Here is a 142952-nt window from a genome sequence, read left to right as displayed (position 1 = left end):
CTTACACAGAAGTACTGCATTTGCTTTATAACAATATTACATCGCTGTTCAAAAGAAAGGAAGGGACACTTGTCACTAATAGGGAAGCAGCCATTTGGCCAAGCAGGATGTGCTCACCCAGTGAAATCTGTGAAGGTGCGGGGCAGAACATTCCTACATGTGAAGAATATCCACGGGACAGGGAACACTCCCTAGCTGTAGCCACAGTGTTTCATCTCATCCAAAAAGAGTAACTACCAGAACAGAGTGCAGCCGCTCCAGTGCTATGCTTATTCTGGCCCAAGTTCTTGCTGATGTAAGAAAGACTGACTGACATTAGCTATATTAGAATAAGTTATTCTACTTGATCTATGCCAGAGTCATTTTGCATCTGGACTTCAGAATAATCTACTACTTGAGAATAAAAATGACTTGGTTACTGATCAATATCTGAATCAGTGGCTTGCAAACGCAGGGGAATGCTGAAAAGACTGCAGTCTTCTCCTAAAGTTAGCCCAGCATGCTATGTTCTCTATAGCAAGTGACTAGGGATAAGCTAGACAGGTGCACCAAATATGTAGCTAGCTCCAACCAGTAAACCACCTTCACTTCATAACACAGGAGAAGCCAGGTATGCTGTTGTTGTGCTGGTTATTTATGAAGGCAGGACTTTGGAAGGGACTTTCCCTTTTGATAGGCAAAATATGCTGCTTCCTGAAAATTACTTTTACTTTTCTGCTTTTCACTCAGTTTTAAGATGTGCAAAAATGCTCTGAGAGACAAAGTAAAGATGGAAATTTAAAGAGAAGTTCCAGCAGTAATAGAATTCACAGAGGAAGAGACTACCTGAAATAGAAACAAGGAAGAAAAATCTGGGCAAACTCCACAGGTAAAAGAAATGAGGAGATGCACCCTCCAAATCAAAAGACAAATATCCAAAAGCAGAGTCACCAATTCCATCTGTCACATACTTAAGATTTTACTTATAGAAGTGATTCTGTGTATTAGGGGAACCAGTGGACACTTCTTAGCTTCACTTTATATTCATTTCCCATCAGAGAAAGTGACTCTGGGTCTCTGTGCTATAGAGAACCCAACCTGAAGAAACTGTGCTGATTTTTGCAAGGATGCTTGCACAAAATAGTTAAAAGTGCAGATAAACACAGCAGGTGAAAAAGAACACAGAACCTTGCCTGAGTAGAAGGGGAGACCTTCATGATCAGCAGCAAGAGACCATTAGCCACAGAGTAAAAGAGCTACCTGTGCTCCTGGAGGGGACTCAGGACAGGTGCATTAAAAACTTTTTCAGAAATAAGAAAATTTTGGCTCTTTGAATTTCTGTGTTAAGGGATATGAGGACTGATGTCAGAGAAGTACTTTGCCCTAACGAAAAATGCAGCTTTGAGGAAAAAAAACACATCCAGCACAGTGACCATGTCAGAAATATGTGACTTGTTGTGAAATCCAGCTGTGTTGCCTCTGCCTGCTATAAGCAATTTGTCTCATAACTATCCTGTCAGACTTCACTTGTACTCCTGTTTGTACCTCAACACAGCAGAGGCCCCCTCAAAGAAAGGAAAAATTTGCAGACTTATTTGATCACCCCAGTGAAATAGCCCTGGAAAAGCCCTCAATACAAGCTGTACTGCACCAAGATCTTAGAAAGGAAAAGGTCCCATATGGCACCCATCTTTTTCCTGAGTGCCAGGAAGATAACTACTGAGAGTAGCCAGCTACCTTCACCTGGTTCATGCCGGATGTAGGTAACTCTGAGGAGGAAGAAAAGTGTTGATTCAGTCTGCCAGCAAGATGGTGACTTCTGTCAAAGGGATAACAAGCACAGGCTCCTGAACTTGAGAAAACCAAAGTGCATGGTCTTCAATAAAGGCCAAGATTGAAAACTGCTGAGTCTGTGTAGTATTGCTAAGGAACCCATGGGAAGTGAACTACAGCTATTATTTGATATCTCCAAGAATCTGAATCATTTCAGCAGTCTACAGAAAGGAACAACAAAAACTACTACCTTAAAATGGTAGGCTCTCAGTGTTGTCCCATCTCCAGTGCAGATTGACTGAGACCTCAGGGAGAGTTTTGACCTGTCTGACACTGACATAATCAGCTGCAAAATTTTCTCTTCTTCATATCTTAATTTTAATCAAGATCTGTACTCCACCTTTGTAGAGTAGCTTTCTTTATAAAAGAGTGAAAGAAATGTCAATACCTAGTAAATACATAAATTAGGTTGTGAATAATTACTACAGATTACATCTGAAGTGAGGTGATCACACACTTGTTAGCTCTAATTACATCAGAAAAAAATATTAATTATTGCTTTATGTTACAGCATAGTTGTAATACCAACTTGGCTGGTATTAAATAGGTGTTTGGCATAGCACTGTACTACTTCTACAGTATCAGTGGAAATATCCTAAATAATTCAAAGATTATGAAAAAGATTGTCTTTGATATTTTGCAGTTATCATCTGAAAAGCTAAACTGAAAAAAAAAACACCAAATCAAGTGCACTTGCATTAGAGAGGGGAGTGAGGTCCTCTATTTAATAAAAATATAGTAAAATAAAATATGAATAATTTAATGTGAAAACTCATCTCCACGTAAAAAATATTTAACTTTTCCCAAAATTGAATGGAATGCCTAGAAACATAACAGACATTTTAAACAGATCAATCATTTATTTGCAATATCCCTTAGTTTCCTAGATGGTTCAGCCTAATGGTTGTCTTGCTAACTTCAACAAAATTAAGTTTAATGTACTGAAAAATGCACTTAACTAATGCTGAACTTGTTAACGAGGAGTAAAGGCCTGTTAAAACTGGCTAAAATGATGAGATCCCTCAATAAAATAATAACTCCTTTAGCTCAACATGTGGCATTGCAAATGTAGAGCATTCGTTTCTTTCTGGCTGAAAAGGATCACACTCAGGAATGCATTTCATTAATCATGGTTCAGTCTTTTTTGCCAGTTATTCTTTTTTGTGACAATTCCTGTTTGTTAATAGTCCCTAGCTATAAAGGTAAAAAAAAACAAAACAAAAAAAAATTTCATGGGCTTGTGGAGAATATTACTGGCCTGCTGGGGGCAGAACTCAATATCATTACATTCTTTTTAAAAACATTTTCTTGGAGATACAGTAATGCCAAGGACACCAGTAAAATAGAAGCCATGCTTTGTTTTTGGCAGTTAATCACTTCTAGACCTTTTATTTGACGCACTAAAAGCTTAGGTTGCTGCCCAGGTTGGTGTGTGGAACAATGAACAAGGAGTCTTAAAATAAAAAAAAAAAAAAAGATAAGTTGCTTAATGTCAAAATTCCAAGACTATGCTTCTAAGCAGCAAAAAAAACCTAAGCAAATCTGCCTTAACCTTTTATCCCATAACCACCTCAATACTTTATGGGACTAGACTGAGAGCCACATCACAGATTTGGTGATCTGCTCCAATAAACCTGCAAATAGTCACATAAACACTACTGAGGGGACTAAATTTGAGCCAAAATGAGAGAATATTAAAATACAGAACAGCTTAAATCAGTATCTAATAGTATTGACAATTATTTTTCATTCCCTAATATTGTCTATGTTTCAAGTGCCACATCAAGTTATATCCACATAGTTTGTGGCAGAGAAAACTCTAAAAACCAATTCAAAGCACTTTACACATTCAAAAAATGTTGAATATTGACAATTCAATAAAATTTTTTTAAGAAAAGTGTAGTGAAGCACTAGACCAGGTTGCCCAAAGAGATGATGGATGCTCCATTCCTGGAGACACAAAAGGTCAGGCTGAGTTGGGCTCTGAATGACCTGCTCTAGATGTAGGCATCCCTGTTTATTGCAGGGATGTTGGTCTGGATGGCCTTTATAAGGTTTCTTCCAATTCACATGGTTCAGTCATTCCATGATTCTATACATTTGGATTATAGCAAAGACATTACTTCTATTTCACACCCTTTTTCCACACCTGACCCTCATCAGCTCATTTCCAGTTAAACTGGAACCAGTACTGAACAGTTTCCCTCTCAGCCTAAATCATTACACTTGCACTGTCAAAGACTGGTTCTTCACTCAAACCCATCAGCAAAGGTTTGCATGAAAAACCTGCAGAGATAAGTCCTTCTGCACTGCAAACCTTTTGTTGGCAGCCCCTTTCCTTAGCAGCAGCCCTTTCCAGCTCCACTCTAAGCAGATCTCTACCTTTTATGGGTCAATTCTGCCCAGCTTCCATCAGGGACTTTCAAAATGGACATTTGGCTGTCATGTCTAGCAAAATCTAAATATTTAGCATTTCCTTAGAGGAAAGCTGAGTACCAAGATCTCTTCATTCAAAGAACTTCAAATCTTCTCCTTGCACTGACACAGTCATTATTTTCAAGTGGAGACAAGAGAAATTCTTGGATTTCCAGATCTTCAGAATACGTTTGCTTCAGACACTCCTGGCTAGATGTGAATGCATCAACACTTTTGACTAACCTATGTCAGCAAAACTACTGGAAAGGGTAATGAGGTTTCAAAGTGAACTGCTATCAATATACCAGTAGATGTGTTTTGCACAGATTAAAAGTAAAGCACCTGTGTGGAAGTGGACAGTCACAATGAAATGAAAGATAGCCTTCCAACAAGGGCTAACTTCCTGCTTCTAAAATAATATAATTTGCAAGTAACTCGAGAAATTTCAGGAAGAAACCACAAAGTTGCCCTGTATTTTTAATTATGAAATGCTTCTGTATTTAATATGAATAGATTAACTTGATCAAGGTCTAGTAAGACATTTATCTGTCTACAGATACCTTAAGATGAGTGAGCTTTTTTCCTCCAATGATTGCTTTGAGGGGTCAAGACTTCTCTTTTAAGTTGCAGTTCTGACTTCAGGGATCTGTTCCTTCCTTACAGGAATTACAGATTACAACATGCTGCTCTCATCCACCTGAAGCACCAGCTTCTGCAGATGCTCTCGTCATCTTATTCTCACATAAAAGGCATTTGTGCTTTTCACATCTGCTGTAGCCTTGGATTTGTTTGGAAGAATTCTGTGCCAGTAGTTAACAGCTAGCTATACCACTGTAATCCATTCAAATATCTGAGACAAAAGAGTCCTCAGGATTGCAACCCTTAGATTCAAACAGTTTTAGACTGAGGATAAATTTGGATCCCAATTCTGATCTTCGTTCTCCTTTCTAAGAGGAAGAAAGTCTCGTAATGCTTAAAATGCATAACTGCATGACTTCTGCATAACTGCTTCTAGCACAGTTCCCAGATGATGTCCAAGTTACTCTGGACAAATCCTAGCTCCTGTAACTTTTGTAATACATAACCATCTGTGAGAGATTATTCTTTTACATAACTGTCTAAAAACTTGCTGGGGACACAGATGAACACGTCCAAGCAAGTCCTGGGCAAGGGTTGAGAAATCCTCTGTCTGAGGGACAAAGATGGACAAGACCAGGGGCAATGAGAGAGAGATAAGCCACAGCTTAATGGCCACGAAGCGGTCTTTTGTGTGGGCTTATTTCGAGGAAGATGGCCATCTCAGGAGGTGCTGCACATGACTCTTACCCAAGAGTCCAGGAATGCCACACTGGCAGAAGAATAAAAAGGGGACCTACAACCACAGAGTTGAAGTTTTCTGGCAACAGATTCCTCATGAAGAGGAAGAGGTTTCTGCCATGAGAAGCCTCCCAGCCTCCCCCTCTCTCTCCTGGACTTGCTCTACACTCTACCACGACACAAAGGTGTCTGCCGTCAGATTCCTCACTATGGAATTCCTGCGTGCTGATGGACTCTCCTGGGCCTGCTACCTGAGTCCTGCTTCTTCCTCCCAGGTTGGCTCTGCTTCCACCCACGTTGACTTCTTCCCGCTACCTGCTTGCTGCCCAAGGCCGGCCATGCTGCCGCTCTCCTCCCCCGCTGCTTTTGCCTCAGACCTTCAAAACGCCGTGCAATGGGACCGCTGCTGGATCCTGGTGCTGTCTATTCCTGCTTTACACGATTACTGCTTCTTTCCTATCTTTTCCATCGCCCTCCTTCCCTTCCCCATCTCCCTGATTAGGATTTATAACAAACTGCTTGGACCAACCTTTGAGCCACTGTTTCTTGATCTCACACCGTGTATACATACATTAAAAGAACCTCATCTCCCTCCTATAAATTGGAGTGAGACACCATCCTAAATACAATTGAGCACAATGAGAAAATTATGTGATAAAATAAATACAAAAGAGTGAAATAGAAATTGTTACTAAAAGCAAACCTATTCAAAAATTGAAATTAACCCCATACTTATCCATATTTATTCAAAATAATACTATCTTCCATTTATTTATTTTTCTTTTGTATTGCTATTTTTCATTCCAATTTCAAGTAAAAGTATGATGAATATTGATTTGTCCCACAGAACTGAACCTATAAGAATGTTACTTTATTATTATTATTATTTTTCTTCTCGCATTCTTTACTCTTATTTTTGATAGCTGGGAAGGGGTGTCAAATGAAACAGGAACCCTTTGTGATATTTTTACTTTCTGGAACTTAAGTGCTTCCTAGCACTGCAGCTGTGTGGCCTACAAGCAATGCAATCAGGCAAAGCTCAAAGTGAGTTCAAGGCAAATAGAAGAGGACTAAAGCATTGAAATTTCAGCAACAGAAATTTGATGCTCTGGTATTATGAATACATCTAAGGTTGTTTAACAGCTCTTATTTGTTCTTTATTATTCAATACTAAAAGTCAAGACTGATTTATTACAGTGTTAACACCACTGTAGTAAACTGAAGATCTACAATAGGGCAAAGAAAAGTTAAACAGCAACAAAAAGCATGACTAAAAAGAACCCTATTTGCAGAGAAAACTCTTGAGATCTTTACATTTCATTCTGATTCTCCAAGTTACAAAAATCTTAATATCTTACTCCACTGATTCATTATCATTGGAAAAACTCCACCGGACTCAGCTGACATTAAAAGCAGGAACAGGTCTGCAATGAAAGCAACTTCTAAATTCAGTCTCAGTACAAAACTTGGCCTCGAAAAGAAATAAACAAGTTATGCTTCCATTTAAATTCAGCTCAGAATACACATATATTTAATCATTAAACAAGCACGTAAAACTTTCTCCTGCTGGGGGCCCCATTTAAATATAACCATGCTTAAAACTGGTCACTGAGCACATCAGAAATTGAGCACATTCCTAGCTCCATCGGTATCACTTGGGATTTCGCTGTTAATTTTAGTAGAATAAAAAGAAAGAAGAAGAAATTTTAGCTGCCCTACCTATTATAACATGGTTTTACCTTAAAAGTCCAAAAAGCAAGATTACAAAACTTACAGTATTTTCTCTGCTAGCCCTTTTGATTAATGTGTTTATCTACTGTTAAATCGAACAACAGAGAGGAGAGACTTGAAGGCTTGCAGATTGTCCTCTAGTATTTCTGTGATAACAGAATAGAAGCTCAAGTTACATTCACAATAAAAGATGGAAAAAGAAAAAAAACAAAGAACTTCAGTTCTTGCCAGCATGCTTAGAACAAGGAAATAACTTCCACTACAAGCAGTAGCATGGAGCTGTGTCGTGGAAGTGTCAAGGTTGGGTATCAGGAAATGATTCTTCAGAGGCATTTCAGAACAGGCTCCCCAGGGCAGAGGGCACAAGACCAAGCTGACAGTTAAAGAATTATTTGGGCATTGCTCTCAGAAGCACAATTTGACTTTTGGGTTGTCCTGTCCTTACAGACAGGAGCTGAACTAAATTAACTTTATGAGCCTCGTTCCAACTTAGGATATTCTCTGATTCTATTATTAATATTTGCCTATGTTACTTAGTGTTAAATAGAAGTTACCTCCATGTTTATTGCAGTAGCAGTAGAAATTCTGTAGAAAACTGAATAACTGAAATAACTGTATGCTGCATATACTGCTCCCTAAATAAGAGAGGAGAGAATCAAAGTAGAGCTGAAAAGTCCAATTTCAGTAGAGAAAGCATAGCTCAAATATTGAGCAAAACAAATTCTCTGTCAGTCACAACTACACAAATATCATAGAATGCAACTATTAGCACAACTGTTACTCATGCAAGATAGCAGAGGCAAGGACAATAAATCATCAACAGGTAACAGTGCCCTTGAATTTTCTTTGCTTTAGCTTACAGGAATGCTTATCATAAAAGGATTATACGAGAAACTCTGTGAGAAGAGATGTTTACAGCTAGATTTTGTATGATATTGGGCCAAGTATGTTACTGATGTCACAGAAATAGGCAGCAATTTCTTCTTAAGTTAGTTGTCAGCAACTTTCTACTTGATTTGTGTTAAATCAAAAATTTCCTAGTCTTCTTCCAGAAACAGTTTGTTGATTAGTATTGATGACTGGATCTCACTTTACACTGGTACAAAATAACATAAGAACACTTTACAGTTCACATACAGATGTTTACTTTGCTGAGCCATCTGTTCCATCCGAAGCACAAAAGAATCACAGAAAATGAACTCTTACTCTCTGAATAGACGGACAAACAACCGAGTTCCCAACAAAACAAGTCTGTTAGTTTTCAGTGTGCAGGCAAAGGACTGCAATTCACAGAAAAGTCAAAAAGTACGGTCTGTGATCTGAATGTCTGGAATCTTAGTAAGATAATAATGAACAAATGACAATTCCTGATGCAATCAGCAGGAAGCATATAGGCTGCTCTGGAAGGACTTCTGTTTTTAAGGTTCTGTTACGTCTTCAATTTTTTTTTTTTTTCTCTTTTTGAGTTGTAGGTACTTGTCTGTTTTCTGATGCTCACACACCACTAAGAACTGGACAACACCAGGGCACAGACAGAGAAGGGAGGTAAGGTAATAGAAATGCTCTGAATGACAAATTTGAAGATAAAGGTGAACAGTGCCAAAGTGAAACAACTATTTTCAACAGTAGGCCCGTATGAATCAAGTTACAAAGGAGTGGTCAGGTAAGAGGCACACGCAAAGAAATGCATAAAATAAGGAATGATACAGGCTGGAAGAGATGGACAGAGTATGCAAGACAGAAACAAGAAAAAAACAACTTACTTTCAGAAGGCAATTAAGAATTATTTAGTTGTGATTCAGTGACAGGAAAGGAAGAGAAGTGGGAAACCTGTTAAGTGAATAGAAAGTTCAGCTACTTGGTGCAAGTGGAAGACAGCAGAAAAAGGGAATAGAGAGGTACAGCTGCAGTACTGTCAGATAACTGGTTGCCTAGAAAAACACTTACCTGTCCCTGCCTCCTGATCATATATCTGCATTAAAGTGTCTCCTTATTTACTTACTGTTACTTGCATTAATCTGAGACAGTTTCAAACTTTGGTCTTCAATACTAAATATTCAAGAACACAAACAACTTTAAAAAAAAAATCAGCAGATATAAATAGTTGAGTCAAGGGTTGCTCTGATCCTCAAATAAACAAGCATCAGTAAATTCAGAACTCATTTGAGGGAAAAAAAAATGTAACAGCTTAAGAGAAGAGGGTTCACTATAACTACTCACATTAACTACTTATATTCACACATAAACAGTTAACTTTCTGCACATCAGGACAATTCTCACTACATATCTCAGTTGGCCCTCATTACAATAGGCCACATACTCCCACACTGAAATGGATATAGATACAATACTTAATTCAGGCTGAAAACTTTTTAGTTTACGCAAATCATGAAGTTCCATGTGATTAAACCCATCAAACTCTCAGTCTGATTCCTGTTGGACTAAAACTGTACTTGTGCACTAAAAGCCAGGCATCCGTGAGCCAAAGTAACACAACCTCACCTCTCATTTTTCACTTATTTATATATGTGTAAAACAGTGTAGTTATGTGCAAATAACTGCAGTCTTTAAGCCTGTAGTTTGCACAGATATCTATGGATATGCCAGATACCTGTGGGTATCTAGACAGTACTGAATGCATACGAAGTGGGAAGTAAGCACTCAGGATAGTTGTTTTTTTTTTGTTTTTTTTTTTTTTAAAGGAAAGCTGTCTGATATTAGCAGTAATCTTTTACTAAAAAAGGGAAACTAAGATTCTGATGAAATAGATGCATTAGACACTTGCATTAAAAATATAATAACATTCTGATAGCACTTTATAATATAAAAGTATTTGTTCACTTACAAAGGGAATCCCTGAGTATTACATTTCAAAAACATTTTGGAATATTTGATGGACATGTGAATTTGGTAAATAAAACTAAGAATAAAAGTTAACAAGTCACCATCTGTGAATCTTTAATACTTGCTACACACGTAACTGTCTAGAATTAGAAAAAATAGAATTACACTGCAAGATATCAAAACTGGCAATAGACAAAAATGCTCAGACACTGAAAGAAACTGCGTGATGTTATTATACTTCAAATCTGCTAAAGCTGATTTATCTTGTACTAAGCAGAGCAACTGTATCATAGGAGGAAAACTATGTTAGAGGTTCTTTACCACCTACAGCATTACTTGCAGTAATACCAACATTTGCAACAGTTCATTTAGATGTAGCTCATAAGTCTGGACACTGTCCCACACGATACAGTTCAGAAATAGCTGAGACAAAACAATGAGCTTTGAGCATCTTGAGATTTACGTTCAGCCCAGTCGCTTTTGGGCAAGTTTCCTATCTGACCTTCTGCACTATAAAAAAGGTTATCTGGTGCACACGAAAACTTCCAGCTTCTCTGTCAGAATGGCTGTGTATTACCACAATAAACAGGGCTTTGCTGAGCATGGCTGTTGAGGTAGGACACCACGCCAAACCAAGTTAAATTGAGGGGTAATGGCAACACCTCTCCTTTTATTGGTAATCCTTTTGTTAGGTGATATTACTGATCCTGCATTTTGTGTCACGATGCCTCATAAAACAATACTACTACACTACTTGTCTAAACTGAATAGCCCAGACACTCTTTAATACAAGAAAAGATGCTCCCACAGCTCTTCTTTCTGAGCACTTGTCTTGGTATAAACCGCAAGAGCTGACCTCATCATATAATAGATACTGCCTCAAACACCCATCTTTTCTAGTTCTCTTACTCCTATTCCTCAACACACACGCATACACATTCCTTATACATCAGTCAGTGGGAGTTTGCACAGACTAGTAAAAAAACCTCTTACTGTAGAGGTGCTGCCATTTTGCTTTCAGTTAACCCCATTCAAAATAATTTCTCTCTCCCTGCTAGCTTTGATCTGCTATATAACCCTTTCAGACTCATTTCTGTTGCTCTTTTTTTTCTAAACAGAATGTGTTCAATTCTCTACCTGGATATAACCACATGGATTAACGTTTGATGCTATACTCAGTACAGTGACAGCATTATTAGAGCACTATCTTGCTGCCCACAATAAGCTCTCCCTTGTGCTTCCACTGTTCTGTAATGAGGCCTCTTCAGACACACAGTTTGGTTATTACGGTTTATCAACTTATGTGTTTGCATTTTCATTCTTTTCTTCCTTCTATGAAATGAAAAAAAATATCCAGATAATGGAACTAAAGAGAATTACTCACCCTTCTTCTCGATCTAACATAATGTTTATGGGCAGCAGGGATAGCAGGAAGATGTTCTGACGAAGAGAGGAACTTGAACAGCTTTATAGGACAACAACCTAGGAAGAAATGACAAGCCGATACCCACGTTTACTGTTTGTAAATCTGAGCATTGATTCTGCTTTCACAAGTGGCTTTCATCAAATGCTAATCAGAAGCCTGGCATCTGCTTGAGTAACCAGGCAGCCCTGTCTCCCTTTCAGGAGAACAAAAGCCATACAATCAAAGGGTTCTAAAAGGATGGCAAACTTATTGTAAGCTAAAAAAGGTTAAAAGTCTGCTGAGCCTTAAATATACCTCTCAGAACTCAGAGTATGAAAGCATTTGTGACTTTTATGGTTGTTTTTTTTTTTGCCATTAAATGTTTCCTTATATTTGAAATGTTATAAAAAGTGACTGAGAGAGATACAAATTCCTTATGTGTTTTATTTCCCAAATGATTTCAAAAGTTCCAGAAAGCAAACTTATATTAAGACCACTTTATTTATTTTCAGATGTCAAAAATCCTGCTCCAACCAGCAGCACCATGGCTATCACAACAGGGCCTACCTGTACTCTGCCTGCATCAGTGGCAGATCTCTTTCTACAGAGATGGGAAGCAAATGGCATTCACTCCAAACATGGCATTTCCTCACTGCAGAACACTGCATTGAGACTGACACACCCTGGAAAACCATCTGAATCCTGTTTGGGTAGAAGAAAACACATTTTATAAATATGCTGACAATTCACAGCTTTGCTTACTTCAGTTACAAGCATGCATTTCTGCTACCAGAGAAAAGTCAGATGACTATTTAGCCTGAAATCTTACAGGAAAAGGCCTATTGCTAATTTTGCATGTAGATTTATTGTGGAAATAAAGTCTTTTGCTGCCTGGAAACAGCAGAAAAATAGCAACTTAATTAGAAATAAGTTAAAAATGCTTAACAGGCTCATCATAATGCATCTTTGTAATAGCTTTATTTCTCATTCATTTGGGAATAATTACAAAGCTTATCCCAATGACCATGAAAACAGAAATCAAACTTCAAAGATCTGAAATGAGCCTAAAGTGTGAGTGATCAAATTTTCAAGTTGTTTTTTTTTTTTTTTTTTTTTTTTTTAAATGACTGATTTTGGACTCCACAGTACAGAAAGGAACTCTTCACATGCAGGTTTTAACTTCATAAGAGTATAATTCATCAGTTCTGTCACTAACTGGCTGAAAATGTCTGAGGGGTGCTGCTGCTGTGAGGACACTGCTCTCCGTAAAGAATTTCATTCAAAACAAGTCTTGGCTCTAACGATTTTGAACACAGTCATTGTTTGACAGAGCAACCTATGATTTCTTCTGAAGGAGTCACAGCCATCTCTCATGTTTAGAAATGACTAAAAAACAAAAGTTGACTATTCCTTAAGGTATGAGGGCTGCTCTGAAAGTGATGCCTCCTTCTTCATTTTGTTGCCCCACTACCTCAGTGGAAGAAACTGGTGATACAGCAACACAGGCTGAACCTTCCCACCAATATTTCACTGCATTTTGTTGCCACGCAACAGATGGCAGCAGAGGGGCATTCTCACAGAATGGCATCTGACATGGAAGCGTTTTCAAAGTGAAGGTGTGTCACTGAATCCCTCCATGCAGAAAAAATGGCACTCGTTGACATTCCTCAATGCTTGCTGAGTGTTTATGGAGACCAAACAGTGGATGTGAGCACAGTGAGGCAGTGGCAACAGCAGGTCACGTCCAGTAGTACATATTTTTATGAGCATGGTATGTTCATCACTATCAGAGTCATCACCATTAGCTATGCATATTTGAAAAATAGTGTTTTGTAGCTGAGAATTTGTTCTATCAAGTAGTGTCATTATGCTCTTTGCATGTGTTGTAACTTCTATGGAAATAAATAGGAGGCATTACATTTGGAGCAACCTACATAGAACCAGAACAAAAGATTCAAAGCGATAAGAAGAGTTGAGTGGGGGTTTTCTGGGTGGTTTTTTTTTTGTTTGTTTGTTTTGTTTTTGTTTTATATAATAAGATTAAGATGAATTATATTGTGAAAGTCAGTGTCACAAGATGTCATGGAGCCCAAAATAGGTCAAAAATCACACAAAATAATAAAGTAATCTGTTGACAGCCATTAAATATCATGGTACAGGTGTAACCTTCAGCTCAGAAGGACTGATTAAAATATACCAGGCTTGCTCTACATTTTCTATTCTTTTAACTATGTTCTCTGCATCCTTCGTTGGCAGGTATCCTCGTTGCACTACCCCAGGAACAAGCCAGTTTGAAACAAACATCTTCCTCTCTAAAGCACAAAATCTGGAGTTCGATAATGCAGGTGCAACTGGCAAAAAGCATCCCCACCAAGACAGGTGCAATTTAAAATTAAGGATGCAAAAACAAAGTATCAAGCAGTATACAGATTGTGTTATTCAAAACACAGGAGATAAAAGTCTACTTCAAGGAGGAATCATCACGTAACTGCAAAATGTGAATGCTGACTGCATTCCCAGAGTTCAACAAGCGAAATGCAGGAGGAGGTCAAAGAATCAAAACTGGCAAAGCCAGGGAATGGTGCAGGGATGTGAAGCAGCACTCACAGCCAGTACTGCCCTGTAATACTACCCAGCGGAACTGACATAGCAAACCTCTCCCCGAAAAGACCTTCATTTTAAGTAACACTGAGACCCCCTTTTCTTCCTAAAAATGAAGTCCGGATGTACTGTACCTAATCAAGTATGTATTTCAGACTAGAAGAAAGTAAGAAATCCTCTTCCGAGTCATTCTCAGAGTCATTACCTTTCCCATGAGCCTTGTCAGCAGCAGACATTAGAGACAGTTATCCAAGAAGGACATCAAAGAAACCACTTCCTAATTAGTCCTGTAAATAAATACCTTTCCTCATGTCAGCCTTGCACAGCCTAACAGTCATCTGCATAACTACCAGCCTTCCCAGACCCATCACCAAAGGCACAAAGGGGGTAAGAATAAGCATTAGGACTGGAGCAGCAGCCTTCCTGCCACTCAGTTCAGGCTGTGAGGACTCCCAGCAAAGACTCAGGTGACCCACATGCCTGGCTGCTGAGGCTCTGCACTGCTCTTTTCTACACAGCGATTAGGAACAAGGTTTAGCTGAAGGAACCCAGAAGAAAATTCTGTATTTCAGGACAAAACTGCATATCTGATGAAACTCCCAGCGTGATGCAACTTATCTTGGCAGTTCTGAAGGATGACATTGTTAGAAACTAGAGAGGTATGCTATGCCTGCTTAAGATAACTATTCAAATGTATCTGCAACTACACACCCTGCACAATAAAGATACATTTCACTAATACTATCCAAAATGCTGACAGCATAACATTAAGGACAGTACCCTTGTTTATTGCGCTTATACAAGATAGCCCTGTGTAATATAAGCATGACTGGTGGTAAGAAAACGGAATATTAATACAGACATTAAACTCAGATGGTATTGTTTTTCACATAATCCTCTAGTTTTAGCTAGATCTCACTTAAGGCTTTGAAATTACCAGATAATATGATAATACATGCTGATAATCCTTTTCTGCATAGGCCAGAATGTTTGTTGTGTTTTTTGTTTGTTTTTGAACTGTCCTAACTGTAAGTTTTCCAAATATTAAAAAGAAAATCAACCATCAAATATTTAAATTCTTTTAACTTCTCGCCTTTCCTTCCATGCACACTTCACTTCTTTCACCCCCCATACTCACAAATACATGCAAATACACCCACATACACAAAACAAGCACTGAAGATTACAGTCTCTCTGCATTTTTTAAAATGTGTAAGCACACAACTACAAGCTTATGAACATGAAGCCGCTATGGTTTAAAGTCTGTGCATTCACCAAATAATTTGTAGCTTTAATCAACACATCTCATTTTGCTAATGCACACTGACTGGATGCCTGAGTGCTAATGAGCGTCCCTGAATGCTAATGGCTCGGTGAGGCCGGATGGCCTTCCAGCATCACAGGGATTATCTGCAACTGATTTGCATCTCAGATTCCCAGCACCATTCAGCTTCACCTCTCTTTGACCTTGACATCTTACAACCAGGGAGAACAGTTGGGTTATGAAAGAGAAGCCAAAACTAAACTAAAAAGGCAGGCAAGGACGCTTTCACCTAAAACACAACTGAAACAATTTTAGTTTTCTTACACTGGAATTTGATCTTTGATCACTGTAAAATATTGCCCATTTTAACTCCTCTTTTTTTGAGCTCTAATACCTACAGAACACATGCAGTTCTGTAGCAGTGTGACTATGAGAAGACATAGTACCTTTTAGAACTGATCAATTTCCTATTTAAAATATTATATATGTAATACATTATATTACAACTAGTATTACTTTATACAACCATATACTATACATTACTATAGGGCAATACATTATAAATCCAGTGCTGCTGGAAAATAAGACAAGGTTTCAGGCAAACAAGCATTTATTTAGGTCTTACCATGTGTATCAAAAGATTCCCACTTTCCCCATCATACAACACCCATATGAAAATCACCAAATGTTATAACTTCACAGGATCCTCACTTTCCTTCCTGAAACTGTTCCAGCATGTAGACACCACACCAATGCTCCACTTTAAAGGGAAGGCTGCACTCAAGTCATATTTCAACACCCCGGTACAAATTATCTGCAACTCTAAAAGTGCTTATCCATTAGTGATTATCTACACTCAGGAAAATACCTTCTTATCCCCATGGAATGCAAACATATGGCTCTCCAAGTACAAATCAGAAACTCTTATTGCATATTTCTATTTTTTCTACAGCATTATTAATAGTTTCATAGAATCACAGCATATCCTGAGTTGGAAGGGACCCACAAAGATCACTGAGTCCAAGTTCTGGCTGCACACAGGACCACCCAAAACTCAAACCATGTGTATGAGAGCACTGCCTAAAGGCTTCCTGAGCTCTGGAAGACTCGGATGTTTAACTATCTCAAGCTAGTAAAGACTATGTCATAACTAGGTTTTCTTTGACACTTCATTATTATTAGATTTGTGGCTCTTCTGCTTTCTAGATTTCTCATCTTTAAAAAAATAAACTAATTTTTATCAGAATGAATTTTACAACTTTCATTTTTTTTGTTGTTGTTACAAAAACAATTGAAAACAACATTGTCAGATATTTAAAGAACTTTCTGAAGTTTGAGTTCACTTGAAAAATTTACAGACACTTCCCATCAAATACTACAGCATACACCTTTCCCTATGAAACCTACATGGAAAAGTCAGGAAATAGTTTCACTGGAAAAAGTGAGAAATAAAACTCCATCTGAATTTCACCTACATCAGAGAAGCCTAGGCTGCTGTCTGTCTTTTGCAACGTTATAAACCGCTGTTGTGGAGTAGGTAATCTGGACAAAAGCAGCCTGCCAGCAACCTTAATGCTCAGCCATTTCTGAGGACACACCCAAGACCAGCAGGAAGGAGTTCCTCAGTGCCGCAGCCTGTGCTGTATTTTCCCCAAAGTACTGCCAGCAGATCTGAGTACTTCCCACAGGCAGAGCCGACTGGGACACGGAGCAATTCACATGCAGGCCTGCCATTCCAGGCTTCCTTCTGACATCTCCATTTTGCATCAGCTCAACTCATGTCAAAATTTGAGATTTTTTTCTCCAAAAGTTATGGTAGCTAAGAATGTTAGATGTTAAAAGAAGAGATGAAGAATTAGAATGTTTGGCAGTCATAGGATTATTCATCTGCTATGGGAATGTGGGAGAAGTGACTGCTTGTTTCTGAGCAAAGCTCAGTTTATTTGCTGCCTTGATCAACTTCTGTGTTTGCCATTAGCATTTCTGTTGCCTCTGCTTCAAACAGCAAGCCTCAAACACTAGATCTTGATGGCATTTGAGACAACCTAGCATAAGGCTATTCCAGTCTGAATCTGAACTGAAATGAAATCTTCAATTTCAGCAAGAGGCATCTGTGTTTAGTATGATGGCCTTTGACTACTGACAGAGCAGACAAAAAAAAAAACCTACCAGGTATTGTTGGCAGCTTAAAGTTACTCTATGGAGCTCAGTAAGAATTCACAGGGTTGTCCTGGTCTGGTGTGTCACAGAAAACAGTTCTTCTGGCAACTGTTATAACTCTTGCTCTAACATTCCCTCAAAGCAGAGCTGCAAAAATGATTTTAAACCCTCTTGTCCTGCACTGTGGGTATCTCAATTCTGACAGCACCAGCTTCTTCAGGGCCCTGTGTGGAACCACATCAGGAGGCTGATCCAGCCTGAAGGAAATGGAAGGAGACAACACTAGACCGGGCCCACAAAATCTTGTTATGCCATGTCTACAGCAAAGGCATGTGTTGCATAGGAGCAAGCCACAAGAATGGGAGTATCTCAGGTTGGTACTTGTGCCAAATTTTTCTATTATGAAATGGAGGTCTCTGATACAAACAAACCAGATGACTCCAAACATTACTGAGGTGTCATTGTGCAGAACACAACCTAAACATAAGCTTGTATTCCTTCAAATTCAATAAGATAGTTTTTCAGTAGTTTAAGCATCTGCTTGAATTTATACTTCAATTGAAATCCTGACAAAACAGCTATTTATATCATGTGAAAATGCCTGCAAGAAAAACTTCATGACATCAGAGTTAACTACAAACTCTTCAAAAAAGCATCCTACTCTCAGTTTTACCACTGCTCGTTACAGCAGCCACCCCAATGTTGCTTTATCACCCCTTGCTCTTATGAAAGCACACAAGACTAAGCTTCAACTTGTGTGGCTGACAAAAATGAAGCTTATCCTTTTATTATTAATCTTATTATGTTTAATAACAGCCTCAGAAGCTACTGCACAAATAGCTTAAAATACCTCCATATAGCATATTTTAATCCTGGTTTAATACAGCACTTTACCAAGGAAAAGAAATCCTATTAATGATTCTGATGACTTCCCAATATACAGAAATAGGTGTCTTCAGTCAAAGCCTTTTCCACTTCTATGGAGGCCTGAAAGAGAACGAAGAACCTCTGGTGCAGTAACCTACACCAAACACCTCTGTGAACCACAGCAGATTTACACAACCTATGTTCAGCTTCCATCACTTTAGGGACCTACTGACACTGTGTTTGTGTCCTAAATGTGAGTGATTACAGAAATACCATAAATAGAACAAATTATATGGCTAATTAGTCTGTAAGCATAAAGCTTTATTTCTACTACCTGCATAATTCTGTGCACATTTATCCCATAGAATGATAACGTGGTACTTTAAATAAGCCTTTGGGTTACTTTGCCTGATTTTAATCCCATCAGGTCTTACTAAAACACAAAAAATAAGAGCAAATGTCAATATTTCAGCCCTTAATTATTAAATTAAAAATCTTACTGAGAATTTTTTATTTTTTTTTTTGTAAATTTTGGAGGAAACTTAAAAGATATTTCCATTTCTCAGAAAACGTTCATTATACTCCCTCCTACTTTGAATCAGAAGTTCCCCAATAGAGAAAACCAATTTTGTCTTCGGAGGAATTAAAGAGGTCAGCTCAATCTCTTTTACATACAAAAAAGAAAAAATTAAACCTGAATCAGTGCAAAAAAAATAATCTCTCAGCTATGGTTCCTATAGACAAGTAGTAATCTTCTTGTAGTTTAGCATGAGATATTTTCTCTCCTCCCTCCCCATGAAACACAGATCACAAGTTCTGCTACCATCAGCCAGTCTGACCTCAGCACTGCTGAGCACATCCCCTCCTGCGAGCCAACTCTGCACTGCAAGAGATGAGTCTCCTTTCCTTTCTTACAAGTTGACAACACTCACACCAGAATTTTATAATATTATCTCTGAGACAAACATATATTATTACTTAAAAATACACTTCTCTATTTTGATCCAAAGTTCATGGCACTATGAGGAAGACAAAACACAAACATGATACTGAAAGCTGTGCACTCCTTTAAGCTCTATGATTTCACACATACAAATTACAGTGCCACAGATTTAGTCAGTCATTTCGCACAGCACCACAGAATTACAAAACAAGACCAATCCTGCTATGGCTTAATTTAAAAGAAACATGGAATAGATGTTCAGGAAATGCATGTTCTCCTGATCGAGACCAGGACTACAAACCAGCACAAACCCTGGGCTTCCCAGCACACAGCTCAGAGTGCTGCTGCCAGGACAGCCACTCTCACTGCAGCATTTGGGATCATTCCAAGCCGGCGGTGTCAGGAGGGGACAATGAGCAAGAAAGAGAAGAAAGCAAGAAAGTCTCTAATAAGTGATTGTCAGGACAGATTGACCATACAGCACCTTGCCTTCAAGAATCCATCTATCATATCCTCTGCAGCTTTCTGTAAAGCTGAGCTATTGCATCTTTTGACTTCCTGTTTATTTAAGTGAGCTTCTGTGGATCCAAGCTCAGCACTGATTTCTCAGCTTTCTATGTGATACAGAGAGACACTTCAGCTACAGCACTGTCAAATGATTTTTGTCACATGGTATTGTACAGAAGTCTCAAGCAGGAATGTGTGAGAGCTCTTTAAAATGCAAGATTCACCAAAGAGAAAAAAGAGGCTAGTTCTGCAAAGGCAAAAAAAATGTTATGTGGCCAAATACGTCCTCTCATAATTTCCAGAAGCTAAAGAAGTGGCTGGAGGCAGAAAACTGACAATAATTATATTGCCTGGAAACTGACAGCACACATAAATGTAGTGTGTTAAGCCTTTATTCATTGATTTACTTTCCAAAGTAAATGCTCAGGGTGCTTCTGGTTCCTGGACTGAGGGAAGGAGCACATTGGCCCAAGTGGTAGCCAAAAAAAACAACAAACAAGATTGACATTGACAACAAACAAGATCCTACAGCTACTAAACCAGCTTTGCTTCTTCACTGCCCTGTATTGCTCACAGGTGCTCAGCATTCAGTCACTTTATTCCCTTGGTATAAACAGACTACAAATGCAATTAAGAGTTTGGAAAGGCATCCTATTGAATTAACAAATTGCTTCTGACATTTCTTTATTTTTCAGATTTTTTAGCAGGTTGATATACATTTGCTTTGAGGCATATTATTATTCATCTGGTACAGCATCATTTGATGGCATTTCAAAGCCAGAAAGCATATTAAGAATCATAGCACTTCTACAGTTACATCCACAGAATGTTTATGTAGACAAGTAAAATGCATCATCTTTTGTGGTGACAAGATTGATGCTTATTAATTGGGTTGGGGTTTTTTTTTCCTATAAATTTCAAAGTGCACAATCTCAAATTCAGTTGAGCTTAAGTGACATCAGCAGGTTTGCGTATTGCTTATTGCATGCAAAGCAAACAGAACCAACAGCAACAAAAAAGGCACAATTACCTGAGAGCACAATCATGAGGGCTGCTAACCCAGATTAATATTTATGTTCCACAATTTATTAATTGCTCCAGACACATTTAGGCTTCCTTTCTCACTATAAGCTCCACAGACCTTTTCATTCAGGTTACAGACCTCCTGTATACACTCATTTCTACTCAGGGAAGCAATTTGCAATAGTTTGCTTTCAGGAACATTGCCTAAGTGTGTGCACAGTAAACTACAAAGCAGACCTTTTCCCTTTTTAGGGGCAGAACAGATATAAATTCCACATTTACTCAACAAACGTGCAGTAAATCTGGAATGCTGAAGGACAAATGAAGGGAAGAAGGTTTGAGGCATTCATAAAGGTAGCAGCCAAGCAGAGGTACTGCTGATGCTCTGGGTCTGTCCCTCCCTCCTGCACACTTCAGTGCAATTGTCCCCAGTAAGAGGGCCAGAAGGCACAGCACATGCTAATGTAGAAGACAAAGAAGCTCGATAGTAACATCTCTAGTAGCAACTCCTGCAGCAGGCACTGCTGCCACCTCCAAGTTCAGTGCCAACAAGAGATGCAGAGCTATTTTGTCAGCATTGCTACACCTACACAGAGAGCTGTGGTCCTTTTGCATTATGAGTGCAATAGTTCTGCTGCTGAAACCTGAGAAACTCCGTGTATCTTGAATTTATACAGAGGAGTTTTTCTACAGAAATCCAAGGAGTCCTTAGCAGGTACATGGTGACTGAGCTTCTTCCATTTCTGCATACTTCCAGTTTCTTAAGAGCAAGTTAAACTTTGCACTCAGTGCAGTGCAAAAATTAACATAGAATCATAGAATCACAAGGTTGGAAAGGACCTACAAGATCACCCGTCCAACTGTCCTCCCATTACCATTGCCACCACAAGCACTAAACCACATCTCATAGCTCCTCATCCAGACTCTTGAACACTGCCAGGGATGGGGACTCCACCACCTCCCTGGGCAGCCATTCCAGTGCCTGACCACCCTCTGGGGGAAAAGGTTTTTCTTCACATCCAACCTAAACCTCCTCTGGCATGACTTGCAGCCATTTCCTCAGGTCCTATTTGTTGCCTGGGAGAAGAGCAACATCTGCCCATGTTGCAGCCTAGCTTCACAAAAAAAAAGTTGCTTAATAGTTATTTGGGAACTATATCATATCTACTGCTTTCATTTCTTTCATATTTTTAGGGAAAGCTCTGAAAGAAAAAAAAAATGTTTTCAGCATTTAGGACTTACTGTCTTCAACTTCATCTCCCTACACTTACAGTCTTCACAAAGCAAGAGCAAACTTTCTATGAAGAAAGAATTTTTTCATTTTCCAGGAAGGAAAAGAACCAAATGGGCAATAGAAAAACAAATGAACAAACTGAGAAATAACAGAACAAACCAGCTCCAGAATCCCCTACTCTCTACTTGTGAATATTGACTTACTTCCAATTTCAGAGAGTTTTGCTTATCAAAATTCAGATAGAGTGTATTTCTGAAGAAATCATAGACTAGACAAGAACTTAGATCCTATGTCAGTATATAAATCACTATCATTGTTTTCCTCCTGTGCCATGAAGGGAGGGGAATCTCACCCTAATGATCATTAATCTTTTAAAACAAAGAAATAAATATATATATGTGTGTATACGTGCGTGTATGTGCATGTGCATAACAAGGCTATCTCAGAATCAATAACTAGCTCAACAGATAAGTTTCAGCACTTCTTGGCAAAAAAGTGGGAGTATTTCCATATATGTTTCTTATAGAAAAACAATATTATTTCAGTCACAAAAAAAAAAAGACAAGTGTGTGCAGCTATCATTCCTGAGTTACTTTCTTACTGTTTTCTGTTTCCTTCCTTTGTTTTATCCTATTGAAATTATTTAGAGAATGCCTGCTTATATGGCAAAGAGTGATCTTACTTCTATAGCTACAGTAGAACTTCCTTGCTCAAGTATTTATTTTATCATGTCACTGCCCAAGACTTCTGTCTCAGACTTGAACTTCTATGAGACCTTAAAGAAAACTTCTTGCTTTGGTTTGCAGCCATCAACTGTTGCTTTGAAATACAGTACATACACCTTAGGTTACATAAATTAAGTTTCCACTGAATATTTTCTGAGTACTCTGATCTTGATTTGTTTGCCTCTCCACATACTATTAGTGCCACACAATACATAAATCTATGCCTCCTTTTTGCATTAACAAGGCATACCTATAGGACAACAGTTAGGTTGGTCTGATTGTTGGCAACTGGACTGCACAGTAGCATAACAGAAGCCCCAGCATTCAGCAGCCCCACCATATTCCTGCCAAAACCAAATAAGGAGCACAACAGCTTATTTAAGTATAAAGATAACAAGGCAATGAAAAAATTGAGTTTCCCTAAAAGCAGTAGCATCCAAATAGGATTTGACTTCTCTGAATCATTTTGAGAAGGTCTAGAACCAAAACTGTGTTCATGCAAATTCTGCAAAGCACAAGAAGAAGAAACTGAAGTACAACTAGAAAAAAAATAATGAGGTGAATGAAATCACAAAGACTGTTAGGACTCTAAGAAACAAAGAGGGGGAAAAAAAAAATCTAGCCACTCCTAGATAAGCAGCCCCATCCTTTCCCACCAAGCAGTTTATAAAAGATCAGTCTGGATCAAGACAGTGAGTTACTGTCGCGTGCAATGGGAAGAACCAGAGGCTAGAACCAAACAGAAGGGCTGCTGGCGCTGTCATCTGCATTTCTTTAATTCATTGCATCCTTCAACTGCCTCCTCCTGTCTCCTCACTACCACCAGTTCCATTCACCTGCAGAAATGATGAACAAGATTCGCAGACTGTTACATTAGAAGGCTGTTTGTAACGGTGGCTTTGTCACTGCAGCAATTTCATGTCCATTCACATGCTTTAGGGATCCTGGTTTGAGAAGGAAAATGAAGCCTCAGAGGCTGTGCTAGAGGGCACTTTCACCTTCATAAAACAGGCTCTAATTTACATTTCTCCAAGTGTAACAAGGCCATGCATGGCAGAGCAAGGAGATGCTGCTGCTCACCTCCTGAGCTATGTAATAGGAGCAGTGATTAAAGAATTACTGACAAAGTAACAGAGAAGCTTGTAATCTGAAGGCCTAGAGGTGGAGATCTTTGATGTTCTTCACCTGTTACCTAATCATCTGAAGTGAAATTGTTTTTTACATGATTGTAAGCCATCATTCTTAACTCCAGCAAAAGATTTGCTAAATATCAGGTTTTTCTAACAGCAGCTTTTCTCCTCTTCTTTCCTCTGCATCTCATCCCTACCCTCAGAAACCCATCCAGTTAACCACACAGGGCATCAGACACACCACCTGAACTCAGCTCTGCTGCTCACTCCACGGCTTACAATCTGAATAAAGACTTCTGTGCTGCTGAATTTTCTGTTCTTTTCCCCTACATTGAGGTGTCTGAATTTCTGCGTAGGGATGGAAACAGTGGCATTTAGCCTCTGCTTCATACAGCTGCAGATCGTGTGGCTGACAGCTAAATGGCCAAGCTGAAGATCCTGCCTGACATGGCTGTGGCTTTGGCGTGCCCCAGGATGTCGGTCACTGTCAGCACGCAGCCTTTCCCATCCCCCTGACTCCCACGATGCATTCAGATGATGGTGCATTCACGTGACACACTTTCAGAACAGAAGTTGTAAGATGCAAAACCTCTTTCCTACATAAATGATTTTTAATTTGTAATTTCATGACTCTTGACATCTGCTATCAGACACGTATATTGCCCTGGTTTATCCTCAACAGGGGGGCAGGTTGTAGCCATCTCCACTGCCAGAACTTATCGTCTATAAACAGCCTTAATCCTTATTGACAGAGGTGAAAAGAGACTCTTAAGGAGCAAATGTTGCTTTGTTTTGTTTTGATGTAAGCAGAAAGCTCCTAGGATTAGGAAGCCTTGCACCTTGTGTCACACATGATTGCAACATGCAATACTCCTCAGAAATTTAACATGCACCATCTTGAAGCTAGGGTTATGTTTTGCCCTTCTCTAGTCCCACTGAGATGACCATTCCAAAAACCTTGTTGTTCTAATGACTGAAGCCTTATTCTAATTTCTAGGCAGCTCAGTAGTTAGTTGTAAGTATACATAATAAACCAAAAATCAAGTCTGTATGTTTTGGCTCACTGTATCCAAGAGCAGGCAGTATAGGAGAAAAAAAAAATTTAGGGGAAAAAATTAAGCATGAAATACTAAAAGACCAAGAGATACAAAACAAAAAATAGGCATGCTAACTTGAAATGCTCTTTGAAACTGTAACTGAAAGAAAAATTAAGTGAACAAGCAGAATTTCTTTGGTCCTACTCCTTGCTGACCAGTTTAAGCATCTGAGAAACATTGTAGGGAAGAAGATTATAGGTGCATTATTACTTAGAAAAAGTTAAAACAAATTAATGAAGTAAATAGCCCAGTCTGAACCTTGACCTCTGACTCCTGTATTATCATATCTGGGTTACTTTAAAACTCATCTGTGTTCCAGTCTGAAACATGGACTGGGAGACAGTAGAGGCCACAAAGCTGTACTCAGTTTTGTCAGGACCTGTAGGGTCTTCAGGTATAAACAGATACACTTTAAAAAAACGTTTTAGGTTGACTTCCTCAACTTAGTGTTGTTTAGATGTGACACTATCAGTATTAGAATCTGTTTCAAAACCCATGAGATCTACTTTATCATACGTCAGCTGACTTAACAAGAAATGCCTGATTAGCCAAAAATTAGTTTCAAGTTCAGTTTCTCCAAAACTGATTTTTCAATGAATGGGAGCATTTGAATAAAAATTCCAAATAACAACAGATCTGGACCTGATAAGATCAGCTTGCAGCAACAAATTGGACATTCTCATTTTCACTGCACTTGCTGCAAAGCTTTTCACAACATCAGGTTGTTATCAAGCTAGGAGCAATGGAGAACATTCTTCTTAGGACACGAACGAAATGACAGTTTCATCACCACTGCAAGCACTGATAGCTGCATTCAGAACCATTCTCTGTGTGATATTTCATTCTGGTTCTGTTATCTGCATGCCTTCAGAACAGTGGGAAGAACAAAATGCAGGCTGAACTTCATCTCTTACATCCTTAAAATAAAAGAGAGGCAGAGGGAACTGAGAAGCTGTAAGAGATGTAAAAGGGGGGCATTGTCATTAAAACAGGTCTGGAAGTAACAAAGAACACAGGAAGAAGAGGGCTATGGTGGAAAACTGTAGAGGAGAATTTATCTTACAGCTCCAGATTGATTGTGGACTTTATCTTCCATTTTCAATGCCTCTTCCCATTAGCCAAATAATTCTTCAGATACCAGCATCTCAGTCACGGTCATTCCCTCCCTTTCTCTCCCCATTCCTTTCTGTAACTCTTCCTTGCACCTCTAATATCTTCACAGCAATAGTAACTGCTTGGGAAAGCAGGGAAGAAGATGCCAATAGTCAAAAGAACCCCATTTCAATCTCTGTAGTGATGTTATAGGTATTCCAACTCCCAATGTGAGCAAAAGGATGTGGAATTCAAAGGCATTTGTTTGCCCTGGTTTCAGTTGGATGAAACACAGCCGGGGTCATCTCACTCAACTACATCATCACAAGAGACATGCTCACCACACATTTCTTTGCAGCCTAATACATAGATACTTTAAACTTAATTAGAAAGACTGTTTTTTACCTTACCTTGATTGCTATGAGCTGAGATGGGCAGAGCCTTCTTTCGGAAAGGAAACTTGAACGTTTTCCTAGCAAAAACTGAATGTGCTCAGGCTGGGCAGAATATGTGAACACCAGAAAAATGATAGAAAGGGAGAAAACCCGCTGGGGATTTAGCAAACCTGTACTCTCACCACCCAGGCAGAGAACAAAAGCAAAGACCACCCTCAATCTGCAACTTATTATCTGTAACTTATCTTTAAAGCCTTTTGTTTCACCATATTTCTCGCATTCTCTTTGCCGCAAAAGCTAAAAGCTTTAGTGTGTGATTTAGCCAAATGTAACACAAGGGAGCAGCAGTCTCCTACAGTGCAGCTTTCAACACTGAAGTCTATTTTCACAAAAGCATGGCTGCCTCGGAGATTTTGCACAGAAGATGGGTAGTGAAAAAGTAAGAAACAGAGTTTTAAAAAAAAACACATACTTTGGAAAAGATCAAGACATGCTGGAGAGAAAATGAGTATGAAAATCTACAGTGAGCACAAGACTCATACTCATTTTTTGTACAGGGGAGAACATTCCCATCAAACCAGTGTACTGTCTTGCTCCCACATAAACTACAGGTAGCTTTGTGTTACTACAAGAGGCAAGTTAACAACATACAATAGCCTAGTTTATTCAGGAAATAAAAATCCAGGGTTATCATGTTCTTTTTTAATTGTTACAAGTACACTGCTTCATATCTTCTGTCTGATAATAACTTACTCTGCGAGAGCGACCAACTGTAACACAATGAAAAGCACAGCGATGAAAGCAGAGTAGCAAGGTCCTACAGCAAGTAAGGACATACTCAAACGCAACAGCTGTGGGCACAGACACAAAGGAAAGAGAATGCTTACCTTTGGAAAGCTTCAGGTACACAGGGGTCAGCAGCAAGATACCTTTGTCTCTACTTCCAACCTTTAAATGAGGTCAGGCAAGGGGTGCATCCTGGCTCCAACCCTTTCAATCATTTAGGTGCACTGCAGGCACCTGAGCTCCCTTAGGTTGGCCCAGCCTTCCCACCTGGTGCTCAATCATTCAGGCCACCCTACACCAAGCTGTGTGATATTTTCACATTTGTATTAAGAACACCTGGAGTCTTGGTTCCTTAACCCAGAAAGAATAAAGACAATAAAACACCTCGTTAAAATTCATGCCTGCTTCATCTGACTCCTAACTCAAAAATTACCTCTTCCAAGCTTTCTTCCCCCTCTTGATCTTGAGTTCAGATTTTTTTAGATCTTTATACAGAACCTTCTGTATGACGACTATTAACTTTCTCACAAAAATGTGCCATTTACTGCAAGTGCAACTTTAAGAACTCTGTTTTTCAATAGGAGAACAGAGGTGTCACACAGCTCAGCTTCTTGTATTACACTGGTGTTTGTGTAATACTTCTAACTTGTGTTACACTTCTAACTTTGATTTGAAGATTAGCCCCCTTCTTCCTCATATCTGTTTGATTTTCTCAGTTCTGTTATCTACTTTACCCTTGTATGCAGTATCACCACCACCTCCTTGTACTACTCACATTTGTTCTGCATTAGAATAAGCTGTGCTTTAATGTACTCATGTTAGGCCACCCACACCAGGGACCTTCTGTTGTAAGCAGTTTCACTTTGCTCAGCAACCCAAAGCAACCTACAATCACAGCAGTTGGAATCACATCTCACATAAAATGTTTTTGAATGAGATTAAAAAATAAAAATAAAAAAAGTTAATGGAACAAAGAATAATAGGTTTAACAATAAGCAAGTGGAACAAAACTACTTAAGATCACACCCTTTTTTACCTGCTGAACTTAAAAATTACCCTGTGAATGCCACCCTCAATGAAAATCATTAAGCAGAAAAAAAAAATACACCTCTAAACACTAAGAATTCTAATCACAGCACGTTTAGTTAGATTCAGTCCCTGCATGAAACTCAGAATGCAGCACTGTGCAAAGCAACTGCTCTGTTCTAGTCTGTTCCCCAGGGAACAGATGAAATTAATGATTTTAACTATGGAACATAACTCACATCTGCTACAGTGTTCAGAAGTTTGTCTTCCAGAAGGTGCCCACCCAAGTCACTGTATTGTAGCTGCTGCAACTGATATCTCTGCAAATGGGAAGTATCAACTGGAACCACTTAACTCCTGATCCAGAAGAACATGAGGCACCCTCCCTCCCCCATTGGAAGTCCAGTGTTTTTGGTCATTTGCTAACTGGAAGGAAGTAATCTGCCAAAGTGCAGTGGTTCTGGCAAGTTAGAAACTTGGAATTTGATGGCTGGACTTGACCATGGAGGCTTTCCCAGCCCAAATGAGTCTATGATTTTAAGTATGAAGAATAACAAAAAAAATACTCACTTGAAAATTCAGCCCACACTGAAACTGAAGCATGAGTATTTCAAGGGTGACAATTTCTGCTTTTTTTTTTGTTTGTTTTTGAGTTTTTGAGTTTTTCAAATTGAAACAGCATTTCAAAAGGCATCAGATATCAAGATATCAGACGTTCACAAGGAAATTAATTGTTGCCATGCCTGAGAACTCCACTCCTCCTCTCTCAAAAAACCTTCTCACCACCCTGGTGGCACTGGCCTACGGTCAGAGCTCGCAGCCATCTGAGTGCCTCCACACACGGTTTGCATCACCTGGTGGCTACTGGAGCCCACACAGTATTCCACTTACTGATAAACATAGGAAAAAGCATTGTGAGAGAATACATAACTGCATGCCTACTTTCCTCTCTGTATGTCTTCCACATGACTTTCAGACCCTTTATCCAGCATTCAGAATATTTCTGTGATGTGTGACTCACACCCTTCCCTGCACCAGCACAGCAATGCCCTACACCAGTAATGTGGTGCATACACTGTAAGCCCCACTTCATCTTTAACTCATCCTGTGACCAGAAGAAAAAAAAAAAAATCAAAAACTCACCTTGCTGGTTCCTCACAAGGCTCCCAAAGCAGTCCTTTTTTAACCATTTCCTGTGGTATTCTTCCCTGCCTCTGCAGCATGGAAAGGTATAGAGCAGTGGGGCACGGCAGCCATGTTAGGGAGCTGGCTGGGGCAGGCTGCAACCCCTTCCAGCCAGCTCAAGCACTGCTGGAAACAAACCTCCAGGCCCAAACCTTGTTCAGAAAGATCCTGGTAGCAACCTCCCCCAGAAGGGATATCAAAATCCAATGCAGGTTTTCACGAGGAGAACAGCTGCCTCAGCACCTGAGGGGCTGCTACTGTCCTGTGTAGGGAAGGGGCAGCTGTGAGGGGAGTGCAGCTGTGGCCCTGATGGTGCAGTCAACCAATCTGGGCTGAGAGAGTGTAGCAGCAAAAACAGGAAGGCTGAGACTGGGGAGAACACACATCTTTATGCTTTTATGTAGCATCATATTGCTAATAGCATGGTCTCCACACTCACAAACTCCACAGATTGTGTTAAGGTTAGTGGGATAACGCTTTGGTTGAAGATGGGCATGCAAACAGGAAGTTTGGGGGTTTTTGGGATAAGAAACAAGAATAATAACAAAAAGTTGTTATTCACAAAAATTAAAGCCATTTTTTTTCAGGTAATGTGCATGAAGTAGTTCTTCTCTGCCGGCTGGATGATCTACTTTGTTAGTGCAATGTACACATGAGGCTATTATTGCGGCCTTTCAGTATCTAAAGGAGTGCTGTAAGAAAGGAAGTGATTCCTTTCTTTCTTTAGTAGGTAGCTCTTTAGTAAGATCTGCTGTGATAGGACAGGGGGAGAGTGTTTCGAACTCAAAGAGATTTTGATTGGCTACAAGGAAAATGGTTTTTATGATAAAGGAAGATAGGGAAAGACCGGCATGGGCTGCCTAGGGAGGTGGTGGGTGCCCTGTTCTTGAGGGCACACAGGGTCAGGCTGAGCAGGGCTCTGAGCAACTTATCTGTTTGTAGATGTCCCCGTTTATTGCAGGGGAGTTGGACAAGGTGGTAATTAAGGGTCCCTTCCAACACATACAAATCTGTGATAAGAGCATATGCTCTCCTTGGCATTTATTTTAGGTGTACGTGGCTGTTCCCTGATGTCTGGGATAATACAGATGTAGGTGACTAACAGCTGGCATTTTTAATGGTCTGGTCACTCTTCACATGAAAAGCGCAGGAAAAAAAACTGTGAGTCTGAGCATGCAAGAATGAGCTGGAAAATTTACTTACTTGGAGGTCAAAGAGGTCCCTTTCTTCCATGTGCTGTTTTTGTACAGTCTTACATGAAAAACCTAACTTTCATGTTACGTTGTGTGCATCAAGCATCTAGCATGGGCTGCATTTCTGTTATTTACTCAGCCACATCTTGCTGAGAATTTCAACTTCTGGTATTGCAATTGTGAAGAGAGAATTGTATTTCATTCATACGTCCTAGTTTTCATCTGTGGATCTCAAAGCACTTTAAAATCATCTTTTATATGTCTGGGAGATAAAGCAGCAGGTACAGATGTAAAGATGTGTTTGAAATCTTCCTGCAGACCAGTAGCCAGAGCAGGAACAGAATTGAGGGACTCCAGTCTCTGGGTATCCTTCTCATTTGTAAGAATTCTGAAGTACCTATTTAGTAACTGTATTTAAAAGGAAATTCATAGATGAAAAGTACTATGATTAGCAGTGTAGTTCATTTATCTACATGAGACACTGAATAATGAATATTCAGCTATAGAAATGACAGTCATATGGCTTGCTACTTTTTTTTTAATCCTATCCTTTCATTCTGCAGGTAAAGGAGTTAAAACTTTTACATTTAAAACTGTATACTGATTAACTTTTTGTTTGCAAGTTCCACCTGTTTAATACTGGTCTTGTGTGAAAAGAAGTCAGATTTAGGGAATAGGAGATAAATAGAAAATTTCATGGGTTCTTATAATCCTTAAGCCCAGCACAGGATTTTATCACTCTTCCTCTGTTCAAGCTCTTGAAGCTATGTATCAGAATATTGACTGACAATGCACTTGCTGATAACACATCAACAGTAATGCTCCACTCTGATGTGGGACCCCTTTCACAGCCTGGGCCTCTTGTCTGTCTTCTTGGAATGGAAGAACAGCAATCACTGAGGGTTTTTCTGTTTGCTTGTTTGTTTTTAAACAGAAGGAATGCTTTTCAGAATTTCTGGATGCAGGACATGTAACATTCCTACTTGTACTGAAGTGTACAGAAGGCCATGATATTTGGGCAATAAAGCAAGAAAGGAAGATGAACCCCTCAATAGAGACTGTGGCACAATTAATATCCTGACAAAAAGAACGTGTTGCATGTTCAGTAAAGAAATATCCCCGATGTATTGGAAGTTTCTGCCCTCTACTGGCATTCTTGAAGATCAGTCTCAACCCAGCTGTGGCAGTCTGTGATCGTAACCCAGAAGAGTCATCACAGACTGTGATGGAGACCGGCTGTATTTATGAAGCAAATCCTTTAAAGCATGGTGCTTCAGGAACTGTAGGAATGACAGTGTCTGACAGGGATCTAAATCTCAGCTGACACCTGTACTGACTTCTGCAATGCTTTTCAGATGTCTGTCTACCTTTCTCACATTGTTCAGCACCACAAAGGTTAGACTGATGCATCTTTGCGTACCATTATAGTCTCCATCTGTTTTTTTTCCACGCAGCCATTGAAGGGAAGAACAAATACAAAAATAAGGGCTACTTTTTATTAAGGTGGGGGTTTCTATTTTTCCATTTCACTACTGGAAGGAAAAAGAAAAAGTGCTGGTTTAGTATAATGTATTATTTAAACAAATGATTTCACTGTGCAATTTTAGGTTAATTTAGAACTGCACCTGCTAACTCACTCAGATACCATCATATTCAAAACCATTTCATGATGTTGAGGGGGGATCATTTATTTGCGTGCAAAGCATAATTTTCAATCTTCACTTTGTGGCAATTGTTGTTAGCCAATTTGCAGAAAGCTGATTTTGTCATAAAAATACACCTTGGAAAAACTAGTTAAACCTGTTGATAAGTGAATTCTAAATATTCTTTATCACTGACTGACTTCATAGTGAAACATGAAAGCATTTCAGATGCAGCCCTGCAGTGATCCAAAGCTTCTGTAAAGCAACTGGTCTGTACATGGATCATGGTTCACAAGATGGAGGGCTCAGCCTGAACAGCAGCTCAAGTTCTCGCCCTCTCATCTAGAAATGTTTAAAACAGCTTATTATTCAGTATTCTCAGATACTTTGATTTTCAGTGATGCTCTTCCATACAATCTTATTTTGCACTTGTTCTTTATTAAAATTGATATTTTCTAAACCTGTAGGAGAAAAAGATTTACGTACATTGGACCCATCCGTGCTGTCAAGGAATTCAGGAGAAGTTATACTTTAAGAGGTATATCTACACCCAGTGCTACTGTGTCAAAGCTTGCTACAATTCAGAGTAACCCACCTGTGTATACATGAAGGTACCATGTAATTGCCTCACCTTTTTAAAGGCACCTTGGCTCAGATCTGTAAACATTCTTTTTCTGAGAACAAGGGGTAGATTGCTACATCTATAGGACAAGAATGAAGAGGCTTAGAGCATGAGAGCAGGACTGATCTGCATGGTATTATTTGGGTTTTACTTTTCTCCAGAGTTCACTTCTTCAATAAGTATTATTATGCATCATCAGAAGATTGTATAAAAATGTGCCTTACTAAACCGGCTCTATACATGTGAATTTTTGAACATGACACCAGCTGTATTATGCTAAATATAAAACTGGTATATTAATCTGCTTAATACAAGCATTTCAGTTAGCATATTTCACCACTCTCCCACTGCTACAGCCAACATACTGTATTTTCCTATTAGATGTATCACCACTTCTTACCCAGCACAAGCTGAGTGAGGACACCGAGGTGGACGCCTTTTGTACAACAGGCATCTTCTACCATTCTTCCTCCTTAAAGCAAGAGTGAAAGAAGGGAAGCTCTGTTGCAGATGTACCTGTTGTTACATTCACGTTCAAAAAGGATTTATTGCATCTCATGAGCTTACACAGATAATCTTACAGTAACTGGGACCTCTCATTTAATTAGCTAGGAAAGAAAGCAGTACATGTAGCTGGTTCAGTGCCTGATGGATTCAGGGCTCTGCACTGGAAGCTCCAAGGGCTAGTGACACTTCATTTTCAACGCTATCCTGACACAGCTTTTCATCTTCTAGACCCACGCTGGTCCATTCATACACCTTGGTGTGGGGGAGAGGCAGCTGATGGGTTTCCTTCCCACAGGCTTAGCAACCCTCTCCCTAGCATAGCGTACACACCACTCATTTTCCAAGCTCTGACACTGGCACCTGAAGCAGCTAAGGATAAACAACAGATTTGCTCCAGGTTTTCCTATCAAGACTACCAGATCTTTTCAATGGAGAAAATAATCTGTGCAATGGATCCCATATCATTTTCTTTTTTTGATATTTTGATCTCTTCAGCAAAACAAGACAATTTCCATCTCTCCCCCTGTATAATCTCAGGGTCGGTTATTTAAGACCTTCAAATTCTATTGCCACATGACAAAAATCCATTGCCTTTTTTCACCAGGTTAATAACAACATTAAAGTAAAGGTATGTGTTTGTAATTCAAAGATGCTTGAAGAGCCCTTGTAGCCTCTAGCAAATAAAAGGTTCTCTGTTCATGTCTTAAGTCCCATTCACCGCATTACCGTCTCCTCTCACAGCATGTTCTACAAAAACACCTGAGCCCAGCTGTGTTTCCAATTCAAAGTTTGATCTGTTCTTTGAAGGAACTTCTGAGACCCAATTCAGTAAATTTGCAAGAAGGCAACACAAGCAAACTGAAAGCAACTTGGAAATTTAGCTAGCAAAGAGAAGCCTTCAAATGACGTAAGTGTGTAGTATGATAACTCTTCAGTTCCCCAGAATAGTATCTAACACCTTATGTTTCATTCCTCATCAGTGCCTTGCCATTTTTATCTGCACTCTGAGCCTGAAGAAATTGCAAGTCAAACAGAATGGTTGATAGTCATCCAGTTAAGAACAAAAGCAGCTTCATCATTTGACAGTTCTTAACTGATTTGACAGGAAATCAGATTTCCCCTCCATGCTCTCCAGAAAAACAAAAGGAGTAAAGGGACTGTCATACAATAAGAGGCAATCACACAGCCGTCCGATCTGCTGAAACTGGCATGGACACATGTAAGTTTTTTTCTGTTGGGAAGTGGGGAAATGTTTCCTGATAGATGGCAGTAGATCTATGCTCAACACAACCCAGAATGCAATAAACTTTTTTTTTTTTTTTAAGCACATAGTTTGATACAACTTCATGTGTTCATTTTTCAAAATGTTCCCAAAAAAACCTTCATGTTGGTTCCATGAAAGCCTGTGCTCAGAAGCAGCAGCAATACTTTCATTCTGCAATCAAACTTCCCACATAATGTAGCTGGATTAAGGAACACATTTTCTCCATCTGAAGGCCTGCCCCTGTGCATGATTAGCAGACCTTCTGCATCCCTACTACATCACACACAAGCCTACTTTACGCAGCATGATCGGAAGGAAGCAAGACAAATATGAATTCTTTTGCCATTTCTGAACTGTAAATTCAGCTAACAAAATATTACAAATGTTTGGATTACAGTTCAATATGTAAAACAATATATATTTATTTAGCACAAAATATTCATGTTCAAATAGAAGTGTACACTTTTTCCTAGTATTTATGTACTAACACAAAGGCGTTTGGCAAAACTGCTGTTTCATCCTACAACTGTAGGCCTGACAGCAGTTTATACACTGTAAGGCAAATTAGGAACTCCTCAAGTTACTAATCCCTATAGAGTTCCACTAACTCCAGCAGAACATACAGAAGAAAAGTGTTAGAAGACTAGGACATACGATCACAGTGTTTCCTATAACTGCAGCCAACATAGTAGCAGGGGTAGAGCTATATTCCCAGACAGAGAAAGAAAAGACAACTGACAGATTCACGGTAAATTGCTAGAAACACTGACTGAGAAAAGTAACCAACATTACATATGAGATCACACAACATTAATGCAATTCCCATTTCAGAGAAATGACCATATAATGCTCAGGATTTGGGACATCTACAGACTCCAAAGCCTGCAGCTTCAATTTAGAGACAAATGCTTGATACTTTCTGGTAAATAAGCACAGATAGCTCACAATGGACAGCACAGAAATATTACTTGAAATTTGATTCCAATAATGACATCGTTACAATCACTGGATACACATGAGCACTCAAATTATGCTGGCAGACAGACTTTCCATAGCTTCTCCTTTGCTGAAGTTCCAGTCTTAAGCATCCGACATCAAAGATGTGCTGGAACGAGTTCAGTCTTCCCTTTGGCAGTTATCACCTGGATTAGACTCCCTGAGTTCGGTCGATTCTTTCCTGTTATCCAGTCATAAAAGGTTCTATTTTTAAGTAAACAGATAAAATAGGATGGGGAGGATAAAAATAAAAAGAAAAAACACTATCAGACACATCGACAGGAAGTATAAAGTAAAGGCCCAATTATTTTCCTTTTTTTTTTTTTTTTTTTTTTTTTTTTTCCCCCTGTAGCAATTTTTACATTACGTCAAACACTGCCAATGTGATCATCAGATTCAGAACTTCAGTCAGATGGGGATCTGGAGAAATCAAAAGCCCTATACAGCACACACGGGATTTTCAGAACATCTCAAAGGAAAAGGCCAGGTGTTTCAAATATCAAAGGTTTGCCCAAGTTGAAAAAGTAAATACACTGAAAGGGGGAGGCAGGAGCTACAGAAGTTGCCTTTATAGCATACATCATAAACACAGACATGGCTAAAATAGGGTTGGTAAACCTTGGAGCTGTTAAAAGTTGCAGATTAAATGATTGGTTTTTCATCCCCATATCTCTGCATTCTGTTCCTATTCTCTCCTCACGCATCCCTTACTTTTCAACCTATCTTCTCAAGTTCTTCTTTCTTAACCCATTATTCTGCCAACAAGGCGTCTTAAGTGTGAAAAAGAAGTCTTGGCAGAAGCACAGAAAGTCTAAGATACCCAAAATACGCCAAGTGAGATGGGCTCATTCTGGACAGCACACCAGAGCACTTCTTAGCAAAATTAATTAAAAAAATATTTTTCAGGTCCATCAACCTTTCCGTCATTGCAGACTTAGTAGCTACCATTTTGGAACATCCTGCCATCTGACAGAGTAGTTTCCAGGATACAGCAGACCTCAAAATGCAGACACGATACGAGAAACATCCTTCCTGAGATGAAAATGGTACCAATGTTTAACACCACTGGAATTATTGTCTCCAACACCAGTGAAAATGTCAGTTTTCAAAGCTAGATTTAAAATTAAGAGAATTAGAAGCTAAAAAAAGCAGAACATTCAACCTAATTGTCCCACAAGGAAAATGATCTTTAGAAGTCAAAAGTTAATTTGTACACAGACAGATGTTAGGGCTTTTAGAATACAGAACTTTTTGGAAACGTTTTTAAACTAATTGAAATCAACTGATTGGACCCTTGTAGACAGCCACATTGAACAGCTGCACGGGCTTCTTGCACCAAAAACTTTTCCACTCTGACATGCAACTGAAAAAAAAAACCTCACATCACAAAGAAATCAAATGCCAACACTAAACTACTCTCTGAGCAATCAGCATAAGGTGATAAGGTGAATGTTATTTCAGTGCCAGTTTTAAAAGCTTTTAAATTTATAAGAGTAAAGACACATTGTCCTCTACAATATGTGAAGGCAGATACATCTGTCCTCAAAAAGGCAAGACAACTGTGTCCGTGCTTTTCTGCTTTTATGTGACCAACCTCAGCAGAATGTTTGCTACCCCCCATCACCTCACAGAAGGCAGTACTTCTCTGAGAGCAATTAGACACAGTAAGTCTTTTAGTCTCAGCCTGTTGTCCAATAAGCTACAGCTGAAATTTCTGCATTTTGCAACATTATTCAGGACCAGCCTTTGTGGATAACAGAAGAAACAAACAAACAAACAAACAAAAAAAAAAACAGAAAAAACCTCTGACTGAATTATGCTGAACAAAACTAGGAATTTTTCCAGCTTTAAGAAGTGGATTAGCACATCAGAAAGTGGGCAATAAAAAATATCAAAACAAATAAACAACGTTGAAGTTTACATGCTTATTTGCAGTTTACCTTTAAGCTAAACTACTGACTCCTGCATCTGCAATTTAATTTGTCTAGAGCCTTTACTTTAGATTTCAACTGCTTAAGGCTCTCTTATCATAGCAACTGACGTAGAGATGCTGAAGTTGATGGAGCTGGGCTAATTTTTTCCATTTAAGGAAGCTTGCAGGCCCAACGTCATCTGGAGACCTACAGAATCAGGGAAATTATGGGAAAAAATGCCCAAACCCATGACAGCCATTTAGAAAGAGCAGGCAGGAAGATGCAACAGCAAAAGTGACAGTAAGAATTGCTTAGTTATCACAAGCATACTCACTCAGCAATGAATTCTAAGGATGTCCAAGAGCTGAAATCTGCATCAGGCATTGATTTCCTGTTCGCTGGTGTATCCAAGGTAACTCTGTGATTAAAACAAGATAAACCTTTATTTATTCATCATGTTTCTGATAAGAGCCACCTGCTTCTTTTCATTGTTGTAACATATGCTTGAATTTTATACCACGCAGTACAGATCTCCCTTGTTTTCTCTACATGTTAACAGCATATAACTATCAGTTTCAGTGTACATCAAAGGCTAGAGCCTATAACCCCTTAGCTCCCTGCCTTGCTGATGACATCCAGCCCACCAGGCCTACAACCTTGCACACAGCTCCCTCCCAGCCTCTCTCATGCAGTCCGTAGCAGTAATATTCTTGTCCATCTGTATCACACAGCACGCGCCCTACTGCTATTGCCCTCAATCTCTGCACTTGCAGCTCGCTCAAGTGAGTGCACAGGACCAGTAAGTTTTGACTTTCATGACGTTAAAGGCTGAAGTCTTCAGAACTGTCTTACTGCTATGCTGGGGACAACACAGGGTATAATTACTCTCAAGAACTCACTCAAGCATAGGGTTTCACAGGAGACCTATGCAAATCCAGAATGGCCAAAAGTGCAGTGTTCTTGGTGTCTGCCTGTCTGCAAAGCTCTGCAGAACACTGCGTTAGTGATCCCAGCACTCTCAGAACTGTTGCTTTCTGACCTGAAGGAGTGTGCGTAACAGTAAGCGTATGAGGAAAACATGCTGCTAGATTTTGGGCAACTTTCCAAATACCCATACAGAACTGTTTAGTCTTAAGTTTTGGCTCCAGGTATGAAGCTGGCAAGATAAATAATTCTTGCAGCAATACCAATGGACTTTGATATGGTGAAGACCTACCGGTCCACTCATTTTTTACTAACTTTTCCTCAAAGCATCAAAAAGATAGCTATGACAGGCAAATACAAGCTAGATTTCTTTTTCTTGCAGAACCTCAATACTGATCAATCCCAGGTGCTTCTGTAGAAAATGTTCATATCTTCATCCAAGCAAAAACTTGTCCAGTAATCCTTTCTTTGCTATAATCACACAATTCAGTCTAAAATTGTGCTGAACAGTCCTTTTCATCTTCTGACTGTACTGAAAAAGTTACACGTTAATAGCTGGCTACCCTTAGAATGTTTAAAGCTGAATCAAATTTTAACCCCAACACCCACTACTGTTTTGCACAGCTACAGAAAAAAAGTTATTCACTGTTAGGACAACTTGTGGACTGCTACTTTCGTATGTTCAAGACACTTCTCAGTCTAAGCTATTGAAGTAGCGGGGACAGGACATCACAACCACACCAGTGGAACACCAGGTTACAGCAGTAATCAAACCATGCAGGCAGAGGTAACTACTCAAGCACTTACGGTAAAATAGCAACAGCAGCAGAGCCAGATGGCAAACCGCTATTGGCACCAGCCAAACTCTGACACAGCTGGTGCACTGCTCCTTTAGCCATGCCATAGCCAACCATCCCTAGCAACAAAAAACAGGAAAACTAAAGCACAGTTCTCAATGCCATCAGTAGTATGACACAAACTCACATTATTTAATTAATAATAAGTTTTAAATCACTTACCATAGCCAGAACAGAATCAGATTTAAAACATAAAGAAATATAATTAAAGAAAAACAAACCCAACCCAAATCCTAATAGACATCCAGGAACAACAAAAAAGCTTTGAGCATTACAGAACTGACAAACTTATTGCTTTCAACATATTTAATTAACACTTCAGAACATACCCTGAAGGACCAACAGAGTTAACCTTACTAGTTTAGTTTTGCTGTTTTCTAGGTGTGAAGAGACTCAATGACTTTAATCAAGCAATCACCTGTTAGCTTTGAGCACAAGATTGAAGCATTTACAGGTTTGGACCTGAGCAGCTACAGCACACTTCTCTCCAGAACAGTAATTCACTGCAGCAGCATCCTAATTCTGACGGGCCCTCTGGACAAAGCTACAAAAAACTAACAAGCAGAAAACCCAGTCCTGGAAGAATGCAACTAAACAACCTGCATGTAAATCCAGCTTCTTCGGGACACTGCTGCTTTTTAGACAGCCAGTACTCAGCAGTGTAAGATGTATGGGAATGAGAGCATGCAGTGTACTGCTCAAGTACAAGAGCTGGACAATAAGGAGCTACTCAGCTCCTTATCTCAGATCTCAGCTGTCTCATGGTACACACCTGCCAAGCAGCCTAGACATGACATGATTAAGCACATAGGAAAAAGATAAATGTATTCTGTCTACTCCAACTGGATGACTTTCTACATCTTTGTACAACTCCTTTTCAAAGTACCTGAGGAAGCATTCTGCAATGAAGGTACAAAGATAATTTTGCATTACGTAAATGTTTCTGTTATATTCAATTAGATACACTGTATAATATCCACATTTATTAGGAGGAATCACTCTCAGCAGTAGCTACCTCATTTTATTTTATTGTAAAATATTTACACTTCTATCATATTCCCCTCTTCTGTAAACCAAATACCAAGTCTTCTTTAACCTTTTCTATGTTTCTTAATCATCACTGTTGAACTACTTACTGTAGCTATTGTATTATTTTCAGTTTTCTTCAATTTGCATTGAATAAGTCAACATTCTCACACAGAAAAAGAAAAAATCACGGGAAGAGCAAACAAGAAAAAGAGGATTCCTTCCTTAATGGCTGGAAACAACAAGCCAGCAAGTCATATTTGCAAAAGTTGAGTAACAATTCTTTCCCAATTCTTCCTGAAGTTAATAAGCTGCATGTGTTTGCCCAAAGCACTGCTGTGTTTTTCGTTTTTTGTGGTTTTCTTTTGTTTTTTTTTTTTAATCCAGACTCATTGAAAACTGCTAGTTGAAAACATGAAAGCAAATCACTGATTCTTCTGTTGTGGTCCCTACCTCCCAAAAAGACCCAAAAGACATTATGAAAGTTTGCCAAAGTTCACAAGATTTCATTTGTAGGTGGTCAGTCAGTAGTAGACAGTAAATTATGCATCTGTTTATTCACATAAAATAAGCCTTTTGTCTTCAGACCATACCAGATGCAGTTGTAAACTTAGAAGGTAAATCATTAACTAGAAAATACAGCGTATTTCTCCTGAACCACTTTAGATGTGGCTTTCAGGAACATTCATTAATTTTATGATGTGCTTTACAGCATTAGTAGCCATGTCTCATCAAAGTATTGTTAGGTCTCATTAGTAAATTGGGAAATAGAAGCATTTGTCTCAAAAAACTTTCCTTGCCTGTGGACTTGTGTGCCTTTTTCTTTTAAACTGTTCCCAGATTTCTTTCCCCACGCAGATGGGAGTGAGATTTAAAAAAAAAAAAACTTAGAAAAGTTTGTTCTAAATAGGTTGGAGGGCGAAGCTAAAGGTCAACAAGCTTATCTGTGCCTGAAGCGCAGGTGGACTGGAATCAGAACATGAACAGGACAAGCACATCTAACAGAATCAGCTGAGTCACCACTAGTAGAAAAAGTGGGCAGCGAGGGACTTTTAGAAAGCAAATAAGAGATTTAACTTTTCTTTAAGCACTATACTTACAGCTTGCTGCGTACTTTTATTCTTCACTATTTTCCAAATTATTTTTTACCGTATCCTGTATTAGCCAAGTTCATTTCACCAATGCATATCAACTATTAACTAAATACTGATTCTGTTTGTGCTCCAGCTTCAAGAAATTCAGTGTTGCCACCTGTAAAATTACACCTACATTAAGCATTTCAGCAGCAAATTTCCATTTGTAATGGATGTCAAGAAACTGGCGAGTGAAACTACTCTTCATGAGCAACGCTGCTGAGATTAGCACAGAGGTAGAACTACTCATGTCTCAGCAGTTACCATACACGACGGCATTTTACCTGGAGTTCCAGATAAAGCAGCTTGAGCTCCTGTCAAAGTCAAGAGACCTCCTTCTTTCAGATGTTTTGTGGCTAGGTGACTGGAAATAGTGGATGTCCAAACACTTTGTTTCCACATCAGATCACAGTTTTTGTACAAAGCTGATTAGAAAGATAATTAGTTACAGTAACCATAAGAAAAAGGATCCTCAATTCTGTTTCCTTCCTATCGCACATAGTGCAACAGTATTACACAAAGTACTATAATGATATCTGAAAGGATATTTTTCACTTACACATTGAGTAAAATATCAATTTATATCTTTTACATCTCTGGGTGTCAAACCCCAGCTCTACAGCGTGTATTCTAGGCAATTACCTGCTTTTTATAAAAAGTAAAAAATACTATATATAACCATTGGATAGTTCCACCATTAATGCTTATACTCAGTTCAAAGACTTCCAAATTTTTCAAATTTTTGTAAGGACTGCTTTAATCTATGTCAAGGATCTGAAAATTCACACATTAATTCCTTCTCACTCTGTAGCAGCATGATTTCTCTTTCCATAACTTCCCCACTGGCTGCATACAGTTACCTCCACTAGAATGCAGAAAGAAGACTCCAAGAGACAAAAGAGTTAAAAATATTTCTTATCACCAGATTGTATCACAAATCAAGAACAACACACGTGAAAGTAATCTGTTGGCATAAATGTACTAATCTATTAATCTATACTATATCAAGAGTGCATCCTAGTGCCTCTATATACCACAGAGCAAATTCTACTTCAGCAGCCCATTAGAACCAGGGAGAACTTCACAAGCAAGCCAAATTCAAGCACTCATCATTGTTTTTTCTCCTTTCCATGCAGGTACTGCAAAAATGCCTAGCCACCGTTCAGAAAGAATCCTTTTCAGAACGCAGCACAAACAAGTATGAGCAACGCAGTGAGGTAAGCTGACCACTTGATTCCAAGATACCCTGCTATCCCACCAGAAGAACTACTATAAATCAGGGTTATGACCAACTACCTTATTTCCAATACTGTGCATATTTATTACAACCCAATATAATGTAATTGTGGAAATGCATTCGCTTTGATTAAACTGTGTATGCCGTCTCACATTCTCTTCATAGGTGAAAATTTTGCCTATAATGTCTGAGCTGAGAAATGGGAGGAAAACACATTTTCCACTATTATTATTATTTTCTGTACTAGTAGGGAAAGCAAAAAATTGCTCTCCGAATATTACATGTTTAAAAGTTTTGTAAATCTGTGGACTTTTTTTTTGTCCTCTAGAGTGGTGTTGAGTTGTTATCAGCTCTGGATTATATAGTAACAGCTCAGAGAGCTGCAGCAAGCAACTGCAGCTTTATCAGTAGCTATCTTATGGAAGCTGCCTGCCTTGTCAAAAGTTAGTTCACAGATAATAACATTGCACTCCTTTACATGGTGCATCAAGATTCACCAGTAGAAAATGGTGCATTAAAAAAACCTCTTCTGAGAACAGTGAAAAATGTAACACGCCCCAATAATTCAGAAATGAGCTAAGATGCATTGTGATTGAGCTCTTCTGTACTGTTAGGCTAGCATCCTCTTCCAGACTCTGGAAGAAAGACGATCTCAGACTTTTATAACCACGATTTTTAACAACTCCTCTGAGATTTCATTCCCATATAAACTGACATGCACAGGCTTACATTTAGCTTTGGCACTGCCTCCAGCCCATCCTCCTGCTACGCATAAGATCGCATCCACCTTCTCTTCACCAAGCAGCTTTCCAATCTCTGCTGTCACCTTCAAAACACAGAATAAAAACACTCTGAAGCCACTGTGAAGATAAAGGAGTAAATGCCAATGTAAAGAAGTAAATATCAAGATTGCTTTAAAGTTACTCAACTATGTAACCAGAGGAAAAAAATACAGCACAAAACAATTTAAACAACTGCAGAAAACTAAGAGGATCCATTAACTCGGAATAACCACATAACTAAAGATGACAGTCAGATCACACAGTGTGTGATGTCACTGGAAATAACTGATTTGAGCAGGATCAAGAGATCCAACTTTACCTACATCATAAACCATCTTTTTAAATTATTATTAGACATTTCTTTTCGAAGGTACCTCTCTGCACACTGTCCCGTTTAAGCACATGGGACAAAAAGCTCCAGATCTGCAGAGCCGCTTCCACAACAATTCTGATGACAGCACAAGGAATAAACAGCTGAATATCTGCCTTCCACTTCTGCCTTAACCACACGATCCGTGCATCGCACCACCGTACCCGAGGCGGAGGCTGATGGATGCACAGCACCTCTTCCTGCACAGCCGGTAACGCGATTGGTTGTAATTCCTGCGCCGCAGGGAAACGGGACCCCACTGCAGCCCGCAACCGCGGCACCGTCCCCGCGCGCTCCCACCTGCTCGGCCTGCTCGGTGAAGGACTCTGCGGCTCTCACCACCACGCTGGCGCTGGCCTCCTCGTTCTCGGACAGGTCGATGCTGGCGACCCACTGCGCGGCAAGAGAGCCGTTAGCGCCGGTCCCGGGGCACGCAGCGCCCCGCCGCCCAGCCGCCGCCTCCCCGCACCCCGTCCCGCTCCCGCCCGGCGCGCACCCAGTTCCTGGATTTGAAGTACTGCACGCACTGGGACCCCAGGGCCCCTCTACCGCCGTACACCAGCACCCTGCCCGCCACAGCCATGCTCGCCGCCAGCAACCTGCCGCCCGCCCGGCAACGCAGCACAGCACAGCCCGGCCCTCCCCGCCGCCCGGCGCCGCCTGCGCATGCGGAGCGGAGCCAGGTCCTGTCGTGGAAGAGCTCCGCCCGCCTCCGAGAGCTCGGGGGAAGGACCCCCGTGTGGACGTCCCAGCGGCGGGTTGTGTTACTGCCCTCGGGGACGTTGGGAGGGTTCATTCATTAATTAATCGACCAGTGGATCTATGGGGCTTGTGTAGCAGTAACCGTAGAAGCCGGCCCGGCCGTGGCTGTGTGCGGGTGGGGCACGCACAATCACTGAACCATTGCGGCTGGAAAAGACCTGTAAGATCACTTAGTCCAACGCCAGCCTGTCAGCACCGTGCCTGCCGACCAGGTCCCCTCAGTGCCACACCTCCACGTTTCTCAAACACCTCCAGGGTCGGTGACCCCCCCACCTCCCTTGCAGCCTGTGCCAATGCATCACCACCCTTCCTGAGGACAATTATTTTTTTCTATGTTATTTTCCAACCTGAACCTCCCCTGGCACAACTTAAGGCCATTCCCTCTCATCCTGCCGCCGTTACCTGGGAGAAGAGGCCTACCCCCACCTGCCCACAGCCTCCTTTCGGGAGGTGTAGGGTAGTAAGGTCTCCTGTGAGCCTCCCCTTCTCCAGGGGGAACAATCCCAGCTCCCTCAGCTGCTCCTCATCAGACCTGTGCTCTGCCACATTAGCAGTCCCGTGAGCTCTGGCAGCAGTGACATTTAGGCTGGCACAGAGTAAGCACCAGGAGGAGCATGCAGCAGAGACGTTAGCAAAACTCTGCTGTCGATTTCCATGCTTGTAGTGCTTTGTAGCTAATTATGCTTTTAATAATCTTAAATAAATACAATTCTAGTCCTCATTTTCTTCCCATGTGGTTATGGTATAGATCTCAATGTCATTTGAGCAAGACAATTAAACCTCTGGTGAAACATTAGCTTTGCAATAGATATAAGATTACTTTCGGCAGAAAGAAGCACCGCGGCGCTGCAGGGTAATGAAGCCGATGTTTGCAACCATCTCAGGATGCTGTCGTAGCAAGATGTATTTTTTGACTTGATTTTTAACCGTGCAGTTTAATTTCTGGAGCTTCAAAATATAATGAAATGTATTTCAAAATACCTGCTGTTCAGTTGTGGATTTTGGAGCATCAGAAAAAATTGGGAATGTGCTTAATTGCTGCAGAGAGGCCTTGGCGATGACTCCCTGAGACCACTAGGATGCCTGGCTGTTTTAAAAAGACTTTATTTGCCTTGGCTTCTGCAATAAGTTTTGCATCTTTTATCTTGATTGTTGTTGCAATGGGGACCCCGAAGTGGATGACCGGGAAGATCCTGTGCAAAACAGGAGCTGAATTAGTCAATGCCACAGATCCAGAGCTGGTCAAGTTCATTGGAGAAATTTACTATGGACTCTTTCGAGGCGGCAAAATACGTCAGTGTGGGCTGGGCGGGCGACGCTCCAAATTCTCAGGTAAGTGCAGTTGTAGTTGAATCCCTAACTTGGATGTCTATAGTTCAACTCTAAAGGCACTCAGTTTTGTTTGCAGAGCTTGCAGCATGCAATTCATTATTATTAAACTGGCTTTCTTGTGTTCTGTATGGTTTGGGATTTGGGTGGGTATGTAAACCCTCTACCATTTCACGCTAGTTTTTTTTCTCTGGTTATGTTCCATAATCCTGGAATCAAGAAACAAAACCCCTAGGGCTCAATTGAGGGCTTCCCTTTAGTCTTGAAAAGTGAGTGAAAGTTACTGCTTGTGTTCCAGGCTGAGCTATAGAAGGAAGTACATTCAAGGTGACCCTGTAAGTCACACTATCCCCTTAACTGAAGCTTTCCTCTGATGAGTGTTGCTCTTTAGTATTTCTGTGCCTTCTCTAATGTTTCCTTCTTTGTTGAGCTCCTCACTTTCTTTGTGTGCCTGTGGTATTTTTTTCCTTTTAAGAAGTGGAGATGTATTTAGCTGTCCACGCTAATGCATTTCTCCATCTGTCCCAATGCAGACATTTTCCATTGCAGATCCTCCTAACTTTGTTAACATGTTTTAGAAGTTTGTAACTTCTTTTCTGGTAACTCTGAAGACAAAACATCATTGCTGAATGTGGATTAGTCACATTTCAGTAACCAAAGCGACTGGCAAGTAGGAAAGCAGGGCAAAGTTGTTCTTGCTGTGCTTAGCTGCTGTTTCTTTGCAAGACATACAGAAATACAGTCCCATTTCTGTCTCTCTATCTGCAGCAGTAACACAAAATGATAAAAAAAAAAAAGGTAGCCAATACCCTTTTCAATCTTTCTCCAACTTTCTGTACTCATTAGTATACTTCCTGATTAATTACAGTGTAAGCTGAGAGGAAGGCCTAGCATTCCACCATCACTATGGAGTGTATTGATACATATCTGGAGGATGTGATCCTATCCTTCTCGGACAAACAAAGCTCTCACTTATGCTAATAAGAATTTTCCCAGTTAGAACTATAAAATTGGGTCATTAACTGCAGTGGACACAGCTATGTGGCTAGGAAAACAAATGTGCAAGAGATTTTCCCTTTTAAATACTTTAATAGCTCTATAAAGGTTGAAAACTTTGCAGCACTGGCATCAAAATCGTGGTAGTCCTACAGAGCTGTTAGACTCACCTCCTCCCGGGGGTGTTTCCATTCGCACTGCGTCATCTTTATGAGACCCATGTGGTTTTTCTGGAAGTCCTAAGGCACATAAATTAGTGTGAGATGTTTTGACATCTGAATCGAGCCCTGGGAACGAGCTGGGGAAGCAGACATTTGTCTGTGTGCATGGCAGCCACAGCTGGAATGTGTCAGCAGCCCTCACGGCAATGTTCTTCCTGAAGATTCTTTCTTCTTTATTAAACCAGGCTTACTGCTCATGGATTTGGAAGAGAAGCAAAAGAATCCTTACAACTACCCTGATGCTGGTTTATAATAAAGCTAAATACTTTGCTTTTTTACTGCCAGGTTTTTTTCCTGTGAGAAAGTAAGCCAGTTTCTGGCTTCTTATTTCACAGAATCACAGAATTATGTTGTGAAACCAAGAAGGGAATTTGGAATCTGAAACCTGTGGAATTAGGAAATTCAGAGTAGATTTCACTGGAGCCCGTAGGAAGAGAGAGAAAGAAGAATCACATGAAAAAATAAATTAGGCAGGAGCAACACTTTTTCAGGCAGCAAAGAACTGGATAAGGAAACTGGGACTTCTGGACTTCTAAGGGATGAAATTAAAAGCATGGGACAGAAATGGGAGACTGGAAAAGAGGAGTTTGGAGCAAAAAATGAAGGTTATTTAAACATTAACTAAACAAGTTAAATAAAACAGTACTTAACCCTGAATCCCTACTCACAGGTCCTCTGTGAAGGATTTTTCCTGTGGCAGAATATATCCTGTTTGTCTGAACAGTGAGAAATAAAGCATAATGAACTATGGTTAGGGTAACCACCCTTCTTTAAAAATAGCCTTGTTTAGGTATAATTTGAGTTTGTTGTATGAGCATAGTGTGCTGTTTTTATTGTTGTCAAGAAAAATTACACGCTGAATAGATTATTTTTTTCTTGCCAGTTTTCCCACATATGGTGAAGAAACTGAATACAGGCCTGCATGTGATGATAATAATGTTCCTTTGTGTGGCCATTTCCTTTTGTCTGGTCAGTTTTGGATTCTGCATCCTTAACGCAATAAAAGTTCCTTACCGTGCTATTAAGGGTCCGACAGGAATATGCCTTTGGAATTTCCTTGCAGGTAAAATAATTTACCAGTATTTTTCATCAGGTCACATTTGTTAAAAAAAAAATAAAAATGTTAACAGCAAAACTCCACTTGCTTTACTAAATATCTCCTTGACTTAAATATTTGTGAATAAAATGAAGTTGCAGTTAACTCTCATCTACCGAAACAGATGTGTCAGATGGCATTTCAGCTTATTGTACCTAGTCAGCTTATTACAGGAGCTGCAAATGTTGGTCTTTGCAATCACTGATAAAGGGACTTTGTTGCAAACACTGGTATAATGCTTGGCCAAACAATAAAGGCTAAGCACTTTGAAGATGTTTAAGCCATGCCCAAGTCTACCTCATTTTGCTCACTTTTGTATTTACTAAGTCTCTCTGAAGCACAACCAAAACGTTTTGACAGCAATGGTGAATGCTTCTTTTGTTTTGTTGCAGGTGGATTCGTAGCTCTTGCAGTCACTGGCTTTATGGCAGCTGTAAAACTTCACCGTCTCACAGAAAGGATTGCCAATTTTCGGGAAAATGTCTTTCAATTTGTTATCTTAGAAGAACAGTTTGAAGATTGCTTTTGGATTTGTGTGGCGAGCGCCACGGCACATGCAGTGAATTTGCTGCTAATACCCATTAGTTGTATCAATTTCCCTAAAATTAAGACTAAAACAGAAGAGGCAAATGTTACAGCTGAAGATATCATGTACTAATAAATCTACGTAAGATTTCTTTGGTGAAGAGAACTGGCATTCAGAAATGGCTTCTTGGCTTTTCTGCTTCTGGCTTGGATGGAGAGTTTTGGTTTAGACGTGAGTAAAGATGCCTGGTGTGCAATTCTGCAGTATTTTTTTAAGGTCAGTCTACAGCACCAGCAATTAGCACACATGGGAAAGTAGGATGAACAAATGCTACAAACATTATTGTCAAAAATGAGCTGTATGTGCAATATATGCTGCTGACAGTTTTGATAAAACTTACATTTTAAATACTTTAGAAAAATAAGGTGAAGAGTAATTTCACCTAAACCAAATGTCTTCTTTTGTTTAGAAAGAAAATACGTTCACAGAATCACACAGAATCACAGAATCACCCGGGTTGGAAGGGACCTCAAGGATCATGTAGTTCCAACCCCCCTGCCTAGCAGGGCCACCAAACATACACATTCAGATCAGGTTGCCCAGGACCCCGTCCAACCTGGCCTTAAACACGTCCAAGGACAGGGCATCCACAACCTCCCTGGGCAGCCCGTTCCAGGGCCTAACCACTCTCCTAGTAAAGAACTTCCTCCTAACATCCAACCTAAATCTTCCCTCCTTCAACTTGGATCCATGTTCAAGCATAAACCTTTGAAAACATAGGATAATTACAGAACAAAAAGACTGGATGTTTGCAATTGCCTTCTCAGAATTATCTGGAAATATTTAAGAGAGCCATCAAGGACATATTTGATGATGGTAAACTGATTTGAAGAAGGAGACCTCACTATCTGTGGGGCTAAACTTAGGGGGGAGCACAGGCTAAGACTGTGTGATAGTGTTTAAAAATAGAGATTTCATCAAACTCCACAATGTAAAGAAGTGAGAAGAGTAAAGTTTATGGGATGCTGGTAGGCTACGAATAAACGACTAGCTGCATGATGAAGGTTTCAATGCAAGTTCAGGAAGTAAAGTAAATAGAATCTAAGTAACAGTGCTTTTAGATAATCTGAAAAGTGTAACGTTAGTGGTCTTCAACCCGCTTCTGTCTGAAATCAAGCAAAATAAATATATGATGAAAGAGGACAAAAATGAATAAAAATGGTTACGTGGATGGAAGGCACCGGGAAGTACCCTAGTTCTGACAAGCATATAAGCAGCTCTTGCACCACAAATAATTAATATTTCTCTGAAAAGAACATACCATTAAACATGTCCTTTTTCCCCCTTTAATTACTGTAGTGAACATATACTACCTTTTTAGCAATAGGAACTACAGATAACTTATGAATTTCTTTGAATGAATGAAAGAAGATATTATCTAAGTTAATGTCAATGAATTATTTTGTAGTCAGTTGTGTGACTCCACTCTTGTGACAAGTTCTTTGTAAAAAATAGTGACGTTTGTAGGATTCAAAGTGTTTTTAAAACATCTCAAGATATTAAAAAAAAACAAATTATTTTTTCATTTGAAAACAACTCTTCACAAAAATAGTATTGTAAGGGTCATTTTCAGTAGTGCCTAACACTGTGTTTTATGTACCCAAATAACTAGTTTCATCACTGAATTGTGCAGAACCCTCAGTAAAGCAAGTTACCAGAATAAGCTGATACTGAACATTTTTGCTGACTAAGCTGCTTATGTAGATATTTAAATGAAGATAACTCAGCTTAAGTCAATGAGTTTAACATCTCTGACCCAGATACTTACTGTCCTCCCTCTTTTTACTATGTTTACATCTAAAGACCAATGAAAAAGCTGTCTTATGAAGAAAATTCTACTTTCAGTTGGTGTTTTTATAAAATACGTTTTGCTAGTGTACACAGCAGACTCAAGCCACTGAATGCTGCAGCAGTTTATGTGCATGTTCTGTGGGAGGTAAGAAATTAAAACGATTCAATTAATCTTCAGCACATACTCAGCATGACTAGCAGGCATTTGGAAAGGCAATATCACAGCTTCAAAGGAAATGTCATAAGCCAAAGTCAATCTATAGCTGTACTAAGCAGTCTCTCTGTTACTGTGTGCTATACCATCTCTGGTTTTGGCCCTACAAGGTCAGCAGGATTATGAGAGAACTTTGTGCACCTGCTGTTGCAACAGGTATTTATAATCTCTTCACTGCAGTGTTAGCCATCCTTTTTTTTAGGAGCACAATAAATAAATAAATAGGCAGTTTCAAAGTTTTGGTAAGTCTGAAGCACTTCCTATAATTCTAGCATAAAGAGGACCCGATAAAGTAGAAAAAAAAAAAGATTCCTAATTTATACCACATACTTCAGTGTTCTCATTTCAGTGGTGTTTTCATCCAGCTCTACAGTAAGTCACAACTGCAGGAGGATGGTGCCATACCCTGTTCATGGGGAGGCAGCAGGTTAACCCCTTCTGTGATGGTGCCTTTGGTGCTAACTGCACAGTGCTTCTGTGGTACCACCACCTTCCCCCCCCCCCCAGAAAATTCAGATTGGCTCTGAAATGCAAGATCTTGAACTGACAGATAACTGAGCAAACAGAAAATGAAATACTTGTTATTTGTAAACGTTCCATGCACATATAATTCAGAAGTAGTTGTTATACAAAAATAATTATATTGTAACCTGTAACTTAGCCTCTACTAAATGTAATTCTCTCTAGGAAGTGAAAAGGAAGCAGATTAAGAGGTGCACTGTGCTGAAAGATAACTTTGGCAATGCTTTTCAGTAGTAGGAGTGTGTATGTACTCCCAGACATTTTTCTTATTGCCAGTGGAATATCTAATGCCCCAAGGGTTCCTCAACAGTTATCATTTAAACTGTTACTGAATAAGAGCCATGGGACTACTTACTTGGATAATGGCAAGATTGCTGGACTGTTGAACTGGACTCCTTAGCAGGTTGCAGTAGCTGTGAAAGAACCAAGAGAGAGCGCTGTGTAAGAAAAGGACAGCTGTGTTGACCAGCTTTTGAATCTTGTTTTGAATCTACTCAACAGTGGAGCATGCTGTGCAGTAATAGTCCAAAAGATGTCTGACACCACATCTATGAAATATTTCTGAATCTTACTGTGGGATGTTACAGCTGCCTGAGCTGAATGATGAAATAGCATTACCGTCCAATTACTGCTGGTGAGAAAACAGTATTTTCAGTTCTCTTAGAGTGAACAGAAGTATTACTTTGCATGAATCAAACTGAATTGAACATAAACAAGGCTAAATTAACATTTCAGCTGCACAGGTTGTCACAGTTAAGAACAGCTGAGACATACTGATGGGAAAATACATAGAATGTTTGCCCTTTTGTTCCCTGTTGGGGAAAAAAATGGTTAAATGCAATCACACATAGTTAAGCTGTATAATTACAAAGCACTCCTTAAGATTAGCAACAGCCAGTGTTACCACTGCTTTCCCTTTTACATCCTAAAACAGTTTCAGAAAAGCTGGAACTTGATATATAAAGAATGATTTACATCAGCAACACCTATTAGCTACACTTCAAATAGAGATGTCCCTAATCACATGCATACTCAACATGTGGAAATGAAGGCTTCTTTGGGGGGACTTTTTACTCTGGAAGATTTGAAACCCCAAGTGGGTAAATTTATGAGGTTATCTGCCATTTGTGAAGTATTCGTCCAGAACTCCAAAGAGGTAACACATCAAATCCTGTTCTTCCATACAATTAAAGACTACTTCAAATGCTCTGAAAACATTCATATCCCTGCAGAGTATGGAGATGCTCCATGAAGGTGGTAGGGAAGCTAAGGGGCCATTCCTCAAAGAACAAAGAAACTATTGTTTGTTTATAAGAACCTCTCCAAAATAAACAAAGATAACAACTAACTCCTGCTTTGATTCTTTATTACTGTTCTGATTTAACATTAAAAATGGACGCAATTTCCATCAGTTATTTTCTGAGTGACATTGCCTTACTAAGGCTCTCACTTACCAATGATACTGCATATCAGCAAACCCCAACACTTTCCATGTGGTGATTTTGCTAGATAAACATACATCTACTTCTAGCTGAATTTTTCTGACATAACCACTTTTTTTTTTTTTTTATCTGTGCAGCTCGTTGTTTTTGGGTGGGGGGTAGGATTGGGGTTGCATTTTGTTGTTGTTTAATTCAGGGATTATAGCTGCTTTCTCTCAGAACCTAATAAACTCATGCTGAGATGTCATCACAGAATCATCTGAATTGGAAGGGAACCTTACAGGCCATCTAATCCAAGTGCCCCGCACTGAACAGGGACACCTGCAGCTGCATCAGGTTGCTCAGAGCCCTGTCCATCCCAACCTGGTGTATGTGTAGGGATGGCGCAGGACCAGCTCTCTGGGTGACCTGTGCCAGTGCCTCACCACCCTCATCATAACAAACTTCTTCCTTATATCCAACCTAAATCTCGCCTCTTTTAGTTTGCAACCATTTGCTCTATCACAACAGACCGTGCTAAAGAATCTGTCCTTTCTTACAGAACCCCTTCAGATATTGAAAGGTTGCATTCAGGTCTCCCTGGAGCCTCCTGTTCTCCAGGCTGAACAGCCCCAGCTCTCAGCCTGTCCTCATAGGAGAGGTGTTCCAGCCCTTGGACCATTTCTGTGGCCCTCTGGATGCACACCAACAACTCCATGTCTCTCTTGTACTGAGAACTCCAACCTAGATGCAGCACTGCAGGTGATGTCTCAGCAGCACAGAGTATTGGGACAGTATCGCCTTCCTCGCCTCGCTGGCCACAATTCTTTTTATGCAGCCCAGGATACGGTTGGCTTTCTGGGCTACAAGGGCACATCGCCGGTTTACGCCCAGCCTGAGCACGCAGCCTTCTAATACAAGCAACCCTGCTCGTCGTGGCCTAACGTCCCCGCGCGGTCCCGGCCTCGCAGCAAAGCTCGCTCTCAGAGCCCCGCCTCCCGCTCCCCGCCCTCCGGCCCGGCCCCGCTCGGCGCGGGCTGATGAGACGCGCGGTGCGCCGGGATCAGCCGTCGGCCCGCCGCGCGGGGCTGCGTGCCATGCTGCTGCCGTGGGTGCGGCGGGCGGACGCGTGCCGCCTGGCCCGGGTTCTGCCCTTGGCGTGCAGCTGCTCGCAGCGGAGTGCCCTGCCGCGGGGCTACAGCCAGGGGGCGGGCGGGAAGGTGAGGGGCGAGAGAGAGCCGCGCTGCTCGGGGATCCTGGCTGAGATCCACGTTTGGGGGCCCGAGAAGGAAAAGCTCTGTGTGCTTGTAAATTACAAATCGGAAGTATTTTCGTTAGTAGGGACGCAAAGCGGTCGTTCCTTTATTACGCTGTATCTGTGGCGGTTCATCCTGCTCGACCGGCGTCGCTCTGCACTACAGCGTCCGTCCCAATCTCTTGCCAGCACTAACGCGTGCTCTTCCGCAGGCCCTGCTGCTGGGAGCCTACGCGAGCGAGCGGGAGGGCGGCGGCGCCCAGCTCAGCGCGGCGGGGGACGCGTTCGACGGCCGCGTGTCCGGGAGGCTGCGCGAGCTGCTGGCCGCGTGAGTGCTGCGTGCCGCGCTGGGGGAGGTGGAAGCGCCTGTAAACGCCCGCAAGAGCGGGGCGGTGTGCTTGGTCCTTGTTAGCGTTTAAACACGTAACCCTTCGCAGGCCGCGCGGCTTGGAGGGAAGCTCCTGGGGAAGAGATGCGAACTATCTGTGGGGGCTGCTCTTTGTCGGGATGAGCCGGCGCAGTGTGCGGCGCTGTGTGGCTGTGGGTTGAACGCAGCAGCTTAACTTTGTTACCGTACGGACCTGTTCACTGGAAGAAGCTTCTTGTGTTCTAGATGCGGTGCCCCTCTGAAGAAAGGCAAAGCACGCATATTCCATGGTTTGCATCAGGTACGGGCAGTGCGTTTTCATATGTGTATTTCTGATGTGTGAGATTTGCCCTTATGGCTTACTTTAAGCTTGGTTCATTGGTGTGCATCACAGATATGACATATCACCCGCTTCAAGGTGTGCTTTTGGTGCCATTTGAGAGGTCCCAGCACATCTAATGCCTTTGCACGGAGCTAACGAATACGATTTGTGACTTGCCGGAGTGCTGCTAGGCAGCCGCTAGGTGTCCCCGTGTGAGTAATTGCATCGCATGTTAGGGCTATGTACAGATTTTAAACAAATCAGGTTGTAGGAATTATTGCCTGTCACCTGTAAGTTACCATGTGCACAACAGACGAGTGATGTACCCAGCTAAAAGGCTGTCATGTATTCGTGGAAGACCCCTGGAAGGTCCCAAGGCTTAGGCTTTGAAGAGACTTTTTTAGATTGAATGTACTACTGAGCTAAAATGGTTGCACTTAGGCAGCTCACATCGGGCCTCTGTTCTGCAGCAAAAGCTGGATTTGTTTTTAAGACTTTTAGACTTTCTCGTAGAAGTATCTTTTGCTGTATGGTGAGCATAAAGCCATATCTGCTACAACAATTAAGTGTAAACAGTGCCCAACTGTTTGGATCCCTGTGGCAAATGACTGAGAGTGGAAGACAGCGTTACCACACTTTTTAAGAAGAAAATCTGTAACAAAGAGAATGTATTTTAATGCCGTTTGGCTTGATTTGGGAAGTGTAGTCTTTGTAACAACCCTGTGCTGTGGCTGTAACAATGAGGAATCCATTTGTGTGTTGACTTTGTGTAGGACTTTCCAAGCGTGGTTGTAGTTGGTTTGGGTAAGAAGAATGCTGGAATAAATGACCAAGAAAACTGGAATGAAGACAAAGAAAATATCCGTGCAGCTGTTGCAGGTTAACTTTTCTAATTTTCTTAAGCCTTTCATCTAGAGAAGTCTTTTAATGGTGCCGCATATTCCATCATAACCACGTAAGTTATGAGCTGAGACAAGAGGTCAGTCGCACGCATATGACTGCTCTCTGTCCCAAGAGCTAGACCAGACTGTCTCACTAGCTGCCATGTTATACTGTTCATAAAAGCGTGGATAAACTATTTTGTGAGAAAAGAACAGTTACAGAGCCTAAGCAAAAACTAAATCACAGCAAATATCTGATACCTATACTCATAGTCCATAACACTCCAGAATAATGGAGACTTTCTTTGATATGGGCCAAGCTTAAAGGAATCAGAAGTTTAGGGCCCAATTGTTGGAATTTATCAAGTTACATTTTTCATCGCGATTTGTCAATACGTGGTAATCAGCATTTAAAATTGTTTTACTACATGTTCATTTCAGTTAATTTATTTATGAACTTAGGTATCATAAGTAAACTTTTTTCCTTGAGGTGTTACATAGATCGTATCAGACACCTGTTTTGCTTTTCTGTGCAATATGACCTACTCATCCTGTACTGTATTTTTCAGTTGGTTGTAGACAGATCCAAGACCTGGAAATCCCCTGTGTTGAAGTGGACCCTTGTGGAGATGCTCAAGCAGCAGCAGAAGGTGCTGTCCTTGGATTGCATGAATACAATGAGCTGAAGCAAAAAAAGAAACCTGTAGTTACTCCTCAGCTTCATGGAAGGTGATGGCAAAAGGAAAAGTTGCTTGTATATTTATCCATTTGTCTATTTCTTAAATTATGTATGCTTGTTCATGAGAAAAATGAAACTGAAAGAACAGGCCCAGCAGCAATCTCTCTCTTATCTCCTCCTAATCCTTTGAATTTCCTTAATTATTTTACACTCCAGGTATATTAGTGGTGTTTGTTCCATACATTTTGTTAGTATGCCATGTTCTGAGGCTAAGGGTAAATAAATTCTGCTTCATATAAAAGAAGGGCAAGGATAAAAATAAAAGCAAAAATTACTTGAAACATGGTTCTGATGTAAAAGGATTTGCACTGGTATTGCATACCAAAATTGTGGAGCAGAGTTATCCCAAACTCTGTAAATGAATAAATCCTTTTGATAATCAGGAAATGCTGACTGAGACCAGACCACAGATACGTTTTGCATAGTTCACTTGTTATATTTGCATTCACAGAATAAAATGCAAGGAGAAAAGCTTGGCTTCTAAGTAGATCTCACTGTTGCTTGAGAGGAGAAAGCAGACATTCCCATTTCCTATGCAGTCAGCTCTGTCTTTTGCTAGTGAAATTCTTGAGTGCAATGTGAGATGAGATCCAAATTCTACTCTTATCATGCAACCGTACTTCAGCAATGTGAAAAACAGAATTGAAGGCTTTATGTGGTAAATGAAAACTTTCATAACATGATTACAAATTTTGGAAGGCATATAAACCTTACGTTTAAGGATTTAATTCCAGAATAGTAAGGATTAGGAAAAGACCAAATGTATTAGGCAGTTTCACCCCTGCCTGCTCTAGGATTCTTCTAGCTTTCTGTGAAGCACTTGAAGCAGAGATGAGAACTAGACTAGATACACCATGGATCTCGCCCAGAATTCCTCATAGTCATGGTAATGGAACATTCTTAATTGCCTTAAATTAATGCTGATGTACTTTCAAGAAGGAGAGAACAAATGAACGCTGACATCTTTTTTTAAAGGTTGATGATCATGATCGTTACACACTGTTTTGTCTCTTTAGTGCTGGAAGTGAAGCCTGGCAGAAAGGTGTTATCTATGCGGAGGGTCAGAATCTCGCTCGGTACCTTATGGAGGCTCCAGCTAATTATATAACTCCAATCAAATTTGCTGAATATATTGAACAGAAGCTTGGAAATTTTGCTAGCAATGTGAAGGTCCATATAAGGTAAAATCCCTTGACACTGCTTTTCTATTGAGTAAAAAAAACCTTCCATGTTACTGAAATTAGTAGCATGCTCTCATTTTCATTCTGCTATCTCAAATAACAAAAGCACGTGAAGTCTTTGTTGAAAAGGCCTAAAGGTGCCCAGACTGCAGGCTGCTCTCAGAATTAGGTGAGCAGAGTAAGCAGATACTGTGACACAGCAAAATGATTAACTGCCAATTAGTCATGCTGTCAGTTATCTGCTTAATTGACACAAGGGCTGTGAAGGAGGAAGCCTGGTGAAGAATCAGTGAATAAATTACAGATACCAGATCCTTTTTACACCTCTTTTGTTCCCAATAGTTATATATACCTTTCTTTTTCTTGTTTATTTGGATGTGGTAATTAAATATCCTTTATTGCTTTTTTTTGTTTGTTTGCTTTTTGGTTTTTAAAACGTTGAGATAGGGCCCTAAAAGCCTTTGCAATTGAATTTGCACAGCTAATGCTTCTTGTCCCTGAATTTCTAGTTACTGGCCTTCAGCAGAAATGGCTGGTTGCATTAATAAGCGCTGGAGGGTGTTCTGGTGAAAGGGAAAATACTGAGGGAAATCAACTGTACACATAGTATCTGTTCTGATGGGAGAAAGCAAAAAAGGAAGGGGATGCAACACTGTTACTTCGTGTGTCTTCAAAGACACAGCCTGATAGGCAAGTTGAAATATAACGTTTCTCATGCAGAAAGTACAGATCTGGTCTTCTTTGAAAATAAAAAACCAAACAGTAACTTTGAGGCAGGACTTTTCTGTTTCACAAAAGGAATAACAGTGGGATTTAAATGATGGTTTCCAGTGTAACTAAAATTGAATTAATTGTGCACAAGCCTTCGAGAATCATAGTCTGTCAAAAAGAAACAAAAGCTCCTTGGTCAGCATCCCATTAAAAAAAAAATATATATATTTCTGTTCCAGGCCAGAGTCTTGGATAGCAACACAGCAGATGGGAGCATTCCTGAGTGTAGCCAAGGGTTCAGCTGAACCTCCCATCTTTCTGGAGATTCACTATTCAGGAGGTGCTAATGCAAATGACTCTCCCTTGGTATTTGTAGGAAAAGGAGTTACGTTTGACAGGTACGTATGGTGATATTCTAATGGTTTGGGGACAAGGAGAAACTATGCTTTAGTTATTAAAGGGTGGAGCTCAGATGGACTGTGCGTAACTCAGACAAGAGATGTGCACTTCAAACTGTAATCCTGTAAAACACAGAGGTGAAGCCTTGCTTGTACCTTCCTACTAGTTCTGTTGAATGCAAAGATGCTTTTTCTTTTCCCAGCACATCTTTCAATGCTGTTCCAGTGAACCCACTCTATGTAGCAGATTATGCTGCATTTCCCAGGAATAAAACAAGCTTCAGTGACTGAACAGTGTAAAACTGATGTGCTTTTGGCTTGTGAGGGAAAATGAAATCCAGGGGAAAGAAACAAAACTTTTTGTCTTTTTTTAATCTGAGTAAACCGTGGGATGAAGAATTCACATACTTCACATTGCAGTCTGCCCCTGGACACGTAGATCACATTTAAGCCAAGTAGAAACAGTTGGTTCTTTGCAGCAGGTTCTCATGTGGGACAGAAAAAGCAGTTACACATACTGAAGAATTTATCAGTCTGTTCTCCTTCCATATGCTTGACTTTACCAAATCTACTATTCTTCTTTTGTACTCTATTATGAAGACTGCAGAGTGCATGAGAACTGGTTTGTTAGTCCACTGCAGATTACCTGAATTCTTATGGTGCAGAGGAAGTAATTTAGGTGTATTTTAGCTGAAAACCAGTCTACTTGGGTGTTGTAAGAAGAAACCACAGTCTAGTATTTACTGATTTTTTATTTTTATTTTTATTTTTTTTTTTTTTCCCCATGCTAAAACACAGTGATGGACAGAGTGCTTGTGTTTACTAATGTATGTAACGTCTAACATCTCCAAGCTGGATAACATTTATTCTGTTATTTCAGTGGTGGCATTTCACTGAAGCCATCATCGGGTATGGATGCGATGAGAGCAGATATGGGAGGGGCTGCAACGGTGTGTTCAGCCATTGTGACAGCAGCAGCTTTAAATCTGCCTCTTAACATAATTGGTAAGTGTGAGAATCTGAAAGCTTTCACTCTACAAGATTCTCTGTAGACAAAGTCATTTTCTATATCAGCAGTGATAACTTTTAAGACACTGCCTTACAGAAATGTCACAGGCTCTTACAGGCCTGCTTCTCTCATTCCCTACCTCAGCCTCTCTTCTGTTTTCACTTGCTTATCAAAAATCCTTACCTTTGCATGAATAATGCAAGGCAGAATTAAAAAAAAAAAATAAAAATTAAGGCATGATTTTTAGAACTTAGAAGAGGGACAGGGGCACCTCTCCTGTGAAGAAAGGTTGAGGGAACTGAGCTTGTTTAGCTTGGAGAAGGGAAGGCTCTGGGGAGATGTCACTGCAGCCTTCCAGTACTCGAAGGGAGCATGTAAACAGGAGGGGGAATGGCTGTTTATGAGGGTGGGTAGTGATAGGAAAAGGGGGAATGGTTTTAAACTGAGACAGGAGAGGTTTAGGTCAGACATTAGGAGGAATTTTTTCACACACAGGGTGGTGATGCACTGGAACAGGTTGCCCAAGGAGGTTGTGGATGCTGCATCCCTGGAGGCATTCAAGGCCAGGCTGGATGTGGCTCTGGGCAGCCTGCTCTGGTGGTTGGTGACCCTGCACAGAGCAGGGGGTTGAAACTCAATGACCACTATGGTCCTTTTCAACCCAGGCCATCCTATGATTCTGTGACTTGGTTGTTAATAAACCTGTTTTTAGTGGGTTTTGTCCTGATGCTTTGTTACAAGAAGGAATTTGGATACCTATAAAAGCCATTAGAAATGAAAAGGAGTTAGCTGAGCTACCTCTGTTTGCCAAAGCTGAGGAGGATGGTGCATCAGCTTTTTCCTTCGGAGCATGTCTCAGCAGAAATTTTAAAACAACAGAATAAGCTTTCTGATACTAGTTTGTAGTTATGAACAGTGGTTATTGCTTCTGCAGAAATGCTGTACAGTTAGAATTAAATCAGTTGATTCAGGAATTGTTAGAAAAACCATTCCCTGATGAGATGTAGTCCGTTCTAGGTTAAGTTTTACGTTTGAAAACTGTAGCTTCCAGGTAATATTTTAGTTGCTGACGTGCTTCAACCAGTAGAGGGCAGCGAAGCACACATCCTCACAAGATTCATGCTTACAAGTATCCCAAGGGAAGTAGTAAGCAAAAATCCGCGGAGCAGAAATCTGTGTACTTAACTCCAGTGAATAGCAGCAGTTTGCAGTTCTCTCAATGCTTCATGCTTTGGGCAGGACACAGGAGGAGGTTCTCCCTGGGAATGGGGGCTGTCTTTCATCTCACTGTCCCATTCACTGTTTTCACATCTACTGAGAGCTCGTGTTTGCTCTTATGGTTGGCATTCTATGGCGATTCCTTGGACCCCTTTTGACATTACACAACGAGGAGAGCTTGAACAGCTCAGAGTTCAGAAGTCTGATGTTCAGAAAGAAATAACTCCCTTTATATGTTACTAGTTCTTCATATATGGAAGAGATAAGGTAGTACCTCTTGACAGAAGCTTCGGTGAATTTTAAAGCTCTTCTGCTTTTGCTTGCCTGAGTATATGAAGTGGAAGTAAATCCTAGTGGTAAAATGGTGTAGGGGAAAAAAAGCTCTGGTGCAACATGCAGAGAAATCCCACTGATTGAAAATCAGACCATGTGACTTTCAGTGACCAGGAAAATGCAGATATTGAGCAATTCAAGGTGAAAATCCTACTGCTTTATTAAGTTTGTTGTTTGTTTCCTAACTACTTTTTTTAATCTCTTTTGAGAAAGATTCTAGTAATGCACTTTTTTTTTCTCTCTGAGGTTTGGCACCCCTCTGTGAAAACATGCCCAGTGGTAAGGCAAACAAGCCTGGGGATGTCGTTAGAGCCAAGAATGGAAAAACAATCCAGGTATGCCTATGAAACTTGGATTTTTGAGTACTCTGAGTGAATTGGTTCAATCGGTTGCATGACTGTAGTCAGAGGATATGCAATGCAAATGTAAGTTATTTACAAATGTATGTTATTAATTAGGAATTGCAATCACAGGCTTTTTTCAAACATATTTAAACATATTTGAAGAGGTTAGACATATTCTACAAATCCCTAATAAAAACTGGAAAGTATGGTAACAATGAACATGCCAGAAAATATTGTCAGCTCAAGAGGCTGCAACAATGCTTATAAACATGGGCTCTCAGAATGAGAAACACAACTTGCTTCTGGCACACCTTTGAGGACAGTCACCTGCTGTCTGGAGTAAGATGTAAGTGTACTAGTTCCCTGTTGATATAATTAAGGTCTTTACCATGTCAGCTGCTCTGTACAAGCAGAACATCATAAGATCTGTCAATTGAAAGCACACTGCCATACTATTATTTCATATTTAATCCAAGCTATACTAATTCAATATATTAAATGGTGCAGAAAGTTACTGTGCAGTAGACTGCTGACTTTGTACAGAAGAAGATGGTTTACTCAATATTTCTGTCTGGATTTCTGTGATTCAAGTTTTGACCTTGAGGTTCTCTCTGCAGTACTGAGTTTGGTGGCATTCAGCTTGGAGGGAGAAGACTGCATGCATATTCCTCCTGCAAGGAGAACTCTAGAAGAAATAGCTAGTGGGTCAGAGCGCATGCAATTGATCTTGCAGATTTCATTATAAGCTTTCTCTGAAAGGAGAAAGATGCATGGGCTACTGATTTTATTTTCTTCTTTAGAGGAAAAAAAGTTTCAAGATTCAAAGACAAAGCAGTTTCACAAGGAAGCACTTCCTGGCACACATCTGTGCATTCTTGTGGATCCCTCTCCTTCACAGTTTCTATGAGCCATATTTCTCTGAGTAAATTTTGATTAATTTCCTTGGGCTTGTGACACTGTAGTCACAATCTGACAGCTGTTTAAGAGAATGTGTGAAAAATAAGTCGGTTAATGGGGTGTTTTCAGTAGTTAATCTCTTTTTATTGATTTTTTTTTTCCACCTGGAGGTTGATAACACAGATGCAGAAGGAAGACTGCTATTAGCTGATGCTCTCTGTTATGCCCACAATTTTAATGCAAGGGCTATTGTGAATGCTGCAACATTAACAGGTAAGCAGTCACCCTTCCCTGCTTCATTTTGGAAGCCAACTTCTTGTTATTCTCATATTAAATATTCTCATATTAAATGGTCTGTGAATTTGTTGTACTATGCATACAAAGACAGCCTGAAGCTGAAAGCAGGTGAGATGACTTGGCATGCTGCAGGACAAGAGCTTGCACAAATTCTGTTCTAACAACTTGTACAGCTGCAGCATGTCTCCAAGACTGGGGGTATTGGCATGCATGGAGCACAGTAAGCAATGTAGATGAAGTTGGGCCTGGCCCAGCTGAGCTGGAAAGGGTAAGTCCAGGAGGACTTAGGCAGACTTGAATGTTTCTGCACAAAGTTTTCCCATGCTTCTGTTTCTGGCTGAGCTTAATAGTAGATTGCAGGCAATTATGTCACTCAACATCTTGCCTAAGCACATTCAACCCCCAGAGATGGCTATGTGGTGCAGAGATACTGGTGAAGCTGTGGAAAACTTTGCTAGTTCTGGCACTAGCCATGCTGAAGCCAAAACAGCTTCTTTGTGAACAGCCTCCTGGGTGCCTGCGTTCTGACCTACGCAGCACCACTTCTTCCATTACCTGAGCTATCTCAATCTCCATGATCCTACCTAATAGGAGAATCAATACCATCTTCTCAAGAAGTCACTTCAGTGAAACATCACAGAATGGCCAGGGTTGGAAGGGATTTCAAGGATCATGAAGCTCCAACCCCCCTGCCACATGCAGGGCCACCAACCTCCCCATTTTATACTAGACCAGGCTGCCCAGGGCCCCATCCAACCTGGCCTTGAACACCTCCAGGGACGGGGCATCCACAGCCTCTCTGGGCAGCCTGTTCCAGCACCTCACCACTCTCTCTGTAAAGAACTTCCCCCTAAAACATCTCTTATTTCATGTGCGTTTTGCATAGTCGCAAACATAAAATGTTCTGTTTCTTCTCAATAATTATATGCGAATGGAGTTATAATTTTAAACGTAAAAATTAGCACTGTGTATGCATCTCATGAACTGCAGCAACAACCTATCATAGCTACAGTCACTTCAGGTATGACAGATTGTTGCTGAAATGTGAGCAAATATGGAAGAACAGATCAAATAAGAGTCCACTGTTTTGCTTAATAAACAAGCTGAGAAAAAATAATCACCTCTCTCTGCTTTAAATCATGTTCCTCAAGCTTAACATGTTCAAATGTTTGGAAAATGTTTATAGAGAGAAGCAATGTTGATTTTAAGATGGTTGACTTGTGTAAAAGTATTTCCATGATAGGAGAAATGGGCTTCTCCCACTGCAGGCTGCGTATTGTTTGGGATCCTTTGGCAGCAGGCAGGAAGGAGGACAGCTCCTGCAGAAATTTCTGACACTGAGTATTTTGCTTTTTAAATCTCCCTGGGATTGAGTGCCTGAAATAGCATCAGCGTTAGAGAAGCAGACCTGTGACAACCAAAAAGTAACTGTGTATGCGATCTCTCTGCTTTAGGCGTGGTTTATTATTTTGATGTGATTACTGTCATTTAAATTAAATTTGTGTATGCTGTGCAACAACCGCTGTGGGTGAAGTTCACAGAAGGAAAAGTACCAGATAGAAAATTGGATGAGTTCATAAACTTGAAAAAGTCTGATTTTCTATGTAGAAATTGTAAACATTTAGTGGTGTGGTTTTTTGTTTTTTTTTTTTAATTTTATTTTGAGAAAAGACTTATTGCTGAATGCATTAGATTAGGTATATTACTATTAAGCTGAAAACAGTCAAATTTCATGAGATCTGGAATGTAATTTTCATCAATTCTTGTCCTATTAGTTTAGCCTTTAAGCAACTTTAATTTTTTTTTTTTTTTTTTTTAATGAGGGAAAGTGCACTAAAATCTGTAGGTCTTGTGGACTTCAGAAATCGTTGGTAGTGAGAATTAGAAAAGGAAGTACTGTGAGGAGTCTGTACGCAGGGTAATAACTCCAAAGTCTAACTAATGTAACTGCAAAGTCCACCTTTGCACTCGTTGTATAAATTTCAAGCTGTCTTTCTATAGGTGCCATGGATGTTGCATTGGGGTCTGCTGCAACTGGAGTGTTCACAAATTCATCTTGGCTTTGGAATCACCTTTATGAGGTAGGCCATCAGCATTATTATCAAATGATAATTTTGTTAATAGCTGCTGTTACTAAAAAATTAGTGACTTTCTTTAAAGAAAGTCTTACCTGATACAAATCTAATTGTTACTGTATTTGAAATCTCGTAGGAATGTGTTAGTATTGTATTTAATTGAAAAATACATAATTAAGACCCTTAATTGCTGCCTCCTGGATTTATATCACACAGCACAAAGCATGCATCGTGATTTTGAGTGGTGTTGGCACCCTTTGACAACATACTGCACGTGTAGAAGCTCTGGATTATTGACAGTGATTAGATTTTGTTAAAAAGGTAATTGGTATTGTTAAAAGCCAGACCAAAAGAGACATTCACACCTTGCAAGTGCCTGAGGTGTGATGGACATGGGGAGTCTCTGAAGGGAAGGATCTGTGAAAATGTATATTACCAGGAAAATATGTTAATAGGGGAGAGAAGTATTCTTTATATTTTGCTTTTTGATTACCACCACCAAAATAGGATTCAGTTTTGTTTGCAGTGTATTTCCAAATAGCTGACATTATTTTGGACCATAGAAAATTTTACAGAGTGGTCAAAGTTAGAAAAGGATAAAAATGCACAATGCTGGTGCTTATAAATGCAGTTTAAAAACAGGAGGGAGAGGAAAAAAACAGCAACCCACTCACACAAAAATGAGCAGTGAACTTTGCCCAGTGTCACCTTTTCTTTTTCAGGCCAGCATCGTGACAGGAGACCGAGTGTGGAGAATGCCTCTTTTTGAACATTACACAAAACAAGTAACAGACTGCCCTCTCGCAGACCTGAGTAACATTGGGAAGTACAGCAGGTAACGCTGCACCATCTCTCGCACCCTGTCCTCGCAGCCTGCAGCCCAGCGCTTGGGCTGGCGGTGTTGCTTTAGAAACGATCCCTCTTTCTGCTTCCTGCAGAGCTGGAGGAGCGTGCACGGCTGCTGCCTTCCTGAAGGAGTTTGTGACGGCCCCTCACTGGGCTCACCTGGACATTGCTGGTGTGATGGCCAACAAGGACGAGGTGCCATACCTGCGGAAGGGCATGGCTGGGCGCCCCACCAGGACGCTCGTGGAGTTTGCGGCTCGGTTAAGCCAAGACAGTCACAGTCCCAAATAAAATGCTTAAACGTTCATTCTAAAATCATCCGCTCTGCCTTAAGGAAAAAAAAATGCAGTCTGGGTAAGTGAGGGCCCCAGACATACTTTCACAGAAGTGATGAACTGCACATTTTATAAATCAAGAACATCTCACTTGTGAGACTTTTCTTCCTCTGTTATACAGCTTTAAAGTAAAAATACGCTGCTGGACCTACCTGAGGTATTTAATACCAGACTGTGACCATGGGAAATACTGTATGTATGAAGCAAGCACAGTTCTTGTAAACAATAAATCTTGCACAGTGTGTTTTGATTAAGAGAGAACTGATGGGGGGGGAGGGGGAAGTGGAGCTGTGCGTGTTGGGGGTGCCCTCACCTGTGGTTGTGCTCCTGTGAGCTGTGGCAATGCTTGCAGAACCAGCGGTGCGTCACGCAGACTGGGCGTGATGTAGGATAGCGGTTTTGGTTTCGAGAACGGGGGAGGTGCCGTCAGGGAGGAAACCAAAACTCAAACGCGAAAAGTGGCGAAAAACCCTCCGCTTACCTGTGGACCTGGGGAAGGCAGGGATGGGGGCGCGGACTCCCGCCGTGCAGGCCCGCCTGCCGCCTTCGCTTTCTCCCGTCTCCGCCTGGGTCCGAGGAACGCCCCTGAGGAGCCGCCCGCCTCCGCCGTCGGCCTCGGCGCGCACGCGCGGTCCGCAGCCAGCAGCCGTGCGCCATGGCGGGCGCGCTGGGCGGGATGTTCGCCAACCAGCCGCCGGGACCCCCGCCGCCCGGACCTCCCGGCGGGGTCGGGCCGGCCGGCCTCATCCCGCCTCCGACGGGGCCCCGCAATCCCAACAACACGCTGGTGGACGAGCTGGAAGCGTCTTTCGAGGTGCCGGGGGGGGGGCGGGGCCGCCCCCGCCGGGGGAAAAGGAGGGGGGCGGGGGTCCGCCCAGCGCCGCGCCCTCACCTCTGCGCTTCCCTCCCCGCAGGCCTGCTTCGCCTCGCTGGTCAGCCAGGACTACGTGAATGGCACCGACCAGGAGGAGATCCGCACCGGTGAGGCCCGGCGCGTGGCCGAGCTCCGCTTTGTGGCTGCGCGCTCGGGTTACGTGTGCGGGTGGGAGAGCGTTGGTAGCGGCGTGGTGCGAAAGGGGAGCATCCTGTCAGTACGCTGTATTGTGAGCCTTACACTGAGCCGGCCGCTTGGGCTTGCTGCCAACGTTTCTTGTTCAGCCACAGTGCACGGATTATTATACCGCTCTTTATCATTATAGAAAACACGATAAAACTACCGGGGAAAAAATGTTTTCTTGCACCTTTAAGGTAAGTGCTGAGAATTTGCGAAGCAGTGTTTGATGCAGAGAGTTAATACACGCCTTGTGCTATTGCCGTGTGCCAGAAATCCCATCCAGAAGAGTGTAAGATTTATTCCAGATGGTGTAGCAAAAGGTGTACTTAGCAGCATGCACTCAAATGTCACCAGGGGCCTGCGGTGGCTTTCTGAGAATCTTTTCTGTCTTTCCCTGTTGCTGTTCTACCTGTAGGTGTGGATCAGTGCATCCAGAAATTTCTGGATGTTGCAAGGCAAACGGAATGCTTTTTTCTACAAAAAAGACTGCAGCTGTCTGTCCAGAAACCAGAACAAGTAATTAAAGAGGTATGCTAAATTATAATTGAAGAGGTATGCTAAATTGGTTTACCTTTGTTGCGCTGGACCAGACATGGTGCGCAGCAGTGCAGGTAAATTGCCTCATTTGCACTAATTTTGGGTTTCTCACTGTGCCTGAAGTTGGTAAAACCTGGCTGTCAGTGTAGCTCTCAGCACAAATCTAAGGAAGTGGGATAGGATGCCTGGTGGTCTGGGGAGAACAGAGCGCAAATAATGTTGATTCATCTGAAGAAACAAATGAATTTGGTTTTGCTAGAGTAATGATCATAGAACTGTTGGTTGGTTGGAAGGGACGTCAGGAGACTTTCAGGTCCAACCCCCGTTCAAGCAGAGTCCCCTGGTGCACACAGCCCACAATTGGCCTTTTGAGTAAATCTACAGAAGGAAACTATGCAGCCTTTATCACCCACACAGCACAGAAGTGCTTCCTGGTTACTTCCCAAGCTCTGACATAGGTAACCTAGTGTATGTGCAGGAACTTGTCACTTAAGGACTTTTAAGCATCCCTTTAAGATGAGCTTGAAAAGCCAAGCTTAAAAATTTGATGTATGTTAAGCAAGGTTCTTTATTACTCCTAGCATTGCTGCCTGTTTACTAATACCTATTTTTTTCACCCACAGGATGTTTCAGAGTTAAGAAATGAATTACAAAGAAAAGAAGCATTAATTCAGAAGCATTTGAGTAAACTGCGGCACTGGCAACAAGTCCTGGAAGATATCAGCGTACAGCACAAAAAACCTGCAGAAATGCCCCAAGGTCCCTTAGCATACCTGGAACAGGCATCTGCTAACATTCCTGCTCCAATGAAGCAAACATGAAAACCTGATAGTCTTTTTACTTCATCTGTTTTTTTGTATAATGTAATTTGTACTACAAATATAAACAGATAAGATAGAATTAAGTTAAATAAATACTCTTTTTTTGGAGAAAAAAAACACTTTGGTTTTATATTTAAATTGAAAGTATAGAGTTCCTGTTCAGAATGCTTTCTGGTAGAAGTGTACTTTCCACAATACATCCTGTTCTTTCTGGAAAGGATGGTCCTAGCTTTCCCCTGATTGTATCTTGCTAGTATGATGCAAATATACACAAAGGTTCTTGTTAGGATGGATGGATGTCTCTCTGCAAGTGCTTAATTTCTTCATGTAGCTGAGGAGTAAAATGGGATTCAAATCCTCCAGCAGTTGCAGATGAGCTATCCAATGTATAACACTAGAGTGCTAGTTGGACAATTCCCTCTCCCTGTGTTTGTTGAGGAATTACCTGAATGTTATTTTATTTACGGGTGCCTTTTTGTGAATAGCACCATTCCTCCCAGCAATAAGGTGGTTGGTGTGGCTTGATAAATTCAGTTGTTCACCCACGAGGCATTTTGCTGGGTGTCAGAGCAATATGGGGACAATGTATGCAGTTCCCATAAATCTGGAAATCTGTGCCTCAGTCTGACTCACACTTCAGCATAACACTATTTTGCTAAGCCATGAAAGTTGGTCACTTACAAGCAAGTTTTAATGTTCGCACTTACATACTATCCTGATTCATCAGGCTGACTGTTACACAAGTTGAAGTGCACCAGGAACATTACATGACAACGCTATACAAAACAGTCCATTAAGCTAAGCAGAAAACATTTTTAAAACAGCTTGCTGTAAACTTGCTATTCTTAGATGTGTATCACATGCTGCTCAGCATAAAACAACTTTACAAGAAACCAATTTAAAACAAAATTACATTACTATGCAAAAACAGCTGATGAAGCAAGCATATAAACCTAGAGAAATCACTTACTTAGAAGTAATATCTTCAACTGGAGTCTGTAGCAGGACATTAGAGGACAAAATGAATATTTAATGTAATTGTGGAATGATACATTCTCTTGAGTAAAAAGTAATTTTACATAGCAGTATTAAGAATTTTGCTTTTTCTTTTTTTTTTATTTTTTTTAAACAGAGGTTATTAAAAAAATGCATTTTGCTGAAATCTATGCCTGTAATTCCATTATAATTAGATGTAAGAGAGTGCTGTTGTTCCTAACAATATCCTTGGAAATTATTTCAACACTTTTTGTTGCAGAACTTATTAGATTAACATTCCCTAGCAGAAAACAAACAGCTTTTCTGGTAAATCTGAGGAGTATGTAAATTACCTGCTTTAAAAAGAAAAGTATTTAGTAAACCACTCTTGATGCTCAGGGTCTTGTATTTGGTCATCTTTGGTTTGTGGTGGTTCACTGCCATGCATCCTGTGCAAACAAATAAACGTTAGCATTGCTTACAATCTTAACAATATTTAGTATGTAGGTTTTTTTTTTTTTTTCCAGAAAAACATTAAAATCCAATGAACAGATCTGTGTTCACATAACTGTGGGATCTGTGCCAGCTAGACAAAAACTGGGCTAAGAGCACTGGAATTAAGACAAGGAGAGTGTGAAAAGGAGCTAAGCAGCAACGGAGAAATGTTTGAAAGTAATTCTTGACATCTCAGAAGCATAATAATAGGAAGTTTTGAAAAACAAAATGGCAGCTGCAATTCACTTAAATATACAGTTGGTGCATGAAAATTGGACAGAAGTTTTATTTAGAACATTTTATCTTAATGTTAATTGGTCTCTATAACTGATCTATTACATAATCCCCAAATTTTCAGGATTCAAGATGCTTTTAATACACTTGTGTTAATTTCACTTAGTTTATGGTAGCACATATGACTTCATATCATAGTTCATGTTATCTAATCCCAACCACCCTGCTATAGGCAGGGACACCTCCGACTGACCAGGTTGCTCAAAGCCCCACCCAGCCTGTCCTTCAATGCCTCCAGTGAAGGGGTATCCACAACCATGCTGGGCAACCTGCTCCAGTGTCTCACCACCCTAACAGTAAAGAATTTCTTCCTAATATCTAATCTAAATCTACTCTCTTGCAGTATGAAGCCATTTCCCTTCATCCTGTTGCTCCATGCCCTCTTAAAAAGCCCCTCTCCAGCTTTCTTGTAGGCCCTCTTCAGGTACCAGCATCTCACTGTAAGGTATCACAGGAGCCTTCTTCTACAATCTGAAGAGCCCCAGCTCTATCCTTGTAGGGGAGGTGCTCCAGCCCTCTGATGATCCTCCTCTGAATCCGCTCCAACAACTCCATGTCCTTCTGTTTGAGGCCCCAGAACTGGATGCAGTACTCCAGGTGGAGGCTCATAAGAGCAGAGCAGAGGAGCAATCATCTCCATCGACCTGCTGGTGACAATTCTCTTGATGCAACCCAGGATACAGTTGGACTTCTGGGCTGCAACTGCACATTGCTAGTTCATCTTCAAATCTTTCATCAGTTGACACTCCCAAAGTCATATTGGTTACCACTAATCACATCATCTTTATTTTCCATGTACCCTAGTAAGGCCTGGAAAATCTGCTCCGTGATCTTGCCAGGCACAGAGGTAAGACTGAGTGGCCTGTAGTTCCCTGGATCTTCTTTTTTTCCCCCTTCTTGAAAATTGGGGTTATTTTTCCTTTTCTCCAGCTAGTGGGAACTTCACCAGAGTACCATGACCTTTCAAATAAGATGGACAGCAGTTAGGCAGCTTCATCTGCCAGTTTCCCTTAGAACCTGTGGATGAATCTCATCAGGTCCCATGGACTTGTGCACTTTAGGTGGTCAATCTTCATTTACAGTGGGCAGATCCTTCCCAGTTTTTACCTTCGCTTTCTGCAACCTGGGCAGTGTGGATAGAGCCTTTGCTGGTGAAGACTGAGGCAAAGAAGTCATTGAGTACATCAGCTTTCTCCGTATCTCTCGTGATCACATCTCCAGTTTCCATCCAGAAAGGGTCCACATCTTCCCTGGCCTTCCTTTTATCACTGGTAAACCTGTAGAATTTCTTCTTTTTCCCCTTTATGTCTCTGGCTAGATCTAATTCTACCTGGGTTTTAGCTTTCCTAACCTGATCCCTGGCTGCTCAGACTTCTTGGTAGTCATCCTAGATAACCTGTTCCTGCTTTCACTGCCTATACATTTCCTTTTTATGACAAAGTAAGTCCAGGAGTCCCTTGTTGATCCATGGAGGCCTCCTGGTATTCTTGCCTACCTTCCTCTTTCTTGAGATGTACTGCTTCTGGGCTTATAGGACACGATCCTTGAAAATACTGACCAGCTTTCTAGGGTCCCTCTTCCCTCTAATGTTTTATCCCATGTCATCCTGCCAAGCCATTTTATGACTGATGGATTTAAAAGAATAAGCAGCAGTCAAGCTACTCTTAATGTCCCTATGTATTACTCTTTAAAATACAAATCTGATTTGCCATGGCAGTCATCTGGCATGACACAATGCTTTCAACTCTAAGATGTAGGAATTGCCAAGCTGGATTCAAGCCAGCAATCTGTGTTACTGTCTTTGGCAGGAGTCAGCACCATCTGCCTTCCAGGAAATAACTCCACAGTATTCAATGTACAGGGTAATTACTGTCCACTAGGATGTAGTTGGGAAGGCTGGCTTTTGTCCTGAAGTATACTGGTAATTTTTTACATGTAAGTATAATTGTACCTATATATAGTATTAACTACATATATTTTTAACTCTTTCCTAGAGTTAATTTACATTTGGAAAATCTTAAACCTTTAAATAATAGCTCATAAATTTGAAGAAAAAACAAGCTTTTCAGCACAAACCCACTAAGCTAAGTTGTTTGAAATCAAGAACAACAAAAGATCTTGATGTGACACTGAGAGACCACTAAGTTTTTGAGTCTCTAAACCCTTTGCCAAATGATTAGCCTAGGGTCATTCAAATGTCTCCTAACATAAAAGTTACATCAACTGGGTGCAAAACAAGGAGACAAAAGTAAGAAACATATCTTCAACAGAATTACTGATAGGGACTCAAAGCTTTAAACAGCCACATTCATTATTAACCACTCCAATATTTCCAGTGCTTCTCCCTTTGTATCTGGTACACTTGTAATGATAAGCTCTGCTGGGCAGTTATTAGTCTACACTTGCAGTTAAATTCTGGGTCTATCTAGAGAAAATTGATCACATGGAATTCACTAAGAGACAGGAATCTTACATCGCTGTTTATTTCCAGACCTGTAATGTGCTTGGATGTCTACAAGATTCAGAATACAAATTCACTGAAATTCCTTGAAACCACATCAAAATAAACAAATACCTTGTGGAAGTGCTGCTGTCTGAAGTCTGTGCTGTTGGAGAGCCCACTCTGAGGCATCCAGGACTCTGGTCTAAGCTCGTTGATTTTGTTATTTGAGGAGCATTTCTTTTTGATCTCAAGTCACCACTCAAAAAGCTCTTTGCGTAGGAAGCTAAATTTGGTACACTGACAACACGACTGGGCACCTCAACTGGTCTCTTCTGCTGCTTTAAAAAAAGAAAAACTATCACACATATGTTTTTCACACTTATACTATAAAAACAATACTTCATTCCTAGGCAATGTGGGAGGAGCATGCAAAAATGAAGTTTCCCATCTTTTTCTAATTTAGAATACATTCTTTCCGGGGTATGCTGTAAGCACCTATGGGGTTAGGTAGTCTGATTAAAACAACTTGTATATTTGACTCTGAGGTTTTAGATATACACAGAACTCAGTTAGGTGCTGATCAGGGACAAACTGCAAGTAGCACAAATCAAAATTCAAAGTCCTTCTTGATACATACAACATCAAAGTAGCTTCCAGTTACTTGCAATCGATAGCAGTGCTTAATCCAGTGGAAGACTGAGCTGCTTGGGAATCCACTGCTTTGTATTTGCTTAAAAACTTGTATCAATGCACTTCTGCTGAGTTTATGTTTTACTCAGAACCTGCTCACAGGTGAGCCTATTGGAAAGAATTCTACTGAATAACATTACTATAGGAAATTAACAGGATCTTTTCTGTTCTGGTTATTTGTACGACTCAAAAAGGGGCAAAACATCATGATCTGTAATTTTAATTGAATTACCTATCTTACCTTCATAGGAGTCAAACACCCAGGATTAGGGGTGAAAGAAAAAGATCGATTTCTGTAAGATTCAGTACTGGCTAAAAGTGAATGCTGAAATTTTCTTCCTTCCTGAGGGAAAAGAAATTTATATGTTCTTTGGTATGTAAACATATTTATGTTAAATACTTACAGAGCAGAGAGAAAGTATCAATCTGAAGCAATGTGCAAAACACTGAACAGTGCCTTCAAACAGATGCCAAAATACATACCACCATGTAAAAGTGTATCTTACCACCAGCTGCTTAATAATTTCTTCTCTCTCACTTAGTTTATCTTGCAGGCAGCTTATAAGGTGTATATCTTCTGGTCTGGATTCTGGTTTTCTTGTGTTTTCTTCTAATTTTTTAAGTCTGTGCCAAAGAAAGGATGCAGACCAACAAAAATATTCCTTAGGCCAGGTTCAAGAGATACTTGAGCTGTAGTTTAAATCCCAAGACTAAAACATGGGGACATAATTAGGAGTCTTCAATAGAACAATACTTTTAAAAACGGGCACGTGTACGTAGACTATATATAAACACAGAACACTGTGGAGTTCCAAACCAAACTGCCTACCCACTGTAAAAGCCAGCCCTAGTAAAATACTAATTAAGCTTGCACATCATATTACCTATCTAGTTTACTAACGAGAAAAATCTGTACTGCTCTATCTATTCATATCCATATCTATTTACTTGTTCTCTTTCTGACCCAATAATTTTGGAGTCTACAGGCCAATTCCAAACATATTTGACGGAGGGCTCAGAAATACAAGCTTCCTATAACTTTTATTTAAAAAAGAGGCTCGGATGGTTTGCTGCTTTAGTGAATCCTCTAAGGCAATGCCTGTAGTAAGCTTTCTGCTCTTTAAATGCCTCAATCAAGAAAAAAGATTCAAATTAGAATTTACACCTTCTTAAAGATGGTGTGGAAACATATGTTTGATGAAACCATGGAAAAAACAACTGATTATTTCATCAGCCAATTTTATGAATTTTGCTGCTCAGGAAACTGAGAGCCATGAAGTTCATTTCCTTTCACTGTATAGTGAAGTTCATTACAGAATACCTTTTTTTTTTTTTTTTTTGGTGAGAAGAAAAATTTGAATGAGAAAAACCCAATATTACACTTTTGATTTAGTGTATCTCACAGTTTAGATATGAATATATAAGTGTCCAAAGACCTGCCTACTTGCAAGAAGGTCTCTACTGGAGCTATGCTGCCCAGCTGAGATTTGAGTAAACGACAACATCGAAAACAAAAGCTATTTGTGGGAGCCTGAAGAACCACAGAACTACTTACATCCAAAGAAGGCTGCAAAATGCATCTACTTCCATGATAAAGTGGGAGTTGCAGTTCAAGAATATCCCGAGAAATTTGAAGGGAGTGAGAATGAGCAAGAGGAGCTTAACTTTAATTTTGTTCAGCTGCTGTGCTGAACAAAATTGAGTGCAAGATGATCGATCAAGGTCTCTGGAAGCATTTGTGACAAAGATGATTTTATACATCATAACACTGTAAGATGCTAAGCACAGTGTTTAATTTATTATTCTAAAACTGTATAATGGTTTCCTTTAAACAGTAATCAGTTTATTACAATGCATCTTTAGTTTTGCTCGCAAAGGAAAAACCTATACGCTTCTATTTCAGTGTTCATCATATTCTATCCATAAGTAATTTAAATATATACATACAGGAGGAATAATAATAATTTAAAACAGAACTCACTGCCAGTATGAGTCACAGCTTATTTAAATGACATACCCAGCTTCTAAGGAGAAGCTCTTTGCTTAGAGATGTGCCTGAGTGCTGTTGAAATCAGATAACAGTTTTGTTTTCCTTCTGGTGATCTTGTTTTAGTACATCCAGTTCTTTTTTTATGTTTCATTTTGAGGCCTACTACCAGTAACCTTTCATTAGTATTAAAATAATTCTGAATTTTCATGTTTTAATACTAGTTTATCATCATTGATGAAAGCACACAGTTTTCAGGTCTTTTAGTGGCTAGAAAGGCAGCTAACAGCACAGCTCTGGGGCTTCTGCTGACTGATCTGACTTCATCACATCACTTGCAGTCCAAGGCTGAACTACAACAGTGAGAAAGGGCCAAGTTCTTTGGAGAAGAAGCACTCATTCTTCAACCTTCAGGAAGTGGAGGGTTTTTTATATGATAGTAGTGGTATTCTGTCTATGGTTAGTTTATACATCAATCCTAATGCTCAAGTGTGACAAAATGTAGAATCATGTATTTAATATAATATGAATTAAGTAAAATTAGATTGGAATCTCTAAGATTTTAAGATGAGACTTCGATGCTATACTTTGATCCCATCATAGCAAGCAATTAGAAATAGTTAATAATGCCTACCACCATTCTAAACATAGCAAGAAACATTACAGAAATGCCTTCACAGTGTTTGTCTTTAACAGACAATACATTCTGAAAAATACTATTATTTCATTAGCACCATCAATCAAAAACTAAAAAATGCCCAATACTTTGAGTCCATCCATAACATTGCTTTTTGATGCCAACCCCCAAGATGAAATACATTTATTGAAGAATCATATTATCTTACTGCCTTTTGTTTGCTACTGCTTCATCGTACCCTAGAGAAACTTTTTCATTTGGGGATTTGTTTTCCCATTAAAAACAAACAAACATAAAAAACCTTTCACTGTTCTGGTCCTAATCCTTATAGAATGTTTCTGTCCCTGAGGTGGAATTCTCACAACTGAGGAGAACAGAAAAGATTACTTCAAGCAGTTTACTGGCTATACTTACTTGGCAACAGTAGCAGTGTTAATTTTAAATAATCAGTTACAAAAATTTGGCAAGTTTTGCAGATAAAAAGCCACAATGAGTAGAAACAACTGTACACTTTAACAGTAGAAACAAATATATTAATGAAGACAAGGTGACTGATGTTAAGGTTACAGTAAAAAGCTGTTATTTTTATACACTCACCAATTTAACTATTGCCTTACCTGAATTATTGGCCCTGCAAAAGCAAAACAAGACCTGCAGGCTGATGTTCCACATTTTCTATCAGTTAACCTCAGAGCAGCTGCATCAGATGCCTACAACCATTTGAGCTCTTTGATTTTCTCCTCCTATTTGAAGGATTTCTCCTTACATAATTTCCATTAATGCTGCTTCTGTTTACTACAGAAGAGCTACACCATCTATCCCCTGTAAAGATTATCCTCCAGCCAGCAGCATTACCATTTTGAGGCCTTTCAGACCTCGCTGCTGACATGTGACTAATTCTTCTCTTCATGAACAGAAGTTCTCAACTCCTCCAAGGCAGCTGGAGGGCACTGATGAAACTCTGCTTGCAATTCTTTCTGTTATCTTGTTTCAAAAGCTTAAAATGAAAGACACTTTCAGTATTTCTCCAAAGAATGCAGAGGAAAAAACTTTCTCTCTCATTCTTTAAATATCCACCAACTGGTAGACAGCAATAACATTACTCTGGCCACTCTGACAGCCTGCAGAGGCACATCCCTTGAGTGCATTTCTCTAGACTATGAAGCACGTAATTTAAAAGCTCCTCTTATACATATAGATGGAGTAGTGGGGAGCATACATTCCACACAGCTGCAGAAATGAACTAAAAGGCATTCCTGTGCCAGATCCCTCAACCCCTTTGCAAACAGAACGTGTTAAATATTATGACCCAGAAACTTCAAAGGATTCAATGGCCATAGAAATGCACCGGCCAACTGCAATCTTGTTTCCCACGTAAAAAGTAAGTACTCCAGTTTCTTGTGAGGACATGGGGACACTGCTACTACTGCAACACAATGCATGCTCTGAGCCTGTGGCTCAGGACACTAACAGGATGCAGTCCACCTTCTGAAAGACAGGCAGGACTATGAGCTTGCCCTTCTGTGCCCGGACAGCATGTTACAGGCCCAGACTTTTGTGAGCACAGAGGCTCTGTCAGTTTCTGCTCTGACTGCCTCACCCTGCAGGGCAAAACTGGCTGCTACAGCCACAGTACAATCACAGAGAGTACATACAGCATTCCCAGGTGTTGCTTTTACCATTGTTTTCAGCTACAGAGAGTGGGTTTAAAAAGCTAACATTTATTCTCAGAGACTTCTACATTTTTTTAATATGTCTTGAATGACTTGAGGATTTACTGTTTCCAATCCTTTTCAAACTCAGTCAGCGTTATGCAGCTTTTTTCTGGTCACCCCTGTGAGGCCACACTGGACAAATTTCTCCGTGATGTAGAACTGAACAATTATTTCAAGTGCTTTTCAGAATGGTTGGAAAAAATAATATGATACTATTGGTTTTGCAGAACTCCCAGTATCTATAAGTAGAATTAGTACTTAAAAAAAGAAATTCTAATATTACAGTTTGAACATCTCTATTACTAGCTTCAATAAAACACTCCCTAGAAAGCACTGTGAAGTGAAATTAAGGCAAACCTTTTGTGTTGTCTCTCCCTATCCTGAAGCAGTGCAGGTTCGTGCTTCTGTGTCTCCAACTCAGCACTGAGTAATTCCATTGTGTCCTTCAAAAGTGAGTTCTCTTTTTTGAGCTCAGAAATTTCACTCTGACATTTTTCCAGTTCATCATGAAGAGATCTGATCTGGTTCTGGCTGCTTCCTTCCTAAGAAAATACAAAAAAATATTTACTCATAGCCTCTTATAATTTAACCTGAAGACCTCATTGGACTTGCATGCATTGATTTAGAGTGAACTGATTTATCAAATTTATGTGAAATTCTATGTGTGTGACAAAAATCTGTGATCACATTTTCCCAAACATGCATTATATTCTCCATAAAACATACATTTTTGTAATGCTCATTCATTTACTTGCGTTGAAGACTCAATCTTTAAATCAAAAAAAGTCTGCCTGTAGGGAAAAGCTGATAAGCAAGGTTAACATTTTTTAAGTACGACATGAAGAAAGGAAACCGACTGTATTTCTGCAAGAGAATATTATGCTCAGACAGAGAAAAGTGATATTACTGCTTTCAGAAAACATAATAAGATAATGAAATAGGAACTGGATTCTTGCCTGTTGCTTCTTCAAGGTCCTCACGCTCCTCAACTCCATTTGGAGCTCTTCTATTTGTTTTTTGAGATTAGTGCATGATGTCTGTTGCTCAGAAATTTCTACCCTTAGAGATCCTAATAACACCAGAGGGACAATAATTAGGGCAGTTGGAGGCCAGGTGGGCAGGGGAGGTAGATATAGACAATGTTGATGCAAACATTAATACATTACATTTTGCTTTCTCCCTTGGTGCCTTTGCCATTAGTAAACAGTAATAGAAAAAAAAAGAAAAAAAAAAAGGAACACATCCTCACTGGTAAAAGCCAAACCTATTAATAGACAACTCAACTAAGCAATAGTACAAAGATGCAGGGCTACAACTGCAACAACTCAGTGTCAGAATCAGAGAAGTAAGGTCTGTGTCACTGTAATTGCTTCTTCTAACCTTGGACTTAACTGCAGCACTCTTGAGCTTCATTGCAAAGTCCACTGCTGTTTTATAAAAAGCCATAACGAAGGCTGAGAGCTCTGTTTGTGTTATCGAAATGCAACACTTAAATAAGCAGATCTGTCATGTACTTGATCCATCCTGGAACTTCTACACAGTCTACAAAATAGCAGTACAAGGAGAACAATGCTTGCTTCTCTCATTCTTACAATTTTCCTTGAAGAAGCAGAACATAAATTATCTATTGAATGTATTAACTTTAGAGAGCAACAAATCTTTCTAATAAATTAGAATGATTGAAAAAAAGCAAGAACAGATCCTCTTATTCTTGAAGTATTTCTAAATCATTATTTCTTTAGTTAAGAAGCATTTTATAAGTGAGCTTTAATAACCTGAATGTAGGCCTGGAGATATTACACGTTCTCATACCGCAGTGTTCTGTTTAGATCTGAACTATTCAGGGAGCTTTGTAAACTGAATAAAGAATATGTATGTAGCCACAGATCTTACTGCTGAACTCAGCAGAAAGACTTGAATCACATATAATAATTCTCCACATAGAAAAAAAGAGGGAATATATATACCAACTACAATTTTCCTATTCAATACATCCATTTATATATACTTGTATGCTGTATACAAGCTGCTGACAGCACAGTGAGGTCAACAAACAAAGGCTAAGTATGTATTGCTGGAAGTGTAGGGTATGGGAAAGGAGATGATCCAGAAAATGGGAAGGAAAATGATTGGGTTGAATACCACCACTTCAAAGCATATCATCAAGCAGTAGGAGCTGTGTATGCATAAGGCATTATACCTAGCAACAGAGTTTGCTGCTTCTGTATCTGCTCGAGTTCATCCTGTAATTCTTTCTTTGCTCTCTCTTCCAAGGTTTGCATTTCCAGCCTATGAGACTGATGTTGGATTTTGAAAGTCTCATTAAACTCCTTTTTCAAACGCTCTTCTGCCTCCTGTAAGCAAACACCCCCCCCCCAAAAAAAGAAAGTAGTCAGAGCCTATGTATCACCTTATTGGTTTACTTGTAAACCTGGATGAATCTGGTCTTTCACTGCAGAACTTTTATTATTTTCATCATCATTTTGTGTGACACTTCATCAACATAAGAATAAAAATGACCAGAAGATGAAAACGAAAACTTAATATGGACAAGATAAACTATCACAATATCTTCTATTAGATTTGTTGTGCAAAATGAAATAACAACAGTGACATACTTATTTGGCACTAAAAAATATTTTTACCATTCACCAGAGACCCAGATTTGACCTGAATACCTTTTCTTATCACACTGTGTCAGACAAAGGTTCTATCTTTCATTTAGTCTTTCTTGGACAGAACGTTGTCACTGGAAGTGCTACTGATACCTTCCTGGAGTAGTTGCTCTGTAGTGGCTCTGAGAACAAGCTCCTATTACCAGTTTCATTTTTATCAGCTACTGCCTCCAGCTTGGTTTGATAAAGCTGGGATTTGGTTCTCAATATGTAAACAAAACATTAAATCATTTTTATAGGGGTTTTACCAAATGCATTTAAAAAGGTTTTCCCTAACGTATGTAATACAGAAAAGAGACATACTAAATCCAGGCTACAAGTGCATTTAGACTTTTAAGCTTTTTTTTTTTTTTTTTTTTTCCACTTGAACAGTATTTTCTTCAGTACTTCATTATACTGCATTAACATTTTGTCACTGAAAAAAATCCCCTCGAACCTTTAGAAGCTTTCATTATCTACCTATAGAATTCATTTTTTGAAAGCATCTGATTCCTGTTAATAAAACAGGAGCTTATATATAGTATAAAAATAAATTTGCATTCATCTTAGCCTAACTACAGACTAGGACACAGTATTTTATAGAAATAATTTCATTCATACTGTGATCTCAGTAAAAGAAGTTAAAATGAAAACACCACCACCACAAACCAACAAAAAACCCAACCCTTAAGATAACAAGGTTTCAAAATCACAGAATAGCTCCTTATGAGCCACAGTGGCAGCATACAGTTAAGGTAACAGGTAATAAGGGAGCTGATATCAGGGGTTCCTAACACTGTTTAGCCCACGCTTGTGGTTTTTTTTTTTTTTTGTTTGTTTGCTTGTTTGTTTTTTAAACTCATATCTCATAAACTGACCTTGAGTTCCTGTTTTTTGTTTTTCTCCAACATTTTTAAAACTTTTTGATGTGACGCTTCCAGCTGCAGTTTAACGTTCTCGTTTTCTTTAATGGTGTTTTGAAGATCCTGCAAAAGCTTCTCCTTTTCTTTGCTGGACTGCAGATTGTGTTTCTTCAGTGACTCCTTGAAATTATCTGCTTGTTGGTCTAATATTTGCCTCAGCTGAGCCACCTGCCAGAAAAGCAGGAAAGGATTAATGGCTGTACTAACAATGGAGAAGAACTACGTAAATCTGAGCAAATTCTATGATCTCGTGATGCTCTGTGAAAAACAGCAAGATGCTTGTTTCATGCAATGAGCCCCTTGCTTCACTGAAGAAGGGAGCTAAGTGATTTTTTCCAGATAGCCAATATAGCAATCCAGAATGGTTACCCAACTGAAAATATTCAAAGACAAACTTTAAAAGCTTTTTTTTCATAGCGATGCTATTAAGCAGGAAAATTTGAATTCATCATTTGAAACATTTTCATTTAGAAACTTAATTTCTTTATTTAAAATGACAGACAAAATAAGGTACTCAAATGCTACTCAGTTTTACTCTTACTATGGTGCTACTACATCAAAGCAGTAACACAGTAGAAGTAGTAACAACATAATAACAGAATGCTATTTTATTGCTGTCTTAAGGCTTACTTCAGTTACCTCAGTTAACTTCACAGTTAACTGCTTTCCAAGATGGCAAGTCCTGATTGCAGGGACAGGAGCAAGCACAACAGGCACACCTCTACAGCTGCTATAATTGTTTGATGATACTCACAAGCCTGCCACCAAGGTTCTGATGAATCCTGCCCTTCTATTTTATGTACCTTGTAATTCCAGAATAGTCTCTTTACAGTTGTTGAACAGATCTTGTTGTGCAAAAGTAAGGGATTGGAGGACTCCAATAAATTAGCATTCAGTCCACACGAGACTTTATATCTTTCCTTCCAAGGCACCAAATAGGTGCAAATCTGGCTTATTTTCAAGAAAAAAATAAAAAAGTCAGTGATATGGAAATACTGCAGTTTTGAAGTGAGTCTCTAGAGAAGACTAATTATCATGATTCTGTCTACTCTGCACAGTACTCTAGCTCTGTCAGCCCAACCAAAAATATGCCTTATGCTGCTAAGAAAGCTATTTTTAGATGTGAAATATCATCCAGGTTAGAACTGGATTAGTAACAGCACATTGCCTAGTCTCTGAGGCGGAAGCTCTGGGCTGAGCCACTGCAAAGTTCCCAGCTGGGAATCACGCCCTGTGTGAAACATAATGTGATACAGTGAATGGTTGTTTGTTGGCTGTGAATAGCCAAATATCTATAAAAGTAAAGTATTGTCAGTTGAAACTACTTCATTTCTCTGGTGCAGTAATTTCAATTGCTTAGAGGCAATACCTCCAAGTAACTGGTTCAGAAAGTAACAAAAAAAACCAGCAACAATGCAAATTTTTGCTTCAGAGGAACCATTTCCATTTTCACACCACTGTTAGACTGCAGGATGCACTGGATTGTTTTTTAGCGCTTCTGTTCATACTCACATGATGCTGTGAATATAACATACAATATGATGCACACTATATTACTTGCTTTATGTAGTTAGCAACAATATTTTCTCAGCATTCCTTGCATCTACTATGAACTCACAGTATCATAGGACTAGCAGATAGGAAACAGGCTTCCTCTCCTGTTGCTCTGGCCTGAATTCATGACATCAAGAAAAGTAATTTCATGGCTCACTGCTTTACTTTTTGCATCTGCAAAACCTGAACAATAATTATTTCATGAAATAAGCCTTTTGATTTCTTTGAGGCCTTCCAATGGAACATATATGCATAAATGTATGCAATATTATCATGTTGGACAGTACCCATCTCTTTCCCTTATACCTCAAATCAGTACAACTTTCAGGTACTACATATGCCAGCATACCATAATAAGTTTTCAGCTTTGAATAGACTAGGATATTTTTTTCCCTTAAGGGAAGATTAGAAAAGAATAAAGATGACTGACTTCTAAGAACCTGCACATTGCATTAGATGCAAAGAAGTCACTTGGGTAGCCAACACAAGTTGGATTGATCTGAAATTCTCCCAACGAAGAACACTGTAGAAAACAGTGACATGCAGATATGTAATAAAACCTAAAACCAGGACTTAGCCAGAAATTTAGAACATTAAGAGCTACATTTATATTCTGCATTTGTAACAGTGAGTAATGGATAGACTGTCAGAATGCAACTGTTTGGTACCGGAACAGGCAGAGGACTGCATTTCATTCAGAACTATTACAGCTGAATGGGGAGAAAAGCAGATATTATATAGTAAATGACCACAACAAATGCCATGCTGAAATATACCACACACCAAGCAGTATAAAAGGAAGGGGAAAGTGAAAGCAGGTAGGACAACATCTTGCTTAGGCCCCTGATGGGTCTAACTGTTCTTTCTCTGTCTTTGAACACCGAAAGAGGTCTTATTATAGCCACTCAGAAATTACAAAAGCCAGCTGAGAAAAAAATCTCAGGTTTCATCTCTTGCTATGCAAGATCCTACTGAACTTCCTGGAAGTGAAACTGCTTAAAAGCAGTGAAAATACAAAGTGATGGAAATTACAGTCAGTCAGTCACAACAACAGCGGTTACCTCTAATTCACTTGTTCAGCAGTGTTAGCTACCTAATTCCTGTTGCTGTCCATTACTTTAAACTAGACAGGATTTTGTGTATTTGGGAATATTCTGATTTTCTTTGGTAATATTTTGGCTTCTTAAAACCCAGATTGGCAGGAAAAAGTAGAAAACACTTCTCATGATGAAAGCGCTCTTTACCTCATTAAGCAATTGCTTTACAGGGGTTCTGTTTTGTTTACAGAAAATTATCCAACCTGCAGGCATGGCTTTTCAAATCATGACATTTTATTGTACAAATATTTTGGCAGATAAAGTAGTCTGGAAAATTTGCATTGCTTGGCTTGCACCTAACTATACCCACAGGTGGATAGTCTAATAGCAGAACATCTCAGGTACTCATTTCCAGATTAATACATGTTAGCAAATTTCTATTGCAACTTAGATATAACTGCAACAGGGAATAATACATAAGGTACATAATCTTAAAAGTTACTTTGGAGTCATGATGCTTTCTCTACTTCATTTTTGATCTTGAGAACATAGACACGTAAATAATTGCTAATATATGAACTACTGCATGCTCTAACCTGCTTCAGTCACCCCATCAGCTACTTCATCAGGCAGGCAGAGCAAAAATAATGAGCCACTCAATCTTTCTTACCATTCAATTTTCTTGCTTAAGGAAGAAAGCAAACAAGAAAGCCCTTTTACATGTCTACACACACAAACAAAAACAAACAGAAGATTTCAAATCCACGTAGCCCCATAGGTAAATAGTCAGAGTCACCATACAACACAGATAGAGACAAATTCCTTAGCATAAAGCCATAATATAACACCAGAGACTGGTATATTATGAAATTTATCAAAATAAATAAGCATGTCAAAAATCTTCATAGACATTAAGGAACAGTGTTTTTGTTATTTCTACCTTGCATATTTTCTTGAATGACAATGACAGCAAATATGATTACACAGAATTATAGAATTGAGTTGGAAGGGACCCACAAAGGCCGTCTAGTCCAGCTTCCCTGCTGTGAACAGGGACATTTATATTTACAGAGCATGGTCCAGCCTGACCTTGAATACCTTCAAGGATGGGGCATCCATCACATCTCTGGGCAACCTGTTACACATGTAATCAAGAGTCATCCAGAAGAAAAAATGAAAAGCCCTTTTATTACTAACTTACATTTATGACTAAGCTTACCTCAAGTGAAGAGTTTTGAAGTTTCCCAGTTAGGGCTTCTTTTTCTTTCTCTAGTTGCTTTATTTCACACTCAGATTTTCTTTTAAATTCCTCTAGCTGCGTCTGGAGTTCCTTAAGTCCAGAAACAAAAGAGTACACAATTTACTTAAGATTTCCTTAGTAACTTTCTGCAACGCTCTAAGAAGAGATGATTATAAGCAATAATATTTGTAGCCTAGAAGTAATAAACATCTACTTAAAAAAAAAACAACTATATTATGAAATGATCAGCATTTAAGTTTGATCTGACTTGCGTGAAGAGCTTGTAACATCATTTTAAGTATAACTTGTACAAAACCATCCTCATAAAACAATACTGCATGTAACAAAGTCCTTTTAGTAAGGCTTACACTTCATAGTGCAACTACCCTCCTTGAAACACCGTATCTTCACACACAGATCTCTCACAACCAGATAAAATAATTTACTCTCATAGATTCCTTTATGAGAAGTGGTAGTGCACAAATGCACAAACTTCAGCAGTTTCATAAACAGAAATGAATTCTTCTGAAGAGCACTTAACACAATTCCTAGCCTCCAGAATCTGGAAGGGACTACAAAACATAGCATTAAGTGACAGGACTCCTTCCATGACTTCAGAACTTATCTGCAAGAGTTTTGATTATTCTCAAAGATGTTGAACTTGGAAAGGTACAGCAGCATTAAAACCGAGAAAAACAAAAAGCAACAACAGAGGTCTATAGAACACTTGACCAGCCTGATTGTTCAGTTCTACAGTCTGCTCTAATATGTGTTTATTTCTTTTGTCTAATAAGATCCTGAGAAACACATCACACAAAATACAGTAGGAGATGAAGAATAGATCTGGCCTTAATTTACACTCTAGTTTGGCAAACTGCTTAGACACACACTGAGTGTGAGCATCACTGCACGTTAAAACACATGCTTAAAATTAAACACATCTCCCTACATTTCAATGCATTTCTGCCCCCACTGGTGTTCCTACTGCACAGAAACATTACAGACTGCAAATCTACAAAGGACTGCTAGGTAAGATAACAGAATTTATCACAGCACTTCTCACAAAGGTGGAATTCTCTGAAGAATGTCTTAAGTCAATTGTCGCTAATGTGTACCAATAAGAAAATTAAAGCTCAGCCATTTGCAACACAGTGAGAGAGGGCACTGCTCAGGACACTTGTCTGAATCCACAAAGACAATCATTCTTTGTGACTTAACTTAAATAAGGTCATGCATACACACTCATGTTTTCATTTGTAACTAGTGGTCGTGTCAGTAAGAACACTTGCCTTCCAAACCCATTTACTAACACTTTGTAGAACTAGCTTCTCAGCCTAAACAATGCCAAATTTTGATTAAATCAAAGTATTTGAGTATTTCATAGCAGAGATCCATGGAAATTGAAGTCAGAAATTGGAATACACCCACAATACATATTTCTTCAGGAGTGAACTCACATTAATCACTCCAGCTGCCACATGAAAAGCATGTAATTCTAAGTGTTGCTAAGAAGGCAGTTCGTCACATCAAGGATAAAGTCACCTTCCTGCCTCTGGAGCTTTATGCAAAAATACATCAGCTTGACGTTTTTTCCCCTCCATTTTTTTCTTTTCCTCTTAGTAAAACCATAGCAAGAAAATCCTCCATTTTATGATTCAAAATGCCTCCAGTAAGGATAAATCAAATGATGTCACTGTGACCAATAAGATTAAAAACAGATGAATTAGAGCTTCTATAAATAGAACACTTCTACCTCCTGCTTTTTGCAGCTTGCTTGAAGTTTTAGATTAACTTGATTACCTTCATATGCTTCATTATGAATCTTCCAACCCATTTAACAGCATTCCTTCAGACAAGTCTTCCCCTTATGGAACTGATAGTTGCCTTTACAATGCAAGTTCTTTGTGTCTTTTAATTCATACCTTTTTTAATTAGCTACACCTTTCATAATTTATAAATCACATTTGTTATATAACTTGACAAAACCAAGGTGGAATTCTGGGGACCGTTACCCATCTTGTAGGGAATACTCTACTTCAGTGGGTATTCTCTGTTGAAAAGTGCTGTATTTCAGTAAACAATATTGAACTATAACCATGCAGGGTTGTATGACTCATTTTCAGTCCAGGTCTGGTTGGGGTTTTGTTGTTGTTGTTGTTTTTTGTTTGTTTGTTTTCCTATTTTGCTTCAGCTTTGGGTGCGTGTCTCATTTTCAAGTATGGAGGCTCCCTCAAGGACAACTTCAGTTCTTCGGAAAAGTACAGGGGGTGATTTGGTTTTTTTTTGTTACGTTTCCAATAGCAATTCTAATTTTACACAACGCTAGCATTAACAGACTTCCAGGAATTAAATATATATTTCTGTATCTATCTATACATCCTCACACAGAAAAGATTTCTGTCTGGACAGTCAACAGGGGAAGACATTGTACAGAGGGAACTCTCAGGATACAACCAGTCATCGTACTGACTATTTCTGGTATTACTTCTGTTTAGCTTTTCAGAAGAACACACTTTGTTCTTTACTAAAAATAATTTTGAAAGTTTGTGTTTCAATTGAACCTCAACAGAGAAAGTCTGATTTGTTTCCTTCCACTTCTTAGTTATAGAAGTTGAATGCTACCCTGGTCTAGATCAATTTCACTTTAAGGATATCAACAGTTCCTTTGCTATCACTGAGCAACTCTTGAAGTTATGAACATGAGTCAGTGTTCCATTGAACGAGGCCGGAGGTCTAAGAATCCCACAAGACTGATTTCTATAGAATAACCCTAAAACAAGAAAGAACATTGGAAGAAAAATGACATTGATTTCAGTGTATTTTTGCATGCTGTGGCTTTGAGTGTTTAAGAGTAAGCCACCTGATTAAGCTCTCACATGTGTTCAGAGCCTCTCTTGTTTTGGCTTTGTTTGGTAGAAGTCATTTGCTGCAGTTGAATTATTTGATGCTTTAGCTCATCTACTTCATTTGCAGCTTTGCTCTGGGAATTCAATAGAGCTTCCCAACCTTCTACAGAAGCAACATTTGCATTTCAAATAGCATAACTAACTTGTGGAATTTCCAATGAGAATGAGTAACAAGGGAAATAATTCAGAATGACATTAATGAGCATTTTACCTGCTTTTTGCAGGATTTCCTTCTGCTGAAGCATATTCCTCTCTTCTACTACACTTAGATCTTCCTCCACATTTTTTTGATCCCAGAATTTCCTGCTGTATTCCCTTCAGCTACACCTCAAAATCCTAAAGCATGTATTGATCTTCATTATATACATTCATTTTTTTGTCATCTGAAATAGTTGTTTTTTTTCCTCTTTTGGTGCAGTTCCATTATAATGATCTTTCACCAAAAGAGCTTGTTCAAAATGACCTTCTTCTCTTCCATACACTTAAATTAACTCTGCTGCCAGAACATTTGAAACGTGGAACCATTCCCTCAGCAGGCATCATTGTAAGGTGAACACCCAAAGAGTTACCATCTAAAATATGCCTATAATTACCCTAAACTTGTAACAGGCCATAACTCCTTTAATTTCCTGACAATCTGTACTAAAAGTTAACAAATGAGATTTTTGATGAAATTTTATTTTTCCTTCATCCTTGAACACAGTTGTTCACAAATATACACACTGCCCAACAGTGATTATGTGAATAAAATGTGACAATTAAGTGAAGAATATTTATAAGCTCTTTCTTAGCAGAAAGAAAAGTCCAGTAGAGAGACACATGCAGATTTTTTGAATTGAATGTCTATACATTTCATTTGAAAATCTGCAGGTGGAGTATTTATGCTGGCTGAAAATTGAATCACAAATATACTAAGAAAAATGATAACTTTTTTGCAATCTTGAAACTTGTTCTCAAATTCCATTATCACAACAGAAAGCACAGCTGCATATTTTCTGCTGCTCAAAGAACTGTGGTTAGCCAATGTATCTAGATTCCTACCATTATTTGCCACCACTTGAGTTAACTCTGCACTGTTCTCACTCCATGTCCTGGTTTCAGACTAGATAGGGTTAACAGCACACTGATGTTTGGTCATTGCTGAGAGATGGGTTTTGCCAGTCACTGGCCACCGCTATGATGGCAAGGGGCAAGTGGCACGGGATGGATGCCCCTGCTTTAAAGATTTAAGGCAATTTCTAAGTTGGTCATAATTCAGCCTCATTTCACAGTCTTAGAGGATCTGAAGTGTACATAGGTTGAGTATATGTCTATCAGAAAAGATTTCAGTTTTATCTAGCTGATATTGAATGTAAAAAAATCAAATCACCAAAGACACCATCCGCTTATTTCCAGTTTCTACTGCATTCTGACTTTTTTTTAATACCTGAAACATTGTTTCTCTTACATTGTTAAGCAAAAGAGTAAATCACATGCCTAAATTCTCATGAATGCTATGTACTAATTAATCATTTACAGTCATTCTTTAAAACTCTCCGCACTATAACCTTCCATTTCTGCCCCGAGTCTCAAGCACTGCTCTAATGTTTACAAAGTATTTAAATCAAAATGAAACTTAGATTTCTCCTTCCCCAAATCTTAAAGAATTATAATTTGCACTTTAATAGGCAGACATAAAGAACACAGTCTTATACTTTACCTGTATTCTTTCTTTGAGCTTCTGGGAATGTTTCTTCCTCTCATTTATCTTCTGACTTTTCTCCTCTAGGTCTGCCTCCAGTTTCTTTACCTGCTGCATCCAAAAACCTTTCTCAGCCTCTGAGCAATTTCTTTGCTCCATTTCTCTTTGCTGATGATGATTCTTTGTTTCTGTCATAGATTGCTGTGTAGACTTTTTCAAAGACTCTCTTCCCCTCTCACAGGAGGCTTGCAGTTGGTTTGTTTTCTGCGTATATTCTTTAATTGCTCCTTGGTTCTCACTCCTCAGGTTTTCCATTTCATTTATTAGAACTTGTCCCTCCATGCTCAATTTTTCAGCAAGAATATCTTCATCTAAATTTTCTCTCCTAGATAGTTTGCATTCATTTTGTTGTCCATTGGTCAGTTTGTTTTCAAAGTCTGCATTAGAATCTACTGTGTCTGTGGAAAGGGCCACATGTGTGACTTTTACTTCTGCTCTTGGTTCCCTCTCTTCCACCTGCTTCTTGCACAACGTTAACTCTGCCAAGGCTTCTTCCTTTAGTTTCCTGTGTTGTTCTACTGCAGTTTCAAGGGCTAGAATATGTTTTCTCAGCAACTGTTCTTCTTCAACTTTACTTTTGTACTGGAGAATAGTTTCCTTCATCTCAGCAAGAATGTGCTGAACTTCTTCTTCATGAGCTTCTCTCAGAGCCTGTATACTATCTTCATGTTCATCATTCTTAGTGTTCAGGGCATATATCACCTACAACATGAAGAAGAGCAACAGGACCTAGATCAGAAGACCAGAAGACCAATAGAAGAGCAATAGAACCTAGTAAACAACAGTGTTATGAATCCAGTTGCTATATTTATAAAAAGAATTACACTACTATTAAACATTTTTTGCCTTTTTTCCTCACTAGCAACAGAAGGGATAATTACAAACTGCAAATCCTTGCAAGGAAAGAAGACAATACTGTGAGAACTTTTTTTTTTTTTAAACACTTTTTTTTAGACAATGCTTTTTTTTTCCCCTTGAAAAGTTATTACCTCATACATCAGGTTTAATCTTTCATACACAGCCCCTCCTCAAGCTGACTGACTCCACATTAGTAATTCAATTCCTCTCACCTTCATTCCAGCAGCACCTTCTGCCACACTGCCTTTAGCATTATCTAGTGCTGAGAACCTACAGAGGCAAAAGTCTGCAGTCTGTGTTGTATAAAGACTGAATGTTTTTCTTGGATTACTGAATTTGCTTGGATGCATTTAACCATTTTTGCGCTGTTCATACACTGAGTAACTTGCTCCATTTCAGTTATCCATAAATGAAAGCAAACAAACATCTTGTGCAAATTTACTTCCTCCTTGGCAGTAACGAAATAAATCATAGAATCACAGGGGTTGGAAGGGACCTCAAGAGATCGAGTCCAAACCCACTGCTAAAGCAGGCACCCTGCAATAGGTTGCACAGGTCTTGAATATCTCCATAGAAGACTTCACAACCTCTCTTGGCAACCTGTTCCAGTGCTGTCACCTTTACCACAAAGAAGTGCTTCTGCATGTTTGTACATAACATCCTATGCCAGGTTTTAGGCCATTACTCCTTGTCCTATTATTACGCACCACCTAGAAGAACCTGGCCCATCCATTTGCTTCCCATCTCCCTTCAGATATTTATATAAATCAGATCCTCCACAATCTTCTTTTCCTGAGATTACTCAGTCTTTCCTCATGTGGGAGGTGCTCCAGACCCTTCAACATCTTTGTGACCCTCCAGTGGACTCCTAGGAGATCCCTGTCTTCTCTGAACTGGGGAGCCCAGAACTGGACACAAATATAGAAGCTGTGAAGAATCACAGATGCAAAACATGGTCTGGATACATTTCTGGATTCTGGATATGTGGTAAAAGACAGTAATGACATCATATTCCAGAATACAAGCAGACAAGAAGTCATAGTCTACACTTAAACACATGTATTGTTTGACCTTAGATTACATGTTGTAAATATTTCTGTTATTTTTGATAATTTTTTCTATGAAACAGAAATAGTTACAGGATACTAAACAGAATCCTTTACACCACAAATGGTAACTGAAATTCCACCACTAACTTTTTTTTTTTTTTTTTTAATTAAACTTCCTCAGGAAATAGACTTAAAACTACAAGGAAACTGTGAATTTTGCCTGTGGCTTTAGAATGACCAGTAATTATCTCAGGCAATTCTTCAACTAACTAGCTCAAATTAGTAATCACATATCTGTATTTGATTTCAACAGCAAAACAAAAGATAAGCACTAGAACACCCAGCCTTTGTGATTTAAAAACTTCTAGCCTTAGCAATGAATTTATCTACTAAATCCGCCTGCCTCGTATTATGTCATATTTGGTCTGACAGTTGAATTTGGATTCCTCCAAAGTCTGACTTAATTGTCAAAGTTCCTCAAATTCCACTGTGCGTTAGAACAAATTGGAGACATTCTACAATAATGGTTATCACCAACTCCTTAAATGAGTCACCTAAAAGCTCTGGAAGAAACCCATCTCCCTGCTCTATCGGTTATTCCTATCCATCTGTTCAATAGTGGCTAGAATCACAAGGAAGAATTCTCACTTGAAAATGCATGGCTTTCAATTTAATATTCAGGCTTGACTATTGAAACCAATTCTTCAGTATCTTAACCTTCTTAAAAGATTTAACTTTCAGAGGGCTGCTGGCACGTACTTTCTGAAATTTAAGCCCCTCACAAATGCCTTTCACTCCCTACTGAATGTAGGGACTGCATTCCTATTCCAGACACCTCATTTTAAGAGACTAGAGTTATGTGTAGATGAATCTGGGAGTTTATGTGCATTCTGCTGTAAGGAAAAATACTGAAAAATTATTTCAACACCTGCACATTGCAGTGCACACACTGCTTACTAACGTGGTACAAGACTTCTGCTTTTCTTTATGCTGCAGTAAAATAGCAAAAGAGAAAATAATCAGCTCTACCTCATTAGTGAAGACAAAGGTAAAGTATTCAAACTCAAAAAGACTTCTGTATTCCTACAGTAGCATCAACAAATACTATTACTACAGTAACTTAACTACCACAATTAAAAAAAAAAAAACAAACGGTTCTAGCAGGTTGCCTTATTAGCTGAAAAAGAATCGAGACAGTTTGGTATGGAAGATAAGGACGATAAGAAGAAGCAAATAAAGAAGGTTGTCCTTTGGACCCAAGCTAGTATAATACCTTTGCTTTCTAAAAGTGGACTTGCAGGTAGAAATACCAAAATCTCTACAGTAAGTTTTCAGATTACATAGCTTACTATCATCACGTTCAAGAGAAAAAAAATGCTATAAAATACAATTATTTTCATAAGAAATTCATGGCTGTTTTATCCACTCAGTGTGATAGTACATTAAAATTTACTTGAATCAACACAGACCACACTGAGGTTGATTTTCACTTGTAAAACCCAATAAAAATACCTTATTTCAAGCTTTTAATTGGCAGCAAGTTAAAAATATTTTTCCAAAATTTCCCACCACTCAAACTTCTGTCCATCCTTGTGTAATAGGCACAGCTAACAAATTAGTAAAGGCAGAGATGCAAAGAGCCACAGCCAGGATCACCAATCTCCACATTTAATGCTAGACCTGGTTGCCCAGGGTCCCATCCAACCTGTCCTTGAAAACCTCCAGGAACAGGATATCCATTTATTACTGTTCCTTCCATTTTGACATGGAAACCCTAAGAAACAGACAACTACCTTAAAGCACAGCTACCACAGAAGGTCCACAGCAGCCACCAGTAATTACTGCAAGAAAATAATAAGAAGGAAGTTTCCTATACAAGAGATGGGATTAATCTCTCCTAACACCACTCCTTCCATCATTACACATCTGATCCAGGTTAATCAAAGGAGAAAGACAGGTGCCCCCAAAAGGCAACATTCCTGTTTCCAGTGCAGTTGTCTAGAACAGGTAATGTAAGTGAAATGAATTCTTCCTAGTGTTTTGGTTTTGATTTTTATTTTTTTTTTTTTTATTCTGCACTCCCAGATTCCCAACTTTTTCTCTCTGTAGAGTTGACAAAAATCATATGTAGAGGTATGAGACAAGTTTGAATTCTTAAAAGCTGAAACTACTTCATTTTCCTCTGCTCCTTTCTTCTATGAGGTGTCTGTAGGCTGTAGAGAATCTCACTTCACACTATTTTTATGTCTGCACATCCACTTCATGTTGCCCTACAAACTAAAACATTTAACGTTTAGATACTGTACAAATCTACTTTGATGCAGGATCTTGGAAAAGTAAGCCTTTTGCAGCTTCCCTTTGCTTTCCATCTCTGTTATTTTTTTTTCTTTCAATCTTGCTTTGGTGTTTATGACTCTCCTTGAATTAGTATCACCCGAGACATTTAGTATGCTATTTGTTTTTACTTCCAGATAATTCATTTGTGAAATAAGGTGAGCTCACACGCAGATGATTTTAGCTTCTGCCCCCTACAATCTGTTATCATAAACTTTTTTTTTTTTTTACAGTTCCTGATTCATGTTGCATCTTCTCTCTCAAAATCCTTTCATACGTAACTCTGAAATCACTTTACAAAACTTAAACAACAAAAGCACCTTAATTTTAGATTCTGAGTGCAATTAAAAAGCCGGAAAAAAAAATCAGTTCACATGACATTTACATGAAAATTATTTCCATTTCTATTTCTTTGCTCCCCTCATGATGAATCATATTAAACTGGAGTATTTATCAAGTTGAGCAGTATTCAAATGCTTCCATGGAGAATAATTATCTTTCAGTAAAAGTAGGTGAAATTTGTGTCAATTAAAATCCACAGGTTAGATGAAAACTCTTAAAATAACGCTTTTTGAAAAAAGCTTTAAAATGCTTTTTCATTGATAAATCCACTGATGTGTTTGATATACAGATGCACATAAAAGCAGTGGTTAGGAGCAAATAGATTTCAGAGTATTTTCCATTCACCTACTGCAATCTCCATCTTGGGAAAATTCTTGCATAACTCCTGAAGACCTCAATTACCCCATAAATCTTTTGCTTTTACAGTTCTGGGTAAGTTCATCTTGCAAAATTGTTTCATACAGTTAATATGCAGGAAACAGATGCCTTCAAAAAAAATCACTTTTATACCTGTCCCATCTGTCTGCTTTAAGATCACTGTAATGCAGGTGAATTTTCAGTACAAACGTTAAAGGGTCTATGCTAAGAAAAGGAATTAAAAGGCCTTATCTCCGTGTATCTCACTGAGAATGTTTTTTTGTTGGGTTCTTTTTGCTACAAATCTTCAAGGCGTCTAAAATTGTAGATACATGTTTAGTTGTTTTAAAGACTTGTTAGCTTTTGTTCTGTTTTGCTGATCATTCTACGCACCTAATTGAAACTTCAGCTTTTCTAAAGAGCTTTAACAATGTTGGTACAGATTAATGCAACATCGCCCAGTTTTACAATAAAAGAAGTAAATCAAAGATGAACTTCATGGATTTGATTTCTGCTTTTCCAAAATATTTCCTTACTTTAAATGCATCATTTTCAAAACTTGCAGATACAAGCAGCAGAAACTTACTGTGTCGTATTTATGTTGGAAACAGTGACTGCACTACAGGCCCAGGAAGCATTGCCCTAACTCTGACCAGACTGCACTGCCTGGCTGCACGAATGGGCAAAGAGCTGCACTGTGCTTCATTCCTCATCCAGAAAATCGTGGATAAGAACAGCAAGGAGCACTGCCAAGAGCACCTGCCCTATAGTTTTGAGACATTTCATTATTTTTATGAAATTTTTCAATATACTAGCTAAATAGTAAGAATAAAATTAAGCAATAGCATTTACAGGTACCAGCTATTGCTTTAAACAGCTCCAATATCAAATTCCAGAAGTGAAAAGTGAAAGATACTCAACTGTAATCTCATAATTACATTTAAAGGTAACACTCCGTCAGTATATAGTCACAACCAAACACTGTAACTTCCAAATTCAATTATAATAGAAGACTCCTCTGGTAGCAATCTGTTTTAAGTTAGAACTGTCTTTAAGTATTTAAAGACCAAGTCATACAAAGTTCTGAGCAATTATATTAAAAGGGTGCAATGAGTTCATCATCTTAAGAAAAAGTCCTATTTGAAAACAATTTTATAGTTTCCTTACAAAATAAAAGAAGTGCTTCTTCAGTAATAGGGTTACACGATGCTCTGCTTTCCATGAGCACCAGAAGACAAGTGAATATACAGAACCAGCACAACCAGGCCTGCCTGAGCTAATGTGCTCCACTTGGAGACAAGATGAATTGACCCAATCTTGGCACTAGACTAATTAAATTCACACACTTTGTGATGGTTTTAAATACCTGTGAGGAAAAACTCGAGTGTCTACTTGTTTCTAATGAAAGCACAGGTTAAGTGGTCTTCAGCAGCAAATAGAGACTGCCTGGTTGTGTACACTCAGGAAAAAGCAAATAAACTGCTATGGTGAGATAGCCAATGTCATTAAGATCTGACTGTAGATGCATGCATGCATCTTTAAATGTTGAGGAGCCTAAAACGTATAACATTAGAACATTTAAATGAGAATGTCTTAAACTGACCTTTAACTCAGGTGAAATCTTCATTGTAGAGTGTTGACCTCCACATACTGCTTACAGAAATTGTTAGTAGAAAGGTACAGATACAATGTCACTGAGAACTGTACTTAATGTACCCATCCATGAAGAAAAGATACAATGTGAAAAACTATAACTTCATAATTCTTCCCTTAGCAATCAGTAGGTCACTAGATATTTTATTCCCATTGCCTGTAATACATTTATTAATAAAACACATTTTGTTTATAAACAAGTAGTTTATATAAGGTTGCTTCAAATACTAACTTGAATTTAATATCCAGTTTCTATTATAAAGTAGCTTTTGCTTATCGATTACTAAGGTTGTTCATTTTCTGCAAAATGACCAGTTACAAATTTGTATGTTAGGAAGATATAACACTATAATGTGATGGAAAGCACAGCAATAATAGCAAGGTGGTAAAGTCTCTGGCTGCAGTAAATGAGAACAAGCCCAAATACAGCAGCTGTAGATGTAGAAACAACAACAACAAAAAAACAATTGCTCACCTTTAGAAGGCCTCAGATAGGGAGAAACCTCCAGCAAGACCTCTTCACCTCTCAGGCCAACCCTTAAATGAGGTCTGGGAATGGGTGGATCCTGGCTCCACCATTTCTGGTTACTCAGGTTCATTGCATGCACCTGAGCTCCCCTGGGTTGGCCCTGCCTTCCCAGCAGGTGCTCAATCACTGCTTCAGGCTGTGATTTTGCATTTCTGCTACAGAAGGTAATCCTGATACCTAGATATTCTTCTACTTTTTATTAATTTCAGCAGCAATGTCTATCCATCTAAATAATAAGGTTCGGAGTAATTTCCCAATGGAAACGGTGGTTTTAGTACTGCTTTTAACACAATTACATGATATTGTACATAGACTGAATGAGCTAGGAGTTCCCATCAAGTTCTGTAAGGAAATAATAGTGCTGACAGGTAAAGAAATTGTAGTCTATACATTTTCATCAGCTGATAGTCAAAAATAATGATATCTTTGAAATCCTGATAGAAAATTGTACATAAAAATCATTAAAATGAATAAATCATCAAGTAACGTACATGGGGATATTGATAGCTAAGGATCTTTTTAGGACCCATCGTAAGCAGCTTTGTAAAATGATTCTCTCCTTCTTTCTTTCTTTCCCTATGTGGAAGCCAGTTTGTTTATATTCTTTGCCCCAAAAGCCTGATCCTAATTTTTACGCTGTTCCATTTTGCTTCATTTCTGTAGAGTACTGAATACCACTCCAGAGTACTGGCATCAAAAAGCCTCAAGCACACAGCACAGCTCTGGTAGCGCACCAACTACATGCACGACAGCTGAGTCACCCAAAGCGCTGGTTACTGAGTATCATCAATACATCATAATAAATAAGGTCAACGAACCTAGCCAAAATTTCCAAAGAAAAGCAACATATTTCAACTAGAAACATGAGTAGATAAAAGGAATGCTCAGACAGCTACAAGTTGCTCAGCTGATAAATGCTTTCAGAGTAAACCACTGGGATTTTTTATTTACCACTTTTTATGATACATAAAACAGGAAAGATTAAATGATCTGATATGCTGCAAAACACTGAAGTGGTGTGAACAGCTGATGTGCTCACACACGCACCAGATGACTTGGTAATTCTCTCCAGAATCTTAGACCTCTAGAAAGAAACTGATTGTCATGGGTTACTGTTAATTTTCTTCACAGACACCTGTATGGTGCCATGTTTGGGATTTTTGATGAAAACAGTTTTGATATGTCTTAGTTGATGTATGGCAGTACGCACACAGAGCCAAGAACTCTTCTACTTCTTGCACTGCCCTGCCATTGAGGAGCTAGGGGTACACAAGGAACAGGGAAGGGACACAGCCAGGACAACCGATTCCAAATGGCCAAGGGAATGTCCCATACCATATGGCCTTCCAGGCTCCAAGCGTACACTGCTGGCTTTTTGTCCATCAGTACCGCTGCAATCCTCCTTCACAGAGCTGAACAATAAAAGAGTGTATTTCATACACTTTTATGCTCAAGTTAGACATTCTCCTTTATATAACTAATGAAAATGGTTTTTACGTATCTGGTTGATTTCCCACTGAACCTTATTAAATAATGTTCATATTTTCTACTCTCCTGACTGAGCAGAGGGGCAACAAACCCCCCGGCGACTGGTGGTGATAAGCAGCCAGAGTACATTGCATTTTCAACTGCTCCACATAGAGCCATTAAAGAACATCTGCCTATGCTGCTTCTTGTAGAAAAGGAATTCACTTTCTCCCACTTGACATTTCTTTCCCCTGCAGGTGAAAAAAAAAGAGTTCTTATTGTAATTTACCAGCAATTAACTTTTCCCTGCATTGGCACTCTGTTCCTCCATTTAGGCCCATAGCATTCAGCACACACAGAATTCTTGCCAGACCACTTGACTGGTTTTAAATAACAATCTGCTTAACCAGAAATACTGACACTTAAAACATATTTCTTGCATCAAGGCTCCCAACTTCCCAATACAGTCAGTCACATGAATCCCTACGGAAAGTGAGCAACTATCTCTTCTCATTAAAAATACTCCACCATTGTTGCCCAGGAAATTGTTTATAAAATGAAAATGACAGAGTAGCTCTGCTAACCAGGTAAGATCACCATCCCTACTTCTTTATGCTAGGCTTAGTGCCAGAAGCACAGTTCAGAACATTAAGTTTATTTGAGCTCTTCTGGCAGAGGTTTGAAAAGAAGCCTGAATAACACGGATATCTGTTATCTGTTCATTATCCAGTTCCTGTGGCCCTGCCCACACTGCCTTTTCAGTGAAAGCTGATCTCTCCTCAGCACTCTTCTCCATGAATTCATTTGCATTTCTCATCCCATTTCAAGCAATTGGGACTGTCCTGAATCTGTAAGCATATGAAAGTCCTGGAACAGACAGTGGATGTTAGAACTTGTGACAGCAGGGAACCCAATGCTTATAAAGTCACCACATATTTTAAACACTATTACTGCTAAACATACCAGAAATACAAAAAATTGGCATGCACAGAGGAGCATACCAAGGGTGCAGTGTCTGATGGAGGAGACTAAACTTAATTACTGGCATAAAGTTGTGCATTCTGCTACAACCATGAAAATGCACCACCTTCAAGTAATTCAAATGCACAAGTGTTGCAGAAGGTATCCACCAAATAAGCGTGTGATCTGTGTATAAGAATGACAACTACAGATGCGCGTTCCCATCTGGAAGCAAAACATTCCTTGTCTGAACTCTTTTAGTTCTTAAATCTCATGAGCTTTTTTCTTGAAACTCAAAGCACAGCTCACTGGGACACAGCTGCAATGCAACCCGGTTTTCATGTCAAAATCTAGAAGACATGGCCTCTTGTCATTCAAACTCACTAATTTTACCAGGTCTTTTAAATTTTTTACTTGCATCCATGAGAATAATAATTAAAAAAAAAAAATCAGGTTTAATTCTTAATTTCTTCTCTTTTTATATATATATATATATATAGTATATTTGTTTTGGTGTTATTCCTTTAACATTGTGAGCTGATGCTTTAAAAGAAGAAACTCAACTGTACAATGAACTATAAATTGTAGTAATGAGTACATGTCAGCAACTACTGCTATCACCATCTGAAACCTGCACATTTCATTTCAGACTCCCAAGCCCTAAGTTTCTGTACCAGGAGAACCCTGTGCTGGCTTGGCAGAACAGAGTAAATGCAACGCAGTCAAAGTTGAACACCTGGGACATGCAACAGAATAAGTGTGCTTGGTGAAATAACAACAGTGGAAAAAGTCAAGCATCTAAAAACACTGCTAAATGGCCCCTAATGGGCTACAAAAAACAGTGGTTTGCTGTCTGAAGTGAATTTTGTGTTTGTATTTTTTTCTGCAGTACAGAAAAAACAGAACATGACTGAAAGTATAAAAACTACACTTTTAAAAAGTATAAAAACTTACTCTCCTTAACTTCTCCAAAAGCAGAAATAGCAAGGCAGTACAATGAGAGCTGCTTTCAAGATCTGTGTTTGGATTACTTACAGAGGGTCCCAGCACCAACACAGGTCTTAAAACATGATCAGCACTTCATGCAGGGATAGAAACTATCATCTCAATCAGTTCAGTTCTGCTACTGATGACTGCACACTACTCCTCTGCCCCTGAGTAGGAGGCAGCCACTGCTGTTTGTACAACACAGAAATGGAACACAAGGCTGTCTCTCTATCATACACCTGATTAAAACATCGTGTACTTATTTCTCCTCTTGGCACAATGCACAGTGGATGAGTAATCAGATTTTATTTCCCCATCAATGAAATCCTGTCATAATTGGAACAGAAAGTCGTAGCTGTGTATCAAAAGACAGCAGTATTTCATGCTACGTTAGAAACAGGAGAGTACTACAAACAAACCAAAGTCAAAGGAGAATTCATGATGATGATACCTCCTGACTGTAATATCGACAATAAATGAGAGTAATTCAAAAGGGAGCTCTCAAAGTTCCTTGGCCAAAAATGAGTATACCAAATGTGCCACAAAGCAATTTTTCAGCTAATGCAGTCTCAGATCCTTCTTCTTACACTATTACTATATGAACAGTAAACATCTAACTCAGAATATAGAAGGAAAAGCATATTATTAGAATTCCAGCTGTGTGCTAAGTTCTCTGTAAGCATGGCACTGGAGCAGAGAAAATTGGTACTTAAAAGCTATACTCCAAAACAGAATAGTTTGCTTTTCAGAAGAACTTCCTGAGCTTCAAGTATAAGGCATCTTTGTTTCAAATGACTTAGAAGTACTCAGATGGGGAGTTCAATTAAAAGAATAAATTGCCTCATTCACTTTTTAACAGTAAAAATTCAGCAGGAACATACAATTTGATGAAGGCTTTCCTAACATTATGCCAGGATGCTGTGCACTGAGGGGAATTTTTTGTCTTTTTGCTGCTAAAATAGCTTTCTAGTTTTTTTTTTTTTTCCCCCAAGCCAAAGACTATAAAGTAACATAACAGGTTTTAGAAAGGAATAATGTATTTTATTCCCCTCAAAAATACAGTTGAGCTTGCAGAAACTTCAAAAAGAATTGTTATATAAAAAGGAAGGCATAGAACTCTCTATGGAAAATGAGTGCAGCTTTGGAAAGTTGAACAAGGGTTTCATTTTTCAGATCTCATCGTTATGTTCTCAGTCTGCTGCTGAGAAATGCAACACTCAGTAAGAGGAAGCTGGTGACCGGTCAGCTCTTCTTCTGTGAAGTACCATCACAGAATCACCAAGATTGGAAAAGACCTACAGGATCATCCAGTCCAACTGTGCACCCATCACCAGTAGTTCTCACTAAACCATGTCCCTCAACACAATGTCTAAATGTTCCCTGGACACCTCCAGGGTTGGTGACTCCACCACCTCCGAGCAGCCCACCACCAGCTACCATTTAATGGAAACACAGGCGTTGCTTATCAGTTGAAAAAAGGGATAATGTGATAATTTCTTTTTTCTTTTTGAGTGATAGTTACATATTTTACCTAATGTGCAACTGAGTTCTGGACTGAAAACAAGGAAACCGAAGAAAACTTAATCCAATTTACAGTCGCCTTTCACACACACTTGACTGTAGTTGAAAAATCAGTAACTGTTAATGAACAGAAAGTTCTTCTCTGTGAGAGTACTGAAGGAATGCTCACTTATTTGGAAAAACAGCTTGCCATCACTGCAGAATCAAAGTGTACTTTAAAGTGTAATGTACATTCACGGGCAAAAAGTAGAGATAAAATTAAAACATACAATCAAAGCACCAGTAAGTAAGCATTGGCATATTACAGTAGACTGAAAATAATACAACTAAGCATACGTGTAAGTACAGGTAGCTCCTGTGTATGTATTCATACACAATATATGTTATCACATATAGTTATTTTTAGGAGAGAACAACGACATTATAACTAGCTAGCATTTCTGACTCCAACAATTCAATGATTTCCTATCGTTTGACCTGCATTTGCAGTCAGTGTTCTTTCATTGCAAAAACGTCTTAATCAATTGCAGTGAGGTTAATGAGTACGTAAAGCTGGGTTTTTCTGACCGACAACAGTGTAACACAAAAATAGCTTAAAAGGTTAAGGGCCACCTGCCACAGATTTCCTCTCGTTTCTTAACGTAGGGTGGGAAGCATTCAAAATATTTCGTAGCTCAACCTGGTATCGACTAGAAGTGGCAGTGCCGCACGGCACGGCAGTTAGACAGTGAGTTCTCCTCCATCCCTCATCAGAGCGGCTAGGTGTGAGCCGCGCACCGCCAGCCACACAGCAGCAGCGGCCAGGGGCGAACCGCTCGGAACGAAGTCAGAGCGCAGCGGCACGGCGGGGCGGCGGCTCCCAGCCCCTCCCGGAGCCCCGGCTGCCGGCTGAGCCCCAGCGCGGGGCAGCCTCACCTCCCCGGGTAGCGACTTACCTTGGTGAGCTGGGCGATCTTCTTGCACATTTGCATGTGAATTTCCTTATTGTATCCTTCTGCCGATATGCCGCGAGGGGCTTTAGATCCATTGCAAGTCCCGTGTTGCCGGCTCTTGTTTATGCCGGAGGCCATTAAGCTTTAAATATTCTAACCGAGTCTGTCCTTATACGCTCCGGGCTGCGCTTTCCCGTCCTGCTGCTCGCCTCCCTCTGCACTCACTCCAAGCCCGAAGCGCTGCAGGAAGTTCAGCCCCAGCCCCGGGCTGGAGCAGCTGCTTCTCCCATGCGCGCAGATGTCCCGCTCCTTCAGCACAGCGCTCGGCCGAGGCAGCGAGCAGCACGTGCGAGCCTCACGAGCGGGAGTTCTTTTTCTTCTCCACTTCTAAGGGTGCTTCCGCCAGGAGGAGATGCCAGCGGCTGGATGCTACGCTTTCCTCACAGGACACGCCGAGCAGCGGCACAGACGTCGGTGGGGATCCAATAGAGAGACTGCCTGCAGATTAAATCGCGTTGCCTTTTTGGGCTGCTGCAGGGATCATCTGAGAGGATGATTCGGGCACCTTTCATCAGCTCTGTTAGTTGGCAACCCTTTGCAAGTCCAGGTGGACCAATAAAGTGGCAAAGAAAATCTTGATCAATTTTTGCTGCTCTGCTGAAAGCAGAATGAAGGGGTGCTTCCACCTCCGCCCCGCAGCTGAGCCCTGGTGGGCCTGCCAGCTCCCCTGGGCTGCCCTGTGCTCACATAGGAAAGGCAGGAAGAAAACTGACACTGCTCACTTGTCTTCATCTGCAGCCATTCCCTCTCTTCAAAGGGCCAAGCATTCCACACTTAAAAATAACAAAAACAAAACAAAACAAAAAAAAAACAAAACCAAAAAAAAAACCACGCTGAAAAAAGCAGGCAAAAAGCAGAAATATGCAAGATACTAAAGTAACATCTTTTTTTCTTAAAAAAGAAAATGGTTAGTGAACACGTTTAAACAAGTCTAGGAAAGGAGAAGAAAGCAAAGTAAGGTGAAAATAAAGAGGTAAAGATGAAAAAGGAGAAAGAACAGGTAGTGGAAGCTGAGTGTTGCTCAGCATCCTGTGATTGTCACTGCAGCCAGTAGTAGAGAGCCCACAGAGCAAGGTAAGGGGCCCGCAGCCACTCGAGGGAACAGAGGCTACTCCTGCCCCCAGACTCACCTCCTGGCAGTGCCTTCCTTCCTCCTGGGCTAGAAGCTTGTGCTGGGCTTGAAAAAGAGCTTCAGAGCTTCCTCAGGGCACTCAGGATTGGAAAAGAGGATTATCCGAAGTCAGCTAAGAGCACTGGGAAAAGAATCTGTGAAAAAGAGAAATCCTCAATGAGGGCAAAAAGAGATAAGGCACTGCTAAGCATAAGCAATCATAAGAGGAGACAGATTGGGCAGAAGAACGCCTGAAGGCAGCAGGGCAGGGAGGGAGGAGTGAGAAGATATAGGAAGAGAGGACTTTGGACACAGAAACCAAACCCTTTAATTGCTGGGAGAAAAAAGGGGGACCTTAAATGAAGGCTGACTGAGAAAGTCATAGGAGATAAGGGCCAAGGAGAGATTATCACAGCTATTGGGAGATACTAAACTGGGAGGAGAATTTAGCCCAGACAGAACATTCGTAAGGCAAGAAACATATAATCTTTGCACACAGTAATGACATTCATCAGTGACTAACATGCTGCTGCTTGAGAACAGAACTTGTTCTATGCTTATGGCATAAGGACACTCCATCATCAATTGTCTGCTATTTCATATGATGTGTACTCACACCAAAGTTTAATTCAGTTAAACCTTCTCCACAAACTTTCTCATCAATTTGAAGGAAGAAAAAGGTAGAAATATGCACAAATTTGATAAAATTGACAAACTTATTAATTAGTTCTCTGGATTTTCCAATAACAGCATCTTTTTCCTCAGGAAAAATAGAAACAGCACACACATGCAAAAGAGTGAAAACAGAACACTATTTAAGAAGAATGTATTGTGTTTTAAAAGTACTTACAATAACTTACCTGTGTTATTGCTCTAACACAGAAATAGCAACCTCTGTTTTTGTTTGTTTTGATTTGTTCTTTTTCATTCTCTCTTTTTTTTCTGATAAACAGCAGAATTTATGGCTGGACCTGAATGCATGCCTAGATGGAGACTTGAGACAAAGCAAGGATGCCATAATGTGTCATTCAAGTGTGTGCTATATAAAAGTGGACCTTATGTGAACCCTGCAGAACACATAAGTGAACGTGAAAATTTTTGTTGAACTTAGAGCTGTATATGGTACAGATACAGTTTAGAATAAAAACTAGAGCAGTTTAAACAGAAAACATACTTCTGCTTGAATTATTATTGTAGAACTAGTTTTACATTCATTATGAGAGAAAAGATAGTCATCACACTATCATCTCTAAGCCTGTGAGCAATTGTATATGCAACTGTTTACGAGGGTGGATAGTGATAGGACAAGGGGGAATGGTCTTAAACTGAGACAGGGGAGGTTTAGGTTAGATATTAGGAGGAAGTTTTTCACACAGAGGGTGGTGAGGCACTGGAACAGGTTGCCCAAGGAGGCTGTGGATGCCCCATCCCTGGAGGCATTCAAGGCCAGGCTGGATGTGGCTCTGGGCAGCCTGCTCTGGTGGTTGGTGACCCTGCACATAGCAGGGGGATTGAAACTGGATGATCACTGTGGTCCTTTTCAACCCAGACCATCCTATGAAACCTTAGTTTACAGCTTTACTGTTCAAGTGCATGGACTGATTTACTTTTAAGAGTAAACAACTGTTTGTCTTCCACTTTTGGTACCTGCTGCTTGTTCTAAAGCAGACTGTACAGATTTTGAAATCTATATCCTCCTCTGTAGTTCTGTTCACTCAGCCAACTGTGGTTTGCATACTGTACAGACTTTTGTTCCACAAGCTTCAGTCTTCTCAATGTTAGAGTTTAGCAAAATACATTACATAGACTATCATTACATGAGAGGATGTTCTTTCCCATACTTTGATGGAAGACTGGGCTATTCTACATCAAAAAAAAAACCAAAAACATTCTGCTCATTGTACTCTCCCAAAGTTTGTTAGGTCTTTTTTTTTTTTTTCCATAATGTAAAATTGAGGTAGTATTTACCATCCTCTTTCCGTATGGAAGTCAGTAGGACTTCTGATGAGCTCTGACTTAAAATCACATTCCTTGTTGTTTTAAAAAGCATGTGTAGGAAAACAAGCAAACAAACCAAACAAAGGTTCTCCTTCTATTATATATCTTTCTTCCTCTGTCTGAAGAAAAAAAAACGAAAACCGAAACAATAAAAAATTTAGAACAAAACCTGAATGCAATGTAAGTAACTTTTGAGTTCTCGTCCTTTCACTGTGCTACCAAAGCAATTTGACATCGCTCAGTTAAGAATTGCACCTTGTCCTGTCGCGTATTTAGATTATAACAGTGACTCAGATGTCAGAAACGTTCTCTGATAGTTGATCAGTCAATGTCAGTGAATATATCAGTAAGGAAAAAGCCCTAAGTTGACATCATTGGGCTTTCATCCTGATTTCAGCCACCCAGATACCTGCTGGGAAAACAATGCGGTGAGCTGCAAGCGGTCCAGGAGACTCCAGGAACCTATAGATGCTAACTTTGTGGTTCAGGACAGACTGATTGGAGGTGGAGTGTTGCTGGTGCTCACCAGTGAAGGAGGTCATTATAGACATATAGATTAGGCAGCCTGTGCTGCAGCAACCATGCCCTGGGTGAGTTTGTGATCTAGAGGAATGTGGGCCTGGCAAAGAGTGGAATTAGGACCCTGAACTTCAGGAAAGGCTGTTTAATGAATTGTTGGACAAGATCTTAGAAGCTGTCCTTAGAGACAAAGGAGTGGAACAAAGCTGGCTACTCTTCAAGGATGCCTTTCTGAGAAAGCAAGAGCCCTCCATCCCTCAGAATAAGAAAGCATGCAGAGGAGGCAGGAAATAGGCATGGCTTGGAAAGGATCTGCTGGTCAAACTGAGGGAAAAGGGCCTGCACAGGCAGTGGAAACAAGGACCTGGGAAGAATACAGGGATTCTGTCCAGACACGCAGAGATGGGATTAGGAAATCCAAGGCATGGATGGAACTGAACTTGGTAAGGGATGTTAAAAACCACAAGAAGTGGTTCTATAGGTACACTGATAAGAAGAGATAGGGCAAAGAGAGCATACCTCCTTTGAAAAATGAGAAAGGAGAACTGTCTACAACAGATATGGAGAATGGTGAGATACTCAGTGAATTCTTTGCCTCTGTCTTCACTGGCAGCCAGGATTCTCCTATTTCTCACAGCCCTGAACTCTTGGTGGGAATGGAGGGAGCAAATCTGCCCCCACTATAAGGGCAGAGCAGTTCCAAGATCACCTCATGAGACTGAATGTCTATGGTGCACCCCAGGGTCCTAAGAGATGTGGCTGATGTGGCTGCCAAGCCATTCTATCATATCTGAGACATGGCTGTCAGGCAAAGACCCCAATGATTGGAAAAAGGGAATCAACACTCACGTTTATAAGAAAGGGATGAAGGAAGACCTGGGACACTACAGGCTAGTGAGCTTCCCCTCTATGCCTGGGATGACTATGGTACAGATCCTCCTGGAAGACATGTTAAAACACATGAGGGTCAAGCAGATGATCTGAAACAGCCAGCACAGCTTCATCAGGGGAAGGTTGTGCCTGATCAATTTAGTGGCCTTCTATGATGGAGTAATAGCACCGGTGGACAAAGAGAAGGAAACTGATTTTACCTGCTTGGACTTCTGCAAGGCCTTATACATGGTCCCCCACCACATCCTGATGTCTAAGTTGGAAAGATGTGGATTTGAAAGGTGGACCATTTGCTGGATACAAAATTGGTTGGAAACTTGCAGCCGGAGGGCTTTAGTCAATGGCTCATGTTCAAGTAGAGGCTGGTGACAAGCAGCGTCCCCAGGGGTCTGTCTTGGGATTGATACTCTTTAACAACTTCATCAATGACTTAAATGATGGGACCAAGTGCACCCTCAGTGATATTGCTGATGACACCAAGCTGAGCAGTTGATATAGCAGAAAGAAGGAATGCCACCTGGAGGGGCTTTGACAAACTTGAAAGGTGGGCCCATGTGAACCTAATTAAGCTCAACAAAGCAAAGTGCAAGGTTTTATATTTTGGTCAGGACAATCCCAGATATGTATGGGAGAGCTCCTCGAGAGCAGCCCTGCTGAGAAGGACTTAGGGACACTGATAGATGAAAAACTTAATGTGAGCCAGCACTGTATGCTAGCAGCCCAGGAGGCCAATGCTATCCTGGGCTGCATAAGAAGATAGGATGTCACAGGACAAGGGAGGTGACTGTCCTTCTCTACTCTGCCCTTGTGAGGCCCAATCTGGAGCACTGTGTCCAGATGAGGGGACAATAACACAGGAAGGATGCTGAGCTTTTGGAGAGGGTCCAGAGAAGGGCCATGAAGAGGATCAGAAGGCTGGAGCACCTCTGCTATGAAGATAGGCTGAATGAACAGGGCTCATTCAGTCTGGAGAAGAGAGACTGCAGGAAGGCATCATTACAGCCTTCCAATATTTAAAGGGAAATCAACTTTTTACACTGGCAGATAGTGATAGGACAAGGGGGGAATGGTTTTAAACTAAAGGAGGGAAGAATTATATTAGATGTTGAGGAAAGTTTTTGACCAAGAGTGTGGTGAAGTTCTGGAACAGGCTGTCCAGAAAGGTTGTAGATGCCTCATCCGTGGAGGTGTTCAAGGCCAGGTTGAATGGGGCCCTGGGCAATGTAATCTTCTACTTGATCTACAGGTTGGCAATCCTGCCTGTGGCAGGGGGGGTTAGAACTTGATGATCCTTGAGGTCCCTTCCAACACAAGCCATTCTCTGATTCTCTGGTCAGAGTCAGCAAATGGGAGAAGGTACAATTCTGCATATTTTTATAAAATCCTTCCCACCAAGCATATTGCTCACATGGCTGAAACACATGTCAGGAAGGCTTTTGTAACACATCTTTCTAATTCTTAACACCTTGTGTGATATAAACATCAGTATAATTAAAATAAGGTCATAAAACTCATCCACTTTACCTCACTATCTCAATTGAAACCAAAGTCAATCAATTCATCATTATTTACTGCCAACACAAATCTATGTGTCATATGCAAGGTAAGGTCCACAAATCCCAAATTCTAAGACACGAAGAAGATAACTCTGCTGCACATGTTTAATGCATAAGCTTGGTCCTTTGTTTAGTGTATTACAAGTAGCTTTCACAAACCACCGTTAATACAGAGCCCTACTCTGCCACTATGCAAGTTTCACTGAAGTCAGCAGGATTTTTTATGTGATGGTAAAATTAAACTGATACCTCAGGTTAGACTGTATTTCTGTTTTCCAGCTCAATAAAATTTTCATTTGAAAATGGTACAACAATACAAGTAGTCATTAACTGTCATGATACATTTCAAATGACAGTATCAGTAAAACAGACTTACAACTTCTCAAGTCAGTGTCTCAGCAGAGGAAGATGCATCCCTAAGCGAGATTCCAATTTAATGCATAACTCACTATCCTCATTATTAGTCTCTATTTAAATTCATCTTGATCCTTAATAAAAAATTCGGGGATGTTTTTTTCCTTTTATCAAGGAAAAACAAACCAAACTAAACACTGTAAAGAGAGGTAAAAGTGTCCAGAAGACCCATAATAACAGCTATCCTTCCCCATTTAGTTCACTATCCTATTTCCTATACAGCTTGTCTAGAGGTTGAATGACAGAAAAAGGACAAGTACTTCAGCCACCGGTAATTTCAATGGTGGGATTATATAACTACTTTACAATTTTTCTTCCCCCCCCCCCGCGGGCCTCATAAAGCAAACAGCATTTGAGAGCCCCATTCAAAATACACCAGAAGTGGTGCTGATTTCCTCACTGACTAAAAATAGGAACTATTTGAAAATGTGTATACAGTTTTATAGCTGACAAACACAAGCTATGGAGGAACAGAATCTCTAATTACTACTGCATAATGATGGCTCTATTATGGATGAAATATTACTGTGTGTATTTTTTAATATGGAAATTGAAACAGGAATCAACCAGATGCATCAGTTATACGAGCCCTGGCACACAGAGGAAATAGGATAGCATCAACTTTCCTTTTTTATGCTGTTCTTTACCCAGTGACCTACAACTGAAATTACTACAGAGTGAATGGCACGCAGCAAGTCTGGCTTACCCTGTGTCATTCTGTATTTGTTCACACGTGACCGACAAAGGAAGATAAAGGATCTAAAACAGTGACACCAGAAGAGGGAGAGACAACCAGAAAGAGACAGCATAACAGATGAGGTGACTACATAGAGGGACAAGGAGAAAATCTTCATCACTCTTCCCTCCAAAGCCTGGTGCAGCATCTGAGGTTCTGATTTTCATCTTTCCTCTTCACTACCTCTTGGCCTGCTCTGCCCACCTCACTCAGGCTCTGCAGGACTATGGTCTGAGCTCAAGCTGCTGTGGTTGTTATTTCAATGCCTGTTTTGTCCCCCCACTCAGCTCCTCCTCCCTCAGGAAGCAGCTGGTTCTCGCTGAGGTCTGACATTTAGCTCAGATGGGAGTGAATCCCAAAGGGTGAGCTAAGTGAGGAACATGGGCCTATGGGTAGGACATGGCTGGAGGCCCTGGGGAGGCTAATCAGGGCCACATTAGTGCATCTGGGGCTCTAAACCATAACTTGCAAAAATTCTGAAATCAAATCTCTCCATAAGTTAAACAAGGAAGCTAGTATCACAAGGACACATTTACGCTTATGGGAATCTGGATGCCTGTGGCATATTTACCCTGAAAGATGCTATGTCTAACCAGACTAGGCTTCAATTTGTCACAACAGAAGCCTGACTTCCATTTCAATCCTGAAATAAAAAGCCTTGCAGAAATATTTAAAGCAGACTGAAGAAATAAATCTCACGTCTTGGATGAAATCGATCATAAGGAACAACAAGGTATTCACAAGGGAAAATCTCTATTTGTCCATCTGAGATTCTGAGATGCAGGCAGACATCATGAATCTAAAGTAATTCAGTTTGCATTCTTCGTTTAATTTAAAATAAAAATCCTGGGTTTTAAAGCCACCAGAATCACACAATTTTACCTGCTCTTTTCTTCCTATTTCAATCTTGTTCTCCATAACTAGACTTCTGTATTGGAAAAAAGCTGGATAAATTCAATTTTCTGGTACAAATATCTTAAATGGAAAGATGATTACATTGATATTGTCCTAAAAAAAATGAACTTGTAATCAAAACAAACACATGCAATCCAAAAAGGAACAAAAAACCCTCAGTGGGGATTTGCTGTTGATTATCATGTTTTTATAGTGTAACTGTTTCTCTGACATTACAAAAAAAAAAAAAAAAAGGAAAAAGTTTTCTTTAATGTATAGGATTCTATGTTATCATTATTATACTTGAACATACAGAAACTTATTTCCTTTTCCCTAGGAGCAGAAGAGGATTAGTCCAGAACGGTAGAAGTGACAAGTTAATACAAACTACAAATTACACATCTAATAAGGAAGATATCTACATTAACATATAGCAGTACATTTATATGTGCCACATGTATAAATCATTTAAAAATTATTTTTATCTATTTTTTTCCTTGTGCTGTCCTCCATTCTCCACACATACTCATATAATCCTTGACACATTTGTAAAGGCAAAATCATTCCATTATTTCGTTGATAAAAATCTACTATTTAAAGAAACATTGTGACAATCCATATATGAAACAATACTGACCCCTAGTGCTTACCTGTTTTATTCGTTGGATTTTTTTCTTCTCAAACAAAAAGCGACTTTTCTTTAGGATGGGTTCTGCATATTTCATGCATTTCTATTCATGATGGTATATCATCCATCCCTACTAAATAACTGCTGTCAGTAGAGGTTAATCAGACATGTTTCTCAAGCCCAAATGCAGATAGACATCAGCGACCCTAAGCTCCTACTTTCCACAGTTCAATACTGCGGTTCACATTTTTAAATGCTTTCTGTTTAAAATTAATAAGCACTGAGAATGTTTCCTCTCAACCGATCATCCACTATTTCGCTGCTTGTAAACTATCATCTCCTGTCTGATAGCATGTGCTGTGAACAAGTCTGGAGTTTCAGCTTAGCTAACTCTCCACTTCTTAACAAGACACGAAATTTATTCTCCTGTTAAATAACTTCTATGAAAATATTATGTTTCATAACAAATAGCTTGACAATTTAGTGGAGAAAAAGAAAAAGTCTTTTACTCACATTAGTAAAAGATGCAATCTGGAGAGCAGAAATATTCCTTCCAACAAGGCAGGTAAGACCTTTTTTGCCCCATTACAGTAGAGACAAATTAGAAAGATGTTTCAGTAGGAAATGTAGAATCATTAAGGTTGGAAAAAAACACTAAGATCACCTAGTCCAACCATCAGTCCATCCTCACCATGCCCACCTTGGCCCCCTCAGTGCCACATCTCCACATTCCTTGAAGGAATCTGAGGACAGTGACTTCCCACTCCCCTGGGCAGCCTGTTCCAATGCCTCACTGCTCTTTTTGAGAAGAAAATTTTCCTACTATCCAACCAGAACCTTCCTTGGCACAACATAAGGCCATTACTTCTCACCCAATTACCTAGGAGAAGAGGCAGACGCCCACCTCACCACAAGGTCTTTGCAGAGAGCTGTAGGAAGCAATGAGGTCTCCTAAGAGTCCTCCAGACTAAAGGAGAAACTGAGTAAGACACAGAATTTATTCTCATGTTTAATTAAAGGATTTCTTTGAAAAAACGATGCTTACAACAAATGCTTAGAAACTCACACCAGTAAAAGATGCAATCTAGGAGGCAGTTGTACCCTTTCCACTGAGGCAGTTACAGCCCTTTTATGTCCCCTTAGAGCTGACAGAAGACAGAACGGTGTTTCAGTAGCCTGCAACTTCTTTTAAGCTTTGACAATCCACCCAGACAACTACACAGACACCAGCTGTACCAAGTGAACGTGATTCCCCTTGTTACTCTTTACAAAAGGTGAAAATAAACTTTAAATATGGTAAAAAACACGTTGCTCCAGACAGATGAGCCTTTTTAGTTTGTCTCACTTAATGATCGCTCCCCAAAGGATTTTCATTACGTCTGGACACAAGCCAGCCTGCCTTGCTTTGCCACCCCGCTTGCTCGGCCTGAGGCTCCCGCTGCAAAGCCGCCGCTCTGCCCGTCCTTCCGCATCGCAGCTGGGAGGGCTTTGGGGCAGCGGCTGTGGGCAGCATGAAAGCTCAGCGCTTACTCAGCTACATGTGCCATTAAGCACTCTTCTCGGCGCTTAGCGTGTATTCAGACTATTAAGACGTCCCGTATCGTTTTAATTCCAGCTCATTACTGACTATACAGAAAAATCCTCCAGCTCCGCACTCCTCACAGAAAGATGGCGACACCCCCGACTTCTCACCGCCCCAGTCCGCCCGCCATTTCCCGGCCTGGCAGCCGTGCTCAGTCGCGAGCGTGCGCGCACTCCCACCTTTTCTCGCGAGACTTGGGGGCGGCACTCGCGCCGTTTTTGAAGCTGGCGGCCGTTGCAGGGGGGCCTGGCTGCGCCCTGCCTGTGCTGTGCTGCGCCGTGCTCCGCGCGGGAAGGCCGGCTGCTGTGCGAGCGTCCTGTTCGCAGCCATGTGTCCGGCGAAGAAACCGCTGCAGATACAAGAGGCGTTCCAGCTGGCCCAGAAACCCCACCAGAACCCCGCGAAGCTCGTTGTGGCTTTGAAGAGCGCCTACAGCCAGGTACCGGCCTGAGCGTCTGAGGGGAAAACTGTGGGACTGCTTCTGAAAGGTTATAAACTACTTTGGTTTGGTGCTTCTTTCAGTTACAAGATAAGGAAGACTTCCATGAGAAGTTCGTTCATTTCCTGAAGTATGTTATGATCGTCTACAAGCGGGAGCCAGCCGTGGAGCAACTGGTCGATTTTGTGGCTAAGTTTGTGACTTCGTTTTATCAAACGGAGAAAGAGGAGGGTAGCGAGGAAGGAGAAGAAGACAATTCGCTTCTGAATTATGTGTTTAACTTTCTGCTTGAGGTACAGTAATACTTGCTGTTAAATCTTTAACTGTAAAGTGGAAGCTTTACTTAGTGGTACAGGCTGCCCAGAGAAGCTGTGTACGCCTTGTCCTTTGAGGTACTAAGGCCGAGTTGGATGGCCTTAGGCAGCCTGAGCTGGTGGGTGGCAGCTCTGCCCGCGGCAGGGGCTTGGAATAGGCTTTAAGATCCCTTCCAACTCAAACCGTTCTGTGATTCTGTTTATACACAGTAGGGAAAACTTTCTTGCATTATCTACAATCTGGAAGCTTAAAAGTGAAAGCAAGGCAAAGCTTTATGATTTGAAAAACTAAAACCAAAACAATGCGTACAAAAAGCACACAGAAATGAGCAGGTAGTCATTGGTGGGCTGTGTTGGTGTTAGATGGATGGTTGGAGTAGATGATCACAGAGAGCTTTTCCAACCTTAATGATTTTATGATTCTTATGATTATGACAACCACAAAAACCCGAAGCAAAACAGATTTTAGAAGTTAGGTCTGTGAGGAAAATATAAATTGTTTTCTTATTTGGCTATCAAGCATGTCATTAAATGTTTCACTGTGGGTGCGTTTGTATACATGACATTAATTTATACTGCTTCATTGACAAGTAAAAATAATAAAATGCTTTTCACACATATGATTGGCATTTGTGTTATTAATTCCTGCTTGTTCCAGGAGTTTATGTATAAAAAGAAGACTGTCAATTCTGATAGTGTGAGATCACAAGTAAAATTAAATTCTAAATTAATGTTTTGTCATGAAAAGTTATCAGTAATGCCAAGAGCACTAGCTAGTCATCATCCCTATTTTCTTTCTCTTTTAATGTTTTATGGGGACAGGAGGAAGCTAGCTCATGTCTTCTGATTAGTGGTGTAGTTTTCTTCCTTTCTGAGGGCATTGCTAATTGTGTACAGTGTGCTGCTGATACAAATGATGAGCTATAAATATTTTTCAATTCTGTGAGTTTTTAGTCTTACTAAAGAATAGGAAGAGCTTCTGAGATATGAAAGTGTGTATTTTATCTTCTGTATGGAGTGCTAACTACTTACATATGCATATTGATGATCTTACAATGAAAATAAGAAAGAATACTTTTTTTTTCTCTCCCTTCCCACCCCACTCCACTTCCCTGCAGTCTCACGATGCAAACAGCCATGCAGTTAGGTTTCGAACATGCCAGCTTGTTAATAAGATTTTGAGAAACATGCCAGAGAATGCTCAGATTGATGACGAATTATTTGATAAAATTAATGAAGCTATGCTGATTAGACTTAAAGATAAGTTTTCAAATGTGAGAATTCAAGCTGTCTTGGCCCTGTCAAGGCTTCAAGATCCTAAGGATGAAAACTGTCCTGTTGTTAATAGTAAGTAGCTCTTATTTTCTTTTTGTAAAAGGTTTGTTGACTTATGTTAGTTTGCTTTGAAACATTTTTTGAAGCTTCAAGTAACGCTTTCTTAGCGAGTGTTCTTCGTGCAATTGTTAGAGCAGTGGTGGGGCTCGTAGTCAATGGAGCTTGTATAGGTAGGGCTGGTGTACGTTCAGGGGGAAAGAACAGAACAGAACTTGTTGAATGAGAGATCCACTGGGAATTAAATGATTGATCACCCTGTTCTGTGAACTCAGTGCAGTTGTGGGATGGTGAGAAAGATAGTGTTGCAAACTGGAATGGAGGAAGGATACGTGCTTGCTCTGTTCGGACCCTCTTAGGCTGCTTTTGTACAACTGAGTTGAACCTGTGCAAAAACGTTCAGAGGCGTAGAAATGGTAATACAAAGGCTGATTTTGTCCAAAATGACATCTGCCTTCTGTATCAGCGATGCACGTGGTTACTGGCACCGTTGACCTCTATGTGTTTTGAGCCTTTTTTTTTTTTTTTTTTTTCTCCTCCTGTGCAAATCTCACCTTGCTCATAAATCATAGCATCATAGGATGGCCTGGGTTGAAAAGGACCACAATGACCATCTATCTGCAGGGTCACCAACCACTAAACCAGGCTGCCCAGGCCACATCCAGCCTGGCCTTGAATGCCACCAGGGATGTGGCAATCAGTTCCATATTTATTTGGAGATTAGTACTGCTGAAACCCAGTTTTCCTTATGCTGTTTTGTACCAACTTGTGAACTTCATTTTGGATGGTATGCTTTTTTTATTAGACCTTACTCTTCTTGCTTCAAAAGACAATGGTAGATGGACTATACGTTTGTAAAATTATAGTGTATTATTAGCTTAGTTCTTTTTCTTGTTAAGATGCCTTTTTTGAAATTGTTATCTGAAAGTTTGTTTATATGTTTCTTATTTAGGAACAAAAGTTTCATAACGAGTTGCAGATCAAAAAGGAAAAGTCATTTGATCAAGTCTGATCAAATCTTATGTTGCCACTTTTAACTTTGAAAAAGAGGCAAGGATAATAACAATTACATGAGGATAATAATGTATTTTGGTAGGCTTAATGCAGTTGTCAATCTTCAGTTGTTAGGAAAAACTGAGGATTCTCCTCAAAGGTGGTAAGGATGTATTTCCAGTGAATAGAGGTCCAACGTTTGGATACTTTTTTGTCCAGTTAATGACAAAGTGGTTATTTTATAGGGAGGATCTAGAGTAGCAGTTTAATTAACTGAAGATCCTAATAATAACAAATAACCATTCTTGCATTTGACTTCAGTTCTATGTACAGTTGCCTTAAAATCTTGGGGCTGTGACCCTAACCTGATCCCTGTTTTTATATTAGCATTGTGCAAAAGGGGAGAGGTTTCAATAATGCCTGCTCACCTTCTTGAGTATTGTCTTTTTTTCAGTAATGTGAATGCCTTACACCCTTACAAAAGCTGACTATTTTGCTTTCAGTTTACAACGTGTTGCTTGAAAATGATTCAAATTCAGAAGTGAGGCGTGCTGTGCTGTCATGTATTGCTCCATCAGCAAGGACTTTGCCAAAAATTGTAGGGCGTACAATGGATGTGAAGGAAGCTGTCAGGAAGCTAGCATATGAGGTAAAGTGCACCATTTATAATTCATTTCCAACAGTGGCTTAAGAAAAGGCTTTAAATCTTCTATCATATTTCATTGGTTAAACTGTAAGATTTCTCACTTACCAGAACTTTGGTGGGGTGTTTTCAAGTATGCAAGAACTTGCCTGATAGAAATCGCATTTCTAATATAATTCAATTCTTCAAGGTTGTTTATACAGTCCGTAATCTTCTGTGCCCATTTGTGAGGTTAGTGAAACAATTTTTTTTCTGTTTTATACTACAAATAATTAACTAATATTAGGATCACAGCCATACTAGTGTAAATTTATGCATAGTTTTCACGTTCCCTCTTTGTGAAGTATCAACTGCTGTTTATTTTTACATGTAGAGGTAAAAGGAAAGAAGGTTGCTACCATAGACATTTCTTGTTCAAGTGCCTTAAAAATCACAGAACAGAATCTTCAAGCAAAATGTAACATAGCCACACACAACCATATTCTCTTCTTGCTTAACTTAGATTAAGTTTCACTTTTCTTCCATGAACAGGAATCAGCTTACTAGTTGATAGAATGCTGATGATACAGGTATTATAGGCTTTTACTGACTTAAAGTTTCTGTGGATTGGATAAAACTGAGAGCTTGGATTCACAGATAGCTCACAAGTTCACTAAAATGTGTAGAAATGTTTTTTAATATCTTCTTTTTTCTGAAGGTTTTGGCAGAAAAAGTTCACCTGAGAGCTCTATCAATAGCACAGAGAGTAAAACTGCTGCAACAAGGACTTAATGACAGATCTGGTAAGTGATCATTTTAAAAAATATCTTAATACCAGTATTTGAGAGAATATCTTCTAACGCAGTGGAGGTTACTGATGTGGAAGCTGTGATGGCAATAATAAGGAGCTCAAAGGGAAATGCTGAGAAATGTTTAAGCACAAGAAATCCTGCTTACTGCTTCTGTTCTTCCAGTCATCTGCTAGTGGATAAACCAGAAGAGAATTGCATTTTCAAAAAATAGGAAAGCCATTGAGCTCTAAAATAAGAATGAATGCCATTAAAATTAAAGCTAGGAAAAAAATAACAAAAAAACCCTCAAAAATAATGTTATTAAACACAGAAGTAGGAGAAACGTAGTTATTTAATTACATGTATTTTTGAAAAAAAGATGCTTCATTCCAAATATCTTTGACTGTTGCATTTATCAAAGAATTTAGTATCTGCTGAAAATTGTTTTAAAATGTTTCCCATGTAAGTCCTGAAAGAAATTTTTGTTTGTTTGTCATTTAACTGGCATGAATATTACTTAATGCATTTTTGATCGACTCATTCATTTCACTGTGAAGTGGCTTTATTGTTTTTGAAATCTTCTGTGCTGTCTCATTTTCATGAAGAGCTGTTCAGAACATGCCAGTATTTCTGTGCGCTGTCGTCAAGCCATCACAAGGCCACGTGCATCTGAGAGAGGTTTGCCTACACAGAAAGTGACTTTTCTTTCCAGCAATAGCATGACATGGAATTCCATCATAAAAACTGCCAGTTTAAGTGTGGCAGTGTGATTCGCACACTTTGGGAAGCCTGTGTGAAGCCTTGTTAGGTGTTACTCTGAATGTTTTCTGTAGTGATGTACTGCCTGTGAGTTGTGTGAATTGTGACCGATGTGGCTGTGTGCCTTCAGAGAGCAAAAGAAGTACGTTGCTAACTGCCAACAGAAGCTCTTCAAAGTGCATCATGTATGAATGTGATCTGAGCTGGGGACCATATGAGCTTCTTGGTCGAAGCAGAAGTTAGAATCAGCTGAGCTCTCTTGTGCTGTATTGAACTGTACTTACAGAGAAGTCATTTTTCTGCATGATAAGTTTTAGTTAGTGTTTTTCCCACCTACTCTCAGTTACTGTATAGTAACTTAGTGAGATTTCTCAAGTTCTGTTTCTGAATTCTAGCACTGGAAAAGAATACATTCTGGACTGCTATTTTTTTTCTTATCTGTATACTAGTGTGTGCAGTTTGACATAATCAGGCAATTCTTCTTCACTTTTCCTCCCTACTAAAAAAGAATAGTACTTAATCTCAACTGATAGCTCTCTTGTCTTTGCATGAATGCGTTTCTGTTTTAGTAAGCTTTGCAAACCAGAGGAGAAAGCTACCTTCGTTAGATTTTTTTTTTCTTTTTTCCTGTGGTCCTTCATCTGTCAGGAACAAGGATTAGCTTCATTTCCTTACTGAGAAGGTACAGACTTTGTATGTGGCTTATGTTTTGGTGACCTTGAAGTGTTTGGCAGAGAGCTGCCTTCTTCGCTTATGCGGGGAAGATATTTCCTCAGCTGGTGTCTCTTTTCCTTAGGATGATTCTTCATCCCAACTGCTGAGAACTTGTTCTGTATCTTGGTGGTTTTTTTGTTTTTTTTTTTTAACCTCTGTGTATCTGCCAAGGTAGGCAGCTTCACTGATGCTGTATGCTCTTCGCTAGGCAAAAGAGGTTTATGTTCCATGAAGTCTGTATTTATATATACACCCACTAGTTTCCTCTTATTTTGATCTTTTTGCAAACTGTAACCTTGAATATGGGTATCTTTTATTGAATTTGCTCATGTGCTAACAAAGAGGAACTTGTTCATTAAAGGTTGCTAGGCTGGAATGTCTTTCTTATTGGCTTCAGAGGCAGGGTTTATAATTAAACCAGATCTAGAAGGCATAATCCAGATTTTGCCTAATTCTACTTTGCAGGGTGCAAAACCAATTCAGCTGTCAGTTCTCCACTTGCTTTCTTTCACACTGCTACATTCTGATGGTTTATGCCTTTCACTTCTTGGAGATGCTTCTCGTTCTTAGAACCTGAATTTAGTGGGTTGGTTTTTTTTGTTGTTTATTGTTTTTTTGTTTAACAGATCTTCAGCATCTTTTAGAATTCAGGGAGTGCTGTCTTCTATTATTGTGGGTTATATAGAGTAGGAAGGTGAATGTTGTCACTTTTTCTCTTGTATTGGCTATTGTTTTCTAAGCTTCCTAAGAGCATACTTCAGTCACTCTGTAGCTATCCTTTTCCTTCCACCAGGCTGTTAACCTTTCTTCCTCGCTGAAATCTAGATGTATACTCGGTGTTTCCATAAATACCTTCTTCCTTGATAAAGCTTACTCTGCTGATCCTGAAGTTATTAGTTTGCCTCAATAGGGAGGAGGTACTGGAGGGATTTACTTTGGATTCTGAAACACACAGTTGGATAATTGAATTAATGCAAGAATTCTGTGTGGCAAATCAGAATAAAAGTCTGTGCATCTGTCTCCTGCCTCAGCAGTGGCCAATTATAAATGCCTGAAAGAGGGCACCTGGATAGACATGCTTCCCTAGAATGTTCCATGGCTTTAATAAAAGAGGTCATGACTGATGTGTTTTCTGGGGTGACGTGTTGGTTGTAGATGTAGCTGGTTTTGGTTAAAGAGCCTTTATTCCTTATAGGGGAAAAATGATGTTCCCTCATACAAGTGCTAGTTTTGCATACGCAGTTCTTATTTAACTGTTGTGCCGCTTTGAGGAAAAAAAAAAAGCCCAAGTTCAACTGTATAATAACTTTATGGAACAGTGACTGGTGTATTGAAAACATGTTTTTTTGATGTGCTCTAACATTATCAACTACTTCAATTTCTGTATTATTAGATGCTGTTAAAGAAGTAATGAAGAAGAAATTGCTTCAAGCTTGGTTACAATTTACTGAAGGGAATGTTTTAGAATTGCTTCATCGACTGGATGTAGAGAACTGCCCAGAAGTGGCCGTCCCAGTACTGAATGCTGTGTTTTCATTGTCCTCACTTAACGACTGCATTCAGAACTGCAAATACCTTGACAACAGGTATGGAGATCAGCTTTCTTGTCTGTTGCTTATGAGAAGGCTGTGATATTTTCGTGTAAGCTGTGATGTATCCCTGGTGTTTGTATCCTGAAGTGTTTTGGTTACATTTTGTTTGTTTGTATTTCTAATGTGTTTGGTAACTGAAAATGATTGTGAAAATCACAGGGGAGAGTAAACTCATCAATAAAGCAAGCTCTGCTATGAGTAATAGGACTTAATTTCATTCATTTCCCTGTGCTGTCTCCAGTGCTTTAGTTTACACCTGCAAAACTGTAATCTCTTATTTTAATCTGTGATAACTGATTAAAAGAATCAGTATCACAGATTCTGTATCACCTTTTCAGATTCTGGATACTGCCTTTTGTCTCTTCTTCCCCCTCATTATTGACTTTTTTTTTTTTTTCCTTTCTTTTTGTTTTTTCTCTTTGCCTTGGCTTCCCTCAATCCTTTTTGCTGGCTTAGGGGCAGCACAATTTGAGTTTCAGTTATTCATGTACTGTTTAGGCAGTCTGTTGGCTTGTTTTTCGGCCTTTTTTTCAGTCTGTTTTAGTTGTTAAAGGAAGCTTGATGGAGCTTAGAGGCTTCTTTTCCTGCATTAATTTTTGGTAGAATTTGTTTAGGTGAGTTCTAATCCACAGTGAAGAGAATGTGATATAAATATATTACATTTCAACAATAAAATGAAAGGAGGAAGGGAAAAAATAGAAACTATAGGAAATTGCTAAGGGAGGTAAGAAATGTTTTGATTTAATCAAAGTAACCGGAGTGGAATGATTATCTAAGTCTCATCTCATGTGATAAACTTAAATGACAAGTAGTCACTGATCACAAAATGCAAACAAGGTTATTCTGTATTTTGGAGGGAAAAAAAATGTAATTCCATCTTACAAAATGTTTTGCCTTCTAGTAGTAGCTTGTGACCTATGTTTTGAAACCAGCAGATAATATATTGTACTTCAAAGCTACAGGTGCAGGCCTGTTTGGATTTTAAAAGCACGATAAGGGGGAAATAACATTCTCACAGCTTTTGGAAATGTGCCAGTTTCTAAAGTTCAAAGGAAAAATCCTTCTAGACTTGTCGATCTGACTTTGATCCTGCACAAAACAAAGGCTCCTTTCTAAAAGATTGGGTTAACTGAGAATTGTAAGTAATGTTTTGAAGAAGTGGATCTGTTGGGCTAATGGTACCTTGGGAAGCAAGTGAAATGATTCAACTTGTAATGAGGTTATTTGATTTATGCAAAGCACTTAGCTTTTCTTTCATGACACTTCTGATTACACCTTGTGGTTTCATTTACATGTTATTAGGGTTTGAATGTGCTTTAGTTTTGTTTGGGGGGAGCAAAAAATTTTATAGAACATAATGTGAAATGCTGCAGTCAAGAACAGAACAAATAGTTTATGAACAGAAGCTGAAAAATAATGCAATTATATTTCTACAGATTAGTGGAGTTCAATCTTCCCCAGTTGTAGTCATGGCAATGTTTCATAGAGTGCAAGTTTAGCATGCGTGATTACTTTTGGAGATCTGAAAGGCTCAGCAGATTCTCTTCTGCAAATACAAAGCTTTCATATAGAATACCCAACACAAACTGTCTTGGTGTAAAATACTGAAGAGCTCAATGTAGTCAGAAGCTCTTGCGACTCCACGTTCCTTGTTTACAAAGTTATTTTTGTCAGTCCATAAGTACAGCTGTGGAGAATATCTTTGACAGGATTTTTCTTCTTAGGAAATAATGTATTTCTGTGCATTTGTATATTTTCTTCATTTCTGTTTATTTCTTGTTGTTAAGAAAATTGATTCCTTTGGAAAACTTAACAGCTGAGAATGTGTTGCACTGGAGATGTCTTTGTGAACATCTGAAGTCAAAAGGTGAAGAAGGTGAAGATTTGCTGGAACAGATGTTGCCAGAACCAGCCATATATGCAGATTACTTATTAAGGTACATTGCATTAAAACATGTTTTTTGTCTTCCACCAAAGTAATTATTTTTGAAAAGGTAGATCGTATTTCTGTGCTTCAGCTATTCAGATTTCTTTCAAAGCCAAAGATCTGGGTCGTTTTTTTTTGTTTTGTTTTGTTTTTTGTTTTTTTTTTTTTTAGAATAAAGAATTCTTTTCAATCTTTTTTAAAGCAAAAAAACCCAAAAGGTAATGGAATATTTCAAAATGTTGTTTTCACGTTACTCATTGATTATGAGCAAGATGGACTTGAAGATGAACTGTATATAATTCTGTGTCATTAAAACTACTAGAATGATTGTTCTGTAACATGCAGCTCTTCTGGCTGTCTGTTAGTACCCTGGTTGCTGTTTGGTAAAGAGCCTGCAGAAACTGGCACATTTTTCATTGTGGTAACTTGTGAAAATACAGTAAAATTTGGCTGCTGTTCCTGTCTTTCTCCCTGGTACGAGGGCATGCTTAACAAAAACTTATGTTCTCAGCTAGTGGTAGAACTGCCATGGGAGGCAGTTACAGGCTGGTTTAATGAAGGAGAAACAGTGAATGTTTTGTTAAGTCGATCTTCTACCTAAGTGAAGAAAAAGACTTTTTTCTTGGTGAGATACTCAGAGAGAAAAGCTTTCAGTCTTCACATTAATGAATATTCTGTCCAAATTCTGTGAGCGCAGAGAATGCTAGGAAACCTTAATTGATGTACTGCACTTGTAAGCTATGTAGTGAAGATTGCTAAAATACAGATAAATCAGATCTGCTGAAGCTTTTTTTTTTTTTTGCATTCTCAAACAGGGGATTAGTTTTTAATGGAGTGCAGTGTTCTCAAACTGTACATTATTGGTAGTACTTATCTATGAGCATTATTGGAAATATTCATCTATGAAAAGGAGAGCATTAAGAAAAATTTAGGCCTTGTAGGCAAGGTAACTGGCTTATTTATACATGTCAGGGAAGTGTTTTTGTTTTGCTGTTGTTGCTTTGTTTTTTGTTGTTTTTTTTTCATTGCAACCATGAATCTGAATGATAATCTGTTCTATTTGGATTCAGTTACATACAAAATATGCCAGTTCTTGGAGAAGAACAAAGAGAAGACTTCGCTTGTTTTGAAAACCTGATGACAAAGGAATTTATAGGCCAGCAACTGATTCTTATTATAGACTGCATGGACACCACTGAAGAGGGAGGAAGGTAAACTTGGGTAGAAAACCTGCTATTGAGTGGATGGCACTTATGCCAATCCACAGATATAAGGCCTCTGTTGGGAAAATGACCTGATCAAACACGACATGTGAGTCTCTGCTAAATGGCAAAAAACAAACAACCCAACACCATCTCTTTTATGGAATTGTGCCCAAGAGTGTGTGAAATGCCGCCTGCTTGCTTTTATGGAAAAAGTTTCATGTGTATACAAGACTGTTAATTTAGAGCTCAATATACCAAAAATTAAGGAGATAAGTGGATGATTTCTTCACAGGTGACTTGTAGAGGGTAGCCTATGAGTATCTTGAACTTGCTAACTTGCTAAGGCCTAAAAAGGAGAGAGTTTAGATTTCAGACTGAATTAGAATGCATTAACTGAGTCGTTCAAACAAGCCTCCTATAGTTTGAGTAACATTTTCCTGTGAAGTAGTAAGAATAAATTTGGAAGCTTATCCCATCATGGGCATTTTCTGAAACAGGACAGTTATGCTTGTACTATCAGGTTGTCGTTTTCATCCCATCAGAGCCTAATATGCAATGGCAGCCTGTCAAGATATTTTTTGCTGGAATGACTTTTAAGCAACAGTCAAAACTGATTAAAAAGAAAAACAGTATTTTCTAATCAAGAGAAATGGGGTAAAATAAGGAGAAGATGAACTCTACTAAGGAACAAAATAGTTACAGAGAAGCTTATCCTGTAATGTATTCATCACATTAACTCAATTTGGGTAAAATAATTTAATGCCTAACAATGCAAATTGTGTTTTTTTTTTTTTCCCCCACCTTAATGCAGAAAGCATCTGTTAGTTCTTTTAAAAAGGATTCTTATTCTGCCTGCAACTTCAACAGCTCTTGTATCTCCACTTGTGGAAAGATTACTCAGGATCATTGAGGATGATGCCAGAAGGATTCAAGTTGTAAGTAATTCCAAAGACTTACTGTTTTTTGGGTTCTGCTTTCCCTGTATGACAAACAGTGTCTAGAAAGCATTGCAACAGAAATATCAGGAATTAAAATGTTTTTGGTTTGGAGAAGTATTTATGTTGTTCTGTGCTATGCACCTCTGCCTTTTTTTTCCCCTCAACATGGCTGCATTTTGTGCGTATTTGATGAAGAGCTCTGTTTTCAGAGCACATTGCTGATTTTGTAAAGGTAACCCTCAAATTAGGAAATTACTGCTCTTCAACTGCCTGTTTCAAAATTGTTTGTCTTACTAGATCCAAACAGTTTTAAGTAGAACGTTCAAATGAGAAAATGAGAATACTTTACATTTCCAGATTGCAGATTTTTTTCCCTCCTTTCTGCTGAGAAAAGACCTCAAATGTTAATAAGAAAAATATTCTTTTTATAGCAAAGTCCCTATGTAGTATCATAGAATGGGCTGAGTTGAAAAGGGCCACAATAATCATCTAGTTTCAACCCCCTGCTATGTGCAGGGTTGCCAGCCATTAGATCAGGCTGCCCAGAGAATGAGGAATATTCCTATATGAGGAATGATTATTTCAACTTGTCTAATGAAAAACAAACTCTTGGTTTTGCTGAAATAATTTAAGTAATTTCTGTACTTTATGGACAGAGCAGTTCTGGAAAGTCTCAGCCCCGTAGGTAAAGCTGGGCTGTTTGTTACATGATATTTTGGAATACCTGTAGTAGCCCTGGCACTACAGTAGTGCAACACCAACAGAATGTGTGATTCAGTAACGCACAAGTGAAATGCACTGATTCAGTATGTCCTGCTGTTTGGGTAGAGGCTAAGAGGAAGTTGACTGTGGAAATCTGATGCAAGATAAATCAAATCAAACTGAAACTATCCCCGTCTCAATGTCTTTTAGTTTTCTTTTTTTCATCTCATTTTTTATTAACACAACAGGCCTGTCCTTAATGAACTCCCTTAAACTGAAAAACCCTCAGAATAATTCTGCTTCCAGTTCCACACATGTATTTGGCTTGGAATTAAGTTACTTGTGTGGCTCGCTGTATTACTTATGTAGTTTATAGAGCTGGAAATGACAGCATTGGTGTATTTTGACTGCAGCAGTACTGGGTGAAAAACCTTACTGGTGTTACCAATCTGTCTTTCTAAAGCGTGTGTTCAAACCTAGAGAAGACAGTGCCTGTGAACTGTCAGAGAAACTGTTCAACTCACCTGAGGATATGCGGTTCTGTTTTCTTGCTTAACTAGCTGACTGCAGATAGGACTAGACTTTCATGATTAGGCTGCTCGTTGTTAAGTCAGTCCTCCTTGAGGACTTAGTGCAGTGATGTATTGGTTAAGGAAAGCTGCACAGAAGTTTCAGAAGGATGGTATTTTAGATTTGGATAAGTTAAACTAATGCTTGGTATCTGATATCTAAGCCAAAAATCACTGGCTGAAATCACTAACATTTTGTTTGTAATAGATTGCAGAAATTGTCTCAGAGGTTCGTGAGCCAATTGTTTCTGTTGACCAGCCTGTTGATGCTGCTGAAATAAGAAAGCAACAGATTAAGGTAAGCTAGTTTTAGCTAACTGGAAAAAAATAATCCTTGTCCATCAAGTAAGAGCTTTGTATAGTTGTATATCAGTAACTGATCTCAGTAGTGCATTGTTGGCTAATACCATATAGGTTTTATAGTCCTGCATAATTATAATAATTATTTTCTTTCTGCTTTACGTTTCAGTTGGCTGAAATAAAAGTGAAACTTTTTGAAGCAAAAGCAGCTTTGGAAGAGTGCATTACTCTGCAGGATTTTAATAAAGCATCAGTATTAAAAGAGAAAATAACTGAGTTGGAACACACAAAAAGTGATCTCATAAAAGCAGCAGAGCAATGTGAAATTAAAGAAATGCGTGTGGAGAAGGTTTCCGTTTTTTCCTTTTCTGTATTCACAAATGCTGATTGTTTTTAGTTTATTCAAAATGGATTACAGTAAAGTGCTCTTTTGGTTCTTAAATAACTGCAGAATTCTAAAAGGAGCTTAGTTATGCTGTATTTACTCTTAACTGAAACCATGAAACTGAATCATTTTTCATTGTTTATAGATTAATTAAGTTGCTCACTTATCAAATCTGTAGTGGGTAAGAAATGTTTACTTGGGTATGAATTAACTTGGCTTACTGTGCCTATTCTCACCATCACAGCCACCATTGTTAGTAACACAATTTCTTCTTTTTTTCCTGACTCACCCTGAAGGATGATCCTGAAACACTGGTGAAGTGTCTATTGATGTGTCACGAGCTTCTCAAGATGATGGCCCTTTCTAAAGGAATTGATCCAACCATTAATGAAATAATAGAGTCTCTGGTATGTAGCAATAAACACTGTTGTAGGTTATAATAAAAATTGATCTTAGTTCACAGGCAGGATGGTTTGTGATTGTTTCAGAATCATTTTCTATATTTTCAGTACTGTGGCTTAGTGCTTCTGAGCTGTTCCAAATCATGCAAGTGCAGCCCAGCTGTGAGCTCAGAATCTACACCAGAAGTGAATGCAGCAGGGAGTCACCAAAATAAATTGAGACTCTCCCTGTAGCTGAGTGTGCTGCTTCAGAGAATTTTAAGTCTCCTCAGCGGATAACAGAGGGGGGGAAAAATGGAGAAAAAAAACCAGTATGCTACTGTGAGCACGTGATACACTCCCAACTAAATGCTATTGTGCAGTTTCCATCACACCTATCTAGAAAGGTTATATTTGAATTGGAAGTGGTCAAGAGAAGGGCAGAAAGGAAAAGTACTGGAACAGCTTCTGTGTGAAGAATGGCTAAATAGTGACTTTTTTTTACCTGGAAGAGAGAGGACTGAAGATAGGGTCTGAGACAGGTCAGAAGTCATGGGCATCATGGAGAATGTGAGTGAGGATTGTATAATCATAAGGTAAAGCTGGCAATCACCAAGCTTAAAATAAATGGAATGAGTTGATTCTTCTAATACATAATCTATGGAATTCCTTGTCAAAGGACGTGTGCACGCTGAGAACGTGCATAAAATTCAAGGAAACTGAGTAAGTTCATGAAAAAGAAATATTATGGAGTAATTAGGTAGCTAGGAACAGCCTCACATTTCTAGAGTGTCTCAGCTACAAATTGTTGGGATGTTGACAACAATTCAGGGGAGGTATCTACTTCACCTGCTTATGTAACACTCTAGGAATTTGGTTTTGATCTTTATTGTTAACAGGGCAATGATCTGGAAGATCTGACTCCGTGTGGGCATTTTGGCAATTTTCTTTCCAGTTTGAACTTTAACACCAGTTCAGAGTAGCTTCAATACTGTGAACAACACCTGATTTCTTTCAGATGTAGAACAGTGTTCTAACAAATCATAAGTAGTTTTGATGTGTCCATCATAATTTTTTTAATTAGTTCTTTAATTTCCATGTTTGTTGTTTATTCCACTTCTGTATTTTCAACATCCTGCTTTTATATGTTTTTTCTTGCTGGGTTTTCTTATGTTAGGTTTTCTTGCTGTTTTTTAAGCTTTCTTTCTTCATTGAACACAAAAGCATAGATTGATATCATGATAGCATGCATCCTGTATGCAATCTGGCTTTTCTTTCACATGGATTCTTATAGTGACTTCTTAAAACTATTACAGGTAAAGAAAGTAGTGTCAGTATTCTACAATTTAGAACTGCGTACCGTTTCTTTGCAAGAATGTCAATGTATTTCCATGAAGAACCGTGCAGGTTTGTTTTTTGTTTCAGTAGTGGTCAACTATTCTGTCAGAAAATAAAGTCTATTAAGGCAAATACTGGGCAAAGTGCTGGTGGTTCTACTATTATTTTATGCACTCAAAAATCTGATTCTGTTTACATCGAGATAAACGGAGTAGTTCCGACTTTCTGTTTTTGCATCACACTGTTATTTCTAGTTTCAGAGTAAGCAAGTGTTAAACAATACAGACAATTCCCTATTTTTGACTTGCATATTTCAATGACAAACTGAGTATTGTTTTTTCCAGATACTTCCTGGTGTAACCAATGTCCACCCAGCTGTGAGAAACATGGCAGTTCTATGCTTGGGTTGTTGTTCCCTTCAAAGCAAAGAATTTGCTCGACAGCATCTTGCATTGTTGTTGCAGGTAAAATTTCTATTGGAAGATGGAATGGTGGCGTACAGTCAATAAATATAAAGATGTTATAATTATGAAATAAACAAGAGAGTTGGGCAGAGCAGATTATAGTAACAAGAAGAGAGCAGATAGAATGCTTACCTGCATCCTGGGCTCACTGCAAAACTCCAAAGGAGGGATCTCCAGAAGAAATCTTTTCCCACAGGCAGTCAGCTCTTAAATGGGTCTAGGAGACGTGCAGCCAGGCTCCACCCCTTCTGGCACCACAGGAGAATTGCCTTCAGCTGTGCTCCCATGGCTGACTCAGTGCTCACCTCAGGTGATCAATCAGAGGCTCAGGCCGTGATTCAGCAGTTCCCATACAGGTGGTCATGTGACAAAAAATAAAACCACCTTGTGTCATACGTAGTTCTGGTGCTCGAGTACCAGCAATTCCTGACTTCCTGAAGTTCAGGAGAATGTATTTTCATGTAGATATTGCTGATGTCTATGAGCAATTTAAACCCTTATTCTTTATGTAAGCTGGTGTCAGAAGTAGTGTAGGGCTAAACTGACAAGGGCTCACTCTCGAGGCTAACCCACCACATCTCTTTTTGATTTGGATGTTAATTTGAAGCATAATGCACATAGTAAACTATAGACCTTCATGAACTTACCTCTCAGTTCCTTGCTGTAATTTCCATAATGTTTATTTTAATTAAGCTACATGGTCTTTCAGAGCAAGGATTGTCTTACATGTTTTTTCTGTAGTGCCTAGCACTAAGGACTTCGTACAGATAAATAGCTTTTGTTTGTTAGATGTTTAGAGGTTGAAAGGTAAGATTATGTCTCATCCGTGCATACGGTGAGTGAAGCTGGATTTTTTTTACTTATTAATGGAGATCGCATAGAAAATTTGATAGATTATTTCTTAGAATATTATAATTTCAAGTTGCTTAGGCTTCAGCTCACATCCCATCTTCTGTCTGAAGTTTGTTTTACTTGGGAAACTTTTATATGAAACTTCATGTATAGTTGTATAGATCCTGGGATAATCTTACTAAAGAAAAAACTATCCACTTCTATTATTCTAATATTAAGCAGCGCTGCTCTGTTATAACATTATGTTTGTATTTTCTTTGTTTAACCTAGGTTTTACAAATAGATAATATAAAGGTAAAGCTCAGTGCTTTAAGGGCAGTCTTTGATCAGTTGATGCTGTTTGGGATTGAGCCATTCAAAGCTAGAAGAGACAGTGAGGCTCAAAGTGAAGAAGTGCGTGTTGGAACTGAAAGTTGTGAGGAGGAAGGTGAAACAACGGAGAAGAAAGAAGGGAGTGCTACAGTTCACAGCTTCCTGCAGCTTCTTTATGGTTTCTTAGACAGTGAGGTAAGAAATATTATAAATCTTGCCTTGTTTTCCTTCTAAAATAATTTCTGCAGAAGGCTTACCCTTCTGCTAGGTTGCGTTTGAACTTTACAGGATGTGTGTTACGTAGTCTCATGTTAAAATACTTAGTTGCCCTAGAAAATAACTGCCACTGATACAAGTAAGTGTGACTTCTGAGCCAGTTAAGCATTTCCTGCAGGTGCAGATACTGAAATGTAGAGAACTGATTTTCAGAATTAGATGTAGACTATACAATGCAATAAAGTATTAGTGAAAATCACTGCGGTTGGTGTTTTGTCTCTGAGATCAACTCTCGTCAGTTTTCAGAACTCAGAACAGAAGCTGCAGAAGGCATAGCCAAACTGATGTTTTGTGGGAGGCTGACAAGTGCCAAACTCCTCTCACGTCTTGTTTTGTTGTGGTACAATCCTGTGACTGAAGAGGACGCTCAACTTAGACATTGTCTGGGAGTTTTCTTCCCTTTATATGCTTATGCAAATAGGTATGGCTTCATATTAAATATTATGTGATGATGTATGTTGATCAAGCAGCTTTGCAGCCCTTTTCAAAATGGCATAAATGCTTGTTAGACCTGCTTAGTTTAATCTTCTATGCAAATTACTTTTGAATATATGCAGACTCAATCTGTGGCCACTCTAAAAACTTTCTATAAATTCCCTCTGACCTATTTTTTTTCTTTCCTAAGACTCTTTGAAAGTGTTTTTCTGTATATTGAATTAAAAAAATGATTTAAAAGATGTCCTTTGTGTTCTTGAATACTACTTTAATAGATGCTATCAGGAAAGGTTAAAATAGAGTGGACAGCTCCCAGTAGGTAGCAGAGAAACAGGATATTTTTGTTTGTTTTATTAATTGAAGTGTGTGCCAAAGTAAAGGCACAACAGATTCAAAATCTTTTGGTAGTGGACAGATATTTATTACCCTGTGTGGCAGCTGATTCAGAGCAGTCTGCAAAGTTGCCACTCAGAAAGGGGAGGTAAATGTGTGAGTTGTGCAGAGTTTTGTGCCTAATTTTGGTGCTGATCTATCACTGAAATTTAAATTCAGTATGTTCTGTGTGTGTTGTCCAGATGTTCCCATCTGATCACAGCTGTAGTCCAGAGGCTTAATTTTTGAAATGTTTATAAAATGTTGATGGCTTTTATGCATAATATTCTGTTGCATCATTAGAATGGCGTGGTGCATTAATGGCAGGGACAGTGTCCTGCAATCAGTGAACAATTCTTAATTCTGAAATGTTTATTAAAGAGTAATAATTTCCTTGGCAGCCTTGTGTGTATGTACTACAGTACATCTTAAAAATGTTGTTTTTCTAGCTTGTAGGAAATAATCTGGATACGTCAGCTGTGTTTCACCCAACTTAAAGCACAAATCATTAAGTGGGAGAGTTCTTGCTTCTGTATGTTCCTGCCCCACTTATAGTGCACAAAAAGTCTTTTGGTTAGCTCATTTGAGTCAATGATCCAGAAGCAAACAATCTAGTGTTTTTAAGTTATTTATCTCATCAGTTTTGTCCCCCGGTTAATTGCGTTCAAATAGAAGGTGAGCAAGTATCTGAGATTAAAAAAGCAAATAAACAAAACCACCAAACAAGCCAAAAAGGCTTTGCTTCCCTCACCAGTACTTCATGTGATTTGGCACAGTACCTTTTAAATTGTTTTGACCCATGTTGTGGAACTACACCTTGCCACAAAACCCTGTGCAACTGTGTGGGTCGTAGGCTTGCTTGGCAGGGGTCCTGAACTCTTCTGAGTTCAAGAAAACACAAATATTTCTTTCAGAATGCTGTTGATCACCACTTTTTTTTTTGCCAGGCTTCATTGCTTTCTTACAATGAGATGTATGCCCAAAGAGAATTACTAGCAGAAAGGAGGAATGAGCAGAAGAAAAATGAAGATATAGGGAAGTGTGTTTCTGTCCCTTGAAGAGAATCTGTGTGTATATATCAGTTAGGCTTTCTGTGGTAAGTGGTTAGGTGCAGAAGTAGGGAGTGTTACATAACATTTCCTAGGAAAAAGCCCAGTGAGCTAAAGCTTTAAAGGAGTTGGTTCTACAAGGCAGGTTTTGTGATCCTGCTGCCTGTCTCTGGTAAGATTGGCCTGTCCTCTGACAGCTGAAATATATGAAGTTGAAAACTTTAATTGTAGAAGAAAAGATTTAATTCTGTCTCATTATGCTCCTAATGCTCGATTCAACTGAAACAGATCCAACCAGGAATGCTTTGAGGAAGCTTATCTTCCAACTCTGCGGACGCTGTTAAACGCTCCTGCAACTTCACCCTTGGCCGAAATAGACATCAGTAATGTTTCTGAGCTGTTGGTGGATCTGACCAGACCCAGTGGACTGAGACCTCAGGCCAAGAAGTCTCAAGAGTATCAGGTATACAGTGGGTTGAACTGGAAGAAAGCATTACTTGTAGTTGAAGAACTGACCCCTGCAGTCACTGCTAGTTGTTTGTCAGGGATTCCTAGATTCAGAGCACTGATTAAGCAAGTGACTGTTCAGGCTAGTAAATATTTCTCTTTCACTCTTACACTTTGGTAATACTAAAAGGAATTTGCACCATCCTTACTGATCCGTACTGGGAAAAGCAGCTTTGAAAATCAGTTAGTGAATGTACCCAAAATTCTGCATTTAAAAAAATAGATATTTGCTATGCAAAATTATAAGCTGTCTAAATTAGAATGATGTAGTTGTTGTAATTTGTAAATAATTTACAGAGGAATTCCATGTATTTGATTTCTTTCTTTCACAGGACTTAACAGTGCATGATAATTTAGCACTGAAAATTTGTAATGAGATCCTGATGGACCCAACTGTGCCCGATGTTCGTGTTTATGCGAGAGCGTTAAGTTTGTTGGAAATCAGTAGTTCTTCCACAGAGAATCTTCTGCTTCTGCTTGATGAGATTCTGGAGGTAGTATATAAATAACATGGCTCTTTCTAATGCCAAAAGCAGTCTAACATTGTGATGTACTTAAAAATGAAGTGCCTGCTGTTTATTACGATAACCTGACTGAAGTTTTTCATTAAAAATGAACTTCTCAAAAATTGGTTAAAGAGGCATTTACAAAAATCTGAATCTGACAGAGAAAGATAAAGCCATGTGAAACGTTGAAGAGTCCTGCTCCCCTACAGGGATGCCATCAACAAGTAGCAACATTCCATCTCACCTTGAGAGGTCCTGTAACTTTATTATCTCCTCAGATTGCCTCTTTAAAAATAATAAGTCTTTTGGGGCTGCAGGGCCTGGTGGTGATGGAGAAAATCTTTCTCCTTTCAACCAGAATAATCAGCTTCATGTGATGCTTTTTGTCGTTCTTAGCAGTAAATCCAACTAATGCTTGTAGTTGGTATACTTAATAAAATAGTCATAAAATTAAGTAGCTATTAATGTTTAGTGTCTCTTCCCAGAAAGTGAGAGATAAATTGTGCCAAAGAGCTATTGAGAGGATCAAGAAGAACTTGACCAAAAGTACAAATGTGAGCAAAGATCACTCTGAAGGCACGGAGGAAAGGGGAGTCTCTGAAAAGACACTGGAAAATGGCAAGACATTATCTGCAGATTCTATTCAAAATGAGGAAGGTAATTCAGGAGAAGTGTAAGACAGGAGATGTGCAATTGAATGACCTGCAAGGATTTGTATGAGGAGAAGTCTTGGTTATTCCCCTACTAAATAAGTCTACTGCTGGGGAAAAAAAAGCAGAAAAATAAATATGCGTCCTGTTGAAAGTAACTCAGAACAAATAAGTATCTTATTATTGTTACTTGAATGTAAGCAGTGCTGTATTTTGTAGGTCTGCCCTATAGTTCTTTCTTTTTAAAAAAGACAATATTAACTTCTGATGTTTCTTTAAGCTGCTTGGCACTTCTCTGCCAGCCAAACCTTGTGCTGTCTTACAAGGAGTGACATGTGACTCCTTGCATCTTTAGAATGCAGTTCAGTAAGACTCCAGTGGACTTGGACTCCAATGGAGTAACGGTGCACTTCTGGCAGGCTGTATTACAGTTATGTACAGTCAGTGCACTGAACTGTTTACATTGGTCTCTTATTACCAGTCCGTACGTTGAACCAGGTTTGTTTTTATTGCTATTTGAGCTTACAGTGGAAGAGGCTGGAAAACTTTCCGCAGTCAGCACAGCTGATGCAGTTGTGCACATCTTAGCAGTGTATGTTGTGTTGGTGGCACAGGAAATCTAATCTGTTTCAGTTGAAAAGCAATCGGATGAAATGTGCTCAGACTTCCTTGGCTTCCTCCACAAAGACTGACGCACAGCTATTTTAAGCAGGATGTCACTTTAAAAAAAAAAAATCTTAATTTTAAAATGAATGTTGTTTATATCCTAGTAGATTACTCCAAGATTTTAATCTGCTTCTGAAGGCATCAAGTGTCTTCTGTGTTATTATCTTCTACGCTTATGTGTTGGATGGGAAGCTGGAACTCTAAAGCAGCTTCGTATGTCTTTATAAAATGTTGTGCTCACAGCAAATGGTATCTTGGGATGAATCTCTCTCAAAAGAGGGATTTTGAGAACTTTAGGCAAGCTGTAGGAGAAAAGCATTGTTTTCTTTCAAAATACATTGGATCACTGAAAGTCAAGAGGTGTTCTTCAAATACAGAAACGATGGATGAGAGCAAAATGAGTTACTTTTTGCCCTTTGATTCCTGCAAAGGAGATACAATTTTGACCTGAAGAAAAAAAACTTCCTAGCAGTGGCATAAATTGCTGGAGAAAGGGATTTCCTGAAGTCATCGGTAATTCTAGGGATGGGGGGCAAGCAGTTCTCAGGGATAGTTTACTTGTGACTGTGGGAGTATTTTATAGCTATGATGGGGCGATGTTACAGCTGAGTGACACGTTAAACTTCCTTCTAGCCTTATTATTTAATTCATAGTTAAAGGAAATTTGTAGTTTAAGGAAAACGGATTTAAAACTGTATGGATTTTTTGGGTACTGGTTAATGTGCTGATATTTATAGTAAATTGAAAGCTGATTATCTGACTTCTGCACGTATTCTGCTTAACAGAAAATACTAAGGATGTTCTTCATACTCCAGTTACTGAAGTGAAAAATAAAGAAACTGCAAAAGTGAAATCCACGAGAAACAAAACTGGCAGAGGTATGCATTGGGTTTTTCTGGCTACTATAACGGCTGATTCAAAGATTAACTCTTTGTGAACCTCTTTTTTCATATAAACAATGCAGTCTTCATAATATGCTTTTAAAAATGTATAAAGGATGAAAATAGACTTTTCTGCTTTTAAAACTTTTCTGCTATCAGAGAAATCAATCAACAACAAAAGCAAGCAAAAAACCAAAGAACTTCTCTGCCTATAAGGTTGGTTTCAAGATGGTCGCAGTTGTTTACAGTAACGTCCAGGTGACTGTGAAAAGTCACCTTGTCTGTGGGTTTTTAGTTGTTAATGTTTTGAAGAAAACATTCCACTCAGTGTTGTGACTGCATGTTATATGCATTTCAATACATCATTGATCACTAATTGAAAGACGCAAAACCGGTTTAACAAAGGAAATAATGTGATGTGAAGAGGTTTTTGCTTCTGCGTAGGGCAAAGAAAAGCAGCAGTGGGAACAAGATCTGCGAGCAGAAGGAAAACTGGCACAGCTGTGAGATCTGGTAGTGAAAGGTAAATACTACTTCTCTCTGCCTTCAAAAGCACGATGTCCGTTCTAGAAAGAAACTTAATTCCTTCCTAGAAAGGAATATTTTTCTTTCCCCAAACCTAATGCTTAAGAAAAGTATTTTTCTGCTAATACATTGGAAGTCTTCAAACCTACTGCTGTATTTCAAATGCTGTTATTCCTCAGAGCTGGTACGTGTTTTTGTTTTTTTTTTTTTTTTAGATCTTTTGTGTGTAGAATTAATATATGTCTATACGTTTTGTCTGTCAGAAGTTCCATTTTTTGATTGCATTTCTTTTCTGACCACTTCTCTGCTTTTTGTTTTAATACCATTTCTGTGCAGAATTCTGAGTATTCAATGTTTTTTCCCCTCCACGTTTCTGGCTTCTATTTCTGTTTCCTATCTTCCAACACTTAAAAAAAACATCTAAAGTGTGTTCCTTCCCTTCAGATCTTGTAGGATAGAAACATTGAATTATCTCTATAGTTATCAGTTGCGTTCATCCTTTTTCAAGCAAGTAACCCCCAGATTGAGGATGATCAGGGTTAGCCATTGCAGTTTGCCTGTTCAGTGTTTGCTTTCGGGATTTTACTTATTTTGCAACTGCTGATCCTTGGTTATCTTACAATCAGAGGATCATAGAATCACAAGGCTGGAAAGGACCTACAAGATCATCTAGTCCAACCGTCCTCCCATTACCATTATCTTTTCTGATGCTGCTGTATCACCTGGAAAACACTCATAAATTCTTGTTACTAATTACATACTTTCTATACTTGAGGTTTTTTTGTTAAGGATTTACTGTACAGTGATTTCAAGTTTTCTATTAACAAACCCTTTCATTTGTTTAGTCTTTTGGGCCTTAATCTTACAATACTTTATATTTCAGTGATGATGAAATGCCAGAATCAGTCCCAGTGCCAAGTTCAAGGCCTTCGAGACGAGCAAAGACTGCAGCACTTGAAAAAACAAGAATGAACCTTTCGACCCTTTTGCGTACGGAATCTGATGAGTAAAGACAAACTGAGGGGAAATGTCCCCTGCTAATGCTGCTTATTAACAGCAGGCTTGAAAAATTAAGGTTTCTCTTGTCATTAGTGTCATTTAATTTTTTCAGTATTTGATCATTTATAGCTCCATACTTTTCTAGGAACTTTTGAGTAACTTCCCCTTATGAAGTACATCATTGATGTAATAAAAACATATTAAAATATTACCTGAAGAAAAAAGGAGTTTTTTTTTTACTTACAAATATAAATTTTCAGACTTTTTTAAACATAATGTTAGTATTTAATGTTATTCAGAGAGAACGCTTGACCTGGAGTGGTTGCGTGATGGCAGCGCTTCTGGCTGTACTGTTAACACACCTACTGTCTTTCCTTCTTAGCCTGCACATCTGCTGTCTCTCAGGAGGCCTTTATGGTCTGTGTTAATTGGGAATTCTGCTTCTTGGAGATAAATGTCTGCTTTATTTTAAATGACATCAAAAGGGCAAAGCCAAAATTAACTCTACAAATCAAAGCCTGGAAGCCTGCTACCGACCGGAGGGGGGCAGGAAAGGAGGAGCACTTCCCTCCCTGGAAGTGTTAAGACCAGGCTGGATGGGGCCCTGGGCAGCTTGTGGGTGGGGCATGGAACTGAGTGGGCTTCAAGGTCCTTTCCAACCAAACCATTCTGTGACCTTGTTATATAAAATTGCTAATGTGCTTTTAGAAAAGCATAAAAGAAGTACCTAATAAGTATCCAATTAAGTAAGGTATAGAAAGGGCAAAAAATATAAGCTTCTGCATACCGTCTGTTTAAAGTGGCGGACAAAAGTGATTTCTATGACTCTGAAGATCACAGAGGTTTTTCTAATGACATATTTAGGAATAGTCAAAAGTTTTACAGAGACGATAGAAGATTAACTTTAAAGTGTGCCAAACATTCACTGTTGGCTGAGCACATTAATTCTGGAAATGTTAGGGGTTTGGTTTGGAAACACTCTGTCGATCGTATCCTTCTGTGTTACCATTTAATTTCCAGGGCAGTCAGTTAAAACTTAGGTTGACTGTTCACTGTGCACGTGTCAGTGCAACTTTCCAATGAATTTGTTTGAGATAGATTCATATGTGGCTATGATCTTCAGTATTTCTCTGAAATGGCTTAAGGACTAAACAAGTGAAAAGTAGCATTCTCAAAGCAAGGTGCTCCAGCTACTATGCTGTTTTCAAGTTTGCATACAGAAGAGACAGGACTATGTTCCTTTTCATCCCTTTCAGTTTTTGTTGGAAATCTTTCAAACCACAACATGCCACAACACATTTTTGTGCTGTGATATTTGCTATTCAGAGGCTTATGTAGCTATGAATTATTTTTTTATTCATCTGAAATGAATTTTGAAGTTTTGAGTTCTTTCCTTAATAGTTCTCTATCAAACGGTGTTCCCCGGTGAGTTTGCAAGCATGCAACCACTTGCGACCAAAGATGTGGGCTTGAATGCTACCTGAACAGAGCTCAAAGGGTACACACACCTTGTAGATTTTTTCAGGTGCTTGTCAGTCAAAGCTTCCCCCACACTTTAAATACTACTGTCTTTTTTAAATATATGTGTGTGTGTGTGTTTCACATGAAGCATGCGCTCTGAGAATGAGTGGTTGATGCTTCTGCCACTCATACACTACCAGCAGCTGCTGGTAATCCCTTTGTTATTTTGCTTAAAATGAGTTTCTAAAAAAAAAAAACAACAAAAAACCAATAAAAATGTTTAAAGGCTTCTGTAAATGCTTTTCTGAATAAATTGAAGATCTTCAATTTTGCTTTTTGTCCTGCCTTGCCGCATATGCAGGTCCCATCCCTGGAATCTCTTCAGGAATGCTGTACTGAAAGATCAGGTTTCTCTGAAGTGTCAGTCAGTGGATCTCAGCTGTGGATGTGGTTTCGCTGGTGTGTGTGCTAACAAAGGCATCGACAAACTGGACTGAGTTTGAGGGAGGCCCTCATTCTGGCTGGGGCTGGAGAGCTCCCCTTGTGAGGGGGAGCTGGGCTTGGGCCCCAGTTACCTGCAGGGATGTGGAGCTTGGCTCTTTGTTGCTGCATGTCATGAGAGGACAAGAAACAACGGGACTGAAGTCAAAACTCAGAGCAGACACAGGGAGGAATGGGCAATTGGACAAGTCGCACGAAATGGCTGTGCAGGATCAGTCCTAGGAGGTTTTTGAGAACTGACTCAAGAGTCCTGAGCAACCTGGCCTGATCCCACAGTTGCCCTGGGCATGTGGTTGTGCTATGGACCTCTTCGGGTTCATCTCTACCTGAATTACCCCATGATGTTCCTCCAGGCCGGAACTTTCATCAGGAGCCAGGAGGAAACTTCTGTCCCCTTTCTGGGTATTCCCCTGCCAAGGGAAGGGTTTGCAGTGCAACAGAACATATGGTCAAAAAACCACCTCATCTGAGAAAGGTGTTTGCTGAATTGCAAGGGCAGTATGGTTAGGTGTACTTTTCAAAGCTAATCACTGGCAATAAGGGAGGTTGATTGTTTACTTGCAGAATCAAAAACTCTACAAAGCCTATAAAAACTAAAACATTTTCTCCTGGTGAGAGTTTCCTTTGGCCAACTGCTATCTTAAGGTGAAGAATGAGTGCTGTACCAAGAGCATTTCTCTTTCTAGTTGTTTCTTGTACCTTTGAAGTGGTTAGTGAGCTTGTGTTATGCGGATGCCTCACTGCTAACTGAAAGCTTCTGAACCCATCAATGAATTGAAACTCAATTTGACAGAAAGTAATGGATCTGAATTTTTACAAGTTCACAGAAATAGATGCTTGGAAGTGAGACACTCCTGTAATGGAGAAGTTCTGCTGTATATTTGGTATATCTGGATACCAGATGTTCTGGTATTTGAGAGGATGAGAAATCTGCATGGTACGTCCTTCAGACACACAGGAATAAGGACAGGATGCATCAGTTCCACTGCTTTTATGACTTTCTCCATTCCTTTTAGTTTGTTGTACCTTGTTGGTGCTCCACTGATGTCAACTCCAATGTCTCTCTCTCAGGAAGTTTTATTCTCATCTTTTTGCTCCCAGAGAATCCAAATATATTAATTGTTTAAGATACATAAGGACCATCTAGAGGGTGCAATCAAGAATGTTCATTCTGTACCTTGTCCTGCTCTGATGGCTCAGGGACTCAGTGGTCTTGAGGGAACTTGAGTTACAGTGATTCACAACCATTTTTTTAACTTACTTACAAATGCAATCAGTAATTAAACAAGCTTCAGCAGAGAAGAGTTGCATCATCTTAAGTATTGTGATGTTTTTAAGTGAATACTCAAAAGATTTGTTAGATAAAATACAGAATTTTCCAAGGAAAAATTTTCTTCTGGGTTGGTTCTCTGCAAATAAAGGCAATGCAGTGAATTTAAAAACCTCTACTCTAGCTATTGAATGTATGACTCCAGCAAAGAGAAGTGTATTGTATGGTTTTATTCTAACACTTGTTATAGCTCTATTAATAATCAAGTTTGGATGAATAAAGTACATAAACCTTGCTAAAGCTTATTTAGGCGTGGAATGTCTACAATGTAGTCAGCTACAACCATTCACTACTTCTTTGAGTAGAGTTTTTTGATGATTACATTGAATTTCCAAAGTACAAGTAGAAAAAAAAGAAATAGGAAGAGCATTTACATCCATTTTAATTGGTGTCAGGCATAAATTCATTAAAACAAAAGGGGAAGAAAGACCGTTCAGCGGAAACCTCCAAAAGTGCAGATACAGATTTGCTGAATGACAATCATTCAAGAGATTCTCCTGCAAGGTTGGCCTTTCTTTGAGACATTACGGTCATTAAACACTGCCACACAAAAGTTCTCAAGATAAATGAAGATGAAAGCCTACTGCAGAAACAAACTGGCTGTTCGTACATTTCAATCCATTTATGAAGGAGATCTTGGATACTTTACCTTCTCGTTACAGCTTTGCTTCGAGGTAGTCAGTCTCCACCTGGTACAGATTTGTTTGAATTGTTATTACCATAAATTGTTACATGGTGACTTATGCCACAATTACGTAATATATTAACTTTCGTGCACAAAAATAAAATTGGGAAACAATAATTAAACTTAGAGAACATAGAAAAATCACAATACTATTGAAGGGGAACATCTGATTCTGATATAAATCTGTACTGCAAGAATTCCATGAGAGTGAGATGTGAAATTTCATATTTAAAAAAAAAAAAGTACATCAAAATGAATAATGCTAATAGTAATATAAAGCCAAATCACACAAGATCATTTCATGATCAATGTAATAAATGCTTATTATTCAGCAGAAAAAAAAAATCAAGAACAATGTACAAAATAATAGTGCAAGAACAGCTGCAATCTATTTGTTCTCCTCAGTTTTGAGATTTTGGTTAAAAACTTTACAGCTGGCAAGAGATGCTGTTGAAAAACTCAGATTCCACTCAGTGGGCTGATTAAGGCACATCTTTATGGACTTCAAATGTTCATTTTCTGTGTTCACATCTATTGAATTCTGCGGCTCAGAGACTTTCACTTGTAGCGTGCTGTGAGGAAAGAAGTGGGGGTCGGAGAGGGGAGAAAGAAATGAGAGAAAGTTTAGTATGCTTTCCTCTTTGTCCTGCAAACAAGCAAACTGATAAAGGCGAGGTGGTGGCAGGCTGCCTGTACTGGTTTATGATTTTTTGTTTTATTGCAGTATGTTCCAGAAACAGACCAGAACCAGCAGGCCAGAACGTAACTGTGCTAGGCTCTCCATGCTGCGAAGCTGGATGGGGCTTGTTTGTGTAGGAGCAGCTGATTTTGTTCGTTTGCAGAGACTGTGCTAGGTGAGACTCCTGCCACCAACATTCCTTTGCACAGGAGCAGCAGTCTGCAGCCTGGCCTTCCTTAATCCAAATCCACTGTAAAACCACAGAACAGGAAATGGGCAGAAATTATTTTGTCTTTAATGACATTATTTTGTACAGCCATAAAAAGACTAATATAGAGACAAATCTAGGACAGTAAGTAACAGGAGAAGGAAAAGAAACCCAGTTCTCTGTGGGGATCACTAAGCAAACCAGGATGTAAATGTGGATTGAACCATGTTGCCATATAAAGCACTGTAGTGGTTCATGCTCAGGTGAGGAAAGAAAAAGGCAGAGTTTGGAATACTGTCCTGCCACTTAATGAAAGAAAAACAACGAAATCAAATCAAAACCTCAAAAACTCCTCAAGGAATGAATTTCAAACCTCTCCATCCCTACTCTATTTCACTGCAGAGATCTTTGTCCCACGTGCAACAGTGTTCATCACCATCCTTCTCGAAGTGCAAGATTGGCAAAAAGTGGGAAATATTCCTAATTATTGAGATAGCAAACATGAAATTCAATGTACCGTAATGAAGGTTATGAGCTAACAATCATGCAGTAAAGTACCTGCACCCTCTTGCTCCTTTTAAAGGAATCTTTAAGCAGCAGAACGCCCCACCTTCTGCATTTCAGGAAGCCAGGTCTATCGCAGAGCTTAAGTGCAGATTATCAAGGACTGACTGCGCTGCAGCATGTAGTGCTCACTGCAGTTCTAGTTCCTGATTATGTAACCATACAATTCACTTTGTTGCATATGTGAAGACCTAAGCAAAACTGCTTATAACATGGGTGAACAGTAGGAGGATGCCAAGTAGTTGTAAGACTCTACCCTGAGATGTACTGGTTTGCATTACTTAAGTACTATTGGCTGATTCACATTAAACTTTTTCTCTTGATGGCAAGAGGGAATTACAGCTTGTATAACAGCTGAAGTGGCAATTTAATATTTTTCACAGATCATTTGAAACACAATTTTCATGCTTTACATTTTTATGCAAGCTCTCTGGAAAGTTTTGTGCTTTTGTAATAATGCAAAGAAGGTGCATAGCA

The 142952-nt window shown here is 39.4% G+C and overlaps 7 protein-coding genes and 2 long non-coding RNA genes across 14 annotated transcripts in view; 4 read left to right on the top strand and 5 right to left on the bottom strand.

Annotated features, from left to right (window-relative positions):
• LOC122179531 overlaps positions 1-12219 on the bottom strand; it is a 32604-nt gene extending 20385 nt beyond the window's left edge. The window contains exons 1-2 of the long non-coding RNA XR_006178723.1: positions 12092-12219; positions 11504-11601 (exon numbers count right to left, since the gene is read on the bottom strand). This is a non-coding gene — a long non-coding RNA (uncharacterized LOC122179531). The remainder of the gene's footprint in view (positions 1-11503; positions 11602-12091) is intronic.
• A 21311-nt stretch (positions 12220-33530) lies between these two features.
• QDPR (quinoid dihydropteridine reductase) lies at positions 33531-44664 on the bottom strand. Its single transcript, XM_042871642.1, has 7 exons — positions 44523-44664; positions 44327-44419; positions 43604-43700; positions 41922-42062; positions 39429-39537; positions 38032-38115; positions 33531-35988 (listed from the first exon to the last, which is right to left on the bottom strand). Exons 1-7 carry the CDS (start codon positions 44607-44609, stop codon positions 35883-35885), a joined length of 717 nt encoding a protein of 238 aa, XP_042727576.1. The 5' UTR covers positions 44610-44664; the 3' UTR covers positions 33531-35882.
• A 1203-nt stretch (positions 44665-45867) lies between these two features.
• CLRN2 (clarin 2) lies at positions 45868-49088 on the top strand. Its single transcript, XM_042871757.1, has 3 exons — positions 45868-46120; positions 48218-48397; positions 48823-49088. Exons 1-3 carry the CDS (start codon positions 45868-45870, stop codon positions 49086-49088), a joined length of 699 nt encoding a protein of 232 aa, XP_042727691.1.
• Positions 47288-66737, bottom strand: LOC122180221. The gene is made up of 3 exons (XR_006178952.1): positions 66654-66737; positions 51899-51956; positions 47288-47352 (listed from the first exon to the last, which is right to left on the bottom strand). It is a non-coding gene; the product is annotated as an uncharacterized LOC122180221 (long non-coding RNA).
• Positions 54055-66416, top strand: LAP3 (leucine aminopeptidase 3). 2 transcript variants are annotated; one of them, XR_006178951.1, is made up of 14 exons: positions 54055-54184; positions 54432-54547; positions 54833-54887; positions 55682-55787; positions 56359-56518; positions 57545-57709; positions 58660-58818; positions 59699-59823; positions 61625-61713; positions 62790-62892; positions 64918-64997; positions 65714-65826; positions 65930-66191; positions 66294-66416. XR_006178951.1 is itself a non-coding variant. In XM_042871756.1 (13 exons), the coding sequence occupies exons 1-13, from the start codon at positions 54062-54064 to the stop codon at positions 66126-66128; spliced, it is 1593 nt and encodes a 530-aa protein (XP_042727690.1). In that variant the 5' UTR covers positions 54055-54061; the 3' UTR covers positions 66129-66416. The 2 variants fall into 2 exon arrangements, 1 of the variants encoding a protein (XP_042727690.1); XM_042871756.1 differs by having other exon boundaries at positions 65930-66416.
• A 90-nt stretch (positions 66738-66827) lies between the features above and the next one.
• MED28 (mediator complex subunit 28) lies at positions 66828-70054 on the top strand. The gene is made up of 4 exons (XM_042871507.1): positions 66828-66986; positions 67087-67153; positions 67642-67754; positions 68387-70054. The coding sequence occupies exons 1-4, from the start codon at positions 66828-66830 to the stop codon at positions 68582-68584; spliced, it is 537 nt and encodes a 178-aa protein (XP_042727441.1). The 3' UTR covers positions 68585-70054.
• FAM184B (family with sequence similarity 184 member B) lies at positions 69259-112326 on the bottom strand. Of its 4 annotated transcripts, none has more exons than XM_042871503.1 (14): positions 112185-112326; positions 111694-111812; positions 104055-104190; positions 102868-103697; positions 89834-90577; positions 85208-85318; positions 81353-81565; positions 80021-80174; positions 78777-78889; positions 78178-78362; positions 73988-74105; positions 73723-73824; positions 72924-73129; positions 69259-70008 (listed from the first exon to the last, which is right to left on the bottom strand). In XM_042871503.1, the coding sequence occupies exons 4-14, from the start codon at positions 103000-103002 to the stop codon at positions 69918-69920; spliced, it is 2172 nt and encodes a 723-aa protein (XP_042727437.1). In that variant the 5' UTR covers positions 103003-103697; positions 104055-104190; positions 111694-111812; positions 112185-112326; the 3' UTR covers positions 69259-69917. The 4 variants fall into 4 exon arrangements, with proteins under 4 accessions (XP_042727437.1, XP_042727440.1, XP_042727439.1 ...); XM_042871506.1 differs by having other exon boundaries at positions 72924-73126; positions 112185-112324; XM_042871505.1 differs by lacking the exon at positions 111694-111812.
• A 1225-nt stretch (positions 112327-113551) lies between these two features.
• On the top strand, positions 113552-137232 carry NCAPG (non-SMC condensin I complex subunit G). 2 transcript variants are annotated; one of them, XM_042871435.1, is made up of 21 exons: positions 113552-113692; positions 113776-113985; positions 115125-115353; positions 116835-116980; positions 117672-117756; positions 120611-120803; positions 122597-122746; positions 123807-123947; positions 124753-124876; positions 126359-126448; positions 126620-126799; positions 127132-127242; positions 128898-129017; positions 130140-130376; positions 130697-130878; positions 132602-132776; positions 133153-133314; positions 133812-133983; positions 135428-135520; positions 135968-136046; positions 136932-137232. In XM_042871435.1, the coding sequence occupies exons 1-21, from the start codon at positions 113582-113584 to the stop codon at positions 137056-137058; spliced, it is 3117 nt and encodes a 1038-aa protein (XP_042727369.1). In that variant the 5' UTR covers positions 113552-113581; the 3' UTR covers positions 137059-137232. The 2 variants fall into 2 exon arrangements, with proteins under 2 accessions (XP_042727369.1, XP_042727370.1); XM_042871436.1 differs by lacking the exons at positions 135428-135520; positions 135968-136046; positions 136932-137232 and having other exon boundaries at positions 133799-133904.
• A 4272-nt stretch (positions 137233-141504) lies between these two features.
• LCORL (ligand dependent nuclear receptor corepressor like) overlaps positions 141505-142952 on the bottom strand; it is a 72075-nt gene continuing 70627 nt past the window's right edge. Inside the window, exon 5 of the mRNA XM_042871114.1 lies at positions 141505-142952. This exon is cut by the window's right edge and continues 1037 nt beyond it. The gene's annotated coding sequence lies outside the window, so the exon portion shown is untranslated.

This window comes from Lagopus leucura, unplaced genomic scaffold, assembly GCF_019238085.1.
Source record: "Lagopus leucura isolate 7727_CA_CO unplaced genomic scaffold, USGS_WTPT01 Super-Scaffold_100004, whole genome shotgun sequence".
In the NCBI taxonomy this organism is placed as follows: Eukaryota; Metazoa; Chordata; class Aves; order Galliformes; family Phasianidae; genus Lagopus; species Lagopus leucura.
This window is presented reverse-complemented; position numbering and strand designations above follow the sequence as displayed.

Excerpts from the sequence above, each read along its gene's own strand:
- QDPR (XM_042871642.1), bottom strand. The coding sequence starts at position 44,609 with ATGGCTGTGGCGGGCAGGGTGCTGGTGTACGGCGGTAGAGGGGCCCTG. Across the intron at positions 42,063-43,603 it reads AGGCAGTGCCAAAGCTAAAT|CTTTGTACAAAAACTGTGAT; the intron begins GTAAGCCTGTGC and ends CTTTCTAATCAG. Across the intron at positions 38,116-39,428 it reads GCTGCTGTTGCTATTTTACC|AGTTACCTTGGATACACCAG; the intron begins GTAAGTGCTTGA and ends TTTTAATCACAG.
- CLRN2 (XM_042871757.1), top strand. The coding sequence starts at position 45,868 with ATGCCTGGCTGTTTTAAAAAGACTTTATTTGCCTTGGCTTCTGCAATA. Across the intron at positions 46,121-48,217 it reads GCGACGCTCCAAATTCTCAG|TTTTCCCACATATGGTGAAG; the intron begins GTAAGTGCAGTT and ends TTTTCTTGCCAG. Across the intron at positions 48,398-48,822 it reads CCTTTGGAATTTCCTTGCAG|GTGGATTCGTAGCTCTTGCA; the intron begins GTAAAATAATTT and ends GTTTTGTTGCAG.
- MED28 (XM_042871507.1), top strand. The coding sequence starts at position 66,828 with ATGGCGGGCGCGCTGGGCGGGATGTTCGCCAACCAGCCGCCGGGACCC. Across the intron at positions 66,987-67,086 it reads AGCTGGAAGCGTCTTTCGAG|GCCTGCTTCGCCTCGCTGGT; the intron begins GTGCCGGGGGGG and ends CCCTCCCCGCAG. Across the intron at positions 67,154-67,641 it reads CCAGGAGGAGATCCGCACCG|GTGTGGATCAGTGCATCCAG; the intron begins GTGAGGCCCGGC and ends TTCTACCTGTAG.
- NCAPG (XM_042871435.1), top strand. The coding sequence starts at position 113,582 with ATGTGTCCGGCGAAGAAACCGCTGCAGATACAAGAGGCGTTCCAGCTG. Across the intron at positions 126,800-127,131 it reads AAGAAATGCGTGTGGAGAAG|GATGATCCTGAAACACTGGT; the intron begins GTTTCCGTTTTT and ends CTCACCCTGAAG. Across the intron at positions 127,243-128,897 it reads ATGAAATAATAGAGTCTCTG|ATACTTCCTGGTGTAACCAA; the intron begins GTATGTAGCAAT and ends TGTTTTTTCCAG.
- LAP3 (XM_042871756.1), top strand. The coding sequence starts at position 54,062 with ATGCTGCTGCCGTGGGTGCGGCGGGCGGACGCGTGCCGCCTGGCCCGG. Across the intron at positions 59,824-61,624 it reads TCTGCCTCTTAACATAATTG|GTTTGGCACCCCTCTGTGAA; the intron begins GTAAGTGTGAGA and ends TTTCTCTCTGAG. Across the intron at positions 65,827-65,929 it reads AACATTGGGAAGTACAGCAG|AGCTGGAGGAGCGTGCACGG; the intron begins GTAACGCTGCAC and ends TGCTTCCTGCAG.
- FAM184B (XM_042871503.1), bottom strand. The coding sequence starts at position 103,002 with ATGGCCTCCGGCATAAACAAGAGCCGGCAACACGGGACTTGCAATGGA. Across the intron at positions 78,890-80,020 it reads GCAGCAAACTCTGTTGCTAG|GATCTCTAAGGGTAGAAATT; the intron begins GTATAATGCCTT and ends TGGTGTTATTAG. Across the intron at positions 70,009-72,923 it reads GACAGCAGCACTTCCACAAG|GATGCATGGCAGTGAACCAC; the intron begins GTATTTGTTTAT and ends TTGTTTGCACAG.